This window comes from Monodelphis domestica, chromosome 7 (genome assembly GCF_027887165.1).
Source record: "Monodelphis domestica isolate mMonDom1 chromosome 7, mMonDom1.pri, whole genome shotgun sequence".
In the NCBI taxonomy this organism is placed as follows: Eukaryota; Metazoa; Chordata; class Mammalia; order Didelphimorphia; family Didelphidae; genus Monodelphis; species Monodelphis domestica.
Window position 1 is genome coordinate 236914992 of NC_077233.1, and position 144179 is coordinate 237059170.

General features: G+C 36.2%; 1 protein-coding gene across 1 annotated transcript; it reads left to right on the forward strand.

Annotated features, from left to right (window-relative positions):
• The first annotated feature begins 10160 nt into the window (after positions 1 to 10160).
• On the forward strand, positions 10161 to 71333 carry UGCG (UDP-glucose ceramide glucosyltransferase). Its single transcript, XM_001365764.4, has 9 exons — positions 10161 to 11014; positions 47553 to 47694; positions 56578 to 56680; positions 58044 to 58145; positions 59390 to 59502; positions 64823 to 65001; positions 67688 to 67774; positions 68172 to 68361; positions 68854 to 71333. The coding sequence occupies exons 1-9, from the start codon at positions 10917 to 10919 to the stop codon at positions 69022 to 69024; spliced, it is 1185 nt and encodes a 394-aa protein (XP_001365801.1). The 5' UTR covers positions 10161 to 10916; the 3' UTR covers positions 69025 to 71333.
• The last annotated feature ends 72846 nt before the right edge of the window (positions 71334 to 144179 follow it).

Consider the following 144179-nt stretch of genomic DNA (forward strand, 5'->3'; position numbering starts at 1 on the left):
CTCCCCCCGCCCCCTTCCTGAAAAAGTAAGTAATTTTATCTGGGTTATACATGTGCAATCATGTAAAACATATTTCCATATTGGTTATGTTGTGAAAGAGGATTCATATAAATAAAAATGTAAAACCATAAAGAAAGCAAAGTGAAAAATATACTACACTTTGATCTGCATTCAGATTTCATCAAGTCTTTTCTGGCGATAAATAGCATTTTTGATCATAAGTCCTTTGGAATTGTCTTAGATCATTGTACTTTTGAGAAAAATTAAGTCATTCATAGTTGATCGTTGATCATTGTGTGCTATTGCTGTTACTGTGTACAATATTCTACTTCTGCTCATTTTACTTTTCATCGGTTAATGTAAGTGAAATGATAATTCAAACAATTGAGACAACACAATTTGTTCCTCAATTCTATTACTTATGATTTTGAATAACTAATTTTTCATACATTCATTTTATATTTTCCCTGCTGAGGAAAAAAATTCAAAAAGAAAAGAAACTAAATCATAATTGATTTTAAAAAGGTTATTAATTTTGGGTTACTAGGCATAGGAATAATTTAAGAAAAACCACATGGATTTCCGAAGGGATTCTTTTTTATTAATAAAGATTTTTTGTAAAGATATTTTACCTTATCATTTACATGTAATAATTTCCCACATAAGTTTTTGGAAGTCATATGATCCAAATTTTCTTCCACCTCTCTCCTAGAGCTGGTAAGCAATTTGATCTGGGTTATACATGTATTATCATGGAAAATATATTTATATATTGCTCATTTTTATAAGAAAATACTCATATAAAACCAAAACCCCCAAATAAAAACCCAAATAAACTAAAGTGAAAAATCAGAGCTTTGATCTGCATTCCAAATCCAACAGTTCTTTCCCTGAAAGTGAATAGCATTATTTGTCCTAAGTCCCTCAAAATTGTGCTGGCTCATTGTATTGTTGAGAGTAACTAAGTCTTTCACAGTTGATCATTCCACAATATTGCTGTTCCTGGGGACTCTTTCTGAAATCATACTGTTCATTATTTTTTGCAGCATATTAATATTCTATCATCATCGTATACCACAATTTGTTCAGTTACTCCCCAAATGAGGGACATACCTTAAATTTCTAATTTCTTGCCACCACAATGAGCTGCAATGAATATTTTTTATATAAATAGGTCTTTTCCTCTTTTTTCTTTTTAAAATCTCTTTGGGATACAGACCTAGTAGAGGTATTATTGGATCAAAGGGTTTTGTAGCCCTTTGGGCATAGTTCCAAATTGCCCTCCAGAATGGTCAGATCAGTTCACAATTCCATTAATAATGCATTAATGTCCCAATTTTGCCACATCCCTTCCAACAGTTATTTACTGTCATATTGGCCAATCTGATACATGGGAGGTGGTAGTTTTGGGGTTTCTTTATAATAAAAAAATGTGATCAGAAAAATGATGTCTTCTTTTTTACTTTGTCTACATAGTCTATTTTTAAAGAAACTCTTACCTTTTGTCTTAGAATAAATACTGTGTATTGGTTCCAAGGTAGAAGAGCAGTAAGGGCTAGGTAATGGGGGATTAAAATGACATGCCCAGGGTCACACAGCTGGGAAATGACTATGATTGATTTTGAATCCAGGACTTCCTATCTCCAGATCTGATTCTCTATCTACAGAGCCACCTAGCTGTGCCCCTCCTCCCCAGCCTATTACTGATGGATGATTTTCTTGTGGTGTCTCATTTCATGGGATTTCATTAAAATAAAATAAAATAGGTGGTGCCAAGGTAAGCATGAACAAGATATTTTATCTAAGTATTAGAAGAAATGATGTCTTTCTTTTTAATACAGATTTTAGCATTAATCAATCAACATGTATAAGTCATCTACTAAGGCAGTATATTAAGCACTGGAGATTCAAAAAGAGCAATGAGCTTACAACTAATGAAGAGAGACAACAGGTGAACAAAATATATACCAACCAAGCTATTTGCAGAATAAGTAAGAAATATTTTTTTACTCATGGGAAAAAGGTTGTGACAGAATATTGTTTATTGATTTTGATTTGTTCAATAAAGGCAACCAAGCAGAACAATTGCAGTCAAAAATCATTCAGGGGTTTTGAATTAAGCTGACTATCACACACAGTAGATACAGTAGCTTCCAGGAATGGAAAAGTGATAATCCCACTATATTATAGACTTCATAAGGAATAGCATGTTCTGTTCTGGACCGTATGCTTTCAAACAAACATTGATAAACTGGATAGCATCCAGAAGAAGACAACGAGAATGATGAAAGGCCTTGAGTCCACATCATATGAGGATCAGTTAAAGAAATGGGAATGGCTTGATTGTAGAAAAGAAAACTTGGGAATGGAGGTGGGATGGGTTATGATAGTGGTCTTCAGGAATATGAAAGTTTCTCATATGAGGGAGAGACTTAGACTTGTTCCTTTTTGGCCCCAAGAGTAATGAGTGAAAGTTACCAAGTGTCCAATTTAGACTCACTGTAAGGAAAAACTTTCTACTGATTAGAATGGACTGCACTGGACAGTGAGTTCTGGGTTCCCCCTTCTTGTAGATCTTCATGTAAGGAACTCTTTGTCAAATATGTTATAGTGAGGATTCCTTTCATGTAAGGGTTGGACAACCTGGCTATGGAGATTCCTTCTGAAAATCAAATTCTATGATTATGTGAATCTGTGATTTACCTCTCTGGGCTCCCTGTACCCTAATTTGTAAAATTAAGGGATTAGGCTAAATGATTTACCTTTCAACTTTAAATTCCTTTGCAGTTAAATGAACACATTTAAGTGACTTCTATTTTTCTTGTAGTGACTTTAGTGAGTTTCTAGTGGGAAATAACCTAATAATTGATGACCTTAACACAAGATTCAAAAGTAGCAGAAGATGGTTTAAATTACATTAAAATATTTAGAAAATTTGGAATTATGCAAGTAAATTGGTTAAAATGTCTATACTCTTTGACCCAGAGATTCTACTGCTAGGTTTATATCCCAAAGAGACCATTGATAAGAAGAAAGTCCCTATGTATATCAAAATATTTATAGCACTTTTTGTGATAAAGAATTGGAAACAAAGTAGATGCCCATTTTGATTTAGGAATGCTTAAACAAATTGGGGCATGTAAATGCAAAGGAATATTATTATGTTATAAAAAATGACAAATATGATGAAAACAGAGAAGCATGAAATGATCTCTATGATGTGATTCAGAGCAAAATAGCCAGAATAAAGAAGACAATATACATGACTACAATAATGCAAACAAACAAACAAACAAAAAGAATGTAGCAAAATTACAAAGAATAAACATAACTCCAAAGAAGAAATATGAGAAGATATTCCTGCCCCTTTGCAGGGATGGTATGTTGAACATGTTTTCAGACTTTTCCCCAATACATTGATTAAATTTTTTTTTTTTTAATTTTAAACCCTTACCTTCAGTCTTGGAGTCAATACTGTGTATTGGCTCTAAGGCAGAAGAGTGGTAAGGGCTGGGCAATGGGGGTCAAGTGACTTGCCCAGAGTCACACAGCTGGGAAGTGTCTGAGGTAAAATTTGAACCTAGGACCTCCCTTCTCTAGGCCTAACTCTCAATCTACTGAGCCACCCAGCTGCCCCCTGCATTGACTAATTTTAAATCAATCAGTAAATAGTTATTAAGTACTTAGTGTGTGCCTGGTGTTGTGTTAAATGCTAGGGATACAAAAAAGAGACAAGAACTATTCCCTGTACTCAAGTAGCTTACAGTCTAATGGAAGAGAAAAGTAAAAAAACAACAATAACAGGAAATAACAGAGAGAAGGATGATTCCCCCCCCTTGATTGTCTTTGAAAAATATTATTTATTATATGTTATAGGTATTTGGCAAGATGAGGGGAACAGATACTGGGAGAAATTATGGTGATATAAATAAAAAACAAAAAGCATCGAAATAAATATTTTAGAAATATTTAACAAAAGAAATTTTAGGAAGGGTTAGGGAAGATCAAAAGGAATTTACATAAGACTTTTCTCAATTGAATTTCCTTTAAGAAAACTGTTGCTTCATCACAGCAAAATCCAGAATTTCCTGAGATAAGTCACTGGTCACACATGAAACATGGAAAATGAGCAATGTGTAATAACAGTGAGTAATTTGAAAAGGAGTTAGTTAAAACAGCTGCGGAAAACATGAACTCTAATGAACTGTAGCCTTCTTCTTTACCACACCCACACAAACACACAAAACTATCCACTAAGGTATTATCATCAGCCATTGAAATGGCTGTGTAGTAAGAGGCATTTCATCATCACTACAAGTAGTCATTGTAAGAGAGTATCTTAGTAGGATCACAGTAGCATCTTCATATCTGAAGGCTGCAGTTCTTTTACAAAGTTACTGTTTGACAATGTAATAAAGACCGATTTGGTTTGACATGGTGTTCCATTTACTTAGCAAACAGGTTGATTATTCTTCTGCCAGCATTAAAAAGCACCTTTAACTCTGCGGAAAATAATCAAATCAATAATCAGTGCCGCCAATGGTAGAGAAGAACGTGTTTCAGACCTACCTTTATTGACTTTCTTTTTAGGAATTTATATCTACTCTGTGTATTTTTTGACCAATCTTGGGATAGTTTTTGGTCAGTTTCCCATAATATAGGAAAATAATCATGAAGCTATTTTAAAAGTAACAATAGAATGATAGTAAAAATTGACATTTATGTAATGCTCTAAATCTCAACATTTGCTAAGCTCCTTCTATGCTCTAGAAAAATGAAATATCTGTCTTAGAATACTTGTGGAGATCTGTTTGGGAATTCAGAAAGTCATTCACAGCAATGGTAATAACAATGATAAAAAAAAATAAATAACAGTGTCCAGGTCTTTATATATCTCTTCTGCATTTTTAAGAGCAGTAGGCACTCATTTATTTAAAAAAAAAAGAAAGCTAAACTGTCAATTATATTATGGCTCCACTGTCAGTACCTTTCCCAATTTTAATTAATTTTCCACTAATAGCCCTGAGATATACCACACTCCTTTGCTGACTCCCCCTTGTGACCAGTGACACGTCTGCACGATGATTCCAGCGAGCTCATTGGAGCAGTCATTATACCTTCCTATGACTTAAAGAAAACACTCAGAAATGTGTCTAGTCTATATAAGCAAAGGAAGTTGAGTACTTTTCTAGTTAATTGAAACAATGCAGACTATGAGATTTATTCAGCCTCTCACGAATTTCTAACAATGATGTAATTGAAACTTGAATTTTGTAAAAATGACTCAGCTGACCTCTCTGCTTCTTTCTCCGCTTTCTGAAAGATTTCCATTTTAAAAAATTACTAACAACAAAGCACAAAATCAAATGCAACATTTTTAGTATACTTATTTTTGCTATAAAATACCAAATGCTTTTTTTTGGTAGAGCAACTTAAGGTGTTAAGTTTCCAAAGTTTAATTAAATTGCTTCTCTGTGGTAACTCATGCAGCTGTTTCCCAAGTCTCATGCTTACTTTTCCCTTCCCAACCGTATGACAAGGAAATTAAACCAATAAATTTTCCATTTGTTTCAGTTTGGATTCAGTCATAACTAAATTTTTATGGTTCAATTTTGATTTGAGCCAATCTGGTCTATTTGTTTGGTTGAATTGAGCTTCAATTCAATTCAATACAGAAAGTATTTCTGTCTCTGTACCTGCCTCTCATATAACAAAAGAAAAATAGTTCAACCATTTTATTATTTTTTCTTATAGTGGGAAGGGAAAAGGGAAATGGTGAGAGAAGTAGAAACAATGTGTGTGTGTGTGTGTGTGTGTGTGTGCCAAGTATATAGAGAGCAGAGTGTATAAAGAGATGTCTTTGGAATCAAAAAGACCTTGTTTCAAGTTTTATCTTTAATGATTATTGGCTACATGGCCCTGGGCAAGTCACTTTATCTCTCAGTGGCCAAAGCAGTTCTCTAAAATTACAAATTGCCGACCTTTTTTGTATGAAGGAAATTTCCTCATAAGGAAGTTCTCTATTCCAAATGACATCAGAGGTTTGGAGGTTCAGTCTCTACCCCTGTACATATACTCTCTCTTTCTTTCTCTCTCTTTTGTCTCTGTTTCTCTCTGTCTTGCTTTCTGTCTAAATGATTCCTTTAAGGTCTCACAGCTAGTTAGTGATAGAATAGTTAGAATCCAAGTCTCAGTTCCATTCTAGCCCTTTCTCCCTCTACTATACCAAGCTGCTTCCTGTCTATTTTCAATAGTTTACTTAAAAGTGAATTTAATTTTACTCTAATAGTGTTTTTGCTTTAGTACGAAATACACATACTTCAGTACTCACAGATGTGATTTTTATCATCTTGGACATCTCCATAGATTTGTGGATATTTTTCCTGAGTTGTTTTTGCCCCCTAAATCTCATTACCTGATGACTAACCCACTGTTGATGATTCTTCATACAAAGCCAAGTTGGCCCCGATTGGTCTTCTTATAATAGGCTTGCATCCTTTCCAGACTGGTAGGATCTGCCAGAGCTTTTTGTTCCTGTAACATAATCTGTGAAAACCACCAATTACTTCCAAGCCACAAAGTGACTTTGGAGTATGATTCTAGTGGGAAGAAGAAGAGAGAGGAGTAAGCAAATATTTGATCCCCTCAACCATAGATGACATCATTCTTTTACAGTTAGGGAAACTGAGGCAAACAAATTAAGTGACTTGCTCACACAGCTAGTAAATTTCTGAGCCTTCATTTAACCTCAGGTCTTGTTTATTCTAGGTCAGAATTCTATTCAATGCATCTAGAGAAGAATCAATGGGCAAAATTTAATTTCTTCCTGAAATTATTTTATTTATTTATCTTTAAACTCTTATCTTCTGTCTTAGTATCTAAGACAAAAGAGTGATGAGGGCCAGGCAACTGGGGCTAAGTGACTCATCCATGGTTACAAATCTAGGAAGTGTCCATGGCCAGATTTGAATCTAGGTTGTTTTTCAGATCTGGAACTCTATCCATTGTGCAACCTAGCTGACCCAAGCAATTACTTTTTTGCAGTAAAACATCACTCCATAATTTACATAGAGAAGAATGGTTCTTAATCTTTCTCGAATTGTACTATTATATTTTTAGTTTTCTTTCTTACCCTTTCCTGTGACCAAAGTGTTAATTATGTTAATTAACACAGGGATAGAGACTGAACCTCTGATTCTACTGACATAGGGAACATCCTCTACTAATGCAGATCTGCAACATATAGTCTCAGAGAATTATTTAAAGCAATGAAGGGTTAAGTGACTTGCCCAAGATCACACAGCTGGTATGTTTCAGATATAGGATTTAAACTTGAGGCTGCACTTGAACCCAGATTTTCTTATTTTCAAGACCAGTTCTTTATTTACTATACCATCTATTGGTTGGCATATATTATATATGTATACACATATGCATATATGTCACATGAACATATATAACACATTACATACATGCAAATATACACACATATTTAATTTTTGATAGCTTTTTGAGGTAAGTTGAGATACTCCTTCTTCCCACCAACTCCTCAATTTCTAATAAAAATACAGTTCATTATCCCTTCCAAACCAAGGGAGTTAGGGACACAGTGCCTCCAAGATCTGGAAAATCCACATAAAATTTTTTTGGCCCTCCCTTCGTACCAGAGAAGAAGTCAAAATTTTTCTTTTTCTTTTATGGGATGTTTACAGTACCTTGCTGTAAATTTTGGGTTAAGTATGCATTTCTGAGTTTCTGAATTTTTTCTGTCATCTGCTGGCCTTTGAGTATCATCTGTAGCTTCTGCAAAACTCCCCTCAAATTCCCATTTAATTTCTTATGCTGACCCATGATTTACCAAAACCACAAAGGAAAAGTCTTGATGTGCAAGTATTTTTCTAATAAAATTCATAATTTTATTATTTCTAATAAAATGTTGCTAATTACTAGTAAAAGCATATCTTTTTTATGTGAATGTTAAGCAATGGTTCTTTATAGTCTAGAAGTGACTATATTTCAACAGCAAAGTGATTTTGCATAACTGAATTTAGTATTATGCAAAACCTATCTCTAAGTAATTGCTAGTTTAATTTTCTAAAAAAATTTTTTTTAAAAGTCCAGTTTCAGTGAAGGAAATGACAATATCATTCCAATTTTAAAGACAAGACATTTAGTCACATGGTACATGAGACTGAATATATAGAATGTAGGGCCTTAACTCTATTATATTCAGGATACATTTTATTTATCCAGATTATCAAATCCCTTGGATAACATTTAGTCTAGTAGGTATTATAAAAATATAAAGGCATTCTTCTTTATGCTCATTGTCTCTAGATGTTAGTGATTTCCTTTTCTTCAAATTATCTTGTATTTACTTATCTGTTTAAATGTTGTATTCCTCAGTAGAGTTTTTTTGTTTGTATATTTTTCCTATAATCTAATACAATTTTTAATATGAATGTTAAAGTATTTTATTAAAATCACATGTATTGACAAGTTCAAAACAAATCAGTCTATGTTGATAGGTTCCTATCATTTAGAAAGTATCCTTATAAAAACTGCTTAGAATACCAGGAGGAACCTTGTTAGTGACCTCAGTGTATATAACAATATATCTTATAAGTGTACTAATACATACAAACACAGTTTTAAACCTGGCATCAGGTTTAAAAAGCTTTGAAAGCACTCTAGAAGCTTAGGTCTGAAAACTCTTCCAGAACCTAAAGGAACTGCTTTCCCCATCCTGCCCATTCTGACCAAATCCAGACCTTCTGGAGCTGGACACTTCTAACTGCCACAATCCAGGGTTTCTTATAAACCCAGACATTGAGAAATACCTTCCCTAAAGACAGTTTCCCAACCAAAAGTCTTTGGCAATATCCTTCTCCCATAGTAGAGAAACATATTACTCTCAAATTCCAAGATCACTTTCCTCTGATGTGTTTCTTTACTTTCCAGCCTAATCTGTGCCCAACACCCATCCCCAGACTATTCAGTAAATTCAAGGTAAAATAGGGAAAAGGGAAAGAAGAGCATTATATTTGAGCAGGAATCAGTTTAGCTGATAGAATAATATATTTTAGATTTCAATTTATGATATTGGTGCTGGGGAGAGATATTGGAGAATATATTCATTTTACACCTGTGGAAACTAAGGTTTGGTGAGATCAAATGACTAAATGCCCAGCATCACACATAACTGATAAGTATCTCAGGTGGGATTTGAACTAGTCTTCTTGACTTCAAAGACAGAATTCTATCCATTACTGAGTGGGTATGCTTTGCAACCCCTTCTATGTTTTGCTCTTCCTTGATCAATCAAACAAGAATTTATGAAGTGCCTACTAATGTGCTGAGCACTGTGCTGTAACTGCTGGACACAATAAAAAGGCAAAAGACAAGTTTTTGCTATCAGGGTGCTCAGAGTCTAATGGAGAAACAAATGAAAATACCTACATAGAAGATATACAGGTATTTATCTTCACATGCAAGCATATGCATATCACCACACATGTATATAAGTATACACACGTGCATAACCCCATGTATGTACTTCTTTAAATATAGGGACATGTCTATCTCTTCACACACGTACATCTCTACATGCATGTATCTATCTTCACATATCTGAGTGTGTGTGTGTGTGTGTGTGTGTGTGTAGATGATAGCTAGCTAGCTATTTTGTATATAATCAACAAAGGGAGGGAGCCAGCATTAAGGAGAATCGAGAAAATGCTTTCTGTAGAAGGTCGGATTTTAGCTGGGATTTGAAGGAAATCAGGGAAGTCAGGAGGTGAGATGAGGAAGGGAGTTCCTTTCGAAAATATGCAATAATATCTAGTTCTTTTTTTCTTTCTTTCTTTCTAAATAGTCTCATTCATTGCTCTTCACCCCGCCTACCCTTTCTTAGGGAAGGAGGAAGAAAAGGAAGAAAAAGAAGAACTTTAAAAAACATCATTGTTTCTTCTTTGGAAAGTGGGGAGGGAGATAAAGATTCCAGACACTCCCAATCTGCCCTCCTTTCCTTTACTTAGGATCGCAGGCTGGCGAGCATCCGAGAGCAGAAGCTAGCTCAGCCTGGTCCCGGGGCTGGAGTCTCGAGGGAGGGGTCCCGCCCCCTTTCGACAGAGAGGGGTGACGTCACGTAGTCGTGTGGCAGGAGGAGGGGCTGTCGGGGCGGTGCTGGGGAGGGCCTGGGATGCGGGGTTGGGCAGGAGCTGGAGAGGGAGGTGAGAAGGGAGTGGTGGAGGAGGAGGCGGAGGCATTGGGTTCTCTGCAGCGCGAGCTGCCTTTTTTCAGTTAGTGTGCGAAAGGACAGAGGGGGTAGCCGGGAGTATCTCCGCGAGACGCTAAGCTGGGTGACAGATAACAGAAGGAGGAGGAGGAGAAGGAAAAGGAGACGGAGGGGAGCGCGCAGCTTCCTAACCGGGGTGGAGTGGAAACAAAAAGGGCCTGAGAGATCCGTAGCTGCCGTTCCGGCGCTAGCCGCTGCGCCGGCAGCTCGGGGCATCCCAAACCCCGCTGAGGGGCGCGCAGGCGCGCGCGGGCTGCAGCAGCAGCAGCAGCAGCAGCAGCAGCCCCCTCTCCGCCCCCGGCCCCGGCCGGCTGACCGCCCGCCCTTGGCTGGCTCTCCCGGCCGGGCTATCCCCGCCCCCCACCTCCCGCTCTCCATCCTTTTCCCCATCATTCTCCCCCCCTCCCTTCTCCTCCCGGACCCAGCTCCTCCCCCGCGCCCCTCGGGCGCGCAAGCCGGGCTTGGGGCTGCTCGAGCCGCCTTCCGAGGCTGTGGCTGCGGCGGCGGCAGCGGCAGCGGCAGCGGCGACGACGGAGACTAAGACTACGACGACAACGCCGCGGGGAAAAGGGGAGTCGACGGGCGCCGGAACGGTGGCCCGGGTCGGGCGGTCCCGGTGATGGCGGTGTTGGACCTGGCCCAGGAGGGAATGGCCGTTTTTGGGTTCAGCCTCTTCGTCGTGCTGTGGCTCATGCATTTCATGTCCATTATCTACACGTGAGTTGGGGCTACCGGCGAGAGATGGGGGGGAGGGGCGGGAAGGGAGGGTCGCGGAGGGCTGCGACAGCGGCCGGGAGCTGAATCTAGCCTGTGCGGTCCGTCTCCTGCTTCTAATCCGCGACTGTGGAGGGGGGATGGTGCGGGGAGGCGCATCGAGCCCTAGCGACCCTCAGCAGGGGGTATCCACGAGGAAGGACTGCTCTATGGGGTGGGGGTTCCTGGAACCGGGAGCTGTTTTGTCTGCGGCCTACTAGGTTGTATGGGGGGGGTACCCCCAAGGGGCCAGAGGATGGAGAAAATTGCTTTGAGAGGCAGCAGGGGCTTTAGGGAAATAGTATGTGAATGGGGGTTGGGAAGTAGGTTGAGGTTTTATTAATTTTTTTGGTGGGGGAGTAGTAAAGACTGGTGGGGTAAGGAGGTTTGGCTTTGTATGGATGCTGGACTGCAACTGCAGTGGAGTGCAGAGTCGAAAGGTGCCTGCTAATCGCGGTTTGGAAATGAGAAGTCCTAGGTGACTACCATTGGGAATTAGGAAAGGGAGAATGTGACTTACTTTATTATGTAGGTGACTCAGTCAACTAGGGTCAGCTGTGAGCTAGGGATTGGGTGTTCTTTGGAACAAAAATTGTTGTATTGTGGATTTTTTTTTCACTTGTCATTGTTCACATTTCTTTTGAGGGGATGATTGTTTCCTCTGGGAGTTACACACAGCCACCTGCTGGTCACCCTATTGATTTCTCTCTTACTGGAAGAGATCTGTGTACCTAGGTGTAGACCCTGCCCACCTTGAAAAATGCCTCACACAGGTCTTCTGAGCTATCTAGGACTTGTCAAGTCAGCTAATAGTGTCCCCCACGCCCCTTCTTGGATTCAACTGATTTCAAATTATCTTATTGTGGAAGTAAAAATCCTGGTAAGAACTATTCTTTTCACAAATATCAAATCTCTCTTCCTTTTCTTTTAAAAACAGGACTTAAGTTTAGAGAGATTAAAAATATATTTTAATTGTCTTATTATAAGGATTGGGGAAATGAGCTAAAGTTTATGTCTAATTTGAAAGTCTTGTTAGTTTGCCTCAACGTATAGTTTCATGGAGAAAAGAAAGATTCTTGAGGGTTTGTTTTTGTTTTTACCTTTCTATAGAGAAAGAAGCCCACTTTCTACCAGGTACCTAGGACTCTGGCAGTCCTGTGCTGATTATTGCCATCTACTCACTTAAGTAAAGTGTTAGGAGAAAGCTATTCAATTTTAGGGTTTAAGTAACTTTTTTCACCCCTACTGCAGTAAAATTAGACTTTAGCCCCTTTTTCCATGTCCATTGTTGGAACATTGCTTATTTGTTAGTACTAAAGAAAGGTGCTATAATTCCTGATATTTTATAAAACGTAAAGCAATATATTCCGTGCATGTGGTAGTAGTGATGTTTCTAGATAAGTGAAATGAATAGAGGTTCATTCTTCTAGGTTTTTGAGTTGGAGGTTAAATTGCAGGTAATGTTAATTTAGTTGCTCCTTGAGAACTAAATGTATTGAAGTTCAGCCATTATCATCGTTCTATATATGTTCTAATTTTTTCACATAAAGGCACTGAAAAAAATTTTTTAATGAGCCACGTGACAGGATTAAAATCGACTAAGGTTTTAAGTATTGTCAAACCTTGTTTGCTTAATGATTCCTCATTAGACTATATGAAACAGCCAGTGTTTATTAATGCTTTACATGCCAAGCAATGTGCTAAGTATTCAAAGAAAAAAATGAAAATTCTTACTCTCAAGGAGCTTACAGTCTGACAGGAAAGACATGTACATAAATTGGTAAATTTGTGAAATGCTTTTTTTAAGTTGAAAAAAAATAAGTACATTTCAGAAACTTTAGAATAGAACCTCCTTTTCCATTAAGTTTATGAATTTGGCTTTTTGTACTGGTATACCTGTATATGTTGGGTGTGTTTTTTTAAAGTTACATTTCTAATATTAAATAAGCTTATGTTTAGAAGTATAATGGGATATTGATAGTTAAAGATGTAATTATGAATACTTTTTTGAAAATAATTCTTTTGTAAAGCAAATAACTACTACTTAAATTTAAACTTTGTTTAAATTCTGCTCTATGAAATTAAAATACAAAGGCAACATTGTACATTTGGCTTCATTTGTGCTTCTTGTGATTCCTTTCACTGAAATAGACAGTTTCTGAACATTTGAAATATGCTCTTAAACAGGGAACTTTTCTTCCTTTTTTTTTTAAGCTGTAGTTGATGTTAAATGATTTCAATTGTCAGGATTTTCACAAGGAAGGATATATAAAATAATTAAAGCCATGGCAAATTATTTAAATTAAAAGATTTGTGTTACAACAATACACTGGTTTGCAATTATGTGATTCCTTTTTTTCAATAAAGAAATGCCATTTCTTATGGTGTAGTAGAAACAGATATGTATTGCAAAAAAGACCTCTGTTTTGGTCCTCATTTCAATCCTTTCTCTACCTCTTACCAGCTGCATAGCTTTGAGCAAGTTCTGAACCTTATTTATTTATTTTTTAATTGGTAAGTTTAGAAATTTGTACAAAATGTTTTCTAAAGTCCTTTCTGACATTTTCTTAATCTTTGAATGTGCTGCTTTACATTCATACTATTAGTGCATTCCCTTATTTGAGAGGTTTTTTTACCTTGTCTGCATTTTTTTAAACTTTGTAATTAGTTTAAGCTTATTAAATTAAAAAACCTAGTATATTCACTGAAAGTTAATATTCATGAGTTTGACAAAATTAAGATCTATTTTTTGAGAAAACAAATTCAAGTCTATTCAAATGTCTGATTTTCCATATTCTATAACATGAATGACATTTTTGGATCACTTGATCTTGATATTCTTTTACTATTTTTAGGGTGAAAAGTTCATAAATGCATAAAATCACAAAATGATCTTCCCTTTAAAAACAACAGATTTGCGTTTAATTAATAAGTTTTAAATAAGTTTGTAATGAATCTTAGTAGTTTAGCTAATTTACTTTAATCTTTTAGATCCAGACAGAAAAATAGGGGCTGAAATTTTATCTATATTAAGAAGAGAGATGATGTAGACTATACTGGTATGTGAAACTATGTTTTTTTTTTCCTTCTGATGTTAGGAATTATATTTGTGCCCTAAAATGACATTGACAAAATATTAGAGTACTTACAGGTCTATATAAAATGGCATCATTTTTCTTTCTAACTTTTTTTTAAAGCTTGTTGACTCACAGACTCATTTAAATGCACAGTCATCATCTGATTTTATCAGAAAGTTAAAAAATATATTGATAAGTGCTTTTATGTGTTGGTATTTAATAATGCTTTTGAAAAAGCTTTCCCCAGTAATTGTTACTGTCTCTATATGGTTCTGCTCCAGTACCTTAACAGTTGTGGCAGAGATGATGACTCTGACTCTGACTCTGGGAGGTTGTTCTATCAAACTGGAAAGCATGGTTGTGAACATATATGGTGTCTACATTTTTAAGGCCTGGCCTGGCTTTTCAGAAGCAGGTTTGCTAGTAGAGTAGGTGAAGAATTAATTCTTTGGCAATTAGGAACCATGGAATAAATTAAACAGAAGAACCTCTTTATATTTCTTCAGTGACAGTTGCACAGTCATAAAAGAAGAGTAGAGGGAGCCAAGGAAACTAAGAAATAATTTTTTTTTTTAGATTGCTTAAAAACATTAAGGTATATATGAAATTTTCCTGAGGACCTCTGATGATGAAATGATATCAAGGATCTGACCCAAATCTGTAAGAATATTCCATAAATAAAACCAGAAGACTGTGAAGTTGCAGCTAAATGTCCAGGAAAGGCCTGCAGGAAAGAACTTGGTGCAGTTGCTTTTCTCATATACCCAAAGGCCACAGAAAGTAGTTTATGGAACACTTGGCCATTTCACCTTGGCAGTTAGTGCTCATGATGCAAGTAAGCAAACAGAGCGATGTGAAGGTAATTTGTAAAACATTTATGGAGGTGAAAGATTATGAGTACTTTAATTTCAGAAAAGATAGAAAAACTGTGGAAAGGAAAATTAATGTATAGAAATCACTAGTGGCATTTAATATGGCTTTCCCTTGAGAGCCCCTTTTTTAGATGAAACTGGAAGGAGGACAAAAAGTTGTTAAATTCCATGTAAAACCTGACTAGATCCTTCAACCAAATCAACATATGTTTTTATACGTGGTTGACTTTAATGTGCTAGGTGTGCACATAGGAAGATGATGAAAAGTAACTGGGAAAACCAGGTTTAGGAGTAACAAAGGAAACTATATTGTGAACACTAAGAAAGTTGGAAAGTACTGGATGTGGTAGGAACTGAACTTTACCTTTCATTACCAAAATTTTGATAACCAAAAACATTATCAACAATACCAAAAATATAATTTGATTTTATTTTTATGGGAAATAACTATCATGGTGGTCATCATTTTAGAATTGGGTCTTTGCAGTTAGGCCAACAGCTATTTAGAAAAAGGTAAAAGTCGACTCTAAATTAGAATAAAAGATAAAGCCTCAGCTATTTAAACCAGCTGTTGCTGTTCCTGGTACCTGGAATGTATTCCCTTCTCATTTCTACTTCTTAGAATCTTTCACTTCCTTCAAAACTGCTGAGTTCACCTCAGCTTCTAATGTCCTCCTTTCTCATTTGTATTTAGCTCATTGAAATTTTAAAAATTTTATATTCTCTATGTACTTACATATATTCATGTTGTCTCCATGATATAAGTGTCTTGAGAGCCAGGACTATTTTTTATAGCACACTACTTGGCAAGGAGGCATTTGAATGATACTTGAGGATTGATTCTGGAAAATGGAAAATTAGTGGCACTTATTATTGGCACTTAAAAGAGAATTTTAGCAGATATGAAATTGCTACCAACATGAAGTAGGTAAAAGATCCTTATAATTGCATCAATTTTATCTCCTTGCCTAGTGGAGAGATGATGGCCAAGGGCAACATGAGTTTAGAATTTAACTTAAATCTGTGATCCTTGAATCTCATTTGTAAAACATATATGGAGGAGGTGAAAGATTATGAATAGCTTCATCAAAGAAGAGATAAAAAACCTGTGGAAAGAGAATCTATAGAAATCAGAGTCAATCTGGCTTACCTTTAAGAGACTTTTTAAATGAAACTGGAAGAAAGACAACAAATAGACATGAAGTGAAACAGATTTCAGGATTTCTATAGAAATTGATTCTCATCATCAGTGACAGTAGAACTGCCACATTTGGACCCTATATAAAATGAATGAGAAAATGGAAAATGGCAGTTGAGATAGGAAGAGAAGATCAAGTACCCACAGGAAAATTCTATGCCAATGATGACACTTTTTTTTAATCCCTTACCTTCCATCTTAGAATCAATATTGTGTATTGGTTCCCAGGCAGAAGAGTGGTAAGGGCTAGGCAATGGGGGTTCAGTGACTTGCCTAGCTAGGAAGTGTCTGAGGTTAGATTTGAACCCAGGACCTTCCATATCTAGGCCTGGCTCTTAATCCACTGAGCTGCCCCTCCCCCCAAGATGACACATTTTTAAAGCATTCAGGGGATCCATTTTCAAAGTATATGAGGATAGAATTAAAAAAAGAATAGAATAGATCACATAGTATTACAGACAGAAAAAGAATAATAACTTGCAACTAATGTATAACAAATACATAATATAAAGTAACAAAACTTTCTCATTTCTACAAAAACTTTATAAAAATTGATGAAGATGAGATTAATAAACTTTCATTCGTGTGTTTCTGCAGAAGACCACATTTTCATAGTCAGCTAGTGGTATAACAAATTCCTGATTGTTAATGCAAAAACACCTTTGCATTGGAGCAAGAGTAGCGATAAAGGTTCTCTTCCCAGATGTGTATTGTGCTTATGCTAAGATCATGTAAATTATTTTGATAAATGTGACCAACCATAAGATAAATATAAACTTTGTTCTGAATCATCCCTGATTCTTAAGATAAAGCAGTAATAAGGCAGATTATATGCTTACCAAAAATGTTCTCTATCATGGAGAAATTCCTATACAAAATCTAAATGTAAAAGTGCTTTCTTATATAATCTTTTAGAAATTCCTGTTTGTGAATGTCATATACTAATTATTGAGATCTAAAAGAGCATAACACTTCTAATGAGATACTCTGTCATAGTGAGACCACATCTGGAATTTTGTGTTCAGTTTTGGACACCACAATTTAAGAATGATGTGATAAACTGAAGATCATCTACAGCAGGGCAAATGGAGGTAGAAAAGGTCTGAGGCCCTGTTGAAAGAACTGGGTATGTTGAACCTAGAGAATAAGCTATGGAAACATGATAGGCACCTTCCAGTATTTGAAAGGCTATTATGTGAAAGAGGTTTAGACTTGTTCTATTTGTCTTAGAACAGTAGGAGCAGTGAGTGGTAGTTAGAAAGAAGCAAATTTAGGTTTGATATAAGGGGGGAATCCCCCCTCCCCAACTTCCTAATAATGAGACCTGTACAGAAATGGGATGGGATGCCTATAGAGGTGGTGGGTCCTTCCTCTACGCCTACATCCCCATTGGAGATCTTCAGTCAGGGTGGATGATCAATTTTCAGGTATATTACTATGAGGATTTCCTTCCTGGTATGGGTTGGGTTGAATGGACTGCTCAAGTTCCTTCAAATTCTAGTTTCTGTGAATATGTGACAGACCCTATACACACACACACCACACACACACACACACACACACACACACACACATTAAATTGGGTTAAGAATTGAATAGGAAGAGATTGGGTTGGATTTTATTGGTAGTACTTTTATTGGTAGTACTTTCAGTCATACAAAGCTGCTCCCTGCTACAAAAACTCCTCTCCTTACTCCTTCTTCTATAGAGCTGTGTGTCATATAACAGCCATGTTTTAAACAGAGTCAGAATTTCGGAGATCTTAAAGTGTTGGATGACATGTGGGATAACAAGAGCATATTACTAAAATGACTTGAACAATAAGTAAAATCCAAAACATTGGGGAACATATGGATGAAATTTTGACTGAGGCACCTTACTTCTCAGAAAGTTTTCTTTTCTGCAAGATAATTGAATTGGAGTGGATGATCTCTTAAGGTTCTTTTGATCTCTCAATCCTGGGATGCTAGAAGAATGTGACCAGATCAAGTATTGAGATTGAGGAATAGAAGAAAATGGAAAGCATCAGTATTAAACTGGTAGCTACAAAATATTTTAAAAATAATTTATTTTGTTTTTACATCATCACATTTTCTCTTGTATATCTCCATCTTTCCCTCCCAGAAAGTCTGTTCCTTTATAAAAAAGAATTAAAAAAAATATATTACCTTCCATCTTAAAATCAATACTATGTATTAGTTCCAAGATAGAAGGAGTGGCTAAGTGAGGGTTAAGTGTCCAAGGTCACAAAGCTAGGAAGTGTCTCAGACTAGATTTGAACCCTAGATCTCCCATCTCTAGGCCTGGCCTTCAATCCACTGAACCATCTAATAGCCCCTCAGTTTGTTTTTTAAAGAGGAAATGGTCAAACAATTCAGCAAAATCTCTACAACATTTTAAAAGAAAGCCTCCATCATTTTAGAAGGACTCTTAAGTATTATTAAAGAATGAAGACAAGAACCATATTGGAGTATAAGGCATAGGGATGATATAGGGATGGTTTGGGATTAGATTCACAATAAGGAATGAAGTACCACAGTAGTGAAATTCTTTACTTATCAAGGAATTGTTTGGTTGTCAGTCATAAAAATGCCATTGTCAAATCTCTTCATTGAAACTGAATTTTAAAAAAATATAATGCCTTTGTATATAGTTTTTAAAACTATATAATTGAAAAATAGAATATGAATGACCTACCCGAAGGATGAAAATAATGCACAAGATTGTCCCATATATTGGAAATGTACCTTCTTCTCTTCAGCCAAAGTTTCTTTCAAAGCTCAATTCAAGTGCCACCACATACACAAAATTTACCTCATATACTATACTTGTTTGTGTACATCTCCCTCTTCTCTCTCACCCTCATAAAAAGGAATCTCCTTAAGACTATTGATGTTTTTGTCTTTGTATCATCAGGACCTAGCAAATGTGCCTTGGCCTGTAGTAGATACATGGTAGTTGATTGTTAAGTACCTTTGAATACGGATCATCAATTTTCATAAATGAATTTATATTTATTTTGTAATAAACTATACATTCCTTTTTTATGAAACATTAGCTACACAGGACATCATTGTTTATTGTTATTTTCAGTAAATTAGATGTCTATAACTGGTGGAAAAAGTTCTGGGTTTGTAATCAGAAGACCTAGTTTTGAATTCTAGCTCTGCTACTTACTAACCTATGTGACTGTAGGTAACATTTTATCTCTCTGAACCTTGACTTTAGTTTCTGGTATTGGGTATAAGATGAAATGCTTTTTTTGATCCCTTCCAAGTCTCAATTTGTGCTTCTCTGAAAGATGGTATATTTTGAACAAACAAGATGGAACTATTAAGGCAAACTGGTCCTAGGCATTAAAGTAAATATTTCAAATGATAAAATGTAGGGTTTTTTTCATGCCAAAATTGCCATTTCCTTTGGACAATTTGGAGAACTTTTTAAGAGAAATTTTAATGCTCCTAAAAGGGATATAAAGGTTAAGTTTTAAGTTGTTTGATTTTTTTAATCACAAAAGTTCTAAAACCAGTATAACTCGAATTTTAGGACTGGGATACAACAAATAATGGTAATGCCATGACAACTAAAGTTAGTGGAAAGAAATGAATGCTTTTTAAATTTTTTTAAATTACTCGGACAACTAATTGTTAGAATTTTATTTCTTCTCAAAAGGAACTGCACTAAATGCTATCCTTCTTTTTCTCATATTCAAGACATATTACTGAGAAAATAGAATATCCCAAGAACACCTTTCAAATATTTCTTCCCTCATACTTAATACTAGTTTTAATCACTAAGGTTTTTTTTTTCTTTTTTGCTTGCCAATTGTGAATACTCGTGTAACTATGTTACCTTCCATTTTCTATTAGAATTCTTAACTGAATTAAGTAGTTCAAGTATCATTATCTCTAGATGAGGAATCTGAAGCTCTGATAGTGACTTGTCTGGTGACTTGCCTCATGAGTAATTGAGCTGGAATTAAAACCCAATTAAGTAGAAATTCTGTGCTTTTCCTCTTATATCATCCTTTTATCCCTTTCTAATTGGGTAAAAGCTTATTTCCTATGATTAAAAATGCAAACAACCTTGCCTCCTACTTTTATTTCCAACTTTTTTATTATAGCAAATTTTTTTAACCCAGCTGATCTATAGATACTTTTGAATTTTAAGATCTCTATATCATCTTATAGAAGTTAGTGTCATGGATGGTTATAATAGAGGCCATGTAGAAAAGTCATGAATTAATGTATTGTGAATTTTAGTAATTAGAAATTATTCTGTAAGAATTGACTGCTTGAAATTCTACTTACAGGATTCAAAATAAGTTTTATTTATGGGCCTTAGAATTAGAAATTCAACTGAGAACATATTTTCTTATCTTAATAAAAAATTCCCCCAAAGTAAAACTCTTAGATAGTATTAGTTTAAATCCCAAGGAAAGGTGAACTGAAAGGGTTTAAATGTTGTAGTTTCAGTTGTTCAAGGGCACTTTTTAATAACATCTTTCAGTAATTAAACTCCCTTGAATGAACTACAAGATCAACATGACTTATAGTATATTTGACTAGTAATTAGTATTATGGTGAAGTCCCAGCTTAGGAGCACTAAGAATTGTAGTGGTGGGTTTTTTTATGGGGGGGTGTGCAGATTTTAATATTTAAAGACAACTTGATTGACATTTCCTGTGATTCTTCTACCCATCCCCAGAATCCAATTAACCAAGTGCAGCCAGTTCTGCTTCCCTCATATTTTTTGCATCTCTCTCTTCAATGTAACATTCACACAGCTGTGAAACTAAGTTTCCTAACACATAATGATCATATCACTCTCCTGCTTTCAATAGCTTTCCTTTGCCCAAAGGATGAAATATAGCCTGGAAGTTAAGGCCCTTCATGGGCTAGTTTCACATGAGGTGTCATAGGGCAAGAGCAAGAATTTTTAACTTCTAGTTAGAAATGCTCTGCGTCTGAATCCTGTTCTGACTCTTGTTCAATTTTGAGGAGGCCATTTAACATTAATTTCTTTCTCTATAAAAGAAAATAATACTTGTTGTGTCCCTCTCAAAGTATAGTTTTAAAAACCAAATGAGATAAAATAAAGTGTTTTAAAAAGCACATAAAGTTATGTAAATGCAATTCATTGTTACTGTTATTATTCTTGTTCTATTCTAGTCAAACTGTGCTACCAACTTTCTCCACATTTGGCCCTGTCCTGCCTTACCTTATTTATGGGAGAATCTTCCATGACTGGAATGTACTCCTTCCACTTCTCTGTTGACATTCTTTTCTTTCTTTTTAAGGATCTCCTCTGTGAAATCTTTCCTGAACCCCCTTTCCCCAAATAAAAGTTTTCTCTCTTCTTGTATTTCTTACGGCACTTTGTCTTTCCTATTCTGTTTTGTACATAGGTGGTACATATTTCTAACATTTCTAATAGATCAGTTGAACTAATTCTTTGATCACTTGTTGGGATTTTCACTATTCCTTCAGAAATTTTGTAGAAATCAAAATTTCAAACTCACTGGCCTTGTAGTAACAGACTTTGTCCTTTTTGTCTTATTTTTGAAAACTGGGGCATTCTCCTTGATTTTTTTTAAAGTATAATTTATAGTAGTGTAGCCATCACATCTGCCAATTCTTTGACCATCGTATTTTCTTTTGGGCCTGCTAGCTTGAATTTAACAAGAGTAACTAGTTTTCTTCTTATCTCCCTGATTGAGTTTTTTTACCTATTTACCTAAGCTATTTCTTGTTACAGCTTTTTTAGTACAAAGATCATTCTCCTTGGCAAAGAAAACAGAAGCAGAATAGAGTTGACCAGCTGTGACTTGTCATCCATTATTATAGTTCAGTGTATGCTGAGCAGTAGTCTTAACTTAATTCATCCTTTTTCCCAGGCAAACTCAAAACAAAACAGTCCCTTAGACTCCCTTTTTGTTGTTTTTGACTTAACTTTCCAGGCTTAGTTGATTTTTACATTTATCAGTAAGCATTTATTAAATGATTGCTGTGTGCCAAACACATTGCTTAGAGCTAGGGGTACAAATGCAACATTAAACAATTACCCTCCCCGACATATATTCTCTTCTGAGGACATGTGTTCACAGATAGTACATAAAGTAAATAAGTAATTTGATTGGGTGGAGGGAAGGAAGCACTAAAAACTGGGAGAATCAAAAAAGGTCTTTTGGAGGAGGTGGTATTTGAACTGAATCTTGAAAGGGGGCTAGAGGTTTCAGGGGTTGAAGGTAGGGAAAACATTTCAGCACTTGGAGTGGGAAGAACATTCAGTGCAGAAGTAGGAAATGGAGTGTTTGTATAAGGGACAGCAAGCAGATGTACATGAGGAGCAATATGAAATCAGTTTGGAGAAAGAAAGACCTACAGCCAAGTCATGAAAACTTTGCTAAAGATAGAGATGGTTGTCTTTTATCCTAAGGACAGTAAAGATTCATTCTTTTCTTAAGCAGGAAAGTACTACATCCAGAGTGATGCTTTCAGTATATCAATTTAGCAGCTTTGTGGAGGATGATTGGAGGCAGGAAGAACTGGATGTAGAGAGAACAATTAGAAGGGTCTTGCAGTAAAGGCAAGGGATAATGAGAACCTGGACTATGGTGATGGTGGTGTGAATTAAAAGGGAATAGATGTTTGTAGGTTAATAGAATGTTAGCTTTAGAGCTGGAAGGTTCTTCAGCATCAATCTAATCCTATCCCTTAGTTTTAAAGATGTGGAAACTGAAGTTTCAGGAAAGTTAAGTGAGTTGCCTAAAGTTACACAGGTAATAAATATGTTGAGGAGGTGCCATCAAACAAAACAATTTGGCAACTGCTTAAATGTAGCTTTAGAAAACAAAGAGTTAAAGACACTTGGGTTGTAGAATTCCTAAAAGAATGGTAGTGCTCTCAAAATAAATAAGAAAGCTAGGAAGGATGGTTTCTGGGTTGAATTTGAGATGAGTTTGGGATATAGTAGGTGAAGCAGTCAAGTATTCAGTTGGAAGTATAGTTGGAACTCAGGTGAGAGATGAGAGGGAATTAGATATGAAGGTAGATTTCAGAGAGATGAGAGCACCCTGGAGGAAAAAAAGGTGCTTTACTTTTAAAGTTCTCAATGTTTGTGCTATAGCTTAATTTCCACCAATATTTGACTTAGAAAGCAATTATTTTAATATGCCATATTGGATTTCTGTCACAGTGGTTGGAAAATTCTTTGTTGATATAAGATAATTAACTTTTCATTAGGAGATTAACCTTTTTTGTTTGTTCCTATCCACATACTTTTTGAATTGGACATGCTGATTAAAAAAAACAACAACCTTACCCTTCATGTAAGATACTGTGTGTTGGTTCTAAGGCAGAAGAACAATAAGAGGTAGGCAATGGGAGTTAATTGACTATATGAAAGGATCACACAGCTAAGATGTGATGCCAGATTTGGGGTCAGGTTTGAACTTGAACTCAGGACCTCCCATCTCCAGGCTGGGTTCTTAATGAACTGTGCTTTCTTAGATGCTCCTTGCTACACTCTAGAGGAGGGAGCACCCCCCCCCCCCAAGGACTCCCCCCAATCAATCAATCAATCAATCTATCTATCTCTCTCTCTCCCCCTCCCTTCCCTCAGTAGAGGCAAGAATTTCTTCTGGGAATTTATCTGCCAGTAAAATTATAGGTTTAGAAATGAATAGATTAAACATTATTAAATTGACAAAACCCTTATTAAAGTCCTACTCTGATTCTTTATCATGGAATGAAGGGGGATTCTTTTTTTTTTTTAAACCCTTACCTTCCATCTTGGAGTCAATACTGTGTATTTGCTCCAAGGCAGAAGAGTGGTAAGGGCTAGGCAATGGGGGTCAAGTGACTTGCCCAAGGTCACACAGCTAGGAAGTGTCTGAGGTCAGATTTGAACCTAGGTCCCGTCTCTAGGGCTGGCTCTCAACCCCCTGAGCTACCCAGCTGCCCTTATGAAGGGGGATTCTTGAAGAACCTCCCAGTAGAATCTAGACTGTCAGGTTCTAGAAAACTGGAAAGCCTTTGAGTATGCCCAAAGATAAGCCTAAATAATTAGACTCATAGAAGTTTATCACCACTATCTTGTCCATCATATTTTATATACAGATAAAAAATTGATACCTATGAAATCCTATATGAATTTTACTAAAGTCTAAAGGGGATAGCATCTATTTTGGTTGGAAGTAGTATCCATACCAATGAAATCACATACTCTAATAGTAAAATTGGTATGAATATTGAAAGGCAAGTAATTGACTTTAAGTGGTATCAGATAAAGAATAAATGATTTCTGAAGTACTGTGAAGTGGGTCATTTGCCTGTGGTTTATGTTTTTGGAGTTTCTTATGCTACTGAGGTATTATGTAGGAAAAAAAAAGGTTGACTTGAACTTCAAAGACTTGGGTTCAAATTTCAGCTCTTTCACTTTTTAATTTTGTGAACTTGAGCAAGTCTTAGGAACATATCTCATTTGTAAAGTGAGGGAGTTGGACTTGATGACATTTGAAGTTCTTTTAATTCCAAATCTGTTATCCTGTGAAGAAAGGAAGGAAACCGACATTATGATCTAGGTATTAGAGGCTGTGAAGTGGTGAGAAGAAAGCAATGATAAATATGAATATGAAAAAAAGAACCAAATTGAATAGTGATTAATATAGTGAGCACCAGCATATTATGCCTCCTTTCCCATCACCTGACATCCCCTTTATGTTTATCACAGAGTTAGAATTGACTATTTTTCTGGATCACATTAGCCTATTTTTTCAGTATCTTTGAATCTCTTCTTTTTTTTTTTTAAACCCGTACCTTCTGTCTTGGAGTCAATACTGTATATTGGCTCCAAGGCAGAAGAGTGGTAAGGGCTAGGCAATGGGGGTCAAGTGACTTGCCCAGGGTCACACAGCTAGGAAGTGGCTGAGGCCGGATTTGAACCTAGGACCTCCCGTCTCTAGGGCTGGTTCTCAATCCACTGAGCTACCCAGCTGCCCCCGTGAATCTCTTCTATTGTACCCAGGAATAAAGGAAGGGAATGCTGTACTTTATTTGCTAATCATCACCTTTTCGAATATTAATCTCTGCTTTCTGCAAACTTCTTTCCAGATAACCCTTAAACTCTTCACTGCATTTTCCTTGTTATATTCTTCCAATATTTCTGGGTTGCTTCAATGATAATTTCATCCTTCAAAATATAGAACCAATGAGGTTCAATTTTGTAAGTTGTATTTTAAGAACATTTATAAACTGAAGACTGTCCAAAGAAGGGCAATCATAATTATAAAAAGACTTGAGTTCGTGCCATACATGAATCAGTAGAAGAAATGAAATGTTTATTGGGTAGAAGAGAAGACTTAGTGGGGACATGAGAGCTGTCTTCAAGTATTTAAAGGCCTTTGGTACCTATCTGTTCAGGATAGATGGAATGATAATAAATGACAGAGAAAGCAAATGCTTTATTTGTTGTTGTTTAGTCCTGTCCCACTCTTCGTGGTCTCATCTGAGGTTTTCTTGGCTGAGATATTGGAGTGGTTTTTGTTGTACTATATATGTAGTATAGCTACAAAGTAATGAGGTAGTTCATGAAATTCACTTTTAATTATAACCATATGGCCCAGACCAAATCCATATTTTCTTTCCCTCTCTACTTAGTCTGTTATTTACTTGTAGTAGATGACTATTTCATAGAATCATAGAAACTTAAAATATTAGAATATTTGGCAAGATCTCTTGCACATTAAACATTTTTAACATCACTTATATGGGACATTATTTGAAAATTGTTATCCTAAAGACAATTCCATTTAAAAAGAGACAGGGAAAGCTAGTAGTATATAATTTAATTTAATCTGGGAACTCCCAGATTAGGAAATTCTTGCTACCCTTATAGGCTACAACCTTCTCTGTACCATGTAGTCTTTTTTTTTTTTTAAACCTTCACCTTCAGTCTTGGAGTCAATACTATGTATTGGTTCCAAGGCAGAAGAGTGGTAAGGGCTAGGCAATGGGGGTTAAGTGACTTGCCCAGGGTCCCACAGCTGGGAAGTGTCTGAGGCCACATTTGAACCCAGGACCTCCCGTCTCTAGGGCTGGCTCTCAATCCACTGAGCCACCCAGCTGCCCCCCTCCTCCCAATATTGTCTTATGAGAGGTTTCTGGGGACAATAAAATGTTAATTGAATTACTCAGGATTAAAAAGTCACTGTGTTTCAGAGGTATGATCCAGATTTTTTTTTTTACTTATTTTTGTCTTTCTATCTGCTACTCCATTTGCCTCTCTATTTGAAAAAGTATTCCATTGTTATACCAATTGCTAGTAAGTTCTAGTTTCATCATAAGACATAATCATCCTGTAGTTATTGTTTACAGTGACAAACTCATATTTAATAGAAATTCTAATAATGCTATTAGTGCAGCTATCGAATTGAATCAACGGCACATCCATTGTTTTGCAGTTTGGTATTAGTGTCCTAGAATTCAAATCATAAGAAATAATGAAAAGAGCACTTGGGAAAAGAGCAGAGGACTTTGGATTTTAAATCCTTACTTTGCCACTTACTGTGTGACCTCAAACAAATCTCTTAACTTCTCTGAGCCTCAGTTTCCTTACCTATAAAAAGAATCCATTTTATGATCTATGATTCTCTAACCTATACAGTGCCAGGCTAATGGCCTATTTATTCTACTTTTTTTTCTTTTGGCAGTCACTTTAAGGAAGTTTTTGTAAGAAATTATGGTTTTGGGGGCAGCTAAATGGCTCGGTGGATTGAGAGCCAGGCCTAGAGATAGGAGGTCCAAATCTGGCCTTAGATACTTCCCAGCTGTATGACCCTGGGCAAGTCACTTAATCCCCATTGCCTTGCCCTTACTGCTTTTCTGTCTTGGAATCAATACACAGTGTTGATTGTAATGGTTTTGTGAAGGTAAAGATTTTTTAAAAAAAGCAAAAGAAATTATGGTTTCTCTATGAATCATTGAACCATAGCTAAAAGTAATTTTAAAAGCCTTCAAGCTAAATAGCCTGTCCAATTTGGAAAACTTTTCCAAAACACCCCAGATAACTTCTGCTTGAATGTTTTATATTGATACAGTGTTTTATGCTTTTTAAAGGACTTTTCTCACAACAATCCTGGGAGTTATATAGTATAAGTTAAACAATCTACTAGCATTTTTTATTTTTACATTTTTATTAATATCTTTTGTTTATACATTACCTTTATTTTCAAATATATCTTTTTTTAAACCCTTCTCATACAGCTATTCTTTAAAACAAAGGATAAACTAGAAAGAAAAGGTAATTCAGCAAAATTAACCCAGAAAATCAACCGTATTCATGGTCCCCATCTCTAGCAAAAAGGGTGTAAGATACATTTTTTCATCTTTAAGGCCAAAGCTTGGTCATTTTACTAACATAGTGATTTTTTTCATTCTTTCTGATAACATCATTGTCATGTATATTATTTTTCTAATTGTGCTTACATTACTTTGTATAAAGTTCATTTAAGTCTTTCTTTTACTTCTTTTATTTTTATGAATTCTCCATATTCATTATTTCTTATGATGTGGTAATGTTGCATTGGATTCACGTATCACATTTTGTTCAGTCATTTTGCAGTAATTCTTCCAGTCTGCCAGATATTTTTGAATTCTGATTCTGTTATTTGGCAAAATAAGTATTCCCTGCATGCCACAAAGTTGTATAATTCACTTGACTAACATGCATTCTTTGTGTTCATTTAGGTTGTCAATAAAATGATAAAATCAATAAGACAGGGTTAAGGAGTGAACTTGTTATGAAACATTTAGGTTGGCAATGATCACTTTTATCAGTATTTGATTATTCAACTATTATCAAACCTGTGATCCTATATCTTTTCTTTACGAATATCATGAAAACTTTGCCTGTGTCTATGGTATTTCTCTGATTAGCAGTCTGATAAGCCTATCCAAAATTATATAAAGATGATTTTACATGACTTGGGACATGGACACCAACCAGGTGGCTCTGTGGATAAAGTGTTGGCCCTGGAGCTAAGAACTCATCTTCCTGAGTTCAAATCCACCCTCATACACTTGTTAACTGTGTGATGGGCAAGTCACACAAACACACACAAACACTATTTGCCTTAGTTTACTCATCTGTAAAATAAGTTGGAGAAGAAAATGGTATCTTTGTCAAGTAAACTTCAAATAGAGTCATGAAGAGTCATACATGACTGAAAATGACAGCAGTAAATGACATTTGTTCTTAGTGACTCCAGTCTGGCTCTTTGCTAATGACTTTTCCCCCTAAGTGTTTATAAACTATCTGCTTAATAAATCATTGTAGAATTTTGATAGAGATATAAAAATCAGTGAAACTGATATAATACAGTAGTTTGAGGAATTTATTGTCATTTCCTTTTTTTCAAAACTGAGACTATGTCCTTGTGTCTAATCTTCTGGCATCTTTGTTTTCCACAGTTCCTTAAGTTTTAAACAGTAGTTATCTAGGAAGATATCTAAAAATTCTTAGTACTCTTAGAGATAATTCATCTTATTCTGAATTCTTGAACTAATTTAATGTAATGAAATGAGCCCAGACTTTGGCCTGAAACCCCTCTCCATGCCTGAATTCAGATCTTATCCCCAGCACAAGGTAACCATGAGCCCTGCAAACCATGAATAGTGTCTGGGGGAGACCGAATTAGCCAAGAGAAACTCAGCTTTTAGAGCTCCCAGTACACAGGCCATCAGACCACTTTGGAAAAACTTAAACTTCCCAAAACCCAGATCTAGAGCTGTGAGGATAACAGGAAGGAAAAACTGAAGTTTAAGAGAGTGCCTCTTCTAACCTTAGAACAGAGGCCACCTTAAAGACAAAAAAAATAAAAATTATGAAAGGTTAGGAAAATGAGTCAACATAAAAAACCAAACACCTAAACATAGAAAATTATGGAGGCAGGGAAGAGCAAGGCACAGACCCAGGAGACCCTGAGAGATCAAAGCAGCTACAAGCTGATCTTGGGCTCTGGAAGAGCTCAAAAAGGATCCCAAAAATCATATAAAAGAGGCAGAGAAAATATGGGGAAGAGAAATAAAAGCAATGTAAAGCAGAATTGACCAAGTAGAAAATGAGACATGAAAATTTAGTAAAGAATAAGAGTTTCTTAAAAGGTAGAATTGACCAAGTAGAATAGGACATTCAAAAACTCATGAAAGAAAACAATTCCTTATAAATTATAATTGGACAAGAAGAAGCTAATGACTTCATTAGATATAAAAAAAACAATAAAACAAAATCAGAATGAAAAATAGGAGAAAAATGAAATATCTCATTGAAAAAACTGACCTGGAAAATAGCCAGGAGAGAGAACTTAAGAATTATTGGAGTACTGTAAAGTCATGTTAAAAAAAAAAATCTAGGCATCATATTATAAGAAATTATCAAAGAAAACTGCTCTGATATTTTCAAACAAGAGTGTAAAATAGAAATCGAAAGAATGCACTAATCACTTTCTGAAATAAATCCCCAAATGATAACTCCCAAGAATATTATAGCCAAATTTAAGAGCTCCCAGGGTAAGGAGAAAATACTTCAAGCAGCCAGAAAGAAATAATTGAGTTATTATGGAGTCACAGTTAGAATTACACAGGACTTAGTAGCTTCCATACTGAAGGATTGAAAGACTTGGAATATGGTATTCTAGAAGGCAAAAGAACTAGGTTACAACCCAGAATCACCCACCCAGAAAAACTGAGTATATTCTTCCAGGAGAAAAATAATTTAATCAAATAAAATATTTTCTAACAATTCCTGATGAAAAGATCAGACTTAAACAGAAAATTTAATATTCTAGTACAAGACTCAAGAGAAGCATAAAAAGGTAAATAAGAAAGAGAAAACTGAAGAGATTCAAGAGGGTCATAGTGTTTATGTTCCTATCTCTTAAAATTTTTATCAGTATTGGAACAGTTAGGAGGAATATACATAGAGGGTATGGGAATAAGTTGATTAGGATGACATGATTTACAAAAAAGAAAAAATCAAGGAGTGAAAAAGATGATGGGAAGAGAGAAGTAGAACGGATATCTTATCTAAAAATGTATAGGAAAAAAAATACCATTATGAGGGGAGTGGGAGGAGGATGAGGGTGGTATGGATAATACTTAAACCTTACTCTCATTGGAATTGGCTCAAAGAAGGAATAACAACCATACTCCTTTGAATATAGAATCTTTTCTTAAAACTTTAGAGAAATAGGAGGGGAATAAGACAGAGGAAGGGTAATAGAAGGGAGGGGAAAGTTAGAGTGGTGATTAAAAGCAAACCACTTGTGAGGAGAGACAGTGAAAGGGAGGGGAGAGAGAGCAGAATCAAAAGGGGAAAATAAGATGGAGGGGAATACACTGTTGATAATAACTGTATGTGGATGGATTGAACTCACCTGTAAAATGGAAGTAGATAGAGTGGATTAAAAACCAGAATCCTAGCATATGTTGTTTACAAGAAACATATTTGAGGCAGACATATAGAGAGTAAAGTCTGCAGTTTACCTGAAATATAAGGAGGAGTAGATATCATGATCTCAGACAAAGCTAAAGCAAAAATAGATTTAATTTTAAAAGATAAGGAAGGAAATTATAAAATTACCACAGATAATGGAAGTAATATATTAATATATTAATATAACATATACACCAAATGGTACAACCTCCAATTTTTTTTTATAACCCTTACTTTCCATCTTGGAGTTAATACTGTGTATTGGTTCCAAGGCAGAAGAGTGGTAAGGGCCAGGCAATGGAGGTCAAGTGACTTGCCCAGGGTCACACAGCTAGGAAGTGTCTGAGGCCAAATTTGAACCTAGGACCTCCCGTGTCTAGGCCTGGCTCTCAATCCACTGAGCTACCCAGCTGCCCCCAACCTCCATATTTATTAAAGGAGAAATCAAATGAGTTTCAGGAGGAAATACACAGTAAAACTATACTAGTGGTGGACCTCATCTTTCCCTTCTCAAATCTAGATGAATTGAATGAAAAAATAAAAAAGAAGTGAAGGAAGTAGGAAGTAAATTAAATTTTAGAAAATTTAACTTTAATAGATCTCTGGAGAAAAATTGAACAGAAATCAGCAGTACTTGGTGCCTAACTAAAAATTGACTGTATTGAGACATAAAACCTTCATTACCAAATGCAGAAAAGCAGAACAAGTGCATCCTTTTCTGATCATAGTGCACTAATCAGTGGAAGTCCATGGAAACTAAATAATCTAATACTAAAAAAGGGGGAGGGGCAATTATAGAAAGTTTCATTAAAGAGAATAATAATGAGAAATAAAAATTTTGGGCTACAGTCAAAGCAGTACATAGGGGAAAATTTATCTCTAAATATTTACATCAATAAAACAGAAAAAGTAGATCAATGAATTGGGCATGCAACTAAAAAAACTAAAAAAAGAACAAATTAAAAATTCCCAATTAAAGATTAAACTGGAAATCCTAAAAAAAGGAGAAATTAATAAAAATTTAAAGTAAGAAAACTATTGAACTAATAATAAGACTAGAAATTGATTTTATTTTACAAAAACAAATAAAATAGAGCATTGGCTAATTTGATTAAAAAAAGGAAGAAGAAAATCAAATTAACAGTATCAAAAATGAAAAAGGTGAATTCACCACCAATGAAGAGGAAAATTAAAGCAATCATTGGGAGCTATTTTGCTCAATTATATGCCTGTAAATCTGACAAGCTGGGTGAAATGGATGAATCCTTATAAATATATAAAATTGCCTAGATTAACAAAAGAGGAAATAGAATGCTTAAATAATCCGATCTTAGAAAAAGAAATTGAATAAGTCATTGAAGAACTCTTTAAGAAAAAATCCCCAGAGCCAGATGTATTCACAAATGACTTTTATCAAACTTTAAAGAATAATTGATCACAATATCATATAAGGTGTTTGGGGAAATAGGCAAAGAAAGAGTTGTACCAAATTCTTTTTATGACATGTATATGATGCAGTTACTTAATCCAGGAAGAGCAAAAACAGAGGAAGAAAATTATAGACCAATTTCTTTAATGAATAGAGATGCAAAAATTTTAATTAAGATACAAAAATTTTAATTAAGATACTAGTGAGGAGACTATAGCAATACATAGTATTGATTCCAAGACAGAAGTTGAGGGTTAAAAAAACCCCACCTATGTTTGACATAAAATGCTGAGAAAACTGGACAACAATATGCAGAAATTAGGTATAGATCAATATTTCATAACTCTATACCAGGATAAGGTCAAAATAGGTATGTGGTTTAGATATAAAAAAGTGGTACCATAAATAAATTAGAGGCACATAGAATAATGTCAGATCTATGGAGAAGGAAGAATTGATGACTATATCAGAGAGCATTATAAGATGTAAAATGAATTAATTTTGATTACATTAAATTAGAAATGTTTTTTGTACAAACAAAACAATGTAACCAAGATTAGTAGTAGTAGTAGTAGTAGTAGTAGTCTCTCGGTAACCGAGGATGACGATTGTCTTTGTGTGTTTTCATCTATGATAGAAGAGTGTGCACAAAGACACTTGTGCGTGAAAGAGATTTAAGTGGAAAAGTCGATGCACAGAGACAATCCCACTCTCTCAGCGTTGGAAGCCTGGGTCCAGTGGCACGAAAAGTCATTACACCTGGACCAAGATTAGAAGGGAAACAACAAATGGGAAAAATTCTTTTAGGGAATTTTTCTAAGATTCAGTTTCTCAAATTTATTATAGAGAACTAAAATTTATAAGAATAGTAGGCGTATCCCAATTGACAAATGGTCAAAGGATATGAACAGTTTTCAGAAAGAAAAACTATCCATCATATGAAAAATATTCTAAATCATTCTGCAAATTAAAACAGCTCTGAGGTACCATTTCATACCTATCAAATTGTCTAATACAATAGTAAGGGAAAGTGATAATGTTGGAGGGCATATGGCAAAATTGGGACACTAATGCATTATTGGAGTTGTGAACTGATCCAACCATTCTGTCTGTGGGTCTGGAGGGCAATTTGGAACTTTGCCCAAAGGACTATAAAACTCTCTTTTGATCCTGTAATACCACTACTAGGTCTGTATCTGAAAGATACAAAATCCTACTTGTACAAAAGTATTTATTTATAGCAGCTCTTTTGTGATGGCAAAGAATTGGAATTTGAGGGTATGTCTATCAATTGGGGACTGTCTGAACAAGTTATGGGCATATGATGGTCATGTAATACTGTTGTGCAGTAAGAAGTGATGATTTGGATGATTTCAGAAAGAGTTGGAAAGAACTATTATGAACTGATGCAGAATAAAATAAGCAGAATCAGGAGAGCATTGTTTTAACACTAACAGCAATATTGTAGTATGATCAGTTGTAAAAGTTTTATACTCTCAGCTGTACAATGATCCAGGACAATTCTAAGGGATTTATGACAATACTTTTCACCTCCAAAGAAAATAACTGTTGGAGTCAGCATGCATATCAAAGCATATTATTTTTTACTTTAGTTTATTTTTATTTTTATTTTGGGGTTTTGGTTCATATGATTATTCTCTTACAAAAATGACCAATATTGAAGTACACTTTTCATGATAATGCATGCATAATGCAGATCAAGTTTTTTACCATCTCTGGAGGTGGGGGAGGGAAGTCAGGGACGGAGACAATTTGGATCTTAGAATTTTGGAAAACATTGAAAATTGTATTGCATGTAATTGGGGGAAAATAAAATATCTTTTAAAAAAAGAAATGAAATTATTTTATTACACTTATTTATGTTAGTGTTTAGTTCCATAATTTTAACCAGTAAATTTTTATTGGTTTGTTTACTGACATAAAACAGTACAATATCCTTTTAAAAATATACATAAAGTTATCCTTTTCAAGCTTTTCTACTGTTACTCCTTATTTTCTGGAATTATCTGATTTAGTGAACAAGTCCTCTTCATTCTGTCCACACTTACAGATTTCTTTTACACACTTGCATTAAAACAATTTTATCATTGATTTTTTTTAAATTAAAAATCCTTTTTTAAAATAAAGAAGTATATTTGCATATAAAGATCTTCACTCCCTTTGGTTATTTTAGTTATTTTTCTTTGATTTTTCTCCCATAATTTTTTTCTTGAGGTGTGGTAGCTGAACTTCAAAGTTACTCTGTTTAAGGACAGACTACATTTTAATGTTTTTGTGGCCTTTGTACAATGGACTGATAGCTTCAATGAATAGTCCACAGACATTGATAAACTTGATAGGTAGCTTTCTTTTTGTCACTTTAAGGTTTTCAAAACACTTTACAAATATTACCTCATCTGATTCTCACAAACTGAGGTGAAGACAGACTTTGTGAATTGCCCAGATTCGCAGAGGTAGTGATGAAGTAGGTGCCTGAATAAGGATTCACACCAAGGTCTTGCTGATTTCAAGTCAAATACTATACATTGAAGTAGATCTTTTCTTGAGTTGTAAATGAACCTCAGATCCTATTAGTTTTTAAATAGTTTGATGAAAATTTTCCCAACTGTCCATCTAGTTTTATACCAAAAGAATTCTTTGCTATAAGGTATTCCATAGGTGTTCATCCAGACTCTTACTTGCAGATCTCAGATGAGAAAGATATACCCTTCTCCTCATCTCAGTGGCATTCTATTTCTTTTTTTCTCTAACAGTACTTAAGAGATTTTGAGAGTTATGTTTGCTAAGCGTTTTCTTTAAGTTTAAACATTCTCACTCTCTTCATCTGTTCCTCACATGAAATGATTTTAAGATCTTGAGACTACCTTTTTCTGTCACCCATCACAAGGTACTCCCTAGCTCTTAGTGCACTTGTTTGTTTGTTTTTTTAAAACCCTACCTTCTGTTTTATAAATGATACTAAGTATTGGTTCCACGGCAGAAGAGAACTAAAGGCTAGGCAATTAGGATTAAGTGGCTAGGCATATTTGAACCCCCAAATCTCTTTCCAGGCCTGACTTTCTATCCCCTGAGCCATCTAACTACCCCTATTGTCATTGTACTATTTAAAAAAAAAAATCTATACCTTCTGATTTGGATTCAATACCATATATTGTTTCCAAGACAGAACAACAGTAGGAACTAGGCAGTGAGGTGTTAAGTGATTTGAACCAGGGTCATACAACTAGGAAGTGTCATATTTGAAACCATGACCTCCCATCTCCATTTCACTGAGCCACCTAGTTGCCCCCTATCATTGCAATTCTTAAAGCGTGGTGCCTAGAGCTGAACCTATTTGATTCTTGTACCTTTTGAAGTGAACTGAACACAATTCTTCAGATGCATGTCCATGGCAGAATGAATCAAGGTTTTCTTTTTCCTAGTGTTATTATGTGTTAACTGTCATTGGTTTTAACTGACTTTGTCATATTTTACTGTTGACTAATACTGAGTGTGCAATCCTTAAATCCAGTAAAATACCTAGGCCATTTTTTCAGATAAATCATTTTCTAGCAATTTTTTACTTGAGAATATCCCTACATCTATTTATCCTTTTTACATTTTTCTTAAATTCAACATAATATTCCAAATTATTAAATTCTTTTTTGCCTTTTTACTTATCATTTAAGATTTAAGCTGTCTCTTTTTCCTTAAGGCATCGATAAATTTGATAAATACGCCATTTTACAGTTAACCAATTCTTTGACTAAAAAATAAATTTAAAAAACACAGTAAAACATTCCACCATTGATCTTCAAATTGATATTACATCTTCATGACTCTTCTTTGGGTCTGGCCTTTTCTCCGGTTCTGAATCTACCTAGTCTTCATCTATATTTTTTTTGACAGGATTATCATAAGAGATTTTGTCAAATGCTTTGCCAAGATCTAAGTAAACATAGATAAACTATCTACTGTCCTTCTCTCAATCTTCTGATCTGGCACAACCTGTTCTAATTAAAACCATGTTGGCTTTTTGTGATTACTTCTTCCTTTTCTATTTATTTTGTTAGCGTTACCATTTATATAGTGTCCCAGAGTTTTGCCAAGAATTTAGTTAGATTTCCTGCCCTGTAAGGTCCAGACTTTTTTTTTTTTAATCAAAGTATTCTTTATCCTTCTCTTATCTTATAGTACTTCTCCCCCAGATACTTGAAGACCTTCTAGTGATTTCAGAAAGTTTCTTCAGCACCTTAGGATGTGATTCATCTTGACAGTGACTTAAAACTCATCCAGAGGTTCAGTACTAGACTTTTTTTAAACTTTCCACTAATTAGCTTTGTAACTTTGACCCAGTGATTTAATTTATGATCCTTAGTTTCCTCATTTATAAATGAAGGGTTTGTGTTAGAATTTGTTTTCTGACTACTAGTCCATGGCAGATTTTTTACTGGGGTGCAAAATATTTACTAACCAATGTCTTTAAAACCTATGAACTTTAAAAATTGATTTTTCCCCCTTTTCCTTCTCTGTAACCCCTCTATGATCTGTGACACACCTATCTTCTTGCTGTAAACTGACTCTCAACCCTGGCTGGACCTGATACCTTGAGCCATCATGAAATACCGAACTATGGATAACAGCTACTTGAAGTGGAGAATTTAGCTATTATCCAGTGTTTGGGTTGGGAATCACTGTTTTTCTCCAAGAATTATTTCTGGGCTAAAAGTCTATGAGAAGCCTCATAGTAGATAGAAACTGTGCTGCTGACTCAAATAGAGAGCCCTTTATCCTGCTAATGGTTTGCACTAATTGTGAAAGCTTGGTTGGCCCTATTCAGTTCAGAAAGTAATGACATAGATTTTGTGCAAACACCCCTGGGCTTAATACTAAAACTGGTCCAAAAAAAAAAAGTGGGTTTTTATCAAGCAACAGCAAGTGATTAAGAAAACCTTTTCTGAAATATTTAAATTCTTGTTCTAAAGCAGAGGCATGATTGACATGATTGGCAAGTGTAAAAAAAGCGATTTTATGGTCAGGATACTATGAATCTAATTTCTGCCATTCATAATGTAGATACTCATGCAGTACTTTTCAAATTGAAAGCTTACAAAGGTTGTAATTGTGCAGAGAGCTGGAATGATAAAAGTAAGTTTCACTTTAGTAGGTATTTTTTGTGTGTGTGTGTGTGATTGATCCTTGATTAAATGCCCAAATATAAACTCTTGGCATCTTAAAGTCCTTTACAGTTTGGTTAAACCCTCCCCTGTCATATATTAAGTACTTAATGAATCTTTGTTTATTGACATCTTATAGTACTTTGGACTTTTCTTTAGTAAATATCACATTTTACCTTACATCATAACTTATTTGTGAGTAATACATAGTCACCACCACTACACCTTTTCTAACCCACCTCTATCCCTACCCCCATGACCTATTAGATTATAAGTTCTCCGAGTATAAGGATAGGTGTTCTTCCTTTTTGAAAACTTAGTATTGCACAAATAGTAGGTGCTTAATATGTGTTTGTTGAATTGAAATATTTCTGGATTTGATTTATATTTCAAATGATTTAGGTGCCTGTCTGATTTTCCTTCATGGTCTGAGTTTATCAGCTAAAAGCTCTTTCTCTAACAATTAAAAAATGTTTATTTAGAATATTTTTCCATGGTTACATGATTCATGACCCCACTCTCCTCCCTCTCAAAGCCAACAAGTAGTTCCACTGGATTATACATGTATCTTTGTTCAAAACCGATTTCCATGTTATTCATATTTGCAGTAGAGTGATCTTTTAATATAAAAACTTTAATCACATCCCTATCACACTATGTGATTGAGCATATGTTTTTGTAATGCATTTCTGTTCCCACAGTTCTTTCTCTGGATGTGGATAGCAGTCTTTCTCATAAGTTCCTCTGGATTGTCCTGGATCATTGCATTGCTGCTAGTAGAGAAATGCATTACATTTGATTGTGCCACAGTGTATCAGTCTCTGTGTACAATGTTTTCCTGGTTCTGCTCCTTTCACTCTGCATCAATTCCTGGAGGTTGTTCCAATTTACATGAAATTCCTCCAACTCATTATTCCTTTGAGCACAATAGTATTCCATCACCACCATATACCACAATTTATTCAGCCATTCCCCAATCAATGAACACCCAGTCATTTTCCAATTTTTTGCCACCATAAAGAGTGCAACTATAAATATTTTTTCTCTAACATCATTATAGATTGTTGCATTTATTTGTCTTATTCCATTCTACAGAAATAATAATTTGCTTAATTTTCAAATTTATTTATTAATTTTACTATGCTAATGTTATTAATCTTAATAAATTTTCATAATAAATACTTTAATAGCAGAATTAAATATTAAATTATAGCTAAATAAAACTAAATAATACATAAATATAATGATAAATAACATAAATGATATTAATACTTCACTGGATCTGTGACCTTATTGTGTAGGTATTTCCTTTAATAGTGCAAAACTATAATTCATTCACACAGAAGAAAATTTTTTTTGAAGGCAGTCTTTAGACATTGGCAAATATTACAAATCAGACCATGCATTAGGATTTTGGTATTGGTCTAGACTTGAGAAAATGATAAAGAGAATGTTAATAATGAAGATTAAATTTAAAAGTATATTGTTACCACGTTTTTCCTCCTCCTGAGAGCTGATTGTTAAACATTTGCCATCATACCCCTGCATCCACACTTCTCAACCCATACAACTCTTGTTCATGCTCATCTATCAATTTTTTGGGGCCCTTCTCCCAGACCTCTTGACATTCATTATATGAGTTCTCATTCAACATTCTAGTTCTAAGGGAGCAAATAGACTGACTGTTAAGTTATTCCCTTGCTCTTGCTAGATGACTGTGGGCAGTTTGATAGAAACCTTTGGAGAATCTTACCATCCATAAGAACTCCTTTTCCCATTTATAGTCTGAATTGGATGACTCTCTTTGGCAGTGGCAAACACTCTTGGTGAGCATGCATCTTCTTGTTTTATGCCTCATTTGATAATAATCAGAATTTTGTGGAACCAAGTTACACAGGTTTTGTCTTTAGGGATTTTTTTTATCATGATAAGACATAGATGTCATCTTGTTGGAAAAGAGTCTTTTAAAACTTACATTTTGCCCTAGTGAAACAAATAATTATTAAACTTTTTAAAACTTAAATCGACAAATCCCAAACAGTAGAATTTCATATTCAGTACTTTGACTGCAAAGATATGGTATGCTATTGAAATCAACACAGACTTCCCATTTACTTCTTATATTTTAATCAAGAATATTCTGGATAGGAGGCAGCTGGGTAGCTCAGTGGATTGAGAGCCAGGCCTAGAGACGGGAGGTCCTAGGTTCAAATCTTGCCTCAGACACTTCCCAGCTGTGTGACCCTAGGCAAGTCACTTGACCCCCATTGCCTAGCCTTTACCACTCTTCTGCCTTGAAGAAGGAAGGTAAGGGTTTAAAAAAAAAAAAAAAGAATATTCTGGATATATGTGTGAATTGTCAGGTGAGTCCAGAAAGTAAGACATGTGGTGCAATGGAATGGGGAGAACTCTGGATTGGAAGTCAGAGGCCTTGCTTGAATCTTGATCCATCCAATTATTATCTGTGTGACCTTGTACAAGAACTTTACCACTTTGGGCTTCAATTTCCTCATCTCTATTCCTTCCATCTTAAAGTTTGTGAGCATAGTTATATGAGATCATTAAATTTTAGTAAACATTGGATTGCCTTTTTTGGTGGTAATAATGTTCATGATTTTCTAGTCATAATTTTTTCTTTTTTCTAATATCAGAAGAGTCCTAGAATAACATGTTAGGGAAATTATATAATTCATCTGTTTCAATTGCACATTAAATCATCTCATCATTTTTAGTCTTCAAATGTGGTGATAATTTTGATCTTTGTTCCAAGAAGTCAGTGGTTAGAAAGACTGTATACAACCAGCTTATTAAAATGTAACTTCCCTTATCAATAACCAGTTGCTTCAGGTTGGTTAAGATAGAATCAGTTTCATCTTTTTTAAAAATATTATTTGGTGATCTTAATGTTTAGTTGCAGCCAATTGTCTTTAAAATTTTTTTAAATTTAATTAATTTAGAATATTTTTCCATGGTTACATAATTCATTTTCTTCTCCTCCCTTTCTTCCTCTCCACTCCTGGAGCCAATGAGCAATTCCACTGGGTTATACATGTATTATTTAGTAAAACACATTTCTACATTATCAATATCTGCAATAGAGTGATCATTTAAAGTCAACATTCCCTATTATATCCCCATTGAACCATGTGATCAGTCATATGCTTTTCTACTCCCACACTTCTTTCTGTGGATGTGGATAGCATTCTTTTTCATAAGTTCCTCAGAATTGTACTGGATCAGTGCATTGCTGCTATTAGAGAAGTCCATTACATTCAGTTGTGCTGCAGTGGATCTGTGTACAATGTTCTCCTGGTTCTGCTCCTTTCACTCTGCATCAATTTCTGGAGGTCTTTCCAGTTCACATGGAATTTCTCCAGTTCCTTATTTCTTTGAGCACAATAGTATTCCATCACCAATATATATCACAATTTTTTCAGCCATTCCCCAATCAATGGATACCCCATCATTTTCCAACTTTTTGCCACCACAAAGAGCGCAGCTATAAATATTTTTATACATGTATTTTTCCCTATTACTGTTTGGGATACAAACCCAGTAGTGGTATGACTGGATCCAAGGGCAGGAATTCTTTTAAAACCCTTTGGGCATAATTCCAAATTGCCATCCAGAAGGGTTGGATCAATTCACAACTCCACCAGCAATATATTAGTGTCCCAATTTTGCCACATCCCCACCAACATTTATTACTTTCCTTTACTGTCATATTGGCCAATCCGCTAAGTGTAAGGGTGGTACCTGAGAGTTGTTTTGATTTGCATTTCTCTAATTATGAGAGATTTAGAACACTTTTTCATGTGCTTATTAATAGTTTTGATTTCTTTATCTGAAAACCCCTATTCATGTCCCTTGCCCATTTATCAATTGGGGAATGACTTGATTTTTTGCATATTAGTTCCTTATAAATTTGAGAAATTAGACCTTTGTCAGAGTTTTTTTATAAAGATTTTTTCCTAATTTGTTGCTTCCATTCAAATTTTGATTGCATTGGTGTTGTTTGTACAAAACTATTTAAATTTAATGTAATCAAAATTATTCATTTTGCATTTTGTGATATTCCCTTTCTCTTGCTTGTTTTAAATTTTTTCCTATCCCATTGATCTGACAGATATACTATTCTATGTTCACCTAATTTACTTATAATTTCCTTATTTATATTTGTTATTTACCCATTTGGAATTTATCTTGGTATAGAGTGTGAGGTGTTGATATAAACCTAATCTCTCCCATACTGTTTTCCAATTTTCCCAGCAGTTTTTGTCAAATAGTGGGTTCTTGTCCTAAAAGCTGGAATCTTTGGTTTTATCATACACTATCTTGCTGAGGTAATTTACTCCAAGTCTATTCCATTGATCCTCCCTTCTGTATCTTAGCCAGTACCATTTTGTTTTGATGACCACTGCTTTATAGTAGTACAGTTTAAGATCTGGTACTGCTAGGCCCCCATCCTTTACATTTTTTAAATGAGTTTCCTTGATAGTTTTGATCTTTTGTTCTTCCAAACGAACTTTCTTATAATTTTTTCTAATTTGATAAAAAAAAGTTTCTTCATACTTTGATAGGTATGGCACTGAATAAGAAAATTAATTTGGGTAGGATTGTCATTTTTATTTTGTTAGCTTGTCCTACCCATGAGCAATTGATGTTTTTCCAATTATTTAGATCTAGTTTTAATTGTGTGGAAAGTGTTTTGTAGTTGTGTTCATATAATTCTTGTGTTTGTCTTGGCAAATAGATTCCTAAATATTTACATTGTCTAGGGTGATTTAAAATGGAATTTCTCTTTCTAACTCTTGCTGCTGAGTTGTGATGAAAATATATAGAAATGCTGATGACTTATGTGGGTTTATTTTGTGTCCTGCAACTTCGCTAAAGTTGTTAATTAATTCCACTAGCTTTTTAGTTGATTCCCTAGGATTCTTTAAGTGGATCATCATATTGTCTGCAAAGAGTGATAGTTTTTAAGTGATACTTTTTAATCCCTCCAATTTTTTTTTCTTCTCTAATTGCTACTGCTAGTGTTTCTAGTACAATGTTAAATAATAGAGGTGATAATGGGCATCCTTGCTTCACTCTGGATCTTATTAGAAAGGCCTCTAATTTATCCCCATTGCAGATGATGCTTGCTGATGGTTTTAAATGTATACTGTTTATTATTTTTAGGAGAATATGTAAGGCATTCCTTTTATTATCTACAAATTGCTTACATATCTTTTCAAACATAGCAATAACATCAATACTGATATTTGGCACTTGTCTTTTCTTTTTCTTAAATAAAACTTCTTAAATCTTTTTGTTGCCTTTTTTCATTTACTGTCTTCCCTTTTAAGTACTAGCAGGCTTTACTACTTGTAGTATTCTTATAGAATTTTCTATCTTTCCTTCGTCATTCTTTAAATTCCTTAATTTTTATCTTTCATGTATGTTCCTTAAAAAGTTATGTTCCTTTTGCAATCAAATGAATTTTGTTAATGAGTCCACTTAATTTCCTCAGTGTTGTTGTATTTGTTTCCCATTCTTCCAGGGCTACCTTTCTAGGCAGAATTTTAGGCTGTTGAATCCCTAAATATTTTCTGAACCCTTTGAAAATCTGTTGTCCCAGAATTTAGAGCACTTATCAAACTATGCTTAACCTCCCCTCTTTTCTTTATCATAAACTAAAATAAGCGACTTTCTCCAAAGTTGCTATGATTTTTGCTTAAGCAACCAGTTTCCTTTTTGCTAGTAAAAATCCAGAATTCTTTTCCTCATTGCTTCAACTTTTTGAGTGTTGAAATTGTCATCAAAACAAATAAAGAAATTGTTAGCTACTTTGATTTTTTTTTTTTAATGATACATGGGAATTATCTGGTTGGAAGCATCTTTAAAAGGTATGTTTTCCCCTGCTGAATCAAAAACTTAAAAACAAAATTGATAAACAATAATGTTGCTTAATGCCTCCATACCAATCTTGGGATTTTGTTCTTGGACTCATCAGTTTCTTTCTTTTTACATGTTTTGTAGAAGTCCATAACAAAATGCTTTCCCCCTCCCCCCATGCTTATGTTATAGTTCCAGATTTTTTTTTTACTTTGTTAAAATATGATGCTTACTCTATCATGTATCTTGCACTTTTAAATGAAGAGATAACCTTCCCAAACTAGAGGGATTGTGACTTTCAACTTGGAAAAATATTACTAAAATTTTAAAACTCAAGTTTTTTCCTTTTTTTTTGTCTTGAATCTGCGAAGCACAATAAATTTCATAGCCCTTTATTGTGAACGATTTATTGCTGATAAAAGAGAGAATAACTTTTTAAAAGTGAACTTCTTATATAAAGTGTGTAAAGTACAATTGAAGGAGGACTAAAATTGGGCATCAGGCCTAAGTTGAAGCAGTCTCCTAAAATTGACTCAAGGAGGTTATTTGGGTCTTTGCTGTTATTAAGATCATGATTGTGGTCAAGGAAACTTTGTGGGGAATACTGCTGTATTGTAGAATAAAAAAAAATTTTTTTTCATTTCTAAAGGAATTTTAAACATTAACAAGGTCACAGGGAGATTTTTTCCCAGGGAGAAACAGGATAACCTAGAACCCATACTGTCTTAAACACATTTATTTAGCTAGCTCCTTTCTCTACAGGTCTCCTTTTCCCTACATTCCTTTATTTTTCTGGATAAGTTCCCTACTTCCTCCAGTGGTTATTTTTATCTCTTATCTCCATTATTGGGCTTCCCAGATAAATGTCTTATGTTTTTAGAATGTATTTTATTAAAAAAAATAAAAGTTTCATGATAATATCTTAACTATTACTCTAGGATCCTACAGATTGCGTCTAAAATTCACAAGATAGCCTCATTTAAAAATTTTGTTTTCTCAGCTTCTCTCTGAGGATTCACTGATATATCTTGATACCAAAAAGGATGGGGGGGTGGGGAGGGAGAGAATGTGGGGAGGAGAGGAGGAAGCCTTAATCCCTCTATTAAAGAAAAAACCCTCCCTCAAATAATTACCAAATGATTTATTGCCCCACCAGTTATTTATGAAACTAGAGATAACTGAGTAGTCATGTGGTTCTTAAATAATAACTTTTGGTAATAGCAAGGGATTTGAGGCATAATTGATAGTAGAAAATAGAATGATGCAATTTTGTGGCCGAAAAGAATCTTAGAGATCAAATACAGTATGCCATCTTGCCATAAAAGAAATTGCCTTAGATTGTGGAATTGGATTGTGAAAACATTTGTACTTATTGAAATCTTTTGAGTGAATGGAATTTCAATAACCAAAGCTTTAATGTCTATCATCATTGCCTCTACAACATGAAATGATACTAGTCATTGATTGGGCAACATAAGGGAATGCTTTATTCCAATTAAAAAAAAAAAGAAGCTACACTAAGGCTCTGCTTTAAATTTGGTTTACATTAATACATTTCTCTTGAAATCCATAAAAGCAAGTTAACAATTTTAGTCTAATAGTAATATTGTAAAAAGACTAAAAGATTATTTAAAAACTAGATACACCTTTTCTTCTGATCTTGCAAATTGACACTTTATAGTCTCCTTAGTTGTAGGCTTCTAAAAAATCTCCCCAATTTTCTAATACTAATCTGCCCAATTTCTCAGAATAGGTGAGCAAATTATTTAAATGTGATAAAAAAGTCAATAATACATTTGAATGAAATGTAGCTTAGTATATTGTGCCATGATATATTATAAAAGTTATTCATATTCAAAAAGGGTAAGAGGTTTACTTTTTAAAAATAGGTCTGGATCTTGGTGAGCTTTCAAATCTCTAACTCCTTTAAGTTAGTACAAAAGACAAAACTTGGCATATAGTTGAAGCCAAATTATAATTTTAGTTGCCAGTTTTAAAAAAGTAATGTGATATACAGAAACTGAAACATTGTGGCACAATCTTATGTTGTAACAGACTTTTCTACTAGTAGCAATACAACGATACAGGACAATACTGAGGAACTTATGAGAAAGGACTGTGGGAGTAGAAAAGCATATGATTGGTCATGTGGTTCCATGGGGATATGATTGGGGTTTTGGCGTTAAAAAAATCACCCTATTGCAAATATGAATAATATGGAGATAGGTTTTGAACAATGATACATGTATAACCCAATGGAATTTTTTGTCAACTAAGGGAGGGGAGAGGGAAGAGGAGTGGGAAAAATCATGAATCATGGAAAAATATTCTAAATAAATTAATTCTTAAAAGTTATGTGAACTTTTAGAATAGTGCTATTAGAAGATGAGGTGCTTAATTTATAAAATAGTTTTGATCTCTTAATTCGTTTCTGTCACTCTTAGCTTCTTAATCCTATTATTGAACAGTACTCAAGAATCCCATATAAATTTATCCCTTTATTTTTATTTTGTATTTTGCTTCAACCCCTTCAACTCAGGAAAAAAAGGTTTATTAACTTCTGCCTCTGTGTTTAATTGGGAACAAGTCAATGCTTCTCAGTTGCTTAACATTCGATCCCGTGAATTATCTCCCACTTAAGAATATTCCAGTTATCTCCCTGATCATTCCTGTTGCCAGTAGCCAGTATATATAGTTTATTATAGAATACAAATATCAAAAAATTTTCTTGATTCCTTTTTCATTTCAAACAAGTAAAGAGGACCTTTAAGAAGGAGGAGGAAAACATTGCTACACATCAATTGGAGCATTTGCCAGATCCTTAATTTAACTCTGGTTTTCCTGTGTTTGACTCTAATGTTATGTCAGGTTTTTATTTTGTAAAAGAAAATCAAATAAAAAGGAATAGAACACGTGTACAATGTTTCTTCAGGATTATCTTGGTGAGGAAGCATAATTAAAAAACTTTCAGTCATATAAAATTTAGACTCTACCTTAAAAATGTAAAAGCTAAGAAGTGCCTTGAAACTAAGATATGAGGTTGGGTAAAAGGTTGCCCTTTGAAAGTGGCCGACCTGAACCTTTTGGATGTTAACAAACAAATTTGAAGCAGATATTGTATTCATTTACATTTAATAAAACCAATTGGTATCCAAAACTTTTAGTTCTGTTATATAATTTCTCTTGTTTCTCTTCTAAATTCAAAGAGTCACTATTCTAGTTCATTCCAAGAACTTTTTAATTGTTCTTCCCATTGGCGCCTCTTCCCATTCCAATTCATCCTTTATACAGCTCTTACTCCATCTGACTGGTAAAGATATTCTTTCTAAGGTGCAGTTCATGTCATCCTTTACCTCATTAACTCTAGTAGCTCAAAATTATTAAGTGTCTCCTTTAAAGCCTACTACTCCGGGCTTACTATAAACTACTCCTATGTACTATGTTCCCATCAAAATGATCTTATTGTTTTTCATACAGTATTCTGTCCCTTTTTTTCTGTGGCTTTTGCACTGGCTGCCCTCCATGTCTAAAATAGGCTCCTACCATAACTCTTCAAAGAATTCCTAGTTTTTATCATGACTCGGCTCAAACACTGCCTTCTTTATCAGTGTATATCAAAAGTTTGTTAACATGAAGAATTTCAGTAAATAGAATTTTTAATTGGTAATATTCAAGACTTACACATGCACTCTTCTATAAGAGCAGATATTTTTTGTTGAATTCATGTTTTGAGGCTAATTTTGAGTAATAGATGAGTTGTTTATTTTGTGAATTGAATATTAAACATATTACATATTTTGGGTAAGTAAAATTTATATGAAATAACATATTTGTAAATTTATGTCTGTAGTAATACAGTACCTAAAATTTCATGGTACTTGTGAAACTAACAAAATACTCTTTTAAAATCACTATTCTCTTCAGTGCTCCTTTCCATCTCCTATCACCTTGTATCTATTAAGTATATATTTTGTATCTATATTACATCTTCCCTGGATGGAGTGCAAGCTCCTTGTGGCAAGGACTCTTTCACATTTATAGGCCCTAACACAGTATGTAGCATATAGGAGAGACAATAATTTTTTAAAAGTTTATAATACATTTTTTTGGTAATATATAGTTCATTAGAGATATTTACATCACATATTTGGTTATTAATCTTTTTTGTGAATATATTGATGTGTTTTGTGACCAGAGACAACAAAAGCATAACTAACTTCTATGACTAACTCTACAAATAGTAACGTTAAAACATTTACTTGTAACTCAGCATTTAATAATTTATTGGCAAGTTTGGTATTTATTATTGTTTATGCTCAGCATTCACTTGTTTATAATACTTATATATTATATCTCTCTTTATATTTTGACTTTTATAGACGTTTACATCTCAACAAGAAGGCAACAGACAAACAGCCATATAGCAAACTCCCTGGCATTACACTTTTGAAACCGTTGAAAGGTGTGGATCCTAATTTAATCAACAATTTAGAAACATTCTTTGAATTGGATTATCCTAAAGTAAGTACACTATTAACAGTTTTTAAAAGGGTTGGGTTGGAACATATATTTTTTTCATATCGTTTTTCCTTTCTGGGAGAATACTAGGAAAAGATGCTTTGTGACAGTATGTATGTGTGTACACACAATGTGTGTAGGCATATGCATATATTTTTGGATGTGTGTATATCATGGGACAGCTAGACAGCTAAGTGGCATACTGAAGGGAGCACACTCCAGACTTAGACACTCAAGCTTTGTGTCCCTGGGCAAGTCACTTAGCCCTGTTAGCTTCAGTTTTCTTATTTGTAAAATGAGCTGGAGAAAGAAATGGCAAACCACTCCAGTATCTTTACAAGAAAACCCCAAATGGGGTAATAAGGAGTTGGATATGACTGAAATGACTAAACAATAAAAATAGCTCATCAGTAATCAGTCAGCAAATATTAATTAAATATTTATGATATGCTAGGCACTGTGTTATCTTCTAGAGATGAAAATACAATAATAATCCCTATTCACAGAAGTTTACATTGAGACAAGGTTTGTGCATGCATGTGGGTGTCTGTATGTGTGTGTACACATAAGAATAAATACCAATAAATTCAAAGTTGTTTGAAAGGAAGGGCTTTAGCAGTTGTAGGGATCAGAAGAAGCTTCATATGTAGATGATGGTTTTAGAACTATGTCTTAAGTGCTTCTGTGGGACTAGAGATAAAGCAAGACCAAATGCATGGAGATGGGAGATTAGAGATGTAGGTTTGAGGGAGGAATACTAGAGATCAGTTTTGCTGGATTACATGGTGAGCAGGAGTAAATGAGACTTGAAAAATAGGATTGGGACAATTTGTGAACGTCTCAGAAAGTTAACAGAGCAGTTTATATTTGATCCTTGGGACAATGAAGAGCCATTTTAGTTTACTGAGTAGGGGAAGTGATATGTTATTGTCTTTGATTAAAGAAAATTACTTTGGTAGCAGAGTCCTGGATGGATTAGAGGACTGAGAGAGTTGAATCAGAGACCCCATTCAGGAATCTCTTTCAGTGATGTAAGTGAGAAGTGATGAGTATCTGAGCTGTGAGTGGAGAGAAAGGGGATTGATGCAAGAGATACTGTGAAGTAGAAACGGCAAGGTTTGGCAATTGATTAGACAGAGTGAGAGGGTAGTAGTTGAGGATAACTCTTAAGGTACTGAAACTAGTGCACTAGAAGGATGGTGGTGCCTTTGACAAAAATGGGGAAGTTTAGAAGAGAAGTAGATGGGGAGCATAAAATGAGTTCTTTTTCTTGACATGTTGAGTTTGAGATGTATGATAGGAAATTCTTGATGTGAGGAGAAGTTGAAAGACCTCGGAAGAGAGAAATTACAGACATGGGAGTGATGTGTGTTAAAAATTTACATTTGAAAGATTATTTTGGCAATTTTGTGAAAAGGATGAATTGAAGATGAGAAAGAGTAGGTGCATGGAAACCAGTTATAGTAGATCTTCTCTATCTATAGGGAATAGCTTCCATCACCTTCCTGTGGATGGCTGAAACTGCAGATATAAGCAAACACCTGCTGACACCGTATATAACATAATTTTCTTGTACATACATACATATAATAAAGTTTAACTGAGAAATGCACAGTAGGTAAGACATTACTAACACTAAATAAGTACTAATAAAGTACATTGTACATTATTATACAATAATGTTAGTCTCCCCTTATCTATGGAGCATATTTACCCTGAGACCTTCAGAGGATGCCTAAAACCATAGACAGTTCTCGCTTCAACTGTTAACAACATTTATGTTAATTTTACCATATAGTACTGCGTGCTCTCTCCCAGCTCCTGCCTCTCAACTTGGTTGTCCATGCTCCCCCAAGCCACCCAAAAGCTAAAAAAACCTCTCTCCAAGTGAAAGCAGAAGAAATGACACCAGCGAACTCTTGCTATAGGCACATTAACTGTATACTAACTATTTCTCATTCATCAAAGCCCCCTTCCTGCCTTCCTTCTTCCCCTGGAATTCCCATGGATAACTGAAGCCACCTAAACTGAAACTGTGGGTGAGGGGGTGAGGTGGCCTGTTGTAGTAGAATTAGCTTGAATTTGGGTTGTGGCAGTGTGAACAAGGAGAAATGAATAAAGATGGTAGATAGTGTGCTTGAATGTGCATGCTGGAAGAGGCGAAGATGCTTCTATGATTTTGAGGCTGGGTAACTGGGAAGATGATAGAACAGTAGAAATAGGAAAGTAGGTAGAAGAGGTTGATTTAGGGAGCATAATGAGTTCTGTTTTGGACAAGTTTAAAGGGAGATGAATTTCAGGCATGGGATAGCTTGTGTAATTCCACAGAGATGGGAGATGGCATGAGTTCAAAGAATAACTGGTAGACCAATTTGACTGAAACACAGTTTATTAAAGGAAGTAAGGTTGGGAAGCTAAGTTGAAACCAAATTATGGAAGATTTTTAAATGACAGATGGGGGGGTGGAGTTTTTACAAATTTATAGACACATATGTATATTCATTCATTCTTAAAAGCATTAGTTACAGAAAGTTGTAAAATGACTAATCTGTAAGACCTGTGCCATGGGAAGATTATTTTGTTAGTTATGTGAAGAAAGAATTAAAAAAGGATGAGAACCTAGAGAAAGAGTGAAAAAAAAGGCCAATCTGGAGATTTTTCCAGTAGGAAAGGAGAGTGGTGAGAAGAACTTTTTTGAAGCTCTTTCTTTGAATTTAAATTTAGATTTTATTTATTTTTGTATTCTATAGAATGCTTTAAAACAGGGACCACATACTTTCCTTTTATCATTAAGTTAGGGTGACTGAGGCAGTCATTTAAGTTGGCAAATGAAATCTTCATGAAGAGGATGTACCATAGGTTCTCAGGAGGGTTTAATGTGCCAAAAAGGATGTCCTTAAATGTAGGGCAACATAAAAAAAAATACAACAACATTTTCACTAAATTATCTTTTTCATAATATTTAGATTTGCAGATGTCATCCGACCTTCTCATTTTCTGGGTGAGGAAACTAAGGTTCATAGAAGTCTACTAACTTCAGAGACAGGTTTCAAACCCATGTTCTTTGACTCCAAATACAGTGCTCTTTCCAATAGTTTAGTAAGATGTATTTGTGCTTCATTTATGCCAAATGCTGTCCTAAACAATGAGGATATAAAAAGAAGCAAAAAGAGAGTCCTTGTCCTCAAGGAGCTCACAATTTAATGAAAGAGATAATAAGCAAACAAGTGAAAAACAATGTGGTTTGATTCAAATCTAATAAGAGAATAATGTTAAACATTAGCTAAAATGAAACATAATTTTTCTCTTTTAACTTATGATTAGAGGATAGAGTCTTGAAATTAAATATGCATTCATCTCAAGTTTATTTTTTAATATATTACCATATATGGATATTATAACATGAACCTTATCTGAAAGTTTTTCGTAAACCTTAAAATTGTATATGTATTAATTTCCTTTTTCACTTAATCCATACTATATGTGACTTTTTAAAAAATATGAATGACACTGTATTTTATATACTACTTAGTGAATTTTTTTGTACTATAAAAGTTATTGGCCATTAAAGCAATTTTGTCTTATTTTTTTACATTGAGGAAATTTCATTTGTCTATATATGCCATTAAAATTAGAATTTAAGAGTACATTTTCTGTAGTATCTGTCTCATATAATAGAGACTGAATTTTGAGTCTAAAATCCTACCTCAAAGGATTCAAATCCATACTTTTAGTACTTTCTGTGTAACACCTTGAACAAGCCAGTTTGCTGTTCTGATCCTCTACTTTTTCATCTATAATAGGGAAGAACTGAATTATATGACCTGAAAACTCCCTTCCAGATCTAATTTTCTGATTCTTCCATTCATGATGGCTTATGTCCCAAAAAGAAATATTAATATTTTCATGATTAAAAATTGCTGGGTTTTTGTTTGTTTATTTTAAGGTGGAAACTTAGGGTTAAAGGAGCTGTTTTTTAGGGAAATGAACAAATGGAGAAGTGAAGAAAGCTGGAGGTACTATGTCTTCATAATATTGAGGGTAAAAAATTAACTCATCTATTAAAATACAAGAAATCTGGTATGGGAGTATAAAATTAGTATTAAAATGTAATCAACTAATTTGTTAAAAGACAAAAAAAAATTTCCATGGCTACAAAACATTTGCAAATAATTTTATATTTATATGGTTTTCTTATAGGAATTAAATTTTGAAATCCATAGCTTCTAAAAATTAGCCTAAAAAATTGAGCAAGTAGACTGCTTTCTTCATGCATTCACAACTACCTGTTTAAACCCTTTATTGTGAGCAGAACTGTTGTACTGGTTCTTTTTCTTCTATTCTGTTTTTATTGGAAAGTTAGGACAAATCCAAATTTAATAAAGTCCTTTCTATGTAAATAGGATTTTTTTTTTACAAACTAGACATTTATACAGGAGCAGAAATGTCATTTAATATGTAATATTATTGGATAGTGTATTTTATTTTATTTTATTATTTTTTATTTTTTAAAACCTCTACCTTCCTTCTTGGAATCAATACTGTGTATTGGTTCCAAGAGCAGTAAGGGCTAGGCAATGGGGGTTAAGTGACTTGTCCAGGGTCACACAACTGGGAAGTGTCTGAGGCCAGATTTGAACCTAGGACCTCTTGTCTCTAGGTCTGGCTTTCAATCCACTGAGCCACCCAGCTGCCCCCTTGGATAGTATATTTAAAAAATATTTTTACTTTTAAAAATGAAAAAAAAATCTCATTTCGCTATTGTAAAATTGTTTACTAATTCCTATAGAGTTGAATTAATGGGAATTGTTTATGAATATGACCTATAAACTATTCACATACTAAACTTTAAATTCTTGGAGCCTTTAAAAATGTTTTAAGGTGGCAGCTGGTTGGCTCAGTGGTTTGAGAGTCAGGCCTAGAGATGGGGGGTCCTAGGTTCAAATATGGCCTCAGACACTTCCCAGCTGTGTGACTTTGGGCAAGTCACTTAACCCCCATTGCCTAGCCCTTATCATTCTTCTGCCTTGGCAACAATATACAGTATTGACTCCAAGACTGAAGGTAAGGGTTTAAAAAAAATGTTTTTAAGTCTTCATAATACCATTTAAAAATGAAAACTTAATTGCATATTTAGATAATTGTTATAATTTGGAATATCGCATTCTTAAATATCAAGAGGTTATTTAAAAACTCATAAATTATCAAGGTCTCTTCCTTTGTAGTTTAAATTTAAATATTTTGTTAATTTCATTGTTCATACCATTCTTAGAGAGTGGGAGGGAGAAAGAGAAAAGGAGATAGAGATACTGGAATGAGTATATTAGCAATTTTGGTGAAAATTTAATTCAGGATAAATTTCATCACCAAAAAGTCTAACTTCTGTATTCATTTTTTCTCCAATAGGCAAGATAATTAAGAATTCATTATGTTTTTTTTTCCTTATAGAATTATGTTGAATTTTTTTAAAAGGTGGAAGCCTTTTCTTATAAAGGCTATATACACACATATATATTTTAAAGCCTTTCTCATTCCATAGCAAACAATTATATATCTAAAGAATTTTTGTACTATCATGATCAAATATTGATCTAATATCTTCATTTCCAGTGATGATAAAATATCATGAAACTGTAAAGACACAAAAGTAGTTGATTGTCACAGCTGGAAACTGAAGATGCTTGGTTTAAATCCCAGTTATTTAGAACCTATTTACAATACTCTCTCCAATTTGGTTTTGTTTTTAAATATTGGACACATAATTGAACTGGAATTATGTTAAAGATTAAAATTATTTATTCATGCCAACTGAATTTTCAGTGGCAAGCTAAAATGTCCCAAAGTATTGGAATTTTTTTGCTTTTAAAAGTTGGCCCGAAAAAGTTGTAGTTCATGAAAAGAAAATTTAAAACCCTTCTACATAAAAAGGAAATTTTCTTCCTTGTATCATCTATCTCAGATTTTTTGGTGGAGACATTAGTGACGTGATATTGCCATCATTTAGAAGCCACATTTTTTGGTGGTGGTGGGAGGGGTTATGCTGCAAAATTATCTGCTCTATTAATTTTTATTGCTAATTTGTAATTGCAGAGTAATATGACATCCACAACATGGCTATCACAGTAGCTTTTGATTCTTTGGAAACTATATGAAAAATTTTAGAACTTTTTATAGTTATTTTGGCTCTGATCAGCTTAATCTGGCCTTAAGAATCTTAATTATTTTAGTTTCCTCTGGGAAAAGTTCTTAACTTTTCTGTGAATTCTTCCTATTCTTTGTGGCTCACTCAAAAAACAAACAAACCTTGAGACTCATTAAAGGAAGATGATGCTTTTAGGACCTTCTCTCCTACAAAGAAGTAATTTTTGTATATTGTGAGTGAAACCGAATGCTTTATTATTGGAATAACCACGTCTCGACTAACGAAAGGGTTGAGAAAACGAAAACGGGCTTCCTTTCCTTGTTGAGGTGGAGGACTGTATCATGAGATGGGGCCCAGATTGCCAGGCTGCCTTGATGCAGTGATCTCTCACCAGACACTCCTGTGATGGAGGGAGAGCACAGGGTGCTGGTGAGGGGCACCCATGGGTCCCCATCTGTTGTTTAGGAGTTCGTTTTACACCTCCCCCACCCCAGGAATGTCCTGTCTCAAGTCAGCTGGGCTTTCCTGAGGGGGACAAACGGGATGGCCTGAGGCCAAAGGGATGGAGCTTGCCAGAAAAGGGCCCCGTCTGTCCTGGGCCCCTCTTCTAGGGGTCCTCAAGTGGCCTGTTGATGTGTGTGTGTCTTCAGAACTCCTTGGCGTCTGCTCCCTGCTCTCTCCTCTTTGTTCCATGTGACTCCCTCTGGCTTCTCTGCTCCCACATTCCGGCCTAGTCCTGCCTCCCCCAGGCTCCTACCTGTTCCTTCCCCCTCTTCTCCCCCTGCGGGCAGCCTCCCAGATGGGGCTCTGCTAGGATCCCTCCACCCTTTGTTCTTGGCCCAGCCTGGCTGCATGTCCACAGGCCTCCTTCCTCCTCATGGTGAGCCCCAACTGCCCCCCTCCCATCCACCCTGATCCTCTGGAGAGTGTTCTGTCCGCTGAGACCCTTTCCTGCTGCCCAGCTCATCCTCATCCCAGCGCTTTGGACACAAAGGCATTCTCCCTTCTTAGCCCTCCTCTGCCCGGGGTCCTGGGTCCTGGTACTCGGTCCTGTGGTCCAAAGCATCTTGCCTGGGCTCAGCTGCTCTTTTGTTGGGCTGTGGGTGGGGGTGGGGGGTTGCTGTTGGATTTTTCACTCAATAAACTGGTGGTTTCTTACTCTTCCCCCCCCCAAAGAAAGCAAAATCCCTCAATATAGCGAAAACTCCATGAAACAAAATTAGATTTTAAAAAACCCTGCAATATAGTAAAGCCAGGTTAAGTGAACCACGATGTCCTGAGGGTCAACTGTACATTGGTTGATTTTGCTAAACTGCTTTTCTTTTTTCTTTTTATTCTTATAAGAAATGGCTCACTGGGTGTGGGAGGAAAGATATATTGGGAAAGAATGTAATTGAAAACAAAAGATCAATTGAAATTAAAAAAAAAGTTAAAGGTAGATCTGGTTACACATGAGAGTTGATACTTTTGTTGACTAGACCACCTACAGATTCCAATAGAGCTTATCCTGAATTAAACTTTCACAAGAATTGCTAATAAACTCATTCTGATATCCCTATCTCCTTTTCTCCTTCCTCCTCCCACTTTCTGAGAAAGGACCAAATGAACAATGAAATTAGCAAAATATTTACATTTAAAGTCCAAGGGAAGAGGCCTTGATAGCTTAGAGTATATTAAGTATTTAGAGATGGTTGTCATGGATGCCATTTTTCCATTTTCAGAATTTTGTTAGCTTGATAAATATCAGAGTAGTTAATATAGTTCTCATATGGACAATAAATCCTAATAAGAATTTTCAACTACAAATAGGGCAAATGGGAATGGTCAAGACATAAATAAGATATCAAGAATTAGGCTAATATTTGTATTTTTGGGAGGTGGAGAAAATTCCCTCCAGTCTTAAAAAGTAATATTGTATACTTTAATCCTTTGCACACCCAACATAGTTTTACAGATCTGTGTGAGAGTATGGATAGATCAGCATAAACTTACTTCCAGTCCTGGAATATAAAAATTGCAAAGTGTATAATATTCCAGTATTTTTGACAATAGCTTCACTTGGGAAGATAAAAGGACCTTTTAAAAATATTTAGTAATGTACCCAGTGATAATCTAAAAAATTACCTTAATCTTACTAATCTTACTACTTACTATTAATCTTACTAATAAGAAGTAAATTTAAGTTCTAGTCAGATTATACTTGTAGATATCATTACAGTTATATGGTTGCATATGTTTTGTTTTGTTTTTTACAATGGAGAATATTGCATACATCAAATTTCATGAATGAAAGTGCTCATTACTATTAGTTCCAGTCCCACTTTCTGCAGACATCACTAATATTTAATAAGAAAATCATTGTCTCTTGAAATTAATTATAGTAGGACAACTTGTGATTATTGAATATTCAATAAGTAATATTAGGTTTAAAATTCTAACCTTTTATTAAATTGAGTTTTTTTTCTGTTTAGCTTACCTTGCATATTATTTACTATAAATCTTAACATCATGCTCAGTAGGACCTAGTTGACCACAAAGGAGACTGAAATTCTTGGGATTTAATTTAAGGTCCCTCTCAAGGCCTGTGTGTAAATGACAAGACTTGTATGTTGGGTTGTGCCTTCCCTTTTATTTCCATTTTCTGCTTGGATATGAGATAAATTTTGAAGAAGTGCATAATAAGTATTTTGGTTTTCAAAGTTTGCTAGTTAACTTAAAATGATTTTTATAATTTCTTTGATTAGTATGAAGTACTCCTTTGTGTACAAGATCATGATGATCCAGCCATTGATGTATGTAAAAAACTTCTTGGCAAATATCCAAATGTGGATGCTAGATTGTTTATAGGTAAGTAACAATAATTCTTGAATTCATTTGTATATTTGCTCTATTGTTCTTTGTACTATAAAATAAATAATGGGATTTTATAGACCTGTGATATAGTATATAGTCTTATGAGTTTTATTTAGATTACAGAAACTAATTGATTTAATTTCTGAAGGAGATTATTAGTCTTATTACTCCAAATCAAAATGTTTTGACAGTTTCCACCATTTTGCTCCTTGTTAAAATACACAACCTCATTTGTTTGAATTATATGTGAACATCTTTCTCTCTTTTAAAATATGTATTTCTAATTACATGTAGAAACCATTTTTACCATTCATTTTCAAAAATTTTGAGTTCCAAGTTTTCTCCCTCCTTCCCACAATCCCCAGACAGCAAGCAATTTGATATAGGTTATGCATGCAAAATCATATAAAATATTTTCATAATATGTGAATTTCTTGAAAAACTTACTCTGAGAGTAAGGTAATCTCACATGAGTGGTCTTGTTATTTAAAGAACCTATTAATTTTAAAAAATTTTGGTTTTGTGGTTTTTTTTGGTTTGTTTTGTCCTTTATTTCTCTCATCAGTGAAAGAAAGACTTCTGAAACCCAACTTTTATCCCTTAGATCCATAATTATGATATTTGGATTTAATGTTTAATGTACCTAAGGAGCCATTCAAATTGAATAGCATTTTAAAACTCTTACTATCTACCTAGGAAGCAGTAATATAGGATTTGACTCCTTCTGTTGTTGAGTATAGTCTTTTTGGGACTAAGCCAAATAGAATATTCAAAGAAGACTTTATAGGATAGATAGGAATTCAACTAATGAGAGGAAAAGCATGACAGGGACTTTAGAACTGGAAACCTTATACCACAACATTAACAAAGATCAAAAGACATGAAATTAGTTTTGGTTAAAAATCTAATTTCTCTGGGGCAGCTAGGTAGCTCAGTGTATTGAGAGCCAAGTTCAGACACGGGAGTTCCTGGGTTCAAATTTAGCCTCAGACATTTCCTAGCTGTGTGACCCTGGGCAAGTCACTTATTGTTAACCCCCATTGCCTAGTCCTTACCATTCTTCTGCCTTAGAAGCAATATAGAGTATTGATTCCAAGACAGAAGGTAAGGGTTTAAAAATGATAATAAAAAATAAAATTCTCTTGATATCAGATTTTTCTGAAAAAATAAAATAAAATTGATGTGTCACAATTTTCAGTGTTTACTTTTATTTCATAACTAAGGCAGTTTTGAAATACATTTTGGAAAATGTGTCATGAAGTTGTCTATGATGGTTTTTTCCCTTCCATTGACTATGATGTAAAGTGAATTTATAGCAATGGTATAATCACTTTCATTTTTATCTCTAAATTTTTAGGTGGAAAAAAGGTTGGGATTAATCCCAAAATTAATAATTTAATGCCAGGATATGAAGTTGCAAAATATGACCTTATATGGATTTGTGATAGTGGAATCAAAGGTAAGATTTTTTCCTGTTAAATTTATTTAATGATAAGTAACCAAACATTAATTTATTGCAAGTCCTTCTTTTCTTGACTTGAAAAAGTTATTTTGTTATTATATAGAGAGCTTAGAGATGGTAAATGAGGTTCAGCTTTTTATAAGATGTGTAAAATTACATTTCAATTCTTAACACTGAATGTCTTAATATGTTCTTAAATACTAGGTTACTGTGTAAGCTAAAAGCTTTTACATGTGTAAATCTTTATTTCCCTCTTTTTTCATGTAAGAATAATTGTGTACATAGAGATTAAGAACAATACATATATTTCTTTATGAAACTATTTTGTAGGGTTTCATGTACCTCTGACTTCCTTAATGCAGGGAGTCCCTTGTGAGAAAACTACCAATTAAAATTGGCAAATATTCTACAACTTTAGGTAGTTGCTCTTACTTAGTTGTTAAGTGACTTGTCCAGAGTCACACAACCAATATTTGTCACCTGGCACCTCCTGACTCGGGCAATTTTTCTGTCCAGTCTGCCATATTGCCTGTTCTTTTTAATTGAATACACACATATATGCATGTAAATGATATGACCAATACTGATAATATTGATAATAATGAAATTTGAAACTTCATTATTGCATTGAAAGTGTTCACTTGGTCAAAGCTCCAATGATTCAGTAGTAATTTGAAATTTTCCTAAGTGCTATTTTATTCTCCTTTTGCATTGGCTTTGAAGGAAATGTTATCTTCTCAACATGTCTGTCTTACTATTCATATAGATATGCTCCCATTTTACAGAAAAGATCTGTCTTACAAGTTGCTTGTGAATTAAAATTTTCAGACCCCAAACTTTTTGAATGTTTGTGAATTTTACTAAAAGTAGAGTGAAAACTTTGTAATTCTCCATGGGTAATTTTTCTTAAAATAGGAGCACATATCTGCAGATTTTCTGCTTTACAACTCATATCTTACTCTTTTTACCACAATTCTCAGTATAGTCTCCTGGTTAATCAGCAGGCATTAAATTTGAGTTAATGTGGACTCTGCTTCACTATTAGTAGTAATATTCATTATTTAGGTGTCATAAATTTTAATACTTTTTTGGATTTTGGCACGTAGGCCAGAAATGTTAATTGATAGTTTATTTATGTAAGTCCAAACCCAGTCATGTTATATGTTGACATTATTGTTTGCAAAGAAAATTTTATTATCTTTGACATATTAAAGAAAACTAATCTCATTTTTTCCCCCTAGTAATTCCAGATACACTTACCGACATGGTTAATCAAATGACAGAAAAAGTAGGCTTGGTTCATGGATTGCCCTATGTTGCAGACAGACAGGGTTTTGCTGCTACATTAGAACAGGTGAGTATGGTGGTTATGAGTGGCATTATGTAGCCAGATCCATAATTCTTAGTGGTACTTTGTGGCTGTTCTAGGAGGATGAGTTAGAAGTAGAGTGAGCCTAGAACACCCCACTCTTCCCATGGTATCTGATAAACCCAAATACCTGAACTGAAAGGAGAATTGATGTAAAACAGAATATATCCAGCAGTGGGTGAGGCTGCCCAGCCCTAGGAGTTAACAGGATTTGCATTTGTCCCCTTATTTCTCTCCTGGAGTCCACTGGACTCTGATTAAGTGCTCTAGAAAGGATTTACGCATAGTTGCCTACAACCTCTATTTCTTAGCAGATTGCTATTTAAAAAAAAAAAATGAACTTCCTCTCTCTCTAATTTTTCCATTCACAAGCCATTAGCTTTTTTTTTTTCATTTTAAAACTTTAGCCTTCTTACCAAACAAATGCATCTTATTTCTCTTTACTCTTTGCTTGTTGGTTCCGATGTTGTGAATAGATAGCATGGTGGAAAGAAGTTTATAGGACAGCACATTCTTAGAAATATAATCTTTTAAAAAATTTTTATTTTAAAATATTTTTCTATAGTTACACGACACATTTTCTCTCCCTCCCTTCTTTCCTCCTCCCTCCCAGAGCTGACAAGCAATTCCACTGTGTTGTACAAATGTTATATCACTTGATACCTATTTCCATATTCATTTCTGCTATAGAGCGATCTTTTAAAGCCTAAACCCCAAATCACATAACCGTATATACATGTGATAAATGATATCATGGTTTTAGAAATATAATCTTAAGAAAACATTACTGTTTGACAAAGGAAAGCTTTTTATGCATATATGTACATTTTCAGTTCCTTTAAAAAAAAAAAACCCAACAACTTCTTGGAATCAAAGGCAGAAAGGCAATAAGGGCTAGGTATTTGGGGTTAAGTTACTTGCCAAGAGTCATACAGTGAGTAAATGTTTGAGGCCACATTTGAACCTAGGCACTCTTGCTTTCGGGCTTGTCTCTTTATCCACTGAACCACCTGGATTACTCTCTCATCTTTAAAATTTTTTAAATTAAAAGAATTTTTTTTACTTTCCTGATTTTTTTCCTAATACATATCAGTAAGTAGACACTGTCAAGTTCTTTTAAATTGATACTTAATATTTCAGCTAAAGAACATTAATTTTATTGTTAAAAAGGAAGTAAATTTGGTTTGATAGTTTTCAAATTTTGTAGTTTTAAATGCTGTAACTGTTAAATTATTTCAAATAACTGCAAACGTGCATTTTTAAAATGGTTAAGATTTATTATTTCATTGCAGTAGAACAGAGAATTTCCAGTGATAAAACTCTCTCTACCAGCACAGTCATAGTTATTTATTTTGCATTTTTTAGAATAAGAGATGTGCCTAAGGACATTGCTAAAGTTTCATAGTCATTGGACTCTAAAACTGGAAATGGAGATAGAAATTTACTCTTCCATTTTTTTTTTAATTTTGACTTTGGAATATTTGACCATAATGGCAACTTTTTTTTTCTTGAGCAAGAAATCATACAGTAGCCATTTTAAAAGTATTTTGTTTTTTCTTTGCTAAAATAGTTCTGGAGTGCTGTTGTAAAATTGATACTACATAACCTCATGCACTATACACATTTTCCCAGTTTTGAAAACTACAAAATGGATGTGCTTAAACAAGTGTGTCATTATCACTCCAAGGCATACTATCTAAATTTCTATTGTTTCTGAGACTGTTAGAGCTTTCCATCTGATCCACCAGGTTCCTAGTTGACACTGAGATGACTGTTGTCTCTTAGTTAACAGAGATCCCTTTATGGCTCATTATTAAAACTTAGGCAGGCTAAAGGAATTATCTGTTGTTATACCTAGTTCATAAACTGCTCTTTGTAACTGCTTGATTGTTTAATATATTGCCAAACCTGTCAGTTGAGTTCAGGTCAGAACCAAACTTTGGAATGAATTGTTTTTTAGGGATAGGAGAGAGGTTTTAATTCATCTGATTTTCCCTTTATAAAATATCTAGAACTCTGCAGAGATAGTTTTCTGTTTTGAGAAAATCTGTTGTCTGTTCATTAAAATAAATAATGGAAAGTAGACTATTTCAAAGATTAAGTATTAAGGGTTTTTTATTTCATCTTTCCCCTTTTGATATTCACTGAATAGCCTTATGACCTATGTAATAGTTTTAGAAAATGGAGAGAAAACTAGATAAGACATGGATTGTAAAAGCTGTGTGTGTCCATGTCACCTTTATTTAGAGATAAATTTAAAAATAAAATAAAATTGATTGACAGGAGATTAGGTAGGAGAAGATTCACCTTGAGGATTTTAGCAAGAGACAGGAAGTGTCTAATTTTAACAGGATCTGAAACAGGGATATGAGAGGATTAGCATTTGGGGTATGCATAATAATGTATTACTTTTATAGTCATATTTTTACCCTTGTGAATTTTAGGGAAACAGCAAGCATTGAATATGCCAGGTAGTATCCTGTGGGTAAATATGTGATTTAACTATCTTATTTTATTTAAATTAAATATTAAAGTAATATCTTGAGCTGAATGTAGACCATTGTCTCTCTACCCTGATCCGGCTTATATAAAACCTATGCATCAAAGAGATCTATATATGTGGTATGTTTTTTTTTTCTTTCAGTGAGAGATCATTTTGTGTGTGAGATCTATATTGGTAAAAGCTTATTTGTATTAGAATATTAGTTTTGAAAATAACTTTCTTTAAGTAGAGGTCAAGATATGTTCTTTTTTCCTTCCTTACAAGCCTTTCATAAAGAAAAACTATTGGGATGATCAGTCCATTAGAGCAAGTATTTCTCAATCAATGAGCAATTATTTATTAGTATATTTTATTGATAACTTTTATTTTTAATTACCTCAATTTCCCCCTGTATCCTTTCATCTTATCCTCCCAGAGAGCCATCTTTTACAATAAATTCTTAAAAAAAAAAAGGAAAAAGAGAATACAAATTTAGCAAAACTGATCACATTGAAAATATTATATGCAATTATCTACATAATGCACCCTGCCTCTGCAAGAGAGGAGAAGTAGGTGTCTTCTTATATCTCCTTTGGGGCCAAGCTTTCAAAAGGATTTATTAAATGCTTACTATGTTTCAGACACTTCATTGGTGTTGGGGATTCAAAAGTAAAAATAAAGCAGTTTATGCCTTTAAGGAGCTTAAGGAAAAGGCTACATATTAGTTTGTATAAAAGAAATAGAATGCAAAATATATGAGGGAGTAGCTAACATCTTGGAAGTTGAAGAACAGTCTCAGGGAGGAGAGGCATTTAAACAGAGTTGTGAAGGAAAGTAGGGATTCTAAGAGGGAGAATTCAGGAAGACTTTTAATTCCATGTATGAAGTTTAGGCGTGTGCAGAGTCATGGAAGCAGAGCATGGAGTGTTGGGTATTTCCTTCTGTGTTAATAACATCACTTTGACATTTGGGCAAAAGTTGAATTGGCAAAGGGATAGACTTGAGGTAGGGGAATTAATTAAGAAGTTATTGCAATAATCCAAGCAAGAAGTGATCAAGGTTTGAATGAAATGATGGCTGTGTGAGTGATGAGTGTCAGTAGAACTCATTGGATATGTGGCATGAGGGAAAATTAGTAGTAAGGAGTAATTCCAAGGTTCAAAACTTACTTGATTAGAAATATTGTGCTACCCTCAACAGAAAGAGGGAAGTTTTTAAGAGGGTGCATTTTTTAATTGAAAATTTTTATTTAATTAATTTAGAATATTTTTCCATTGTTACATGATTCATGTTCTTTCTCTTCCCTTTCACCCCCTTCTCTCCCAGAGCCGACACGCAATTCCACTGGGTTTTACATGTATCATTGATCAAGATTATTTCCATATTATTGATAATTGCACTAGGGTGATTGCTTAGAGCCTACATCCCCGATCATATTCCCATCATCCCATGTGATGAAGCAATTGTTTTTCTTCTACTCCCACAGTTCTTCCACTGAATGTGAAAAATATCCCTTCTCATAAGTCCCTCAGAATTATCCTAGATCAATGTGCTGCTGGTAGAGAAGTCCATTATGTTCAATTGTGCCATAGTGTATCCAGTCTCTGTATAATGTTCTCCTGGTTCTGCTGGAAGGTCTTTCCAGTTCACATGGAATTCCTCCAGTTCATTATTCCTTTTTAGCACAATAGTATTCCATCAACAACATCACCAACATACCACAATTTGTTTAGCCATTATCCAATTGAGAGGCATCCCCTCGTTTTCCAATTTTTTGCCACCACAAAGTGTTGCTATAAATATTTTTGTACATGTATTTCTCCTTATTATCTCTTTGGGGTACAAACCCAGCAGTGCTATGGCTGGATCAAAGGGCAGACAGTCTTTTATTGCCCTTTGGGCATAGTTCCAAATTGCCCTCCAGAATGGTTGGATCAGTTCACAACTCCACCAGCAATGCATTAATGTCCCAACTTTGCCACATCCTAAGAGGGTGCACTTTGAAGAAAAGACAATGAATTCTATTTCAGGTATATTAATCTTATTGATACCTGTGGTATATATATATTTCAAAGGATATAATAGAGGCAACTAGGTAGCATAATGGATAAGAATTCCAAGCCTGTAGTCAGGAGAACCTGGTCTTAAATCTGGCTTCAGACACTTCCTAGATGTGTGATTTTGGGCAAATCACTTAACCCCAATTGTCTAGCCCTTGCTGCTATTCTGTCTTAAAATTGATACTCAGGCAGACAGTAAGAGTGTTTTTGTTTTTAAAGCTATAATCATCAAGTGGGGAAGATGTTAACTGGAGCTCAGGAGAAAGACTAGGGCTGGCCATTAAGATTTAGAAGCCATCTTTATAGTAATGATAATTGAACCTATGTTCAATGATAATATGAATCTGATAAGGTCATAAAGAAGGTATAAGAGAAAGATAAAAACCAGGCCAAGATAGAGCATTAGGGTGCAACCACTGTTAAGAGGGAGTACAACATGAATCAAAATCCAACGAAGGGGATAAAGAAGTTCTGACTAAACAGGTAGGAGGAAAATCAAGATAGAAGAGTATCATGAAAACCCAGAGAGAAGAGTTACTCAAGAGAGTGGTCATTTATTATATCAGATTATATTGTAGTATAATTGTATCAGATGTTGCATAAAGATCAAGAAAGATAAAGATTGAGAATGTTTAAATGACCGGTGTTTACCATTTTAAGCCTAAATATTTGCCTACAAGAATGGTAGAATATATGTTTTAAAAATAACTTATTTTTAAAATTGCTCATACTTCTGTTTTAATTTTACTTTCTATTTTGGCAGGTATATTTTGGAACTTCACATCCAAGGTCCTATATCTCGGCTCATGTTACTGGGTTCAAATGTGTGACGGGAATGTCATGTTTGATGAGGAAGGATGTATTAGATCAAGCTGGAGGACTTATAGCTTTTGCCCAGTACATTGCTGAAGATTATTTTATGGCTAAAGCAATAGCTGACCGGTAAGTAACTAATTTAAATTAGGATGTTTTTGTTAGCAGCACAAAATAGTATGTTTATGTGATTGAGAAAAGTAATCTTTAAAAAGATTATGTTAGTAGATAAGTTTCTTCCACTAGAATCTTACTCTGATGTCTCTTTGGGGCATACATGTGATTCTAGGTTCTTAAAGTCTATTCCAGCAGGAGACAAGTTCTGGCAAGGTCTTAGCAAACCTGGAAAGGCTATGAGAAAAGATCCAGTGAGGCACTTTGTGCTTATTGTCCTAGGACTAGTTTGGTTTAATTTAGTGAGGCTCATTGATATAAGGTTGGCCACCAGGCACTGAAATGCATTTGTGGCAGTTCATTTTGGAGAGGTGCATTAATGGGAGGAAATGCCCATACTAACAAAATCAAGGATCTTTCAAGTTACTGAAGTGAAAGAAATAAGCAGGTTTCTTCATTTTTTTAAATTTTATTTTATTTTCGCATTAGATTAGGGAATCACGGGAGATAGCATTAAAAAAAGGAGGGAAACATTTTAAAATGCTAAATTTTAATTTGCTTGTTATGGAATTTGAATTTATGGGTTCTTTTTTCATCAAGCCCTAAAATATGATACTCTCCTAAGATTTGCATGGTATGACTTAAAAGTTGCAAAAATTTTTTATAAACTATGCACAAAAAGCAGTCTTATTTTTCTTTCTACACAAGTGAAGTTATATATTTTTTTATCTCACCTCATTGTAGGTAAACCCAATACTCTCTTTACTCTCTCTACCTTTATTATCTTCTTTAAGAAAAATAGTAGATTCAGTTACTAGTGTATCTGTAAGAATATCTGTAACAGTAACTATAACTTTTTTTTTTTACTGGTGAACATACATAGTGATAGATCATGGAATCAAAACTCCTTTTCCCTTTTCTTCCAATCCCTACAGAGACCAATCATAACCCCCCTCTCCTCCCCCCCTCCCAACCCCCATCCCAGCATCTGTCCAAACTGTGAGAAAAAGCCCCAGTAAAACTTGGCAGAATATCAGGCCTTTGCTGTTAGATGTAGACAAATGACATCCTGCATCATTGACCATCAGGTCTGAGAACTTCCCACCCCTATAATCTCAACCCCCTCAAGGCCATCCAATGAACTGAACCCAAGTACCCTAACTTTGACCAATAGAGGCAACACAGATTACCTCATCCCAGACAGCCACCCTATAAGTGATTGTCCCCTTCTCCTTCCCACTGAAGACCCCCTGGCCATCCGCAGGTTTTGGGATTCTCCCTGTCCTCCCCCTCTGTTGCCACTTCTCCTGCCATTAGCCTCCCATCCCCCTTTGCCTCCTCTTTTCCCATAAATAAAGCTTTGCTGTGTTACTTCATTCTCTGCCTCATTAGTCTTGGGTTGGACCCCTGTCAGCCAGTACCAACACGTAGCATATAGGAAGAATTATTGAAACAGTACATAATTATGATTCATAATTCTATCCTAATGAAAGAAATAAATGCCTAGATGCTTCCTTTTTTTTCAAATACAACAACATGATTTGAAGTGATTAAAAGGGGTTGCATATATGATGTGTTAATAAATTCTTTCACTGGAAAAGGTATGAATTTCCGCATTTGGAAAAAAGCAAGAACATTTCATTAGTAATTCAAGATAATTAGCTTTAATGTTTCAACCTTTTAGAATTTAGATGAAAATGCATAGAATGTGATTTTAGAATTGGTCCATATTTTATTTGATGCTTTTTTTTTTTAAAGTTACATGAAGATTTTTATGCTGACTTCAAATTTTTATGCTATAAAATACTGCTCATTAGTAATAGCTAGTTAGCATTTATATATCACTTTAAGGTTTGTAAGTTACTTTACAGAAATTTTACCTCACTACAATTCTGGGGCTGGAGCTAGGTGTTACTATTATAACACCCATTTTTCAGATGAGGAAAACAATTGGCTTGCCTAGGGTAATATAGCTAGTTTTTATCTTATTCACAATTTGTATTCAAGTCTTCCTCTGAACTTCAAGTATGCAGTCTACTCACTGTGCCACCTAATTGCCTCTAACTTTACTAGAGAAATTCATCTGTTATCTTAATTACATTTTTTCAAACCCGATGCCAAAAAGTATATTGAAAACAAAGAATCCCTAAATCTCAATTTGTATTATTCATAGGCTATATGTAGTATTTACTTTGTTTCAATCTCTAGTTGAACAGCATAGTAGAAAGAATGCCACATTTGGAATCAGAGCACTTAGGTTTAAATCCCAGATTGATAACTTTCCTAGCTCTGTGACTAGACAAATCACAAGACCGTTTGGGACTTTTATTTCTTCATCTATAAAATTAAAGGGAATTGAAAGAGGTGATTTCTGAGGGCTGATCTAGCTCTGTGTCTTGGAACCTTGTAGATTAGAGTAGGGGGTATATATGTGTGTTGTATGATACTTAGCATAACTGTAGTTTATGTTACATACTAGATTAAGGACAGATATCAGATAAATTGACGAAAACCTCTTATGGATATCCTATGCCTCAATTAGATTCTTCATTCTGGTTTGCTAGTCTTGTTTCTTCAACATCAGTTTTACAAAAGCTCTAAACTACAACTGATATCAAAGTAATGTGGATGAATACATTACCAGTTATGTTTGAATACAAATAACTATAAATTTCTTATTTAATTATATATTAATTTCCAGAGGTTGGAGGTTTGCAATGGCCACTCAAGTTGCAATGCAGAATTCTGGGTCCTATTCAATTTCTCAGTTTCAGTCCAGAATGATCAGGTAAATAAAACCACCTTATTCTTCCTTAGTTTATTTTTCTTCACTGTGATTTAGTGAATTAAATTTTTTTTCTCAGTATATTATTTAGTGCCCATTGAGAGGGAAATGTAAAGAACCTTTGAAAAATGAATGTTATGTTTTAAATTGTATTATCTTTGTAATATCTAAAATGTTAAATTTAAAAGCTTTCTTTTGATTCTATAATTTGTATTGTTTTTTCAGAGTTTAGACCATTACACTTAATTTAGCCTTTTTGCTTTTGGTTTGTTTTGCTACATGGAAGAAAAATCATGAAATCTTAAGAATAGTCTTGCAAAAATGGTCTGACTAGAAATTAAAGTGATTGGTCTTGAAATTGGTTTATTGGTTATTTTTTAAAGGATTCTTTTTCTTTCAGGTGGACCAAATTACGAATTAATATGCTGCCTGCAACAATTATTTGTGAACCAATTTCTGAATGCTTTGTGGCCAGTTTAATTATTGGATGGGCAGCTCACCATGTATTTCGATGGGATATCATGGTATTTTTCATGTGTCATTGCTTGGCCTGGTTTATATTTGACTATATTCAACTCAGGGGTGTTCAGGTATGTGAGTAAAAAGCATGTAAAGCTTGGCAGTTGGTTGAGCAAAATATATTTTTTTTAGCTAAAACAGTTGAGCAAATTCTCTACCATTTAGTGAGAAGCACTCATTCGTTTTCTGCTGACTCTTGATCTTAGATTTGAACAATATTTTTTTTTAGTGGAATGTTGAATTTAAAATTATTTTAATTCCTTATAAATGAAGTATATGCTACAGGAAGAACATTGTAATATATACCATTTTGATGAGTGGAAGAATCAATGATAGTTGCCTCAATATTCCATGATTTTCTTTTGTAGCTAATTTTTTTTTAAATTTTGGAAGTCATTGCTACATAAAATGAAAAATCTGTATTAAAAATATAAAATTGCAGAAGGAAGATTATACTTTAAAATATATATCTGATAATAAAAATAGGAATTTGTTTCTAAAATAATTCTTGGTATGCAATAGAGAAAGGAAATACTAAATATGTTAATTTTTGTAATTTCTAGGGTGGCGCTCTCTGTTTTTCAAAACTTGATTATGCAGTAGCTTGGTTCATCCGAGAATCCATGACAATATACATTTTCCTATCGGCATTGTGGGACCCTACTATAAGCTGGAGAACAGGACGCTACAGATTACGCTGTGGAGGCACGGCAGAGGAAATCCTTGACGTATAACCACAGCTTTGTGACTGTATTTAAAAAAATAAAAAGAAAAAAGAGAGAGAAGTATTATAAATTATGTTTATATAAATGCTTTAAAAATCTACCTTCAATAGTTATATTACTTGTATGTTTTGGTAACTATTCTTTAATTTATTTTGCATGGCACTTGCATCTGTGAAAAAGAAAAAAATACACGTGTCATCTTGGCCAACTGGTACCTTGTTTTGTATAAATAGAGAATCAAGAGAATTGGTTCCAGGACGCTTAAAAAAAAAAAAGGAACATATAATTGCTCTGCAGCAAACACTATGACAGTATCCTTCAGTAGAGAAAGTTTCATATTTGGCAGTAGACTAGTCTGGTAAATTTATGGGATGAAGTCATCTTTGGCACACTGGCTTGCATAGGACTAGATAAGTCATTTTATGCCTATATGGATATGGAGGGTCTGATATCATTTTGCAATAGTTCCCAGTGAGGGACTAGTGGAGAAACTTTTTCATGCTTTATGACTACCTCTTGTAGTTGCTGCAGAGCAAATATATATTATAGTAGGTAACTAGGCCTTGCAAAAATAAACAAACTTGTAAAAAAGAGAGGGCGTCTTGTATTTATATGTATATATGAGAGATTTTTTTTTTTTTGGTCTCACTGCAATGAACCAAAAGTGAACTGAGTTTGGTTTTTAATGGTAGCCATGTATTGAAGGCATCTTTTTGGCCAACTCTTGTTGGTTCTGTCTTGAACCATTGTTAATCACTGTGCTGTAATTAGTGTAGCTTAACCCTTCCTTCCCTGCACCCCTAATCCTTATTCCACTTTTCCTTAACTTTTTTCAGGGGGGTTGGTTTTGTTTTAGTATGAGTGAATGTTTTGATAGTTGTGAGAAAAAAATGCATTTCAGAAACATTTCACACATGACCTATTTTCTTACACAGTATGTCTTATTGTTAATAAGAATGTAATTTCATGATGCAGGTATTTGATATCTTTTTTTAAGTAAGCAAATATTCTAGTCATCAATAAATTAAAATTGAAGTAGAGTATTAAGAAGGGCAGGATGAGTTTACTGTTAAATTTAATCAGTTTCAAACTAAGTCTACTGTTAGCTTTTCTTTTGTGCCTATTACAGTTAGTCTAGTCTTATTTAAATTGAATTTTTGTATAACGAAATAGACTAGATTAATGTAAGTTGTAAAGTGCATGCTGTAATTCACCCTTCCTTCCCATCACACCCTTAAATTTGCTTTTGACTCTTGTCAGACCGCTGTTAACTTGTGGTGAACTGGACTTTTTTTTTTTTTAATGGGCAAAAATTTAAGGAACGGTGCATAAAGCCTTTTGTTTTTCTAGTGATATTTATGCTTTTTGTTCTTCACAATTAGATGGCATGTCAACAATGAATGTCTACTGGCTAATTGCAGGGCTAGCAATGACAATATGGCAGCTTTAATTTCCAAGTTATTACAATTTCTTTGTCAAAACGTAATGTGTAGCATATTAGCAATAACTATGTGTATTTATAGAAAATGGATACTTTTTTCACCTTACTGAGCCAATCCATTTAATTGTCTAATGACAGATATACACCCAGTTTTAAATGTACTATATGTGTGTATATCATATGTATAAATATAAGCATATCTCTGGGCCAAATTTCTTCACTTTTGTTTAATATTCTATTGCCTTATGATATCACTGAATTTGTTTGAAGGGCATTTTCTACATGAACAAAGGCTTTGATGCATGTTCCATTTCTTATGTGAATCGGGTAGTGATGTTTCCTGAGGAGAGTTGCACAATGAAAACCAGTCTAGTTGTGACCCACTAACTGTTTCCTGTTTCATCACTATTACATGGTTTAATTTTGCTGTTTGTTTGTATATGGTTTGTGTTTAATGAAGTTTGGTTGATGCCATTCATTGCACTGCTAAAGTGAAGCCTTGCTTAAATTTAGCTTTATGCTGATCTCAGTGTGGGCAATGTAACAAAACCAAAAAAAGGCTGAACAGACTTCTTATGTTTTGTAGATATGGAAAATTACTGTTCTGGATGTGTGCTTTTTGCAGTAGTGGAGACTAATTCACAAAAGTGAAGCTTCACTTAAACTGTCTGAAGTATGGATTGATTATGAAATGGAAAGAATTAATATAAGTGCTGTAAAGAGCATCACAACAGAACTGCAGGAGTCCAAATTTAATTTAATAAGCTATCTTTAAAGATACCAACAAATGTCTAGAGTAGACTTTACCATGTTTTATTATTTAAAATCATTGTCTTGAGTTTTTGTTGAAAAGAAATAAAATTTTGAATACAATCGACATTTTTTCTGACTTTTTTTAAATTGCCTGTCTTTGTTCTCTCCTGTTTTACATAGAGTTAGTATGAAATCCAATATGTTAAACAACAAAAATCCTGTTAGTATAGATTAGATGGCTCAGTGGATAAAAGCATTAGACCTGAAATCAGAAAAATGTGTACAAGTCTAGCCTCACACATTTACTCTCTTTGTGTGAATCTAGACAAGTTATTCAACCTTTATATGTCTTAGTTTCTTCATCTGTCAAATGAGGGTATGCCATGTTTTTACCTTCTCAGACTATTGTGGGAAAAAATTTTTTTTTTGTTTTTTTTTAAAGCTTAGCACAATGCCTGGTACGTAGTAGTAGGTGCTTAAAAATACTTAGTTGTCTCTTTTGTAAACCTCAAGTACCCTGTAAATTCTAGCAATTATAATTTGTTTACTGTTATATATTGGAAATTAGAATGAGTTTCAAGTCCTAAATCTTTAAGTACTTGCAAATTTAGTTTAAAAGGGAACTATCAGAGTTATCAGAGTAGCTCCAGGTTAATTAAACTCACATTTAATAGTTATTAAGAGTATATGAATTTATCACTAAGGAAAATCCCAAATAATTATGTTCAAAAATTGTTAAAACTGAAAGGAAACCTGAGAGATCATCTAATCCAAAGACTAATGTTTTTTTTTTTCACTCACTATAGGTATAAAGTTCTAGTTAATTACATCTTCAAAATTTAAGATGATATTACATTGTAAAATGTTTTAATGAGATCTGAGTCCTTCAAAGTCAATTTATAGATTGGTTTTTTGAAAAGTTTCAAACTCACTGAGCAAAGGCTTCAAATTGTGGCCATTTTAAATGTTAGTTGACTTGTATTGATCAGGAAAAGTAATATTTTTTATATTACTGTATCAGAGTGGTGATAATACTTGAGGTATTTCTTCATTAGTTAAGTGATCTCATTGAAGTGAGTACTGCCTCCAACAGTGCAGATTTTAATCCACTGAGGCTTTCTTACCATATAGGACTAATCCATATTCTCCTATGAACCTTCCATAAGAGGACCATCTAATGTATTAAGGCAGATGTTTTTTACAGTACCAGAATAGGTACTTGCTGTTCCCTTGCATTTGCTACCTAACCATCCAACCTACTTTTCCCAGACATATTTCTTGGATAATTCTTGAATTTCTTGGATATCTCACCAGGTCAGTGTTAGTAACATGTTTCCACTTTTATACCATTTGTTCTCTTCATTATCCTTTAAGTCATTCACAGTTTTGATTGTTTTAGAGACTAGGTTATGGTTAACAACTGTTTCATATCACAAGAAGAAAATTGTTGTTAAAAAGATTACATTTTGTTTCCAGGAATAGCTTGGGATCCTTGAAAATACTGCACATTTTTTCCTCCTATGCAATCCATGTCACACTTTTAACATATAGGTTGCGCTGGATCAGAACCTTTTTGGTTCCTTTGGCAATCTGAAGTCTATTGACTCCTTCTCAAAATAAGGTTTTTAAATGCATAAAATAAAAAAGTCATGGGATTACAAAGGAAAACAGTTATACTGAAGTACTTACAAAAGTATTGAATGTCTCAAACCTCCCTGACATCTTTCCATAGACCCCAGGTTAACAACTCGTGAACTACTAGATAGCTTCTAAGGTCCTCTCTAACTTTCAATTTTTAAAAAAAATTTCTCCTTTTTAATTTTGGACCCAAAATACTACCTACCTGCAGTGTCTATCCAAGTTACATGTACTGCTAGACAAGTTGAAGTGAACTGATTAACCCTATTACATATTGTAGTCTGGACAGTAGCCATTCTTTGCCTTATTTTTTCTTCCTTTGTGGATTGTTTGGCGAAGCTCTGAAGAGCTTGAGTTTATCATTAAGGAAATTCATGTTTTGGAGCTTCGTGCAATCAACATAAGGTCATCTGGAGTGCCTTATCGAAAGGGAATTCTTTTTTCCATTTTGATTGTGCTGGACATCTTTCATGATTGTGGCAAACACATTTGGTAAGCAGACTTACTGTTTTATGACTTGTTTTATTCTGATAATCAGAGCCTCCTACAAAGTTTATCTTTGTTAATAAATCTTTCAAGGAATCTTATGTGGCCTTAATATATACAGAGTACATTTTGCTCTGCCAAATCTGATACCCTTTAAAAATTATTAATGAATGGGAAATATTGTATTCATAGTACTTTTTTAGTCATTTCAGTGAATGAAGATGTGGTCGGCTATAGAATGTGATTTGTGAAAACATGCTTGTTTCTCATTTTCATCAAGGAGACTTCCAAGATGTGTGATTCTGAGATGAGGAAAGGCAAGTCACTGGGAAATATAGGTAATTAAAAACAACAGATCGATAAATTTATTTTTAACAAAGAACTTAATTCTACTAGTACGTTGTAATAATATAGGCAAAAGTTAAAGCTGAAATACAGTTCATTTTCCTTTTTATTTTCATTATTGTATAGTTAACATTATCACCATATTTACTCCTCATTTGCTAGGCTCCAGATAGTTTCCCCATGATTTTTGTAAAGCATAGATCTGACCACATCACCCCTCTGCTCAGTGGGCTTCCTATATACCTCCAGGATCAACTATAAACTCTTAGGTATTCAACACTCTTGATAACCTGGCTTCTTTGTACCTTTACATTCTTTTTACACTATAGTCTTCTCTTTGCATTCTAATCTAGTAATAATGACCCAGGTCCTTGTCCATTACACTACTTAATTTCACCTTAGTATTTGCTGTCCCCCATGCCTAGAATACCTTTGCTCCTCCTCTCCTCTGCCCTTTTGTTTCCCTGGCTTCCTTCCAGACCCGGCTCAAATCCTGTCTTCTTCTAGAGGCCTGTCCTAGCCTCCTCTAGCCTCTAGTCTTAGATGTACCAAGTTATTTATATGTTACTCCCTCATTAGAATCTACTTTATAGCAGGGGTTGTTTTTGCCTTTTTTTTTTTACATCCCTAGCATTTGGCACAGTGCTTGGCACTTACATAGTAAACAATAAATACTTGTTGACTCACTGCATTTCTCTGTCACTGTGTGTGTATGTGTGAAAATTCATCATATTTGGAATTAACTACATTATTTTTTTTCTTTTTCCTTCATATTGTACTTCCTAAATCTCATCCCCTTTTATAACCTCCCTTCATGTCTACCCCTCTATCTTTGACCCTAAATTATTTTCTCCCAGATTATACGTTGACAGAATTTTCAAAAATTATTTTCTGACATTTTGCAATCCATGTTCTGTTTTCTTTCATTAGTCCCCAGTCCTCTGGGTGGCAGGTAATATGAGGTAGGTAGTATATGTGTTGTTATACAGCACATATTTCCATGTCATTTCCATGTTGTGAAGGAGGACCCATTTGGACTAGAGAAAAATTCATGAAGGAAATAAAAGGGGAAAGTGGCCTCCTTCAGTCTACATTCAGACTCTTGTCAGTTTCTTCTGTAGCACTGGATAATCAGGAGTCCTTTGGCATTGTCTTGGATCCTTACAATGCTGATAACAGTTAAATCATTCACAGTTAATCGTTGTACATTATTGCTGATATTTTGTATAATGTTTTACTGGTTCTGCTCATTTTACTTTGTATCATTTCATATAAGTCTTTCCAGGTATTTTTGTGATCATCTTGTTTATCATTTCTTATGGCACAATAATATCCCGTTACAACCATATACCACAACTTGTTCAGTCATTCTTCAAATGATGGACATCCTTTCAGTTTCCAGTTTTTTGCCACCCCCAAAAGAGTTGATATAAAATATTTTTGTACAAGTAGGTCTTTCCCCCCTATCTTTGAGCTTTCTAGGATCCAGAAGCTAGTAGTGGTATTTGGGACAAAGGTATTTATAATGGCTCTGGGCATGATTCTAAATTGCTCTGCAGAATGATTATATCAGTTTACAGTAGTGTCCTGTTTGGTTTTTTTTCCCCTCATATCTCCAGCATTTATCATTATCCTTTTTTTTTTGTCATACTAACCAGTCTGATAGGTATGAGGTAGTACCTCAGAGTTGTTTTAATTTACATTTGGACCATTTTTTTATATGACTAAAGATAGTTTTAATTTCTTCATATGAGAATTGCCTGTTCATATCCTGAGACTATTTGTCAAATTGGGAACGTACCCTTCTTTCTTCTTTTGTTCTTAGGTAGAAGTGGAAGCAAACTTAGGTAGAAGTGGAAGCTCCAAGTTTCCCCTGCCTGAAGGAAGTAAGTTATGAGTTCTAGGAAAAGAGAAACCCAGCAATGGATCCTAAGCTGTAAGCAAAAAAAGAACAAATAATGGATAGTGACAAGCACCCCTCTTAGTACCACAGTAGAATTGGAAGGTGTTTGAGTTAATATCAAGTTCTTTCCTCTTCACTTTTGGTAGAGCCGTCTAGAATTAATTATTTGCCCTATTAATCCCTTCCATTGGTATATTTGATAATTAACTACAGGTATTTGTGTGAACAGTCTTGGTGTGAGAACCAAATCTTTTGTAGTCACCACCCTAGTTCTCATCTGTGCCACTTACTTAGATTATAAGCAATAGCATCAAATGTCTTCTTTCTCTATTGTCTACTAGCTGATGAATTTGTATCCCTAAAGCATAGATATGACCACAACACTCTTATGCCCCAAAAAGCTTCAGTGGCTTTAAGTTTTCTCTAGAATAAGTTGCAAAGTTTCTTTCACGTTTAGTGTTCTTCACAATCTGGCTTTAAACTATTTTTTCATAGTGATTTTATATATTCTATGGCCGATTTAGCTGATCCCTACATATCCCATCTATTAATTTACATGCCCTTGCAAAGGCAGTCCGCCCACAATGACTGGAATGTCCTTCCTCCTCCTCCTCATCTTTGTCTCTTGGAAGCCCTAGCTTTACTCAAGACTCATGTCAAGTGCTGCCTCCCACACCAAGCTTTTCCTGATTCCTCTAGTCATTAACACTACCTACCTGTTGCTGCCCAAAATGCTTTTTTAATTTAATATGTTATGTTGTATGTAGATATATCTAGATTACTATTCCATACATACATATAATAACTGTGTGTTTCCGCCAGTAGAATGTAAGTTACTTTAGAGCAGTGACTGTTTTAATTTTTGTCTTTGAATTCTTAATATCTAGGCACCAAGGCTTAGAATTTAGTACCTGCTAAATAAAACCTTGTTCAATTGAATGGAATAAATGAGGTTTTCTCATGCCAAAAATGAATTTTACATAGAGTCATCATTTATCTTTTTTAAAAACCATTCCTTCTATCTAAAAACCAACACTAAGTATTGGTTCCAAGGCAAAAGAGTTATAGTAAAGCCTAGGCAATTTGCCCAGGGTCACACAGATGAGGTCAGATTTGAACCCAGGACCTCCTATCTGTAGACTTGACTCTCAATTCACTGAGCCACCTAGCTGCCCTCATTTTATCTTTCTTTTAAAATCTTAAGATTTAAACGTGTTTTTAAAAAAGTTATGGTTAAGCATTTGAATTTATCACTCAAATCTTTTAAGGAAGCAGTTTTAAAGAGGGGAAGTACTTGGCCTTGGTCACTAAGAACTCATGGAATGCTAATTAGTAAAAGCATAATAAATAAATATGTAATACAATACTGAATTTAAAAAGGCAATTATAGAGTTCAAATAGACCAGCAGCATTAAAGTCACTTATAGCCTGTATAACTTTTTTTGGGTCTACCTTTCTCTAAGATTAAAAGGAGCCGGGATGCTAGAAAGATCAAATGAACTCATTACTCATTTAGTTGTTAAGCTAAACAAATTGAGTATAGTATTTTCAACTGATAGAAAATTAAAGGCTAAAGGAAAGTCACCTTCAAGGGTTTTTGATGTCAAGAGACTCTAGACCTGCATAGTACCTCTGTGAACCTTGAATTCATGAGACTTATTGAACCCAAGTTAAAAGGTTCAGGGGATTTAATGCTATTCAAACTTGAGGGGAAAAAAACAACAGGGTTGAGGTTAAGGATTTACTGATAAAATATGAGTTGTTCAATATTACAAAAATTAGTCATCACCAATCAAATCAACAATAATCATGATTATATCAATAGATGCATTTTGAGAAATACTATTCCCATTTATGTTAACAATAGAAATAATTAGAATAAATGAATCATTCATTGATATGGCAAGCAGTTACTATTTGAAGTAAAGAACCATCATAAAAAGAATTAGAGACAAACTAGAGACCTTTACATGTTACGATCATGGCTAAGGGAAGGATCTCTATTATCTAGCACAAGCAATATTTGACATAGTGCTAAAAACGTAGTAAGACTTGTAGTAAGACAAGAAAAAGACATTGAGAGAAGAAGCATAGAGAAAGAAAAAAGGAAATAGTTACTTTTTGATAGTGATCTGATGGTTTATCCTAGAGAATCAACTAAAAAATAATTGAAACTTTAGCAATTACAGGATATAAAATAAGTCATAAATGCATACTACATAATGTATAAAATGCTTGGGAGTCTACTTACCAAGACACACACACACAGGAACTAGATTTATAGATACATTTACTTAGTATGCAACTTTGATTTCATAAAATCAAAGTTTTTGCACTAACAAATCTAATTCAGGTAAAATTAGAAGGGAAATGGTAGAGGAAAGAAAAAAAACCTTCAGTAAAGAGAGGCTTACCTAGACCATGCATGCGGAGAGAGGACAGGCAAAACTTCCAACTATATACAAGACATGAGAATGCCATGAGGTGGAGAAAAGAAAGGAACTCTGGGGAACATAGTCCTGGAATACAACATTCTAACTACACAGATCATTGTATTGCTGATAATAGCTATGTCGTTCTTAGCTGATTCTTATATAAGATTGTTGTTACTGTATACAAAATTTTCCTGGTTCTGCTCACTTCACTTTTGATCAGTTCATATAAGTCTTTCAAGGTTTTTATGAAACCATCGTGCTCAACATTTCTTCTATCATGAGTATTCCAATATAACCATATACCACAACTTGTTCATACATTTACTAAATGATGGGACAGTCTGATTAACAATTTAAAGAAATATTTTGTAACTGGTAATGGTTAAACACACTCCTGAAACAGAACTAAGTTTTTAAACATACTTTATCACCATATTACTAAGTGAAAACTTAGGTTTTTCTTAGTTTTTGTCTGGTCATTTCTGAAGGGAATTGGTTAAGGTGAATGGGAGAAACTGATTAAGAGAAGGAGAATAGAGCCTGGACTTCTGTAAAATACCGACTTTGCCCATCTGGCCCTGAGACCTTGGGCTTAGATTTGATGAACTTTCACTGTGTCTTGCTTTTGAACCAGACTACCACTCCACTTCTTAAGCTAGTTCTAAACTTGCTGCCTACACTCTGATCAGACTAATTTTACCTCCAGAACTGTGACTGCTCCCTAGGAGCCTGGCTCTGTTAGGTAAACTTTTACCTTATCTTACCCAGAACCAAGCCTCCATGTCCCCTAATAGCCATTTCCACCATATGTTGATGTCACCAAACTATGGTGTTATATCGGTACCCTAATCCCTCTTTCCTCAAATTCTAGCTCCTCTTATTGTGGTGTCATCCCTGTATTCAACCATAAGCTCCAAGAGAGCAGGGAATATCTTGCTACTTTTAAAAAATATATTCCCAGTGTTTATCACCATACCTGGTGCATAATAAAGTAAGCACTACAATGCTTTTTCATTAATTTCATTATTACAGTTTGTAAGATAAGATACAAGCATCAGAAATGTGTCTCCCCTCCCACCCCATTTTATCAGGCCCTAAGGAGGAATGGGAACTATTTTAATGGTAAAAACTACAATGTCAAGAATAGATGAATATATTTCAACCAACTGCAATATGCTTTTCTTACAAACCTTGCTGCACCATATGCCACTTGAACTTTCACTGTACTTTGCTTGGTGCCAGACTACCACTCTATTTCTTAACTAGTTCTAAACTATGCTGCCTCTGCTCTGATCTTCCATGGGAATTTGTACAATATTTTTTCAGGAAGTAAAAATAGCTTGTATTGATTGTTCTCAACATGATCTAGATGGTAATAGAAAGCTATCCAAAAAAGTTATAAAGGGTTCATTTTGAATCAAAGAAGGGAAAAATAGTGAAGAAGTGATGAAGCTTTTGGCATATGGTTTTTTTAAATGTAGGATTCTAGGATTTGCTGAAAAAGAATTAGCTAAGGCTCTTTCCTCTTTCTTTTTTCATCAGATTAATGAAAGAGAATACTTCTGAAATGTCTTCACCTCTTGGTTTTACCCATGACTGTCTTCATAGTATTAATTAAAATATTGCCTTGAGGGAAACTGTCCCTCTAGGCTAGTTGTAAATAACAATGCCAGTTGTCCTTTTGCATACTCCCTACCAAAAACTTTGAGACTTTTGGACTTTATGGTCCATCTGTCTTCCAGATAAGAGAGCAATGCCTCTGGTCAAATAAGTGTTATACTTTTATTTTTAGCTAATGTTCATGAGGAAACTACTTATCTCTAGCTCTCTGATGAATATCAGCTATATGTGAATGGAAAATGAGCACATTGAGAGTGCTCTGAGATTGTTCTCCCTCAGGTATGAAATAGCTATTCCAGTTTGAGGATATAAATCATGACCAAAAGCAGTTTCACTAGTTTTACGTGGTCTGACAATGTAAGCACTTGGGCAACTAAAGATAATAATGTTTCATAATTCTGTAAAGAAAAGACTCATAACTTGCAATAGGAAAGCAAACAAATAAGATGGATCAATTAGCTGGATGTTGTGGCTATACATGTAGAATCCAGCTACTGGAGGGAAGGTGAGGCTGGTAGATCTCTTGAGCTCTGAGTTCTTGAGGTTTAGACAGGCTAAAATGAATTGAATGCCTGTACTAATTCCAGAACCGATCAGGTAAGCCTTGGGGAGGAAAGAGCCAGGCTGTCTAAAGAGGGGGGTCAGAAAATTGGAGCAAGTTAAAGCTTCTATGCCAGTGGCCACTGTATTTAACAATCTGGAAGAGATAACCAGACCTAATCTCAAAAACAAAACAAAAAACAATTCACAAATAAGTTTAATCAAATTATTAAGTGGGCTTTGTATGGCAAGGGACATAATAGGCAGTTTTCATATAAAGAATTAGAAACTATCAGTAAGCACATGAAAAATGTTCTAAATCTCTCATAATTAGAGAAATACAAATCAAAACAAAAAAGCAGGTAGCAGATTGGTTAATATGACAGTAAAGGAAAATAAATTTTGGAGAGGCTGTGGCAAAATTGGGACACTAATGCATTTCTGGTGGAGTTGTGAATTGATCCAACCATTCTGGAAGACAATTTAGAACTATACCCAAAAGGCTTTAAAAGACAGCCTGCCACTGCTGGGTTTATAACTGAAAGAGATAATAAGGAAAAAGACTTGTCCAAAAATATTTATAGCCACACTTTTTGTGGTGGCAAAAAAATTGGAAAATGAGGGGATGGCCTTCATTTGGGGAATGGCTGAACACATGGTATATGTTGGTGATGGAATACTATTGTGCTCAAAGGAATAATAAAGTGGAGGAATTCCATGGAGACTGGAACGACCTCCAGGAAGTGATGCAGAGTGAGAGGAGCAGAACCAGGAGAACATTGTACACAGAGACAAATACACTGTGTTACAATCTAATGTAATGGACTTCTCCATTAGTGGAAATGCAGTGATTATGAGCAACTTGGAGGAATCTAGGAGAAAAAACACTATCCACATTCAGAGGAAACACTGTGGTAGTAGAAACACAGAAGAAAAACAACTGCTTGATCACATGGGTCAATGGGGATATGATTGGGGATATAGACTAAATGATCACCCTAGTGCAAATGTTAATACTATGGAAATAGATCTTGATCAATGACACATATAAAACCCAGTGGAATTGCTCCTTGGCTATAGGAGAGGGATGGGAGGAGGGGAGAGAAAGAACATGAATCATGTAACCATGGAAATTTTCTAAATTAATTAAGGTTTTTTAAAAAGGGCTTTGTATGGTAGCATTAAAATGATAATATAGAAAATAAAGTTCTAAGTTTGCTTGGATTCAGGTTTGCACACTATCTGTGGTAGTTATAAGCAAGGAGCCAGTCCTTGGGGAGCAGAGAGAATTGTAAGGGGGAAGTCCCTAGGCCACATGTGGATGAATTTTGAGAAGGAAGTCCTTGGGGTCATGGTATGCATATGGTTTCAGGCACATGGGAATGGCCATGTAGACAAGAGATTCTTTGTTTTTAGATATGATGAGGCTTTGCCCCAGTGACATGATTCCCAGACATAGAAGACCTGTTGGTTTTCCCACACTGCGCCAGACTACTCCATGGGAGTAAGGAAGACAGAAGAGGCGAGCAGAATTGGCACCAGGACTCTAACACAAGTCCTTGCTCTGTGTTCCACAACAGTATCATTATCAGTTAAGTGAAACCTATTTTTAATATCCCTTGCTTTGTACTAGCTTAGACATTTGTGCCATTCTAATACCTAAGTTTAGGATAGCTTCCTCAGCTTCGTAAAATAATTGGCATAGTCAGCTAGATGGCAGAAAATTCTTTTTGGTTAAAGAAAGGGAAGATCAAGGATGTTCTCTCTCCCTACCTTTTGGGGTGACCCAACAGTGCCCATCACATCTACTGTCACAACAGCTTTGGACAGTTAGGGAAATAAGTGTACAAATGGAATAAAAAGAGATTCCCTCCAGTTCTTGACAGGGTGTTGGCTGAATGAGAGGGAGAGAGGCGCGGACGGACTCGAGAGATTGTCTGATGGCTATTACTAGACTAGGAGGGGTTTTCAGTGAACTAGAAAAAGCCAAATTCAAAATTCAAGTTTTTAGAGCAATAATGCAGACACCAAAAAGACAGACAATATACCTGGTGACGGCTCAAAGGAAGAGGGCACTAACACTAGGTACAACTAGGATCTTAGTCTCAGAGCAGTTTAAGAACCCCAAATGACCAGGTCTGTTCAAGCAGAAATGAATGAGGCGAGGGGAGATAGGGTGACCCAGAATGAATCAGCTGATGACGGTGCCTAGAGAAGTAACTTTCTCCCATTGGGGAGATAGCAAAAGGGAAAATGAGATCTACGCTAGTTTGGGAAGATATGGGTTAGGACAGTTAAACAAACCTGACCTGTCATAGTTTTTTTTTTGTTGTTTTTTTTAGTCTTTACCTTCCCTCTTAGAATGGATTCTAAGGATAGATTTCAAGGCAGAAGAGTGGAAAGAGCTAGGCAATGGGAGTTAAGTGACTTGCCCAGGGTCACACAGATGGGAAGTGCCAGAGGCCAAATTTGAACCTAGGTCCTCTTGACCCCAGGCCTCGGTGCTCAATCCATTATGCTACGTAGTTGTTGTTCTCTTACACACACACACACCTTCCCCATGTGTTTGTTTTTTTTTAATGTACCTGCTCATCATATATAGTATTCTGAAAGACAAATAGCAAGGAGAACTAGGATGCATGAAGTTGTAATTCAGGATGATTCCCTTAAAATAGTTCTGTCAGTTTTAGAAAAAGAAAATGTCAAGAACTTGAGGATTCTTTAGTAAAATGACTAGTTAGGTTCTTGTTTGACACTTGATGATATTAGATGAAGAGAGAGCAAGAGAGGGTGTAATTCTCTACACAGCTAGGTAGCAGGTGTTGTCCAACATAAAGTGGCCTCCAAAGATGATTTCTCAGAGAACCTCCACTTACTCTGGCATGTAGGGATGCATAATTATATACTACATACCAAAATAAAGCACATATCCCATGGGTTTTTTTTTCATTTTTAGTCAGTGCTAAACAGAAGCGGGCTATGTGGTGTGATTAATTTCCCTTCCTCTTTTCCATTAAATTGATCAAAGCATGATTCCAAATTCTTTCAGTTCTCTTCCCTATCTTACTATAAAATGGAGGTGAAAGGTAAAGAGAACGGCTAATACCACCCGTTTCTAAGCAGTCTTGTTTAAGGCCTGATTGACCTACATCCTGCTCAGACTACTTTCAGAAACTGGGATAATTTCTTTTTTATGGGTCTTAATTGTGTCAGCTAGGACAAATAAATGTTATGTAAGAAGTCTTATACATCATGTATATATACACACACTCTTTAACGTGCTACCCTAGTTATTATTCATTGAAGGGATGGATTCTTCCTTTCCCTGAGCAACTTTTTAGCAAATGGCTGCTAATATTTTTCATTTTAAAAAGATATAGGAAGTCTTTAAAAAATCAATTTTTATTAGCTTTTTAGTTTGTATGTTATGTTTGCAGTTTAAGTTATAAATTATTTCTATAAAACAACCTGGTACAATGAAAAGAACACTGAACTTGGGTAATTATATGTCCTATTGTTAAATATATTTTAATATACAATATTAATATAATAAATATATTAAATATGTTTATATATATATAAATGAGTTGGATTTGAAAGCTAATTCCAAAATACATAAGCTTCATTTAACTATAAGCTTCAGTAAACTGAGGTCTCAAAAGATGCTAGGAGAACTTTTGCCTACTTTACAATTTGTACTGAGAATATTCCTTCCAAATATTATTTCAGATACTTATTTGAATATGTTTGTTCAAGTATTCCAAATATTTATTCCAAATATTCTTCCAAATATAATACTAAGATTTAGAATATTAAAATCTATCTGATGAAAGAGTTTTTATTTGCTGTCTGTTCTGGCAATGAAGAAGATTATGGCAATGGTGGTGGTAGTGCAAAGAAAAAGTAAGCCTTGGCCAAATCCAGAAGTCATTGAGAAGGAAAGAAGCTTTATATGGTCATTTTGGGAACTACTGACTTATGTCCATGAGGGTCAGATCCCAGCTGTACATTTTCAGCCAAAGACTTTTGTGAAAGGAAAACAATATCTAAAAGGTCCTGTCTCCTCAATCCAACTCTCAAGAGACATAGAATCTTAGTGTTAGAAGGGACTTCAGAAGTCATCTGGTTCAAGTAATACTTGAATATGTTATCAAGGAGAATACCTGTATCTTCTTTGATTTACACTGTAGCCAAACATGCCTGCTTGCTGTATCCTCCACAAATGACATTTCTGTCTCCTACTAATGTGTGCTGGGTGTCTTCTGTTCCTGAAATTTCCCTTTTTCTGAGTATGCCAATTTCTCTTCATTGCAAATTACTGGATTCCTTCTTCATTGTATATCGATACTTTTGTTTTTATGTAAACAACACAGTTCTACAAAAATTGCAATTTATAATCCTTTCATGTTGAAAGTCTTCCTCCTCTGCCTTTTGACTCCCCTAATTCCTTTCAAGATTCAATTGCCACCTTCTTTACAGGGATTTTTTTTTTTGTCTTGGTATCCCTAAGGCCTAACACAGTGCTTTCTATATGCATAATAACTGTTTGTTGATTGATTGATTAAACAGGAATCCTCTTTACAATGTCTGTGGCAAGAGATTCAAGCTTCACTTGGAAACTTCAAATGATAGGGAACTCACTAGATCTCAAGCTAGTCTATCCCCTTTTGGGACAGCTCTGATGGCTAGAAAGATTTTTCTTATGTCAAGTCAAAATCTCACTTTGCAATTTCTTCTCTTCCACATTTTGCTCAATGAGCTCCAAAAGAACCATTTTAATCCCTTTTCTGACTTACAATTCTTTGGATTTTGATAATGAAAGTCATATTCCTCCTCAATCTCATCTTCAAACTAAGTAGGCTAGTTTCCTTCCAATAATCTTCCACATGGCACAATTTTCAGGATCTCACCATCTTTGGTTTACTTCTGGCTATACTTCTTTCGGTTCATCAATTTCCTTTCAAAATACAGACACCTACAACTGAATATGGTACTCCACATGTGGTCTGGTAAGGAAAGACAACACTTTCCTCTTTTGGACCCTGCTTCTATGGACCCAACCCAGAAGAATCTCGTGACCTTTTTTTGGCTGACATGTTGATTCATGTTAAGCTAGTATACAAAATTCTCAGAATGTTTGTATTGCTACATCTCCCCCAAACTAATCTTGTATATTTGATCTGTTGACTGTTAAGTTTAGGATTCTACTTTTATCCTTGTTATATTTTGTATTAAAGTCTAGCCTGCCAAAATTTTTGAGGTCCCCTTCTGTTATCTGTATCAATTACCCCTATTTGAATCATTTGCAAATTTGATAAGTATGCCATCTATGCCTTCACCCATGTCACTGATAAAAATGTCCAAGCTGATTGTTATTATTAATAATAGGCTATTATTAATAGCTAGCATTTATATAGTGGTTTAAAGTTTGCATAGCAAAATACCATCTCATTTGATTCTCACAGAAATCCTGTGCTAGGACTATTATTCTCCTCTTTACACTAATGTAGAGGGATAGTATTATTATGCTGTTATGATTATTAGATGGTATTAGTTAGAATTAGAATCTCATTTTGATACAATAAAAATGTTAGGAAGATTCCTAGGTGATTATAATGCTCAAATCCATCCAGATGGCCATTGATTGATCAATTGCACTCTTTGGGTCATTCCTCCAATTCTATATCCATTTAATTGCACCATCAATCAGATCTCCATCTTGTCCCCAAAGCTATCATGAAAAAACTTTGTTAAATGCCTTTCTAAAACCCCTTAGTCTACCAGTCCAAAAAAGTAAAGAGGTTAATCTGGTGCAATATATATTTTTTGCCTTGATTATGACACTTGATATTTTATTTTTTTCCATTATCTTTTTAAAAATTTTTTTTGAAAATTTTATTTAATTAATTAAGAATATTTTTCTATGGTTACAAGATTCATGTTATTTCCTTGCCCTCCCCCAAGCTCCCTCCCATAGCTGACATGCAAATCCACTGGGTTTTACATGTGTCATTGATCAAGACCTATTTCCATATGATTAATATTTGTACAAGGGTGAACATTTAGTCTACATCCCCAATCCTATCCCCATCAAACCATGTGATCAAGCAGTTGTTTTTCTTCTGTGTTTCTACTCCCACAGTTCTTTCTCTGAATGTGAATAGTGTTCTTTCTCATGAGTCCCTCAGAATTGTCCTGGGTCATTGCATTGCTACCAGTAGAGAAGTCTATTATTACATTAGATTTTCCACAGTGCATTTGTCTCTGCGTACAATGTTCTCCTGGTTCTGCTCCTTTCACTCTGCATCAATTCCTGGAGGTTGTTCCAGTTCACAAGGAATTCCTCCAGTTCATTATTCCTTTTAGCATAATAGTATTCCATCACCGATAGATACCATAATTTGTTCAGCCATTCCCCAATCAAAGGGCATCCCCTCAATTTTTTACCACCACAAAAAGTACAGCTATGAATATTTTGGTGCAAGTTTGTTTTTTTTCTTTATGATCTCTTTAGGGTACAAACCCAGCAGTGCTTTGGTCGGATCAAAGGGTAGGCAGTCTTTTAGCACCCTTTGAGTGGAACCCATACTGGCTTTATTGATGGGCCAAGATAACAGGAGGTAGCTGTATGGCTCAGTGGATTGAGAGCTAGGCCCAGAGACAGGAGGTCCTGGATTCAAATTTGGCCTTAGACTCTGTCCCTGGGCAAGTCACTTAACCCCCATTGCCCAGCCCTTACTGCTCTTCTGCCTTAGAATGAATACACGGTATTGATTCTAAGAAGGAAGGCAACAGTTTAAAAAACAAAAACAAGGTAACCTTTGCTCATCTCAAGGTTTTGTTTCATTTTTGAGAAGATTTTTATGCAGACTCATAGGGCTATGGTCAACTGCTGATGAAAGTTCACAGGATCTCCCAAGGAGATGGATTAGGAATCTTAGAGCACCATATAGGAGACAGCAGTGGTGGTAAGGATTAAGGAGAAATGTGGGTGTGTTTATGTATGTAAATGGTAATCAGAATACATCTGTAGTATGTAAATGTTACTTTTACGATATCTGAATCAAGCCCTTTCTTTCCTAAACTTTGATAGTCTAAAACAACATTTTCAGCCTTTTAAACCCAGAGTGAACATTTACCTGGAAGTTTGTCAATCTTTTATTGGCACGCAACATGAAGAAACTACAAACCCCAATTACTGTAGAAAGACCACACTATTCAACAAAACTGCTAGGAATACTGGAAATAGGCTTGGAAGAAATTATTTTGAGACCAACATCTCACATTAGTAACCACAATAAGCTCCAGATTAACATAGAACATAGGTATAAAAGGTCAAATCATAGACAATTATAGAAGGGGAAAAGAGACCTTTTTTTTTGCGGCAACTATGGATTGTTCTTTTGTTCAGTCATCTCTGACTCTACAAAGATGGAGAGAATCATGGTAGATAAAATGGAATTTTTTCAATAAATAAAATTGAAACTCTTGTACAACAAAATCAATGCTTTTAAAGTTAGAAGAGAAAGGGGCAGCTCAATTGTTAAGAGATCCAGGCAATGCCCTTTCATAACTCTGGATGACTGATGGTGAAGAATGTTTCCTACCTCTTCTACTTTTTCATAAACATATCATTGTTTATATTGTAGTGAAATATATTTCCCTTTCAGTCATTCACAATTTTGATTTTTCTAAGAACATGTTCTGAATTCATAGCCATATTGAATGACTTGGGAGTATATGAACATGCAAAGAATGAGTATTTGAGGCTGAAAGTAGCTTAAAATAGATGAAAGTGCCAAATATAATCCATCCCATCCTGTTCTTCAATCTTAGCTCTGCTCATCATTTATCTTCTGGACCTTTATGTGAAAATGTACTAATTCAATTGCCTGCCCAATGAAATTCATCTCACTAGTTGGAGAAGAAATGCTTTCTTCATCTACTTTGTTTTCCTATATGGATTGCTAAGACAATCTTTTTCATGATGATGGCTTTCATTGAAGTAACTGTGTAATATTCCTAAGATTAAGTGCAACTAACACAATATAATCCACATGCATAAACATTCAGAGTACCCACCATTTCTAAGTAATCTGCATAATATTGGCAAACACCGTAGGCAAGCATATTTGGCAAAATAAAATGAAGGACATGCATGATCAGAAAAGGAGGTGATCTCATGTAGCAAAAATGGGGGTCAACAGATGGCTATATATCAGGGCAGGAAGCTCTATGTTGTGCCCCTGAGCAAGTCACTTAACCTCTCTTGGCTTCAGTTTTCTCATTAGCATAATGAAAATAATAGCAATTACTTCACAAGGTGATTCTCACAGTATAATTTGCTCTACAAATCTTGAAGCACTATTTAAGTGCTGGTTATTATCATTATCATTATTACTGGTCTACAAAATAGCAAAAGACCTAGGAGAAAATCTTTGTGATATTGGTAGACTTTATGGAAGATTTTCAGAAGAATAAAGATCATATATATTCATTAAAGATAGGCATGGATGATGAGTTGCAATTCAAACCAGTGGAGGGAGTGACAACATTAATGAAACATGAATTTATTAAAGTAGTTCGAAGGAGGTGGTGCTGGTAGATGGTAAATTGACATTAGTTTGGAGTGAATAGGATGATTACCTTTGCACATGTCATTTACTATTCAAATTATTACTACAATTATCTTTGGTTATGGTAAGCTACATCAGTTTTAGGGAAGTTTGTAGCTATTGGGCTCCAAAGCTGGAAGACAATTTAACTACTACTTTCTTGGTGGGGTGGAGATAAGTGTTTGCATATGCTGCTTGGTTTTAGAATAAAAGAAACCTTGAGCTGGAATTTGTGAAGCAATGTACAAATTCCTACTGATATCCAACAGTTTCATCAAACTTATATGGTTAATAGACAGCTGATATGGAAACTAAAGGAAAGACGTTTCTATGCTCAGAATGTTAGGTAATTTACTCAAAAAATAGAATTTCTCTGTATTCAAATGTTAATGACAAGCTTGGTATCTTTTTTCACTTGATGAGGAATAGAATTTAATGTTTCATTTTTCTTCTACTCTTGACAAGAATAGAAATCCTTGAGCTCGTAGATGTACTGTTAATTGTTCTCTTCTAGCATATTCTAATGCAATTCTATTTTTATACCCTGTGATTACCAGGAATAGTTGGAAGGACTCACAGGAAGCTCTGATAACTTGAGTCATCACCACCCTGAGAAATCAAACCCTTTTCATCAGGGAGGTACATTTTTGGGGAAATGTTAAGTGCCCAAGCCTTTCACAATATTCTGCACGTGATTTGGGACCACCCTATACCCAAATCACATTCCAGTGTGTTGTTCAGGCCTTTGAGAACTGAGATGAAATCTATCAAGAGCCTCTCCTACACTAGAGTTGACAGTAAACAATGTTCAGGTGAGTTTCTAGGTATTTCTTTTCTCTAATTTCCTAAATAATTTCAACCTTGTAATTATAAACTAGCTCAGCTAAGTTTATTGAATAACTGAGCTAATTGTTTGCTCATGTAATCCAAAGCCTTATGATCAAAAAGGGCAGATGATATAATTTTTAGTAATATACAACTTTTGGAAACAATATGAATAAAAAACTACTCTATTATCTTATCCAGTAACCTTTAACCCTTGTTCTTGAATCCTTTATTGCTATTTCTACAAAAGAGCTAATGACATTAATTTTTCCAGGACATAGACTAAAAGGAAAACATTCCTATTGAATGGGTCTAAAGCACTTAAAATAATTGCAGACAATATAAAATATTTGGGAGACTATCTGAACAAAATTACAAAATACTCTTTACAATTGAAGAAATATTAACTGCTCAGAGATGGACTGAGCCAATGTAATAAAAATTATAATCCTACCTAAATTTATTTTTGTATTGAATGTCATACCAACCAAAATATCAAAAATTGTAGTTAGAAAAAATAATAACAAATTTCATCTGGAATATAATTGATCAATGGAACAAATTGGGGTATACAATATAAAGAAACAAATGAGTGAAATAGCCTCGGGTTTGATAAAACTAAAGATCTCAGCTTTGGGGGCAAGAACCCACTATTTTACACAAACTACTGGGAAAACTGGAAGGTAGTATGGCAGAAACTAGGCATAGACCAACATTTAACACCATGTACTAAAATACCCTTAAAATGCATATATGATTTAGACATAAAGTATGATATATGCAAATTAGAGGAGTACAGAAAAAAAGTATCTGTCAGGTCTGTGGATAGGAGAAGAATTCATGATCCAATGAGATAGGTTTATGGGAGGTAAATTGGATAATTTTGATAACATTAAATTAAAAAGTTTGCATAAAATAAAGCCAAATGCTGCCAAAAATAGAAGGAAAATGGGAAAATGTTTATAGTAAATTTTTTAAAGAAAGATTTCATTTCTGGAATATATAAAGAACTAAGCCAAATGTATAAAAATGAGTCATTCCCTAATTGTTAATTGGCAAAGGATATTAATGCAGTTTTCAGAACTCAAATTAATAATCACATTTTTAAAAATGGTCTAAATCACTACTGAGAAGAGAAATGCAAAGTAAAACAACTCTTAGATACTAGCTCATATCTGTCAAATTGGCTAAGATGTTAGAAAAAGAAAATGAGATATGCTGAAAAGGATAGAGGAAAATATGTCCAAAGTGGAACTTTAAACTAGTACAACCATTCTGGAAAATAATTTAGAACCATGCCCAAAGACTTTATACTTAGGTCTATACCACAAAAAGAGATTCAAGAAGAAGGAAGAGGACTCATTTGTACAAAAACATTTATAGCAACTCTTTTTGTTGTGACAAAGAATTAGAAGTGGAGGGGGATGCCAATCATTTAGGCAATGGCTGAACAAGTTATGATATATGATTGTGATGGAATACTATTGCAATATAAAAAGTGATGAAGGGGATGGTTTCAGAAAAACATGGGAAGACTTAAATGAATTGATACAAAGTGAAGTGAACAGAACTAGTACAATTTATAAAGTAGCATCGATGTTGTAATAATATTAACTATGACTTAGCAACTCTGATAAAAACAATGATCCATGGCAGTTCTGAAGAATTCATGATGAAAAATGCTATCCACCTCTAGATAGAGAATTTGATGGATTCTGAGAGCAAACTGAAGCATTTTTTTCCTCTTTTTTTTAACTTTACAACACGATTAATGTGGAAATGTATTTTGCATGACTTCATATGTAAAATGGATATTGTATTGTCATCTCAATGGATGAGAGAAAAGGAAAATTTGGAGTTGAAAATAAAAATAAAAATAATTTTTAAGCCCTCAGATCAACATTAAGGATCAATCATGATTCCAAAGGACTGATAATTTCCTGATAGGAGGTGAGGGAGTAATAATATGCAGAATGAGATATATATTTTTTGGACATGGACAATGCAGAAATTTATCCTGCTTGATTCTGCTTATTACTTACAAAGATTTTTGTTTCCTTGTTTGGGGAAGAGGGAATGTGAGATGAAGAAAAATATCTGACAATTTAAAAATTTTAGTTAAAAAAAGAATGTGTTTAGGAAAAATAGTCTTGGAAGAGTGAGTAATGTCTCTTGCATTTTGATGTGTACTTCTACTATAGAATATTTTAAGTTCACTATTTTCCTGTGTTACCTCTTATACTTTGATTTGTAGAGGCAGTATTTATCTGTAATTATAGGCTATACCTCTTGCATATGACCTGTATTTCTCTCTCTTCAAAACAAAACAAAACAAAACACAGTCCTTTGATTTGCAGGAGAATCAAATAAATTGAAACCTCTGTAGACTAAATAATTATTGTTCTCTTAAATATTTTCTTTGAGGTACCCACATTAGAAATCTTAGGTAGGTCACATTAGTCCTACCGTAGATAGTTTTTTTGTAATCAGATGACTCATTGGTGCTAGAAAACAACACACAGCCAGTCCTCCCTGGCGACAAGGAATGCAGTTTATTTGCACAGAAGTGAGTATGGAAACCTTGATTTTCCCCGTAAGGCATTAGTCCAGAATTAACAATTTGTTAGAAGCCTCTAAAGGCAGGAGTGCTAAATAATGCCAGATAGTGATAGGTATGTGTTAAATAAGTTGGTGGGCTAAATAGATAAAAGGAATAACAGTCCATTTTTGCAGCTAATTGCTACAGCTGCTTTTCAAGTATTAGTTTCATATTTTATGTACAAGGTGTGTCTTCTCTGTTTAAGATAAGAGGGTCAATCATTGATACCCAACCAAATGTAGATATGTGGAAAAGTTCAAGAATGTGCTTGTGGGCAAACTGGGCAATGTTTTCATTTTATTTTGCCCTGGAGTTTTTCTCATTGATATTTTTATGGGGAATATTTGAGGGATTATATGTAATAGAGAAGAGCTAGAAAGTTTGACCACCAGAAATTGCTTCCTACTAACTTGGAAGCTGTCCTCTAAGTAGTTCCTATCACCAATTCTTCCATTATTACGTCAATCAATTAGTATTCAATAAATACCCTTTATCAGGAATTGTGTTAGGCGCTTAAGATACAAATATGATGAATTAAACTTCCTATTTCCAAGGAGCTTATATTTGATACAAGGACACATATAGGTATTATTATGAATAAAAAATAATCTTGGAGACTTTATACCAAATTATAAGTGTTTATTAATAAAAAGAAAGAGAGAAATAAGGTTTCCAGCCTTTCTAACTTAAAGTAAGTCTCCAGACTAGTTACTTCTGCTCCATCAGGTCTTAGATTCTCCTTGGGCCCTTGTCTATTTCACAAGGGTGTATTGGGGAGAGTAGGAGGTCCAGCCACCTACAAATTAAGGCCAGCTAAGGAATAGACTTGAGTTCTGGAAGGAACTGAAGCCCAAGAGACTGAGTTCCTATATTCCCCAGCCTGGCATGGTCCTCAATGCTTGACAGAGATGGCTTACATAAACACCGGACACAGCTAAGATTCACCTGCTGGCTTTTTAAACTCAGTCTAAACCCTCCCCCCAACAAGATCCTCCAATTGGTCAAGGTTTAACAGCCCCCACACATCACATCCCCTGACTTCTGATACTTCCCTCAGTCAGAAATCTCTCCTGCCATGCTGGAAATTAAGATACCTGACTCTGTGACTCCTATGGCTTAAGACTTCCAGGATCTAATGGTCTTTCAGACATAAATAATCAAGACAATAAATACAAAGTGGTTAGTTTATAAGGTAGTTTGGGAGGGAGGGCAGTAGCAGTTGAGGGGATCAGAAAAGGTTTCATGTAGCAAGTGATGCTGAGGGCCAACTTGAAGGAAAAGAGAAGATTCTATCAGCTTCTTAAATGGAAAAAAAAAAAACCCAAACCTGACCATCCTCTACTTTTCCACAAGCCACATTTCCCCCATACAAGTACACAAGTAGTAAAATTATTCAAATAATTATTGCTTTATTCTTCAGGGGTAATTCATTACTTACCTTGGAACATTCTCCTTCCCCCATCACCCCCAAATCTACTCTATACAATGAGACAGAGAAATTGGAACTGCTTAAAAACTAGAGAATTTTTTTGGTGATGTCAACAACTTACTCAACTCGGGTTTGTTTTCCTCCTTTAACCACTAGAATAAAGGCCCTTTATTTAAACCAAAGCTGCTTGCTGATGGCTGCCAGATGTTTGGGGACCTACAAATAAAATTAAGTTCTTATCCTGGGAGTGATTCACTAGCCCCAAAGAAACCATTATATTCTAGGGAAGGAAGGACTGAATTATTTTCTAACCCTTGCTATGGTGGGTTTTAAAGACAGTGTGGCTTTTTGTGGTGGTAAAAGTCTGGTCCATTAGTGTCTGGGCTGGCATAACCATGTAGCCTGGAATGATTTAATGGAAAGAGCCTTGGACTGATAGTTCTGAGATCTGGGATCAAGCCCTTCCTCTGCCATTAATTTGCTATATAATTTTGGTCTCTTTTGAACTCAATTTAGTGGTCTTACTTCCCTCGCCATCACTGTGAGAATCAAAAAAAAAAAAAGGTGAATTTGAAAGGTCTTTGAAAAATTTATCTTTCTATCATAACACAAGCTGGTGGCCCCCACTGCCATATTTTGTATGCTGCTTAACCGTGCCTCAACCTCTCTCCATTGATTGTCAGGGATGGTGATTGATTGATCTCCTGTAGTCTAGAATATAATTTTATGGTGACCATAGCTATGGAACAGACCCCTTGACCTTTCTGAGCCTCAATTTTCTTACCTGTAAAATGGAGATAATGTTATTAATTGTACTACTGTCTTTGAGAGTTGTTCAAAGGAAAAATTTTTGTAAATTTTGGAGTGTTCGGCACATGTGGTGGTTATGAATAACTTGGGAGGGGTGAGTGGGAGGGAAGGTTCCTCACAGCTTTTTGTTGACATGACATGGTTCTTGTCTGTTCCCACCCCCTCAGGTATAAATACAGAGATCTTGGGACAGAGCCTCTCTGTCTTGTGTCCAGCCCACAATAAGGCCTTTGTAGAAACTCCACTTCTGGTAGGGGAAGGGGAACCTACTTAGTTTTCAAACACTTTAAGACTCAGCATTATTTTTTATCCAACATTATTAATGATCCCCATCTACCCCATATAGTCCCTTCCCCATACCCCTTTTTAAGCTCTAATTCTTTGTCCTGAATCAATAAATTCCCTAATTGTATAAAAATATTACTCTTCTATTATTAAAAATGTCCTATGTTTTAAAAGATGATTTTTACTGTGAAAATAAAATTCTTTTAAAAAATTGTTATTGTCACTTCTGTTTTAAGTTTGCTCCTAAGACAGGCTATGGCCCTCAGTGAACTTTTTCACAACTGGGCTATTAGCCCAACCCAGCTCCCTTGGCCCCTTCCTCCAAGGTCAATTGCTGCTTTCTTGGTTAATCCTCAACCTTTGGAGCATTATTGTACAGAACTTCCCCTCTGGAATTCTGCAGTCCAATCAAATGTCTCTCTTGATGTTCCTCACACACCACGCTCTCTGTCCCCATCTCCAATGCCTTTCTTTGCATGGGCTCTCTCCTACCTGAAATGCAGCCCCTACATTCTCTTGGTTCCTTTAAAACTAAGCTCAAGGTATTACCTTCTGCAGGAAGCCTTCCTGATGCCATCTTCCTCCCAAATTACCTTTTTTTGTATGTATGTGTATACTCCTGCGTAGCTCTCTGTGTGTGTGTGTGTTTTGCCTCCCCTGATAGAACATTAAACTCTTTGAGGACAGGAACTGTTTCATTTTTGTCACTGAGTGCACATAGTAGGCATGGAAGATAGGACAAAGGCACAGAGATGGCATGGCCTGTGGGTAGAGCAATGAGTAGGCTAATAGGGATGGATTGAAGAGTTAAAGGAGGAGACTAATGCATAAGAAGACGGGATCCTGTGATATTATGTCACATAACCACTCTGGATCTGAATATCTGCAAAATGAAAGAGTTGATAAGGTGTCCAATTTTAAACCTTTTTCATTTTTGTTTCTATGCTCATTGTTTTATAAGTAAGAAATCATTTGCTTTTTAAAAAATATAACACGTAATACAGCAGACATGCTGCTTAGGCAGTAAAATATTGCAACATTAAGACAGTTATCCATTCACCCATAAATTACTAAATTACATGAAAGCAATGGCCATATTTTCTTGATATTTTAATTTTCACTCGTGCACAGTTAGGACCTCTACACATAGCTGCCTTAATAAATATCGAATAGAATAAAAGAACTAACTACATTTCAATCCCTCTGCTAGGCAGAGTAGGGAATGGAAAAGAAGGAAAGGATACAGTCTCTTTCTCACCAAAGAGTTTACTCTAGTGTTGCTTATATAGTAAGCAAGATAAGAAATAATTTCTTTTTTTTTAAACCCTTACCTTCTGTCTTAGAATCAATACTGTGTATTGGTTCCAAAGCGGAAGAGTGGTCAGGGCTAGGCAAAGGGGGTTAAGTGACTTGCCCAGGGTCACAAAGAAATAATTTAATTTAAAAATATCATTAATCTGTTCTTTCGATGATTCTCAGATGTTTTCTGCTATAAATGCATCACTTTTCAAGCATGAATATTCTCTGAGTGATGCTGTATGGCCACCAATCATGGAACATTTGACCTCAGGAGAGTCATAATTACAGGTGATCCAAAGGATAGTGGAAAATTGCATGGTATGTGTAACCAGGCTTCAGTTTTTGACCCATAATAACTTGTGTAAGAGTAGTGGCTTGAAACATATCTTAAAGGACATGTAACAAGGAAAGAAGCTGAGTAAATCATATGGCAATAATATGATTAGTTATTTTATTATTTATTAATTTATTATTTTAAATTTATTACTTTATAAATTATACATAAATTACATACAAAATATAAATTATAAATTTATTGTTAATTTATTATGTATTAATATATTATTCTATTATATTTCCTATATAATTTATATATTGTATAGTTATTCATATATTATATATTTATATAATATAATTAATAATAATTAATATAGTGTTATATTTCTATATGTAAAACACTTTAAATCTGCCAAATAATTTTATATATGTGATCCCATTTGATAATGCAAAAACATAAGAGGGCAGATAGTGTATTTCATATTTACTAATTTTGGTATTTATTAAACATTAAAGTGACCGAAGGAGGGCTTGGGGTATGCTCACTGAATCCCTTATATTTTATTTTAGGAATGATATAGGCAAGAATCATGAAGAATGGAGGAGCCTGGGTAGGTTCATGTTCTGTGCTTGTGGAAGTAGAATCCATGCCAATGAGATGATGGACCCATTGGCCTATTGGGCTTTTGTTTTCAGATCTGATTATTCATTTACTTACCTTTCAAATGTGTTACTTAACCTTAGTCCCTCTGAGTCTGTAACTTCTTAAAGAATGGGAACATTTCTTGTCCTTTTATATTGTGGCTGAAGATGAAATTTAATTGAAGTCAGATTGGGCCGTGATAGCGCTGCCAGTCTGGAGTCTAGGGCCATGGGCTGGTGGGGGAACGAGGTAGGGAAGGGCTTATTTCAAAATGGGAGTACCGTGGCTGCTGAGCCTGAAAATATTTTTCTTGTATGTCAGTCAGTGTATGCAGGAAATCTTTCCCAGGGAGAAAAACACTGAATACAACTACAGGGCTCTAGCAACCATGAATTATGTTGCAAATTGGTGAGCACAGATTGATTTGCAAAATGACTATTATTGGATCTCAGAGAGAAATACCAGGTGCTATAATAAATAGTCCAAGACTTTGAATTTCCACCAGATCTGTGACACATAATAAGGCATGTGACACAAAGCTGCCTGATATCAACAATCTCAACGGTAGAATTCTCTTTTCCAGCCTCGTGCCCTTCTCTCATATTCCTTTGCCCTCCATTTGGTCTAGGGCAGGAGTTCTCAATCTAGGGTCCATGAAATTTTAATTTAATGTTCTGATAACTGTAGCTTTAATAGCTAGAATTTGTATAGCATTTATCATGTGTCAAGTACCAGACTAAGCCTTTTATTAATCTTACCTCGTTTAGTCTTCACCACAGCCCTGAGAAGCAGATGCTATTGTTATCCCTGTTTTACAGATGAGGAAAGTGAGGCAGAGAGAGGTTAGGTGACTTGCTCAGAGTCATACAGCTACTAAGTGTCTAAGGCTAGATTTGAAATCAGTTCTGCCTGACTCCAGGCTCAGAACCCTATCTGTTGTGCCACCTAGCAACTTTAATATAGCTGGTTTCTTTTGTGATCTTACGTATTTTACTTTATGCATTTAAAAACATTATTTTGAAATGGGGCTTCACAAGATAGTCAAAGAGGGTTCAAGAGACAAAAAAGATCAAGAACTCCTAGGGAATGATTATTGATAGAGCAGGCAACACTGGAGGATTTGGTGGGAGAGGGAGAAAGTAGTTTAATAAAGATTCTTTGGAGGAGGTAACATTTGAACTCAGTCTTAAAAGACAAATAGAATTTCAACTGGCAAAATACAAGATGTGGAGAATGGCATAGATAAAGGCACAAAAATAGGAAAATATTTATCAGAGACAATAAACAATCCATTATAGCCAGGGCTTCACAGGTGGTGTGAAATAGAGAACAATGAGTAAAGGCTATAAACCTAAGTTGTTTACGTAGTCTACATAGTTTTGAGTGCCAGGCTAGGGAATTTGGGCTTTATTCCATTCAGGTGGCAGAGAGAGAATGATTAAAAAGATTATTACAAACATGTATAATCTAATAGAATTGCTTGTCAGTTTCAGGAAGGAGGGAGGGAAGAGGAAAGAAGGGAGGGAGAGAGCATTAATCACGTAACCTTGGGAAATACTTAAAAATGTTTAATTATTACCAAAAATATTATATATAATTCCAATAAAATAATGACTAGAATTGAGGGTTGGAGTGCAGTTATGAGGTTGGTCAAGAAAGCATAGATGGGAGAAATTAGGGGAGGTAGAAGAGTCAGGGCTTAGTGGATGATTGGCTGTGGGGGACAAGAAGAAGAAGAAGAAGTCAAAGATGATTCTTGGGTTTTTGAGCATGAGCAATGGGGAGAATGGAATTTCTACTGACAGACAGACAGACAGACAGACGTGGGGGAGGCAGGAAGTGGTGTGAGCTTCAGGGTAAAGAAAGAAGTTCAGTAACCTGTTGTTCCATATTCAAATATGAAACTGGAACTCTTCTTTACATGGGAAGGTCTGGTCACCAGTGAGCATGTAAGCTTGACCAGAGACATGTATTTGTGTATCCTTTGGCAAGGGAGCTATCCTGTCTCCTAGCAGTCGCGAAGGAGAGAGAGCAAAGAATAGGTCTCTGAAAAGTCTATTGAAAGGGTTACTTGATCCAGTGTGCTGACCTATAATTTATGAGTGATTCTGCCCATTGATTTCTACCTAGATGTAGCAAAGTCTATACTTACCTTGCCACCTGATTATTTCGGCAGTGTTGTTAAAAGTTGGGGGGAAATTAAACTTAACTTGGCAAGGGCTAAATTAGGTTAGCTGTAGCCATTTGAAAACTGCTGAAGCTGCCAATCCAATACTGATCCAGAATGTTGCAAAATAAATGGCATGGAGGATGACTCCAGCAGTTCCTGACAAATAATTGCTGAGAGGTCGAGACCTTAAAGCACTCTAAGCCACATTGTACAGCCTGACTAAAACATTCAGCTGGATGCACAGAGTAGTTAGCTGGCTTAGAAAGCATACAATCTCAAGAGGCAAGCTACATATGTTATGTGAACTGATGACATGAACTGGGAAAGCTATAAGGCAAGGAAGGAGAATAAAGGTATTCTTTAATTTAAACTTTATTTTATTTTATTTATTTAAAAACCCTCACCTTCCATCTTGGAGTCAATACTGTGTATTGGTTCCAAGGCAGAAGAGTGGTAAGGGTAGGCAATAGGGGTCAAGGGACTTACTCAGGGTCACACAGCTGGGAAGTATCTGAGGCCAGATTTGAACCCAGGACCTCTCATCTCTAGGTCTGACTCTCAATGCGACCCAGCTGCCCCCAATTTTATTTTTTCAATTAAAAAATACTATTTTCTCCCCTTCCACCCCATGCCCTGCTCTCCATTGAAAAAAAGAAAGCAAAGAAAAATAAAATGCTTGAAACAGATATTCATAGAACAAATTCCTGCATTGGCCAATTCTAAAATGCATATATCTCAGCCTGCGCTTTCTGTCAGGAGCTAGGTAGTATGTGTAAGCGTAAATCACTGGTCCTTTGGTCACTATGTTGATTAGAATCCTTAAGTCTTTTAAAGTTGTTTGTTTTTAAAATGTTGTATAAATCATTCTCCTGGTTCTGCTCACTTTATTCTGTATCAGTTCATACAAGTCCTCTTAGGTTTCTCTGAAATCATCCCCTTCATCATTTTTTATGGCAAAACATTATTCTATTGCATTAATATAGCAGAATATATTTGGCTATTTCCCAATTTTTGAGCACCCCTTTCATTTTCAGTTTTTACCACAAAGAACAGAGGCTACACTAAGTATTTTTGTATATATGGGTCATTTCCTTTTTTTTTCCAAAACCCTTACCTTCTATTTTAGAATCAATGCTAGGTATTGGTTCCAAGGCAGAAGAGCAGTAAGAGCTAGATAATAAGGGCTAATTGATTTGCCCACGGTCACAAACAACTGGGAAGTGTCTGAGACCATATCTGAACCCAGGACCTCCTGGCTCTTGATCCTCTGAGCCACCTAGTTTCTCCCATGGATCCTTTTCAATAAAGGTTTTCCCTTGTTTTTTGGGATGGGAGAGGGGAAGGTCACCTCCAATTGTAACAAACCTATTCATGAAAGGTAAAATATCTTTGTTCTTTTTAGGACTACAAGGATTAGATGAGACACAGTCCTTGTTCTGATGAAACTTTAGAAACTCATAGATGTATCTGGCACACACCCAAACTGTAATTTAGAATAATGCATAAGTATTAAGACACAGAATGGTGTTATGGAAAAAGTGTTGGTCTTAGAGCCAGGAAGACCTGATTTCGAATCCTTTCCCTGAATAATAGATATATGGGTTTAGTGTTCTTTCAAATCCCATTCCTTAGTACATTCCTACATGAACTCAGTAGCTACCATTCTCCCTTCCCTTGCCATGGGACAATAATTATAAAGCCCTTAGTCCAGTACCTGCCACAGAGTAAGTGCCACATCAGTGTTAGCTATTATTCTTAAATGTTAGCTATTAATCCCTGAATATAGCTCCTGTTTTTCTCCTCCTCTCCTTTTGCAACACTTGGAAGGATCTATCTTTGCCTCCTAAAATCCTGCCCCTCTTTTCAGGATTGACTCAAATATGACTTTTTCCATCAGAGATTTCCTCATTCCAGTTCATTGTTAAGTTCATCCGGGAAAGGAACAATTTTATTTTTGTTTCTCTTCCCAAGTCTTAGAACACAGTAAATACATAACAAATGCTTATTGAATTGAACCACTATTCTAGAGAGAGAACTCTGAGGGGCTTAAGATATCTTTTCTCTAATGCTATTAGTTGAAGTACCCATTTTTTAATGTTCCCTGCATATTTAGTCCAGTGATTGACTAGTATTCCAGTTCCATTTAAACACTAACCTCAATTAGCTTTTAAAAAGCAAAACAAAACCAATCCTTACCTTCTGTCTTAGAATCATACTAGGCAAAGGAGGTTAAGTGACTTACCCAGGGTCACAAAGCTAAAGTGTCTGAAGTCAAATTTGAATCCAGGACCTCCCATCTCTAGCCCTGGCTCTCAATCCACTAAGCCATCACATTGTCCCCCTGGAGTAGCTTTTAAAAAGGAATCTTTACTCCAAAGATATAGCAATAATGAAATCATTAACATTTTCTTCCAATACTTGAGGGAATAATCTCCTTGTGTGACCTCAGTTCCTAGGGAGAGTGGGCTCATGCTCAGCATAGATTATAAATAGCATTGATTTAATCAAGTTCATATGTGGCATGACTGCCAGAGAAATATGCATCTCCATCATCACTAGGCTTGGTTCTAAAAGTTACTCTTGGGGCATTCATGTTGGGTTGGCTGCATTCATGCTCATAGAATCCTGGAGGCTTGCTCTTCAAGCCTTTCAAAACTCACCGGTCAAAGCCACCAGATTAATCTTTCACCTAAAATTAAAGCTGTTACCCAATCGAACTTGTGTGATCTTGAAAAAGTCACTATAGCTAAGTAGGTGAGTGCTGATCCTGGAGTCAAGAAGACTGATGTTCAAATGTGACCTCAGATACTGTGTGTAAAAATAAAGAGTCTGAGAGACCCTTTTGGGCAAAGATCTGGCTTTATCATGACAGAGAAATCACAGAGTCAGACGACTGCAGGTTTCGCCCTAGTGTAAAACTTGAGACTTTAAATTACAAAATACTCACACTTATAGTTTCATGTCTGTCCTCATCCCCTTTCTTTCTGAGAAATCCCCAACTCCAACACAAGGTCTCTACTGGGTTCCCAAGACCAAGTCTCCAAGATCTTCTGGACCCTATAACTGCCCACATGAATTGTTTTGATATAAATACACTATAAAATGGGTTTACACAGTTAGGATTACTATGATAACTTATGATGAATATGGTAACACACACTTAAGATTAGTGTAATAACACACATACTTGAAATTATAACTTGGGTATTGCTCTGGAAACATGTATTTTTAAAATTTTTCTTCATTTTATTCCAGTAACAAATCTACACATAAGTTTTTCAAGGTTATGTCATTCATGTTGTCTCTCCTCTTTTTTTCCCATCTCCCATAGTTGATAAGCAATTCCACTGATTTTACATGTATCACTCAAAACCCATTTCTATATTGTTCATTTATGTATTAGAGTGATCTCTTAAAATAAAAAACTCAGACCCTCTACCCATACAAACAAGTGATAAATCATATGTTTTCTTCTGCATTTCTGCTCCCACAGTTCTTTCTCTAGTGGTGGATAGCATCTTTCTCATAAGTCCCTCAGAATTGTCCTGGATCATTGAATTGTTGTTATAATCAAGTCTATGACATTTGATCGTCCAACAATATTTCAGGTACTATATACAATGTCTCCTGGTTCTGCTTATCTCACTCTGTGTCAGTTCATGGAGGTCTGCCGGGAGCCATCAAATCCATGCTGTCTGACATGGTCACGGGTGGAATTTGGGTATTGCATGATCGCCCCTAGGAAGGATGGAAATATCCACTCAGATTCCTCTATGTGACTCCTCTCTTACTAACACTCCCTGTTATTGGAATTATGATTACTATCCTTACTCAGCCCCAGGAAAATTCCACCCTTGCTTGTAATGATACAGAAATTCTTCTTAGAATATTGCCAAGAGATTCTATTTACAAAATCAAACCTAAGAACTCCTGTGTACCTATTTGGATAAGTGGTCATAAATGAGATCCCCCTAGGTATAAACCTCCAACAAAACTGTACTTAAATCCTCCACTCCCATATACAGGAGCTTACATAATAGAAGGCTAGGGACGATAAGCTTCCCTGATCTGGTATGTTAACATAGAAGAATAGTGAAAAAATATAGAATTTGATGGAAAGGCTGGTACATTCCACTTCACAGGATTGTTTTGTTAATCCTGTAGGCTAGGCAACATGTCAAGCATACCTTAGTAAAACATTGGAGAATGAAAGATTGATATTGGAATAATAATTGGACCAGGGCATGTTGATTGTATTCTTTGAAGTCTCATTGATTGTGTAATTGGCTAGTGTGACGAATAATTATTCTTAGCATAACCACATGTTTGGTACCTCACGGGTCAATGAAGAAGTGACCTCTAGCTGAGCAACCCCGTGACGAGAACACAAATATTTTCTGCAAAGCTTTGCGTCTTCTGTTAAAATTTATGGAATCAAAGAATATAAGGATAATTATAGAATGCCAATCAAATGATTTTGTAAAAGTTAATATATGATGGATATGAAACTATGTGTGTAATCATTGAGGATATAAAAATAAAATCAGTCTGAGACTGAGTGGAGCAGTTTCTGTAATGCCTGGCTACAGGTAAAGCTTTAACTGTCTCTTATGTCCTCTCTCATGCTGCCGACGCTGTTCTCTTGCAAGGTTCCCCTGGATCCTCTTGCGAGGGCTGAACCCCCACATAGGTCCTTCTAGTTCTTATAGAAATCAACTGTTTTGTCCTTCCTTATAGCACCATAGTATGTCACCACCACCATATACCACAATTTGTCTAGCTTATTCCCCAACTGAGGGACACCCCCTCAGTTTTCTTAATTAATTAATTACATTCTTAATCTGGTTACATACACAGATTGTCACCTGATACTAGTCTTACTACAAACTACAGTTATAAGGTATCAAATTAAAGGGCTTCTTAAGCTAAAAAAAGGGGGCTGCTTAATTAAATTTACCTCTTACATTTGTGACCATGGACAAGTCACGTAACCTTTTTAAGTCAGGTTTCTTATTGTCAAAAAACGATAATAATAATACCTACTTCCTAAGGTTGTTATGAGGATAACCTGAGATCATATTTACAAAGTACTCTGAAAATCTTAAACCACTATGTAAAGGTTAGTTAGTCATTCAACACCTCTCGGGCTCAGTTTCCTTATCTATAAATAGGCAAGGAATGGATTAGATAGTCTCTAAATTTCTTTTCATTGCTAATATTAGAACTTCTATGGTTTCTGAGTACATAAGGAAGTCGCATGCAAAGTACTATGTATGAGAAGGAATGGGAGGGAGTGATCAGGACAGGCTTCATGGAAGAAGTAATGTTTGAACTTGTTTTAAAATGATTAATAGGATTCCAACATGTAGGGAAGGGAATGGGTGAAGAGGTGGTGTTTAAGGCAAAGGAAATGACATGAGCAAATGAATGTTGGTGAGAGAATGATGGGGCATGATACGTCAGTTCAATTTGGCTCGAGAGCAGAGTATGTAGAGGGGAGTTAGAGAAGACAACAGCAGAAAGATAACACACTATATTTAGACTATAGACACAATCATATTTAGATCCTATCTAACTAATAAATTGACGACAATCAGCTAGGGGAAGATAGTAGAATTAAAAGGGATCTGGAAAGCCTTCTTAGAGAAGATAACATTTTAAGTGAAACTTGAAGGAAGGAAACCTGGGGAGGCAGGGAAGTCAGGAGCCCAAGATGAGGTGGGAGAACATTTCAGACTTGGGAGATGGCCAGTGAACATGCCCTGAGTCTGATGGAGAGAGATTGCAGAAGTAGGAGCAACAGAACTGGGTAACTAAAAATAGGAAGGCAGAGAAAGGAGAGAATTGATCATTGTTCCATGTAAAGAATAGTACCACTTATGGGAATCATGAAGAAAGAGACTTTCAAGAAAACATAGTCATTTCTAGCTTAGGGTTTAATGTTAACATATTTAGAGTTGGATGGAGCCCTTTGACACAGGTTGCTCTACTTGATCACTAAGGTCCTTTCCAATACTAAGTCTGTCATCCTATGATGGTTTTACAGGTAAGGAAACCAAGTCCAAGATGTTAATTTATTTCCCTAAATTCACCCCAGTAAGAGCAGAGCTAGTATTTGAACTTGGGACTTTTGACTTGAGTTCCCTATTTTGGGCAAGTCATTAAATTATACACCTGAGAAGCAAGTAAAGGAACTTACATTTAACAACTCCAGATCCAGTGCTTTTCCCCACTATACTATAGTTACTCGGGTTGAGGTACCAATGAGACGTCTAAGTGGAATAAATTAAAGAAACTGGAGTTGCTTGACTAGGGTGCTGGACCTGGAGTTAGGAAGACTTGAGCTTGACTGGGCAAGTCATTTAACCCTGTTGGCCTCAGTTTCCCCATCTATAAAATGAGCTGGAGAAGAAAATGGAAAAGCATTCTAGTTTCTACCAAGAAAATCCCAAATGGGAGTCAGATGAAAGTAAAATGACTGAATGACAAAAACAAAGCATGGGCATACCTGTTTGTTTGCCTGCCCAGCCTAAAAGGCCCCACACCCAGGATTTGCATAACCATCAGCTTCCTTCCAGATAATTTGGGCAGGGGAAGTTGAAGCGCCCTGCAAATGCATCTTCATGACTCAGCTGGGCATATTGGATGGCTTCAGCTGAAAAGCCACAGCAGGTAACTATCCCCTGATAGACTAACCACACATAAGCCTTTGTGCACCAATAAGCAGACACATGCCATTTGGAACATTTATTTTTGTGCCTTTGATCTTTTCCTCTTTGAAAAGCTCAAATTTGGTATTTGTTCATTTTCTTTTTTTTTTCTTCTTAAAACCCTTACCTTCTGCCTTAGAGTCAATACTGCATATTAGTTCTCAGGCAGAAGAGTGGTAAGGGCTAGGCAATAGGGGTTAAGTGACTTGTCCAGGGTCACCCAGCTAGGAAGTGTCTGAGGTCAAATTTGAACCCAGGACCTCTAGGCCTAGCTCTCAATACACTGAGCTCCCCAGCTGTCCCCTTGTTTATTTATTCTCAACATATTCTCAATTGCAAAAGGCAATTCCTTCTACTTAAGAACTTTAATATAATTCTGTATCAGAAATCATTACAAAGTTGAGTTGCAGCAACTCAAGAGGGTCATCTGGTCCATCCTCTTGGTCTGTGGTCAGGATAACATCCTAGGAAGAGGATAAGTAGACAGAGTAAAGACATCTTTATGTAGTTTTAATTTAACCTATCTAAGTATGGGAACTTTGTCTTATTTTATTCCTTATTTTACTTTTTAAACCCTTACCTTATGTCTTAGAATCAATACTGTGTATTGATTCCAAAGCAACAGAGTGGTAAGGGCTAGACAATGGGGGTAAAGTGACTTGCCCAGGGTCACACAGCTAAGAAGTGTCTGAGTTCAAATTTGAACCCAGGACCTCCCATCTCTGGGCCTGGCTCTCAATCCATGGAGTCATCTAGCTGTGCCACCCCACCTTACCCCACCCCCACTCCCACATGTACATTTTAGAAGTTAAACATCATTGGATATTTTTTCTAGTATCCAAGATAATATAGTAAACAACAAAAAAGCTAAAATTGATAGATATAAAAGTTTCCAACATAATTACAAAATAATCCCTGTGAAAGGGGGACAGGTAGAGGATTAGTAACAAAAAGGGGAAATTAGTTAAATATTAGGGTTTTTAAATAATTAATTAAATTAGAAAACAAAGAAGAGAGAGACATGATTTTACCCCACCAATATGAACTTGAGAAAAGAAATGGGAAAACAATGCAGAGGACTCCAGAAGGGGGGAGTTTCTAATGGCTCAGTGTAGGGGAAGGCAGTGCCAACAGATGTGGCATTTTATTTCATTTTTTCTTTTTTTTTCTTTTCTGAGTTATTATCATGTATTAACATGTATCATCACATAAAACATTTCCATATTATTCATTTTCATGAACGAATAATCTTATAAAACCAAAACTCCCAAATATATATCCAAATAAACAAGTGATAATTGTTTACTTCTGCATTCTTACTCCAACAGTTCTTGCTTTAGATGTGGATAGCATTCTCTACCATAAGTCCCTCAGAATTCTCCTGGATCATTGTATTACTGCTAGTAGTTAAGTCTATCACATTTGATCGTCCCACAATATTTCGGTGACTGTGTACAATGTCTTCTGTTTCTGCTAATTTCACTCTGCATCAGTTTCACTGTTTCCAGCTCTTTCTGAAATCCTCAAGTTCATCATTCCTTATAGCACCATATTATTCCATCACCATCATATACCACAATTTGTTCAGCCATTCCCCAATTGATGGACATCCCTTTAGTTTCCAATTCTTTACCACCATAAAGAGTGCAGCTATGAATATTTTTGTACAAACAGATCCTTTCCCATTAAAAAAAATCTCTTTGGGATACAGATCTCAGTGTATTATCAGGTCAAAAGGCATGCATTCTTTTATGGTCCTTTGGGCATAATTCCAAATCGCCCTCCATAATGGTTGCTTCAGTTTACAACTCTACCAGCAATGCATTAGTTGCCAGTTTTCAGGCATGGCATTTTTGAAGCAAGCAAGGCTTTTCACTATGTCTTAATGAACATGGATAGCTCCCAGACATAGATCACAAGAGTTAAATGTACTTGGAGTGAACTGGTCAGGTATACCTTTTAGCTGCTCGTCTACTTTCTGCTTTTGCCTCATTTAATTCCTTTATTTATGCTCAGTCCAGAGAGTTAACATTTCCATTTGGACACCACTTTGATGCATCCTACTCGGACCCTAGCTTACATTAGAAATAAAAGGGTTAGAAAAAAGTACTCCATGGAACCATATATACTATTAGCATTGGAAGAAGCCCCAGAGGCCACAATCCAAATCCCTCATATTATAGATGAGGAAAATTAGGACCAGGCGGCTATAACTTGTCCAAGAAAATGTATTTAATGTTTCAAGCTTAATTTTAAATGTAATTTGATTTTTAAAAGATGAATGGAACCTTGTTTCTCCTCTTTCCATATCCTCTCCTCACTAGAGGGGAAAGAGGGAAAGAACAAATATCCATAGTCAAGTAAAACAAGTTCCTGAACTGACTATGTCCAAAAAAGATATCTTCTTATGTGTCCTGGGTCTAGTCTTCTCTGTCAAAAGGTGGCCAGCATGTTTTTTCATGAGTCCTCTGTTTATAATAGTACTCTAAGACATTCATCGTCATTTGTTCAGCTATTTCCTAATTTATGGAAACACTTTAGTTAACAGTTGTCTTTGCCATTAAGAAAAATAAAGAGGCAGTTGGTAGCACAGTGGATAGAGCGCTAGGCATGGAGTCAGAAGGTTCCGGTTCAAATGTGATCTCTGATACTTTCTAGCTGTGTGCCCCTGGGCAAGCCACTCAATCCCAATTGCCCAGCCCTTGCTGCTCTTCTGTCTTTAAACTGATTCTGAGAGAAGGTAAGAGTTTAAAAAAATGAAAAGAGATCCCAGAGCCCTGACTGTTACAAAATAATTTAAGAATCTTGGTCTGCCTCTACAATCATAATTCCGTTGCTAAAGGAAGATAAAAGTGTGGGCATTTTCTGAATTCTAAGAGATAATACACTTGGAAAATCTAGCTTTTAGCTCTTTTTCTTTGACAAGATTGAACAAGTTCAGAGAAACACTAACTGTGACTGTAATTGAAATGTCTTCTAAATTTGTGAAGAGTCATAGGACACAGTGAATAACGAGGAGTTAATTGTAGACTCAGGAAAAACTGGGTTCAAGAGCTGCCTGGGACCCATACTTGGCACTGGCCAAATCCCTTAACCTCCAGGTGTTTAAAGGCTGCAGAGAGAAGATCCTGACCTGCATTGGTAAGGTAATCTCTTTGTCTAAAATTCCTTCCATCACTGAAGTCCTAATAGATCTGGTATATGTCCCTCTAATTTTGGTATTGCCAAATGGGTGGCTGGTACCGTACCACGTATATACAAATGAACATTTATCTAACTTTTTTCAGCGCTGTATTCTGTTGATAAACAGTGACATCAACCTTATGGTCTGCTTTGTATACAATTAATGAAGAGATGGCTTTAATGGAAAAAAAACCCTGCATCATGAAACCAGTAACATTCTCTGCTTATGCTAAAGTTGCAAATGCACCAACTATGAGGATATTCGACCCCTTTGTTATATTTATATATAAAACTATATTTCTTGATATATTTGTATTTTTACAAAAAAGAATTGTAATTGAATCTGGCCTGAGATGATTAGACTTTGCCTTTAGCAGTGAGGCTAATAGAATCAATAATGATTGTTTTTCATTTCTCAATTTTTGATGTTTTGCTTTACCTTAACACTGTGTCCAATATGTCCAACCATTTCTGGTTCATACTAGGTCTATTTCCATGAGCCCTTCTGATGGCAATAATTCCTAGCTAAGCCATAGACTGACTTAGTGTTCAAGCATCATATGTATCATATATAATGTATGAATTAGATATTCATAGCTAGTTATTGGCTGTTTGTCTTTGCCAATAATTCCTATAATTGGAAGACTGCATTGCCTTACTGTGATGAAAAGAGTAACCAAAAAAATTAGAGGAAAAAAAGAGAATATTGGAATCCATTTAGTGAAGAATATGAAGAATCCAGAGAAGCAGGAGAAGATTTCTATGAACTGATGCAGAACGAAGTAAGTAGACGCAGAAAAGCAATATAATGAATGATTATAGCAATATAAATTTTTAAAAGATGAAACTGAAATCTAATTATAATGACCAAGCCTGGCTCCAGAGAAGAGTTGAGAAAATTTATCTTCTTCCCCACCCTGAAGAAGTAGGGGGTTATGGTTATAGAATATAGTATATGATATGAAATATAACTTATAGTTTGTTTTGAGGAATTGCTTTTTCTTTTCTCTTTGTCTCTCTTCTAATAGTTTTCATGTGTCTCCAGAACCTGTTTTTGCTCTTTGAATGCTCAAAATGGTCAATTCATACATTAATTCCCTTGACAAGACCTTGCTTTTAAGTTTTTTATTCACAGCAATGCCTGCAGGATGCTGAATAACACCCAATCTTGCCATGGTGATATTTATGGTACATTCCCTGACTGAACTGTGCCCATACCTTTGATAGCTACAGTATCACCCTTCACATACATGGAGTCAAAACAATAATACTATGTTTGCAAAGGGACCTAAAGAATATTTATCATGTCCTTCTTTTCTTTTGTCTTAGTAATTTTGGTAAGCCATTTGAAGAAGGTGGCATGAGCAGAGAGTAGGATTATTAAAATATCCCAGTATTTCTTAATGTGATTGCTTTGCTTGAAGAGTGACAATAGTAAAGAGCCAGGAATGAGTAAGAGTAGAATTCTTTGAGATATCTGACTCAATCCCCTTCAGATTTTTGCCAGAGGTGAGCAGCTAGGTGGCACAGTAGATAAAGTGACAGGTGTGGAGTCAGGAAGACCTGAGTTCAAATCCTGCCTCAGATGCTTGGTGTGTGACCCTGGGCAAGTCACTTAACCTTTTTTGCCTCCATTTGCTCATTTGTTAGGAAATGGCAAGCCACTCCAGTATTTTTGCCAAGGAAACCCCTAAAAGGGGTCACAAAGAATCAGACATAATTGAAAATGACTAAATTGAAAGTCTCAAGAGAGTAACTAAAACTAAATGAATCTTGACCCTCCCAACACTGTGCTTCATCTTGTTTGGCTTGTGGTGATGCATAGCTCTCTTTTGGACTTGTAGCACCTTGATTTTAAAAAAAAAATCACAAATATTCAGCTCTGCAGAGCTAATGTTTCTTCCCTGAAGTCCAGAAGCAGCTCTGACCATGAGCTGTTTGCCAATTAGGCTATTAGTTACTCTACATTCTTTATTCCTCCCCATATCTTTGTTTCAATTCATTCAATGGCTTTGGATGAGCCTGGCATTCTTATGTGTGAGGGCACGGGCTGTCACCTCACTGGGGCTCTGGACTGGGGTGTTCTGCATACCCTCTCAGCCTGGAGTCCTCTTTGGCAGGTCTTAGCAACATTGACGTGGACAAAAGCCAATGAATCCACTGCCCCTGTCAGATGAAGGCTAAAGACCATCTTAGAGAACAGCCAAGTTCCCTCCTTGTTGGTAGTGCCAGTAAGAGACCTAGCAGCTTTGGGGCAGAGGTGGTGGGGAGGGAAGCTTCATGTTGGGGGAGGGCTTCTTTAAAGCATGCAGACTCTGAGTATGTTAGCAATGTCCTCTCCTCTAAGGAACATGGTTGTATCAGCCGCTATCAGGGGTCAAGGGGGTATGGGCATACTGGTGGGGCATTCCCTATCTGCTCTTCATTGCTCTTTCTGGAAGCTGACCCAGGAAGGGGCTATGTAGTCTTCTCTTTGTTCCTAATTCCATTGTCTTTGTCACCATCAGAGTCCCTAATACACACACTATCATTCCACTTCAGACTGGAGGAGGTTCAAGGACAATACATATAAGAATTGAGTTGAGTCCTTGCAAAGAACTTTGAAAATTAAAAGTATTAACAATTCACTGAAATAGATCTGTGCTGAAAATAAACAATTCCAAAATTGCCTATTCGAGTGGCTTTTCCATTTCCACTTCCTCTTCTTTCCTGCTTCAGCAAAAATGTTTAAAAACACTTTTTTAGTGGGGAATGGATGAAAGATGCTACTTTTCCAGGGATATTTGTGTGTATATTTAATTTCCATATATTTGTTATGTATGTATATATTATGTGTATACACACAGAGCCTTTATAGTATTCTTTTCTTTTTAAATTTTAAGTTACAAATTATCTCTTCTCCCATCCAGTGAGAAGGCAAGCAGATATATACATATGTATTATTCATATTATATGTGTGAAATCATATAAAACATTCCCATATCAGTTATATAGCAAAATTAAAAAGGAAAGTAAAGAAAGTGAGAAAATTACACTTTGATTTGTACTCAGAGGTCATCAATTCTTTGATCTCTTTGGGGTACAGACATTGTAGTGGAATTGTTGGGTAAAAAAGGTATGCACAATTTTGGAAGCCTTTGGGCATAGTTCCAAATTGCTCTCTAGAATGATTAGACCAGTTCACAACTCCTCCAATAGTTTATTAGTGAACCTAGTTTCCTTCATTTCCTCCAGCATCTGTCATTTCTAATAGTGTGAGGTGAAACCTTAAAATTGTTTTAACTTGCATTTCTCTAACGAATAGTAATTTAGAGCACTTTTACATATGACTATAGATAGCTTTTATTTCTGCTGAAAACTGCCTGCTCATATCCTTTGACCATTTATATCAATTGAGGAATAGCTCTTATTTTTACAAATTTGACTCAGTTTCCTATATTAGAATCTTCTGAAAACAATGTCCCAATTCAGATCCAGTAGTAAGCCTCTATGGGAGATTGGACAGGAGGTCGCGGTGGATAGAGAACTACTGGTGTCCCTCAGATCATACTATTGTGTGTGAATCTTTTCATATTGTCTACCAATGTAACAATTAGATTGGGTTTTGAATCAATATGAGATTTAAAAAAATAATATTGTGGTCATGGTTTATAAAATACTAGTCCCTAAGTCAAAATGACTATTAGCAGCTTTTAATTACAACAAGATAGAGATAGTGAAAGTGGGAAATATAGGAAGGAGACAGAGCCTGGTCTAGCCTACCAGCCCTAAGTGCTATTCCAGTGAAGTCCATCTCAGCGCACAGCAAGGGCTTCCCCAAGTCTCAATCTCCATGTGGATTTCCTGGTAGTCCTCAGCCAGATGTTCCAGTGGTGTCTTCAGCTAGAATTCCACCAATGCAGAAGCCATGGGAAGAGTCTCTCCAAGGAACCAGTCTCTCCAAAAACCAAGGAAGGATACCTTTGATACCTTTTCCCCACATCACTTCTTGTCTCTCAGCCTTTTTACAGGAACCAATTGAAGTCTTCCAATTTGCCTAGCACTGTCTAAAGGGGAGGGCAGTGTTGTGGCCTTTGGGGGTGTGAATTAGCAAGTGATTTGTGAGTTCTCTTACCTAACCATTAGCTAGCTACTAAGTAGGGGTACTTTAAGTTCTTCATTTGATTAATTAAAAATAGACCAAGGGAGAGTTAATTCTATCTTCACACCAGTAATTTGGGGACAAATACTGGCCACCCACAGTTTGGACAAAACTTCACAAAGTCTGACAATATTATCTTTTTGCATTCAAAAAGTGCCCTTCTCCCCACTTTTTACTTATATTTCTGGAGTGCTTTAAAGATTGTAAAGTCTTTTATATATCTTACCTCATTTAATCTCTGCCCAAATCCTGAGAGCAGCTAAGTGCCATTATTATCCCCTTTTTACAATTGAGGAAACTGAGGCTGTGACATTAAGTGACTCATACTACTTGTGTAATACTATCCACCAAAGGCTTTAAGACTTCTCTGTTATATATATGGCTTGATTTATAATAGGAGAGTTACCTCTGTCACAGAGAGTGGATTTTTATGGCATGAAGAAGGTATACATTTGTAAATATTAAAACTTAAAAGTTTTAATATTTTTTATTTTATAATTAATAATAAATATAATAAGAAGGAATAAAATATAAAAATATTTTATAATATTTAATTTTTAAAAAGCATTTAGCCCCACTGTTATTCACCTTATGTTGCCAAATACCAACAACTGACAACCCCACACTAATTCTTCTGTCAGCATCCCTCTTACTATAGTTAATCCAGGGGCTGAGAGACATCAGACAAGACCCCCTCAAAAATGAGATGACAAACCAAGACATTGAGTTAAATTGTAATCATGGTTTGGGCATGCCTTTATTTACGTCATCAATTCCCACAGCCAACCAATGTGTAATCATTACAAGAACCAGAACTGAACTGGAGAGGATTTGGGAAGAAACAGGTAGGAAAATGGAGAACACTTCACCTGAATGCCTTCTTCCTTCTTGTCCCCCATAGAGCCATCCTGCCAATATAGACATCACTTTCATTATTCAGAATGTGAGAAAATTGAGGGAATTAGGATAACAAGTGGTTAATCATGGGAATAGAGTGAACCACATTGACGCCATCTTGTGATTCAGTTCTGGAGCTAACTTAAATTCCACTTTGATTCAATTATGGGTTGTTTCCAACTTCTGTCTTGTGAGAAAACCTTATTCAATTGTAGGAATTGGGAGAAAATGTTACTGCATTGTTTGAGCCTAGCCCTGCATGGCTAGGAAAACAGACTGCCCATACCTTCTGTTTAGAGACCCTTAACCAAGGACCAGAACTCTGGCCAGATCCTAAGATTGATGCAAGGAGTTTTCTCTTAATTGTACAACTCGAGCAATTCATGTCTTATCTGAAAACTGGCCCCGTCCTGCTGAATCAGCTCTTGTTTCCATGTTCCTTTGATGGTATATAGACTCTTGTGAGGAGTGGGATACCTCTTTTCTTGAATTTAGGGAATTACACTTGTTAATTCTCCCCTTTCCCACTTGGGAAGTCCCTAGTATTTCATCCAATTAGAAATCAGATCACCTAATGTTGTAGTTTTCCTTTTAATTAACAATTCTTATTTGATTGTTGTTGATGTGTAAAAGTCTGTCTCTCTCTGTATTTGGGGTTCAGCCCTAAGCTGGGGAAGGGGTCTTGCCCAGTTTGTCAGGCGGTTGCCATTCATTGCTTAATAAATCATTATGCTCAGAAGATGGAACCTTTTGTTTCCTCGGCCATTTCATTTTTTGCTAGTTACAAGAAGGAGCTTTAATTCCCCAGGCACAGGATGCCTGTCATGAAGAAGTGATAAGGCAAACAAAATCGACAGTTTCTCAGCTCAAAATCCACAAACACACACCTGTCCAAATTGAGTAAAGCCATGTTTGTTTGGTTTGTGCAATTCTGTGGTTCTACATGCTTCTGTGCTGCCCTTAAAAATGTTAATCTTTTGTTATGTTTGTCAGTGATATTGCTTTCTAGGGAATATCTTTGCCAGCACACCACAGTTTTTTAGACTTCATGACAGTGAGTGAACCCTTGGATCAAATTCCAAAATCAACACTGATCTCAGAGGTTCTCTTGTTATGTATAATAGCAGCTCATTTCTGTAGTCCAAATCAGGATAGTTACTGCTTTCCAGATCGTTCTTTCTTTTCACTGGGTCCAATGATCTCCACCTAGGAATTATGGCCACTGCCATATTGGACAAAACCCATGTTGTCCAATTCCCGGTTCAGTAAGATAAAACCAGGAAGAACGTAGGGAATTTCCAAGACCATTCAAAGATGTTCTCTCTCTAAATAATGTGAGAGATAAATCTAAAAATCTGTCCTCTTGTAATAACTATGATAACAATAACAGTTTAGGGGGCAGCAGGGTAGCTCAGTGGATTGAGATCCAGGCCTAGAGACAGGAGGTTCCGAGTTCAAATTTGACCTCAGACACTTCCTAGCTGTGTGACCCTGGGCAAGTCACTTGACCCCCATTGCCTAGCCCTTACCACTCTTTTGCCTTGGAGCCAATACACAGTATTGATTCCAAGATGGAAGGTAAGGGTTTCAAAACAAAACAAAACAAAACAAAACAAAAAAACAATGTTTATTGTGCCTTCAGCACCTACAGGTCTTCAAAGCATTCTCCATATGGCAATCCAATCCCCTCCATTTCATGATTCCCTTCCATATCAAGGGGTAGAGAGGTTGGGAATTTGCTTTCCAATCTCCATTTCCTTCTTACCTTTCTAAGAAAAATAGGAGAAAGGACACCGACTGCCCAGAAAAGTTATGTGAGAGTCCTATATTCTCTGAGCAACTCTCGGCAAGTGAAACAAATTGAAAGTACATTGTGTTGGTCAACTTCAGAAGCAGACCGTCTTAGCCTGGAGAGTTATGGGGGCTTCACAAAGGCCTCGAGTAAGAATCTATCCATCTTAAGCTTCCTTAATCCAGAAATAGTGTTTCTGTAATCTTAAATTTTCTTTCATATCTTTTGTTTTTATATGACTTTCATTGGATTTCATTGGAATCAATGGATTCCTCCCCTCACCCACCCACCCCTATCACCTCAGCTAGGCACCCTTAAGAACAAAAAATGAAGACAAAGGGAAATAAAGTCTATCAAAATGAAACAGTACATGACTTTTCCTCCTTTCCTTCCTTGTTTTCTCTCTCTCTCTCTCTCTCTCTCTCTCTCTCTCTCTCTCTTTCTCTCTCTCTCTCTCTCTTTCTCTCTCTCTCTCTCTCTTTCTCTCTCTCTCTCTCTCTCTCTCTCTCTCTCTCTCTCTCTCTCTCTCTCTCTCTCTCTCTCTTTCTTCTCCTTCTTTTCCTTCCTCTCTTTGTCCCTCAGACACTTAGAAGCTTTACAACACTAGATAAATCAATTGCCCTTTCAGTGTCTCACTTTGTTCATCTGTAAAATAGGGATAATATTAGCACTTGTATCTCAGAACTGTTATGAAGGTACCATGCATTAATAGTTCTAAAGAGTTTTTCTAACCTCATATACTATACAAATGCTAGTTTTTATTATTGACAACCAGCCTGCTTTCTATGAGGACCATTTTTCAGGATGGAACAATTCTTTTGTCAAAGAATGAAAGAAGGAAAGAGGCCTTTATTGAATATATCTCTGTGCCAGGCACTGTGCTAAGCACTTTACAAATATTACCTCATTGGATACTCACAAGAACCCTGCAAGGCAAGTGCTATTATTACCCTCATTTTATAGATGAGGAAACTAAAGCAGTTGGAGTTGAAGTAACTTGCTAGTAAATGACTAGAGCTGAATTTGCACTTGGGTCTTTCTGACTCCAGGCCCAAAGCTCTATCCACTAGCCATCATGCCATCTAGTTCCTTATACACAATCTGGAATTCTTGTCTCTAGTTGGCAGAAAAATGAAACAAAACACTTGCTTTGTAGAATGAAGGATGCTGAGTGGACTGAAAGAATGTGTTCAATGGCTTTTTCACAGCCCTTGCTAGGGAGGAGAAACTGGTGACAAAATTTTGAATCAACAAAGATTTATTTATCCAGGCAGCCAAGGAACACACAATTACTTTAAGTATGGGGAAGCTGTTCGTATTTATTTACAAGACTTTCTGAAAACAAATCCTCTTTAAAGTACAAAATGAAAATAATGCTCTTTGGTTCTGAAGTTGTTCTTTGTGAACAGGAGGAGAGGGGATAAGTGAGTTGCCTTTCTATAGGTAAAATGCATTTGGGCTAATCCATCCATACACTCACCCAAGCCATAGAATAAGCCAAACTTCATTGACCCTTTCAGGTCTCCAATGTATGTCCTTGACTTCATTAACATATTTTAACCATTTGGTTATAGTTGCTCTGTATCTATTTTTTGCATATTGTTCTCCCCTCCATTAGATTGTAAGCTTCTTGCAGGCAGGGACCGTCTTTTGTCTCTATATCCTCAGTGCTTCGCCTGTTACCTATTAGGTGGTTAATAAATGTTTATTGAATGGAATCGAGTAATTGCCTCCTGACCTGCTTCAGGGTTAAGGAAGGTGGGGAAGTGCTCAGAACAAGAGAGGTCTGATGTCCTGGTCAGATGATATCTGAATACCATGTTTATTATAAAAACTACAAATATATGGTGCACTTGGATGGATACCTAGGGATGTTGCAAAGGGATGCATGATGATAAATTGGCCTATGTCCAGAGGAGTGTGACAAGGACAGTGAGGGGACACATAGGAAGACAGGATAAAGAAACTGAAGATATTTAATATTTAGCATGGAGAAAAGAAGAATTTGGGAAACGGTGGACAAGATTTTTATGGCATGAAGAACATAAATATTTGTAGCTTTTAAATTGAAAAATGTCTCACACTGAGTCCCACTGTGATATTCCTTATGTTGCCAATAACCAATAAACCGATCCCTTAAACTCATGGTATCCCTCTTACTGCAGTTATTCCAGGGACAAGAGACAAGGTGTTCAGTTGTTTTTCAGTTGTATCTAACTCTCCATGACCCCATTTCAGATTTTCTTGGCAGAGATAATAGAGTGTTAGCCCGTTCCTTCTCCAACTCATTTTCCAGATGAGGAAACTGAGGCAAACAGAGTTTAGTGATTTTCTCAGGATCATATAGCTAGTAAGTGTCTGAGACTTTCTTCCTTTCCTTTCTTTCCTTCCTTCCTTCAATACTATTTATAGATTCTAAGACAACACAGTGGTAAAGGCTAGGGTGTTAAGTGACTTGCTCTGAGTCACACAGCTAGGAAGTGTCTGAGGTCAGATTTGAACCTAAGACCTCTCATTTCTAGGTCTGACTCTCTATCCACTAAGCCACCTAGTTGCTTCCTCCCATTCCGAATAATCCATTTTCAAGTATTTGAAGGTTTGTCATATAAAGAGATAAAACTTGTAGAAATAGGAACAAGGATTGCTAGTTGCAGAGAGGTAGATTTTGGCTTTATATAGTATGTCCCAAAAGTTTTAGTGCCTTTTTTAGCTATTAAAACTTAATAGCTATTAAAAACTGTTAAAGCTTTACACTAGAGGAGGGGGTGGGAAACCTCTTCACCCATCAGAGCTATCCCCAAATGGCATGAGCTTCACTTGGCAGAGGAGTGAGTTTGCCATCACTTGAGGTCTTCAAGGAGGCTGGATGACATCTTGTCAGGGTTGTTGTAGAGTAGAGAGGATTTCCTGTTCAGGTACAGATCAGAGAAGCTCCAAGGTTCCTTCTAACTCTGAAACTTAATGATGCTCTGGTTGGAATAAAGAACTGGAGTCCCTTCGAGTTTCTTTCTTCTTCTCCATCAGACATCCTTTTTCTTTTCATATTAGCTGAAAACATAGAGCTGAGTTCTGGCCCTTGCTCACCAACTTGGCAGCTCATGAAATGCCCACACAGAGGCCCTTTTCTTCTCACTAGCTCTTGGTTTGGGCTACGACTTTCCTCCTCCCTTCATCACCATTAGCCAAACAGTCAGCAGACCAAATTCTGTGCACTGGCTCAAAGTTTCAGGTTTTTTGGGTGTAATAGAGAGAGGGGGGGACTTGGAAGATGAAGAGACCAGAAAAACAGCTGCCTTGGGGATTGAATTCTGGGTAGCACTTCCTTTTCCTCCATGAAGCTGGATAGCTATGATGGAGTCAGTCAGTTAGACCAGAGGGTAAGAGGACCCCCCCCACAGCTGCCTTCTTTTGATGAATTTGAAAATCCTCCCTCCTATTACATAGATTTTGAGACTGTTCTGCTGTAATTTAAATTATCTCCTTTATTTTCTTGAAAGGAAGGGAGAGAGGGTAGAGGGAAACAGGGACATCCCTGCTAACTCTTTCCTGTGGCCACTTTTGATGGTGGGATCAAAAACTAGCTTATAGAACTATAGCGTTGAGTTCCCCTAAGGGAAATGGTAATACAGGGTTATCTTCAGTTTAGGGCAAGACACTTCCTTTCAGCTCAGCCAGGCAATAAGGGTTTGAGAAGAGCATCTCTCATCCAGCTCTTTCCCAGAGTCTTAGATCAGAAGACTGACCAGGATTCCTCTCTGGTCAACAGTTTTTCCTTTTGAATCTTCATGGAACTCTCCCATCCCCTGCAAGTTCTGAATGCTCCATTTGCCCCTGCAGACACATTTTCTTCAACTTTGCAGGCTCCCTTGTTTTTGGCAAATTCCTTGTTCACACGGGTGCATTTGGAAGAAATCATCTCTCTACAAACTAAAAAGACCCCAAGAAATATCAAGGTCTGAGCTACCCACTGTTGGACCCAAGTGATACCTGATAGGGAAACTTTCCAATAATACCATCCAAAAGCAGAATGCCATAAAGTAGTGAGTTTGCCATCACCTCTGAGGTTTTAGGGAACTTTATTTGTTTCAGCCCCTTGAAGGTAGGGACTATTTCATTTTTGTCTTTGTCATTCCAGCATCTAGCAAAGAGCTTCGCACATAAATAAAGATGATAGCTAACATTTATAAGTCTCTACTTTATGTCAGGCACCAAGCAAAGCATTTTACTAATAGTATTTCATTTGATCATTAACCCAAAGGTTAGGTGACTTGCTCAGGATCACATAGCAAGTCAGTGTCTGAGATCACATTTGAACTCAGGTCTCCTTGCTGCTCTATCCACTATACTACCCAATTGTTGTACATGTTTCTTGACCGATTAAGATTAAAGACGAAATTCCTCTGGTATATGGATTATACTAGATGCCTTCCTCTGTCCCTTTCCACTCTGTAATTCATATAACTTTGAATGAAAGGAAACTTTTTTTTTCTAAGCCCTGACACATAGAAAGAACTAATCACATAGATTTTTTATTTAAGGCCTTTGGGTAACACTGCCTTCTAATAGTAGTAATAATAACAACAATGACAATAATGATATTAACTCCAAATAATACATTTACCTACTGCTTTACAGTTTGCAAAGCACTTTATAACATTATCTCATGTGATCTTTGCAGCTAGATAAATGTCATTATTCTCATCATCCTCATTTTACAGTTTAGCAAACTTTGGCTCAGAGAAATTAAATGATTTGAACTGGGTCATCTAGCTACAGTGTGTCTAAGATAGAATTTAAACTTATATCTCCCTCCCTGACTCCAGTACCAGTGCTCTATCCATTATAAAACTACTTTCTTGGGAACAGCTGGGTGGTTCAGTGTATTGAGAACCAGGCCTAAAGATGGGAGGTCCTGGGTTCAAATATGAGCTCAGACACTTCCTAGATGTGTGACCCTGGGCAAGTCACTTAACCTCCATTGCCTACCCCTTACTTCTGCTGTTCTGCCTTAGAACCAACAAATACACAGTATTGATTCTATGACAGATGGTAAGGGTTAAAAACAAAACAAAACAACTATTTTCTCCCTAAGAAACTATGACTAAAAACATCACTTTCAGCTAAACAGATTCTTGGGCCAAATAATCTGATGCTCGAATCCCTAAAATGTCCAAAGTACGTTTCTTGTTCTCCAGGGTGGGAGATGTGAACATTTTCTGAAGACTCGCCTCACCTCTTCTTCTTTTCTGCTGGAGAGAGAGGTGCTTGCACACTTCTCAGAAAAGGAAAAGTATTATTCATTTGGCTAAGCTCACTGAACAAAGGCCATGGGTGTGTGAATGTATGCAGAAGAACCTGGGTAGACTGTCAAAGACCAAGACTAGTGGGATGTCAGGACAGCTGGTAACAGGAACAGCTGAATCTCCTACCTCATTTCTTCCAAGATTCCATTGCAAGGCAGAATGCAACAAGATGAGGTCAGGTTGCAGAGGTGAGATTAAGGTAAGGAGGGGCTCAGGGCAGAAACACTCCATGGAATGGATTGCTGGAATACACATATGACAAGAAACATTTGATTACTTTGTATAAAATATACATGCATTCCATGGCTCAGGGTCCCTCAAGACTCTCACGTTGCCTGGCTCCAACCCTTAGGGGTGTGATCCAAGAGCATCAATTTCTCTCTTTACCCTCATCTAGAGGATTCCACAAAAATCTCTAAATATATTCCTGTCCTAATTTGTGTCTTGGGCCCCCCAATCATGAGTAAAAAGATCCTAAACTCTTACAGAGGTGCTCAAGGGATTAAATGCATATTGGGTAGAGGCAGTCTGGATTTCACTCCTATAGAAAATGTATAAGAGGCAAAGGATTCTCATGACCCCATGAACATCCTCCATTAAAGAACCACCATTGTGTCCAAGTCAATGGATCCCACTCCCTTAAAACTATAAGAGGACCCTCTTATCTGAACTGAAACATGTAATCTATAGTAGGTTCATGTCTGAGAGAGCCTGACTTCTTAAAGGAAGGGATTAGTTCTTCTTGTTATGCACCTCTCCCAACCTGCCACCAGTTCTTTGGGGCCATTTACTTTTAGCTCAGGTTGTAGCTTATATCTAGGGTTTCCCAGAAGCAGGAAAGTGAAAGGTACTGTGAAGAGTGAAGCAAACTCTCTTTGTCTATCAATCAGCAACTTTTAAGTTAGTCAATCAAAAACTTAAGTATCCCTACTTAGTACCTTACCTGTCACTAAATATGAGTTCACAAGTCACTTGCAGGTGGGTGACAACTCCCTCCCACCCCTGTGGTGCTAGGCAAATTGAAAGACTGAGATTGGTTCCTGTAAAGTGGGGATTGACAGGAAGTGACTTCGAGAAAACTGCTTTAAAAAGACCAGCTCAAGAATTCAGTGACTCTGGTGAGCCCAGCCAGAGTAGAGGAGGAGACTCTTTCCCTGGATCCTCTGTTGGCTTGTGGTGGTGAGGAGACCCTCTCTGCTCCTTGGCACTTTAGTGGGACACTCCCTTCAGTGTGAGTCCTGGTGAGATTCTTGGCAGTTTTTACCTCATGTGCACTGAAGGTTCTCCAGCATCTCCTGGCTCTTCATATTTTGGTTTCCTAATTAGGACTTTGGATTCTGGTGAGATTCGCGTTTGGATTCACATTTGTGGTCTGGAGACATTAGGATTAAACTTAGCATATTTGTAGCTAGGCAGTACTTTCTGTCTCTTTATCTATCTACATTTTTCCTCTTTCACTCTTTCCACCTCTTTGCAAATAAAGCGGCTAAACGTCATTTTAACTTAAGCTGTAATATTTTTAAATCAGTGACCGCAATATTACTTTAGAACTTTCTATTAGCAAAAAACCCTAATTTTAAATTCTTACAGTACTCAATATATAATTTCCCAATGATTGCCCTGAGTCTTGGGCTTTCCTGAGATGGCCAAAAATAGTCTTCCTCAAATCCTCTCAGTATTTTATTGGCAAACTTATAAGAATCTGTTGGTTTTGCTGACTGAAAACCAGAATGGCTTTGTATGTGGAAGGGGGAATGTTATATACCAATTCTATGATTCAGAGTGCAACATTGAGTAGGGCTCACACGCTCATTTTACCCAGAAGGAATTTAGGTTGAAGTTTACTCATATTCTTCAGTCTTCCCATTTTTTAATCAGTTCCCAGAGAGCCTTCTGTTTCCATAGCTATGAGTTTCTTTGCCTGCATGTTCTTTTTCATTCATTCACTTATTGTATTGATAACTTTGGTTTCAATGCAGCAAACTCTTTTTAAAAATTTTTATTGATTTAATCAATTAATTTAGAATATTTTTCCATAGTTACATGATTATGTTCTTTCTGTCCCCTCCTCTCTCACCCCTCCCATAGCCCACAAGCAATTCCACTGGGTTTTACATGTATCATTGATCAGGACCTATTTCTATATTATTAATATTTGTACCACGGTTATTGTTTAGAGTCTACATCCCCAGTCATATCCCCATTGAACCAAGTGATCAAGCAAATGTTTTTTTTTCAACACAGCAAACTTAACAAACTCACAGGTAAATAAATCTCTCTTCAAAGTCCAGTCTTTGAATACAGTTAAACTGAACAGCATAAAAATAGTCGTTACAAAGGTGAGTACCCAAAACCTTAGACTTCAGTTTGCTATGTTCAAATGGTCCATGGTTTCAAGTTCAAATGAATAAAATTGAATAAATAGACTAGCCAATTTTTTGACTGTACTTTTCCTACAATTAAGTCAGTTCATTTATTAAGTATGCCCACATATATGAATGTTTATACCTATACATATATATATACAGTATATATACATATATGTTTTATAGATGTGTATATACATACATAGCCATATGTATTTATACACACACAGAAATTTGCTAGAATTATGGTAGTTACAAAGAAGCATAAGACTCAGCCCTTGCCCTCAGGGATATTTTAATCTTGGGAAAACAGAAAAGTCAAATAAGAATTTAATAACAAGACTGAGGGAGGTCATCCCATACGACTCCTGTGTTGAAAACAACAAAACCAATTATAATTACATATGGGAAGCACTTTATATTATCTCATTTGATTCTCACTACAATGGTATGCTGAAGAAAGAAGAATCATTCTCTATTATATTATTATAGGTGAAGTCATTTAGAATAAGAGAAGTTAAATGACAACTTTTCAAGATCTTAGTGATAGACAGTGGCAGAACCTTGGCTTCCACCATTGATTTCAAAGCAGTAGTGAGACTATATTGTACTGAAGGAATATACCCAGGATTCGCTGGATGAATGAGGGGGAGGAATTAATGACTAATAACATCACTGTGTAAAGAAGTACTATATATACTGTGATATTATTATAGTCATTTATTCCAAATATAAATATATGTATATTTATAAATGTATTAGTAAAGAGGAAGAAAAGGATGAATTATAGCACAGGTGTTCTCAATCTTTTTCAGTCCTAATATTCCCATGTTGGTGAACCTATGGCACGTGTACTGGAGGGGTCTGCTCCCTTGCCCTTCTCCATGTCCACTTAGGACATTCATCCTATTACCCATCCCTTTGCCCAGCAGCCCACTTCCTTTCTACCCTGTCTGGGGTAAGGTGGGGGGCTCAAATGTGGTGTGAGGGTTGCAGTTTGGGCACTTAGTCTCTAAAACTTTGCCATTGCTGTCATATTCCATGGCTTTCAGAAAACCTGTCTATTCCACTTCTTCAGTATGAGAGGAAATAAATTCTAGAGTTTACCATGAATATATACATAAGAAATAAAATCAAGAGAACTCTGAGAATTCAGATGACCTACCAGCCTCAGCCTTCCTTTGCACCCCCCCATCCCCATAGAGATTATAGGTGTGTATCTTTCTGGTATAACCTTGGAATTTAGCCTGCACTTCAAACCTGGAGCATTTTGGTTAAGACTTGGAGAGAATGGGAGCAACTAGCAGTTCAATGGATAGAGCACCAGGCCTGGAATGGGGAGGACCCTGGGTTCAAATCTGACCCCCAAACTTCCTGGCTGTTTGACCCTAGGTGAGTCACTTAATTCTGTCTGCCTACTCCTTGCTCTTCTGTCTTAGAGTTATTATTCGGGCAGTAGGCAGGGTTTAAAAAAAAAGACTTGGAGAGAAAGATGAGAAGTCTGATGAGAATGATTGTCTTCATGAGAGGCAAACATGATTTGAGATCTTTGGAAAGGAGAAGCAGAAATGAAGACTGTCTTTCTCCTCCAAAGCTTTTGAACCAACTCTGTAGGTATTAAGTCATGAGTCTCTCAACCAATCAGAAGAGTCTTTAGCAAAATGCTTGACTCCTGGGTTTTGTTTTTAAGGCATAAAATCCTCCTTAGATGTCAGGTGATAGTGCAGAAGTGACACTGGGTTCTTGAAGGCTATGCTAGTGGCTAACAATTCCAATTGGCTTTATTTTTTCTCAAATCCTGACTGGCCATTAAGCAGTCATTATAAATGGTGGGACTGGGCTTGCTGGGCTTCCTACTGAATATTTTTAAATTTTTTTTATCCTTCCTGAATATTTTTTAAAGTCTCTAGTTAGGCAAAATCAAGCAAATTTTCCCAACTCAAAAGACTTCCAAATTAACTCATTTATTGATAAAAACATTCAGTTGAAAAAACATTATTAATAAAATACTGACAATTTGCCAGACACTACACTGAGTCCTGGAGATAGAAAGACAAAAACAAAACAGGGGTAGCTAGGGTTAAACCCAATTGCCTAGCCCTTCCTATTCTTCTTCCTTGGAACCGATACTTAGTTTTGATTCTAGGATAAAAGGTAAGGGCTTTAAAAAATCAATCTCTGGCCTCCAGGAGATTACATTCTACTTTGGGGAAAGAGTATATATAAAAATCTAAGTTACTTAAGAAACAAAATACCATAAGTAAGCACAACATTGTTTGGAATAGGTGAAGCACTATCCACTACCAACATCTGGAAACGACCTCTCTTGAGCTGAGCCTTGAAGGGAGCCAGAGATTCCAAGAGGCAGAAGTAAAATAGAAGAAAATTCCAGGAATGAAAAGCAAGCCATGCAAAGGAATGGAGGCAAGAGTTAGAATGCTGTTTGCAGCCCATAAATTCCATGTCAGTAGCTCATAGTTTGAGGTTAAAACTCCCCTAAGCAATCTATTTAGGCTATAATTTCCTTAGCATCTTTTGAGATATTTCCTAGATTGGAGCCCATAAATGCTCTGAAGATGCCTATCATATGCCAATCTCCTTTTAAAAAGAGGAGAGGAGGAGAGGGAGTCCTGTAGGAAAGAAGAGCTCAAGGGTAGGTTGATTATATACATACATACATACATACATACATATTTTAAAGCTAGGATCAAATTTTAATTGTAGTCTTTTTCTTTTTAAATACTTCTTTTTTCATCTTAGAATTAATATTGTATATTGGTTCCAAGGGAAAAGAGTGGCAAGGGCTGGGCAATGAGGGTTAAGTAACTTGTTCAGGCTCATACAGCTAGGAAATGTCTCAGGCCAGATTTGAACCTAGGACCTCCCATCTCTTGGCCTGACTCTTCCCCACAGCTGCCCCTAATTTCAGCCTTTATACATGCTTAATAGGGTACTTCAGATGCTTAAACTACTTCTGTAGTGTTCTTTCTTCACTCCCTGGCATGTGACAGAAGACTGGGACAGCATGCCATTTCAGGAAGGCATTGTGATGGAGTTTTCACTGGCTGTCCCCTAGACTTCCAGTATTCTTCCCTCCTAATCTCCAACCCCGATTTCTCTAACTTTGTTTCAAGTCTCAGCTAAAATCCCCCATCCTGCCAGAAACCTTTCCTTGCCCTCTTTAACCTCAGTGTCTTTCCTCTGAGATGACTCCCAGTCTATCCTGAATATATCTTGTCTGTACACGGTTGTTGGCATGTTGTGTTCTCCTTTAGATTCTGAGCTTCTTGAGGGCAGCAACTGTTTTTTGCCTCTGTTTGTATCTCTGGCTCTTAGCCATGGCATCTGGCACTTAGCAGATGCTTAATAAACATTAGTCGACTGAGTGCAGTGAATAGAGCTCTGAATTGTGAGTTAGGACACCTGGGTTCTAGTCTTGGCTCTGCTGGGTGGTCCTGAACAAACTTACTTAAACTCTCTAGGCTGAACTAGAGTCTTTGTAAAAATCTCTCCAGCTCTAACCTCAGTGTACTGACTTGGCAAGAGTAGGGCAGTGGTTAGAACAGGCTAACCTCAGAGTCTGAATGCCTGAACATTAGAAGGATAGATGTAGTACAGATGAACTGACTCTTTTATAATCTGAAATCTGAAGGAGATATGAACACTTTAGACCAGGGATTGAACAAAGCCAACAACCTTACCTTCTGTCCTAGAATCAATACTGTATATTGATTTCAAGGAAGAAAAACAGCAAGGGCTAGGCAATGGGGGGGTAAGTGACTTGCCCATGATCAAACAGATAGGAAGTATCTGAAGTCAGATTTGAACCCAGGAACTCCTAACTCCAAGCCTGGCTCTCTATCCACTATGCCATCTCGCTGCCCCCCAAATGAGGGATTTTTAGCATGTGTACATATGTGGCAGACCCCTTTGGCAATTTGGTGAAGCTTAAGTATCCCTTCTCCTATGAATGGAGTGATGTCTACACTCATAATTGAAGGAAATGGTAAATTTCAGTTAGAGGTTAGTGAAAATGAGGATGTGATCTTCCCCTTTCAGTTTCAGGGGTTCAGGGATCCTTGATTCAGACCTAAAGCAGAAGCTGTTAAAATTGGGACCCCAAAATTAGAGCTACAGCTCAAAAGGGACTTCAGAGGCCATCAAATCCAACTTTGTAATTTTACAGTTGAGGAAACTGAGTACCAGGAAGGTTTGATGATTTGCTCCATCACACAGGGCTTGAATTTGAATTCAGATCCTCTGCCTCCAGAGTCTGTATTCTTTGCATGAAGCCTTTCCTGACTCCTCCCCCAACACTCTGAGAGTATCCTCCCTCCCAAATTACCCTGCGTTTAATTACTTTGTATATATTTGCATTTGTTTTTATGCAGTACATTTTTGTATAATAAGTTCTTGTCATCTTCCCCATCAGAATGTGAGCTCCTTGTGAGTAGTCATTATTTGTATTTATATCGGCTGCACCTAGCACAGAGGAAGCACTGAATGAATGCATCTCTCAGTCATTGCTGTGGTATCCAATGACAGCTTCTGAGTACAATTTTTGTGAAAACGAATACTAGTCCCCAGGCATGAGCACGACTGGGGGTCAGAAGCAAAGACCCTCCAGAGGTGCAGGAGAGTTAGTGGCCCAAGCTGACCGTGGCCAAGCTCACGTTGGCATGGGAGTAGATCATAACGCCGCAGTCTCTATCCAGCTTATTGAAAAGTGGGCAAGGTCCTGATCCCTCAGGGTTACCATGTCTCTGAAGTTGGAACAAGGTAGAGGTGTGGCTCTGGTTAGAGAGGAGTGCTGTGAACACCTCCTCTTAGATCTAAAGGACTGTTTACTTGTGCAATAGATGGGTGAGCCGAAGATGACACCCCCAGCATTGCTAGGTATGTCAGCTACAGCCTTGACTGCCTAAATTCTTTGAGGGATGAACTGACTGGATTGTTGGGGACTTGATTTCTGAAATCCTCTTGGAATTGGCCATGAGAAAACAACCCCAAATCAGACAATGCACACCACTGTATGTTAGACCTTTGTTTCACTGATTTAGAAGGTGAGTATTCTCCCCGACCTGGTCTATTACATTTTTAAAAACTCTTCTGTCTTTTTTTTTTTAACCCTCACCTTCCATCTTGGAATGCCTACTAGGTATTAGCTCCAAGGCAGAAGAGTGGTAATGGCTAGGCAATGGGGGTCAAGTGACTTACCCAGGATCTCATAGCTGGGAAGTGTCTGATTTGGACGCAGGTCCTCCCAACTCCAGATCTGTCTCTCTAACCACTGTACTACCTGGATTCCCCTGCTTATTACTTTTCAGTGGAACTTAATTTCTCCCTCCCTTCTAAAGGTCTCTTTGAAGGCAGAATTGCAGTAACTCAAAAGAAACTTGAGATGCCCAAACTTTAAGACTTCTCTATTCCTAATGCCCATATGGATTATTTGTGCCCAACCTGGGGTAGACACTTCCGAGTCCTATGAGGACCATGCCTAGAAACTTGTGCATATTTGTGTGTGTATGAAGATAACTGATAGGCTTGAAACCCATCAATGACCTAGGATGATGCAGGTGAAGACTTCCCCTAGCAGAATGGGCAGAGGAGAACAATTTGTTCCAAAGGCCATAAAGGCAAGCCCTGCTTGGAGCTTGGCCGACATCAAAGATGCCAAAAGTCATCCTGACTTGTCTTGCCATTCGATTTTGATGACTCTTGGAGAGAGAGACACAGAGAGAGACAGAGATAGAGAGAAAGAGTCAGAGACAGAGAGATGGGGGGGGGGGCTCCTGCCTCTCATTCTCTTGACAGTAAAGTAGACCTCCCACTGGAATAAGCAAGTCATTCCTTACATTTGCAATATGGCCAACATGTCTTTTCCTTCTCACGTTTCTTAAATGCCATCCTAAAACTACTTTGTAATTTCTTGCTTATAAATCTCAATAAAAGGGGCAGGTAAGTGGCTCAGTAAATAAAGAATCAGGCCTGGATATGGGAGGTCCTAGGTTCAAATTTGGTCTCAGATACTTCCTAGCTTTGTGACCCTGGGCAAGTCACTTAACTCCCATGGCCTAGCCTTTGTCACTCTTTTGACTTGGAAGCAATACTAAGTATTGATTCTAAGAAGGAAGGTAAGGGTTATTAAAAGAAAATCTCAATAGAATGTATGCATCTTGAAGGCAAACTCTATTTTATTTGTGTCTTTTGTATTCTTGGCACTTAGCACAATTCCTGGCACATAATATGCACTTCATGCCTATTGATTGATTTTGCTGCAGTTCATCTAGGTCTACAATATACTTCTCTATTGCCCTTTGACTGGCCATCGACTTCAAATCTTCAGAGAAGTCCATGAGTCAAAATAATTTCATTTCTTTTCTTAAAGGTATTTTTTTCTAATTACATGTAAAAATAACTTTTAACATTCATTTTTGAAAATTTTGAGTTCCAAATTCTCTCCCTCCCTTTTGTCTTCCTTCATTGAGGACTCAAGTTGATATATGCAATCATACAAAAACTATTTCCACATTAGACATTTCATGAAAGAAAAGAGATAAAAAACATAAAAGAACAAAGTAATAAATAATATGCTTCAATCAATCTATATTCAGACTGACTCAGATCTTTCTCTGGAGGTAGGCAACTTTTTTTGTCTTAAATTCTTTGGAATTTTCTTAGATCTTTATATTGCTGAGAATACATGAGTCAAAGTCATATAGCATCACGAGAAGTTCAGTGTTGTTTACAAAGACTTGTTTTTGGGAAAAACTCAGAATCACTTAAGTTCATGATTACTCAGAGGAAATTGAGCCTCCTTTCCTCCTTTGGTTCGGTTTTGGCCCCAGCTCGTTATCTTTTTTTGTAGTATCAGTCCAAGCTCATCAACCCATCCATCATATCTATATATCTATCCATCCATTCAACTATCCAACTATCCATTGTGATTTTTAGATTTTCTCCATCTTGCTTAGTCTAGCACCCAAATAACAAAACATCCTTCAGTTAGTTATATGTTCGTGGACATGTGGTCTGCTGGAGAATGGAAGGAATAGATCAAATGAGATAATTCAGTGTCCCAAAAGTCTTAGAGCAGCTTTAAGTCATTGAGAACTTATATGCAAAATGTTCTTTAATAGGGAAAGAGACACAGATGTCAGCTATAAAAAACCGTCTAGCCAAGAAACAATTTAGGAAATGTGAACTGGGTGCCATATTGTTATGACAATTAAAGAAGAAAAGACAACTTTTTTTATTCAAAGATATTTTATTTTCCCAATTACATGTAATAATAATTTTAACATGTTTTCCAAAATGATAAATCCAAACATTCTCTTTTCTCACTTTCCTTTCCACACTTAGAGTTAGTAAGCAAATTGATCTGGGCCATACATGTATCATCATGCAAAACACACTTCCATACTGGTTAGTGTTGTTAGAGAATTCTCGTATAAAACCAAAACTCCAAAATAAAATCATAAATAAACTAATGTGAAAAATAATCTGCTTTGATCTTCATCTGACTCCAACAGTTCTTTCTCTGGACATGGATATCATTCCCTGACACATGACATACATCCTTCATAATAGACAACATTCTTTAAAAACTCCTTAATCTTAGCACCTTCCCTCTGGGATTATCTCCAATTCATCCTGCAATCTCATATTGGTGCATCTATATTATGCTGTTTCCCTCTTTATGCTGTGAGCTTCTTTGAAAGTGGGTGGGGAAGACACTTCATATTTGTAAAGATGAATTTAGAGTTGTGACTTTAAATCTATATTTAAATGGTAGCCAAATAAAATTCCCAAGTCAGTCTGGAAATTTATGGTAATTTAATTAATATAGAGGGAAAGAATTTAAGGAGAAGAGAGAGGGAGAGGAAAAGAGTTAATTTAAACTGCTCCAGCTCAGGCTGAGCCAGGCAGGAGTTAAAGGTCTTGGCCAAAGGGGCCTCCCTTGGCCAAAGGGAAAAGGAAGTCAGTCTTATCACTCACCACAAGACCATCTCAAGGAAGCTGTCTGAGTGAGCTCCTCCAGGCTGAGTTCCAGGATTGTAGTAAAGGCATGGAGAGAGAGAGGACTTGTAAACCAAGATGCAAGAAACAAGCTGGGGACCTAACCTGCCTGTCAATCAAGAAGAAGATTCCAAATGGAATGTTCCCAGGAGAGGCAGTTGAAGGTCTGGCCTCAGAGAGGAGAAGAAGCAGGATCTTAAACTTCTGACTCTGTCTCTGACCCTGGCAGTTGAGCCTGACTGAAGGGGAAGAAGCTGAGAACTGATCCCAATTAGCTTCTGTCCATGGGTGAAGGACCCTTGTAGGGCTGGCTTGGCTTTGGGCTTTCTGATCAAGGGGAAACCTCTGCTCTCTCTGAGATTTGACTGACCAAGAGTTGGAGGAAAGCCAAGCTGAAGGAGAGACTTTTCTTGGTGGCTTTGTGAAAAAGAAAGATTTTAAACAGTTGTCCTCCATCCATCTCTCTAACTGTCTCTCTGTCACAGTTTGTGACAAGACTGATTATTTCCATAACCCTCCTAAATTCTCCTTGTAGTTTAAGGAAACCCTCATCCCTCTTACCTCAGTTTCTCCTCCTGTTATCACAATAAACCCCTTAACTGAGAAAGAAAACTAGAGTATTTTATAGTCCACTCAGGGGGGAGGGAGGAAGCCAAAAGGCTTCCAGAAGTGGGTGGTTAAGGGAGGAAGTGAGGGAGGAAGAGGGAGGAGGAGGTTAGGAAATATATTGATCCACTAGTCATCAGTAGGGACCAATAACCAAACACCAGAGTATTCCCCTGTGGCAGTATCCCCTTTTCTTTTGCATAATTCAATCCCATTATCCACTCTACACTGGAAAAAGTTCTCTAGGAATGATTTTATTTTCTTTACAGACTTTTCCTGTGTGGTTACCATACAACTAATCTCAAAGTCTTTCATCTCATTAACTATTTGAGATGTTATTCCCTTAATTTCAGCCTCAATTTCCTAAATCTGTCTCAGACTTTCTCTTGCTTTATTGCAACGGTTATCATTCACAGATTTCCCAACTTTTTTCTATCATTTACAACTGCAGCCTCATTGTTATCTCCAAGTGGCACACTAAACAATTTATGGGCCTGGCATCATAACTCTCTTCTGATCACATCAGAATATTTAGGCTTAGCACCAGTTTCTATGGCCTTTTGCTTGTCATTCAAGATCAGAGCCTGTTGTAAGGACTTCCACTTGCAATGTGAACAGCAAGTGGATTTCTCGTACCTAGTTTCTGCATTATGTTTGTCACTGTTATTACTCTCGTGTTTCATCTTCAAAAAATAGTTTCTAATCAAGTGCCCTTTCTGGTGACAAAAGAAACCTAATGTCTTTTTGCACTGGTGTTGCCTTGTAACTAGGTTTCAGGTAACTAGGTTTTGGTAAGTCCCAACCGTGTTCAAATATTTAATTTCTTCAATTTCCTTTTGTTTCAAATCCTTTTCAGTCCCCTCCAACTTATCTTTCAGGTCTTGAACTTCCTTACTCTGATCTGAATTATTTTCAAATAGGTAACCTGCAGCCTCTCTCAATTCAATTAGGGAAACTGAGTCATATTTAGAGAAATAGTTCTTGAAAAATGTTCTCAAATTGGGTGTACATCCCCTAAGAAATTGCCTATGTACATGGCCAGCTGTCTCTTCACTGTTGGCTTCTAGTCCTAAGATTGACTCTGCCATCTCTGACAAACGGTCTATGTATGTGGCAGGATATTCCCCTTTATCCTGCCTGATCTTGTCAAACTTAGATCATGCATTTGGTTTAGAACAGCATTGATTAATGGCCTGCAGCAAATACTCCTTGTACCTTTTCAGGTAAGACATACTAGTTGGATTGGAAAAAGTCCATATTTCTTCTTTGCTCTACTGCTGGCCAGCTAGTCAAATTGTTTTCAGATCTAGTTTTCTCCAAAAATTGTCTCTGTTCATTGGGGTTGAACAGCTCAGACAATAGGAACTCTACATCCTTGAAGTTTGGATCAAAGGTCCTGAATGCTCTCTTTAGCTCCTTTTGGGAATTAAAAGGATTGTCCACAAATTTTGGGAAACGACACTTTATGGACTCAAGTTCCTGTGTGGAGAATTGTCTATGGGCTTTTGAGTGAATCACACCAGCATTGCTAGTTAGCTTGGTGACTTCCTTCAAAGGACACGCTTTCTCAGGGTCACCAGCAGCCTGGTTCTCATTTTCATTGTCACCTTCAGTTTCTTGAGGTACATTCTCTGCCCATTGTCCTTGCCCATAACTAGATCTAGATCCTTCCTTGATCAGTTGTTCAAATACAGCCTTAATCATCTTGTCTAAGTTGTTGTCAGTGGCCATAATCTTCTCAGTTTTAAGGGGAACTACAAATCACTTGGGTTAGAGTCTGCAACACAGCCATGAAGATTACATATACTTGTGCCAGGACTTGGCAGAGAACCAATTCATGTTGAAATGGCAATTGTAAAACAGTCAGTGTGATGTTACTAACATAATCCACAGTCTCCACTACCATTTGGGTTATCCTACTGTATACAATGTGGTAAACCCAAAAGCAGGCAATTGCTGCCATAATCACAATTCCAAAAACCACTTGTCTGAACATTTTGAAGGATTGTGGGGTTCGAGTCAAACTAGAGGTGCCACTTGAAATAGAAAGGATAATCTGTATGACTATTTCTTGTAGTGGTAACTGGTGTGTACTCTGGCTTGAGACTAGGGAACTGCTGCTGGTAATATGGGACACTTGCTACAGAGATGCTGTTACAGGGGAATGCTGCCACAGGGGAATGCTCTGGTGTTTGGCTACTGATCCCTACTGATGACTAGTGGATCAATATATTTCCTAACCTCCTCCTCCCTCTTCCTCCCTCCCTTAACCACCCACTTCTGGAAGCCTTTTGGCTTCCTCCCTCCCCCCTGAGTGGACTATAAAATACTTTAGTTTTCTTTCTCAGGTAAGGGGTTTATTGTGATAACAGGAGGGGAAACTGAGGTAAGAGGGATGAGGGTTTCCCTAAACTACAAGGGGAATTTAGGAGGGTTATGGAAATAATCAGTCTTGTCACAAACTGTGACAGAGAGACAGTTAGAGAGATGGATGGAGGACAACTGTTTAAAATCTTCTTTCTTGCAAGGGACATGAACAGGCAGTTCTCAGCCAAAGAAATCAAAACTATTAATAAGCACATGAAAAAGTGTTCTACATCCCTTATAATCAGAGAGATGCAAATCAAAACAACTCTGAGGTATCACCTCACACCTAGAAGATTGGCTAACATAACAGCTATGGAAAGTAATGAATGCTGGAGGGGATGTGGCAAAGTAGGGACACTAATTCATTGCTGGTGGAGCTGTGAATTGATCCAACCATTCTGGAGGGCAATTTGGAACTATGCCCAAAGGGCGATAAAAGACTGTCTGCCCTTTGATCCAGCCATAGCACTACTGGGCTTGTACCCCAAAGAGATAATAAGGAAAAAGACTTATACAAGAATATTCATAGCTGCACTCTTTGTGGTGGCCAAAAATTGGAAAATGAGGGGATGCCCTTCAATTGGGGAATGGTTGAACAAATTGTGGTATATGTTGGTGATGGAATACTATTGTGCTCAAAGGAATAATAAAGTGGAGGAATTCCATGGAGACTGGAACACCCTCCAGGAAGTGATGCAGAGCGAAAGGGGCAGAACCAGGAAAACATTGTACACAGAGCCTGATACATTGTGGTACAATCGAAGGTAATGGACTTCTCCATTAGTGGCAATGCAATGTCCCTGAACAATCTGCAGGGATCTAAAAAACACTATCCACAAGCAGAAGATAAACTGTGGGAGTAAAAACACCGATGAAAAGCAACTGCTTGACTACAGGGGTGGAGGGGATATGACTGAGGAGAGACTCTAAATGAACACTCTAATGCAAATACCAACAACATGGAAATGGGTTTGAATCAAGACTACATGTGATACCCAGTGGAATTGCGCGTGGGCTACAGGAGAGGTGGTGGGGGTGGGGGAGGGAAGAAAAGAAAATGATCTTTGTTTCCAATGAATAATGTTTGGAAATGACCAAATAAAAATAAAAAATAAAATAAAATAAAATATTTCTTTTTCACAAAGCCACCAAGAAAAGTCTCTTCTTCAGCTTGGCTTTCCTCCAACTCTTGGTCAGTCAAATCTCAGAGAGAGCAGAGGTTTCCCCTTGATCAGAAAGCCCAAAGCCAAGCCAGCCCTACAAGGGTCCTTCACCCATGGACAGAAGCTAATTGGGATCAGTTCTCAGCTTCTTCCCCTTCAGTCAGGCTCAACTGCCAGGGTCAGAGACAGAGTCAGAAGTTTAAGATCCTGCTTCTTCTCCTCTCTGAGGCCAGACCTTCAACTGCCTCTCCTGGGAACATTCCATTTGGAATCTTCTTCTTGATTGACAGGCAGGTTAGGTCCCCAGCTTGTTTCTTGCATCTTGGTTTACAAGTCCTCTCTCTCTCCATGCCTCTACCACAGGATTGAACTGGTGCCCAGGCTGCTGGATCCAACTTTCCAGGGAAAGAGGTCTTGAGAGATGAAAAAATATCCCAAATATATAGACCTTTCACCCTTGTGTCTCCCCTTCTAAATTTTCAAATCTACTACTGGCTTTCTCCAGGACTGCCCATACTTTTAGTTCTCATGTTCTTTGATTAGTTTATATCTTTTGAGCTACTTCACACTTCTTTGTTAAGTTCACCTTTTGTTAGTTAGTTGACCTTTTTTTGATTAATTTAACCTTTATATTTACTTAACACCTTTTTTTAAGGTCTATAAATAGACTTAGCTTAAAGTTCTAGCTTCACTATAAGGTGAGAACTAAGTACCTTCATTGTTCAATTAGGAGATTACCACTTTATCTTCCCCTAAAGTATGTCTAAGTAGGGTGGAGTAATGTAAAGTACTACAAGACATTCCTGATTCTGTTAAAGAGAGTGCCTTCATTGTTACAATCAGGAGATAGCTAAATCAAATCTTCTAAAGTATGGTCTGAGTAGGGTGGAGTAGTTTTAGAATTCACATATTACCAGTACTTAGCACAGAACTTGGCACATATTTATTTGTTGTTCAGTCCTTCCAGTTGTGTCTGACTTTTTGCTGGCAAAAATGCTGGAGCAATTGGTCATTTGGAAACTGAGACAAACAGACAAAAAAACAGACTTGCCCAGGGTCACCCAGATAGTAAGTTTTCAATGCCAGATTTGACCTCAGGAAAGTGAGTCCTCCTGACTCCAGACCTGGCATTCTATCCATTGTACCATCTATCTGCTCCTTGACATCTAGTAGGTGTTTGGTAAATGCTCAAGGACTTGACTTGATTGTTATATCCTCTAAGGCAGTGATGGTGAACCTATAGCACAGGTGCTAAAGATGACATGCAAAGCTCTCTATATGGGCACTGGGTCATCCCTCCTCCAAGTTCATTACTAGAAAGGTAGAGGGACTCAGGCAGAGTTGTTCCCCTCCCTCTATCCACCATGCTGATGACATTTTTTCTTAGGCCCTATCCCTTTACCCAGCAGCCCAATGGGAGCACTTTCTTCCTTCCCTGTGTGGGGTAAGGGTAAGGGGCAGGGGCACAACACTTGGTCTTGGGGTGGGAGTGGGGGTCGGGGCGTGGGCATGGCACTTGGTCTGTGAGTGGGGTGGGGATGGGACCCAGTACTCTGTCTCTAAAAGGTTCACCATCACTACTCTAAGGCCTTTCCTAATAATAGATGACAAGCATTTGTTAAATACTCACGGTATGCCAGGATCTGTGCTAAATGCTTTACAAATATTATCTTGGCACAGCTAGTTGGGTCAGTGAAAGGGGCAGGGAGCTGAGTTTGAATTTGACCTTAGACACTTCCTAGCTACATGAACCTGGGCAAGTCATTTAACCCCAATTGCCTAACATACAGATCTGCCTTGGAACTGATACTTAATATTGACCCTTACACAGAACAAAATTTATTTAATGTGATTTGTTACATGGAATTTATTTTTTAAAAATATATTGATACTTTGTATTGGCCCTTACATGGAATGTAATTAATTTAATGTAATTTATTATTAAAAATATATTGATACTTAGTATTGATCCTTACATGAAATGTAATTTATTACATGGTCCAAGAAAACCCCAAGTGGGCCTGCAAAATGAAATACTAAATTAAATAATTACTGAAAAATATTTTTTTATTTTGCTTACAAAAGATGGTAAATTCTAGAATCATTCATAGAATATGTATATTCAAAAGAGGTTGAATGTATCCAACTTGCTTGGGTTTCAATTGTTCCATATTTAAAAAACAACAACAATATTTAGGACATGTACAGATGTTACTCAGAAATTTTGATTCCTGGATATTAATTTATCTGGGCTAATTTTGATATGCATATATGTGACAAATTTAAAATGATTTTAATGATGATGATAATGTACTATTCTTTCATGTTAAATATTATTTTTCTACAATGATGGAGGAGCTGGCATAAAATAAATTGTTGCAGTGATACATTTAATAGGAGGTTTGAATCTTCATGCCTGGAACTGAGCTCCAAGTTTACTTGGAACTCTTCTTTCTCTCTTGTTTGTTAAGAATTAGAGGGTCAGAATGTAGCAAGGAATCAACTTACCCCAGAAACGCGTCAAAATACTAATTTCTGAAGTTGAATTGGATGATCTTGAAGGCTTTTTTCTCCTCTTAGTGACACTCATTTTGGAGTGAAAAGTCCAAGAGGAAGTGACAGAAGTCATGTTAGCCTCTGACTTTGAATCCTTTCATTCGAAAAGACCAGAATATATCATTGTGTTTTTACCTCTTAAAATCTCAGTACTATGGAAGCCTTTCAAAAAGGTAATCTTTGGGAAAATGAATAATGTTGTTTATTTCCCCAAAGTATTTGTTAGTCAGTTTAGTAAATAAAGAGTTACCTAATCCAGCATTAAGAGAAAGTAACTAACTTCCTATGTAAATTGGTCATATACTGTTTTCTAGGAAAATAAAAAGCAGAATTCTTAGATATTAATGTTAAAGTTTCTCTTATTTTAAAAATACATTTCCTACCCAGAGCCCTTAATGAACTCTTTAATAGTGCATATCCCTTCATCTGAAAAACTCGACTAGTCATTGCTTAAAAACTTCAACCATTATATTTTTTTCTTACACATTAAACTTAAAATTCTAACTTACTAGGAAAAATGCTGCGCTCTTGTGGTTTGTGGAGAGGGTGGAAGAATGCATATTTACTTAAAAATAAAACAACCCTTACCTCCTTTCTTAGAATTGATACTGTGTATTGGTTCCAAAGCAGAAGAGCATAAGGGCTAGGCAATGGCGGTTAAGGGACTTGACCAGGGTCACACAGCTAAGAAATGTCTGAGGTCACATTTGAACTCTCATCAGTAGGCCGGGCTCTCATTCCACTGAGTCACCTAACCTTCCCCCACATTTTTACTTTTAAGTTATCAAAAAATGTGTACAATGTATGGCTAATTATTAAAGGAGGTTTAGTTCACTTACTTGTTATATTCTACAAAGGTTTTGATTTCAATTCAGCTTTAATTTTGAGTTGTGACTCTGTATTTTAGCTTGCATTGTCATTCCCTTACAGTTGTATTTATTTTAAGTATTTCAAGTATTTCCTAATAAAAATCGAGAAAGGGGGCAGCTGGGTAACTGGTAGATTGAGAGTCAGGCCTCAAGACAGGAGGTCTTAGGTTCAAGTCTGGCCTCTGTGATAGAGGCAAGCCAGAAAGTGTGAACTTCAGGCTTGCAAACCAAGGCTGGGGACCTGATCTGCAAAATCAGGGATTTTCAGGACAAGCCTGCATGTAGACCAAGGTGATTATCTGTCTGTCAGTCAAGGAGAAGGTTCCAAAAGGAATGTTTCCAGGAAAAGACAGTTGGAGGAAAGCCAGGCTGAAGGAAAGCCAGGCTGAAGGAGAGACTTTCTTGGTTCCTGGCTGAGGGAGAGAAGCCCTGAATTGATCTTGGTAGCTTAGTCCCAGGCTGAAGGACCCTTGAGGGGGGCTTCTGAAATTAGGCTGAGAGACCTTGGTGGCTTTGTGAAGAAGAAAAGAAGATTTTAAACAGTTGTCCTTCTCTCTGGCTGTCTTAGAGTCACATCTGTGACTGGACTAATTTCCCAAATTCCTCCTATCCCTCATTATAGATTAGGGAAAACCTCATTCCTCTTACCTCAATTTTCCATCCTCTTGTTTCCCAATAAACCCCTTATCTGAGAAAGAAAACAAGAGTATTTGATAGTCCACTCAGGTGGGGAGGGAGGAAGCCAAAAGGCTTCAAGAAGTGAAGGTTAAGGAACTATATGAACACAACTACAAAACACTCTCCACGCAATTAAAACTAGATCGAAACAATTGGAAAAACATTGATTGCTCATGGGTGGGATGAGCTAACATAATAAAAATGACAATCCTACCCAAATTAATTTACTTATTTGGTGCCATACCCATTGAACTACCAAAAAACTTCTTTACAGAATTAGAAAAAAACATAACAAAGTTCATTTGGAAGAACAAAAGATCAAGGATATTCAGGGAAATCATGAAAAAAAATGCAAAGGAAGGAGGACTTGCAGTCCCAGATCTCAAACTATACTATAAAGCAGTGGTTATCAAAACAATTTGGTACTGGCTAAGAGACAGAAAGGAGGATCAGTGGAATAGACTTGGAGTAAGTGACCTTAGCAAGACAGTCTATGATAAACCCAAAGATCCCAGTTTTGGGGATCAAAACCTACTTTTTGATAAAAACTGCTGGGAAAATTGGAAGATAGTATGGGAGAGATTAGGTTTAGATTAACATCTCACACCCTACACCAAGATAAACTCAGAATGGGTGAATGACCTGAATATAAAGAAGCAAACTATAAGCAAATTAGGCAAACACAGAATAGTATACTTGTCAGATCTTTGGGAAAGGAAAGACTTTAACACCAAGCAAGAGCTAGAAAAAATCACAAAATGTAAAATCAATCATTTTGATTACATCAAATTAAAAAGTTTTTGTACAAACAAAACGAATGCATCCAAAATTAGAAGGGAAGCAACAAATTGGGAGACAATCTTCATTACAAAAACCTCTGACAAAGTTCTAATTACTCAAATTTATTAAGAGCTAAACCAGTTGTACAAAAAAATCAAGCCATTCTCCAATTGAAAAATGGGCAAGGGACATGAATAGGCAATTTTCAGTTAAAGAAATCAAAACTATTAATAAGCACATGAAAAAGTGCTCTAAATCTCTGATAATCAGAGAAATGCAAATCAAAACAACTCTGAGGTATCACCTCACACCTAGAAGATTGGCTAACATAACAGCTATGGAAAGTAATGAATGCTGGAGGGGATGTGGCAAAGTAGGGACATTAATTCATTGCTGGTGGAGCTGTGAATTGATCCAACCATTCTGGAGGGCAATTTGGAACTCAAATTGCTCAAAAGGCGATAAAAGACTGCCTGCCCTTTGATCCAGCCATAGCACTGCTGGGTTTATACCCCAAAGAGATAATAAGGAAAAAGGCATGTACAAAAATATTCATAGCTGCGCTCTTTGTGGTGGCCAAAAATTGGAAAATGAGGGGATGCCCTTCAATTGGGGAATGGCTGAACAAATTGTGGTATATGTTGGTGATGGAATACTATTGTGCTCAAAGGAATAATAAAGTGGAGGAATTCCATGGAGACTGGAACGACCTCCAGGAATTGATGCAGAGTGAGAGGAGCAGAACCAGGAAAACATTATACACAGAGACTGATACACTGTGGTATAATCGAATGTAATGGACTTCTCCATTAGTGGCAATGCAGTGATCCTGAGCAACCCGGAGCGATCTACGAGAAAACCACTATCCACATTTAGAGGAAACACTGTGGGAGTAAAAACACTGAAGAAAAACAACTGCTTGAATACATGGGCCGAAGGGATATGGTTGGGAATGTAGACTCTAAATGATCATCCTAGTGTAAACAACATCAGGGAAATAGGTTCTGATCAAGGACACAAGTAATACCCAATGAAATTTCGAGTTGGCTGCAGGAGGAGTGGGTGGAGGGGAGCGAGGGAAATAAAGTGATTATTGTAACCAAGGAATAATGTTCTAAATTGACTAAATAAACTTATTCAAATAAAAAAAAAAGAAGTGAAGGTTAAGAAGGTTAAGGGAGGGATTGAGGGAGAAAGAGGGTAGGAGAAAAATTAATCCATTAGCCATCAAATAGAGATCAGTAGACAAACCCCAGAGCATTCCCCTGTAACAGTATTTCTCTCTTATCTCTGTAGTACCTCTATCTCCATTGTAACTAAGAAATCCTCAGGTGTGTCCCCATACTAGTAGCAGCTCTTTCTAGTCAGCCAGAGTACATCAGTCACTGCAACAAGAAATAGTTTAACACAGATAATCATTTTATTACACCTCATACACTTCCCAGCTGTGAGACCTTGGGCAAGTCACTTGATCCCCATTGCCTAGCCCTTACCACTCTTCTGCCTTGGAGCCAATACACAGTATTGATTCCAAGACCTTTCCTAGCCTTCTTGGGCAGATCTTAGAAACCAACTAGTCCAATCTTTTTAATTTTACAGACAGTAGATTCTAAGTAGACAGAGGAATTCAAGAGAGGTTTAAGTGGTTAAGAGGTTTAAGGTTCCTTTGGTTATACGTTGGCATAGCTGGAATCAGAATCCACTTCTCAGAATTCTAATCTCTAACACAACATGGCACTTGAGGACAATAGAAATGCAGGGGCTCGACTCTTCTTTCTTTTTTGAACTTCAAATTGCTCTTCTTCATTCCAACAACTTCCCCAAACCTTAGTATCTTCCTGCCCAAGTTGGGCGGGGTCATCCCTCTCTGACTGGGCATGGAACCACTATGCTCAGTAAATTCCTAGAAAAGTTTTGTTCCTAGACAGTCAAGCTCACTTACCCACAGAATAAGCAACTTGTAGAAATTGCTTCACATGGACCCAAGAGTCTCCTGCTATGTGAAGATCAGCACATTCCTTGTGAACCGTGAGTCATTTATATGCCTCAGTGCTGTCCCGAGCAATATTAGGAAGGAAGTCACATTTTTCTTGCATATTCCTCAGTCTTCCCCTCTGAGGGGCCTTTCCTCTCCTTTCAGAACTTCTAGGACTTCCAGATACCAGGGCTCTCATGCAAGTCTCCTCTGTCCTAGTCTATATTAAAAGGAAATTAGCATGAAAACAATTAATATTCATGCTAAGATGTGTGGTGTGTGGGTGTATGCGGTGGGTGAGCTTCAATATGTGATCTTCTATGAAGATATACCCTAAGGAGATTCAACACACTTGTACTTAGGATTTGTGCTATACTTAGAGCTTGTGGAACCTTAGAATTAATTCATTTATGCTTATGACTCACAGCTAATGTATGTAGAACTGGAAGGTGTCTCCAAAACCATCTAGTTCAGCCCCCTGGAGGCCCAGGAAATTTAACTAACTTGTCTGAGGTCCCATTGGTAAATAAGAGTCAGAAGAGGGATTTGAACCCAGGTCCTCTGCCTCTCAAAATGTGGGGTCATAGGATTGTAGATTCAGAACTGGAAAGATCATTAGAAAGACATAGAATCCTGAGACTGCCAGGTGACTGAGTGGATAAAGAGCCTAACCTGGAGATAGGAGATCCTGGATTCAAATTTGATCCTGGATTCAAACTTTCTAACTGTATGACCCTGGCAAGTCACTTAACCTCAACTGGCTAGTCTTTACCACTCTTCTGCCTTGGAACCAATACTTAATATTGATCCTGAAAGAAAGAAAGAAAGAAAGAAAGAAAGAAAGAAAGAAAGAAAGAAAGAAAGAAAGAAAGAAAGGAAGGAAGGAAGGAAGGAAGGAAGGAAGGAAGGAAGGAAGGAAGAAAGAAGAAAGAAGAAAGAAAGAAAGAGGGGGAGGGAGAGAGAAAGAAAGAAAGAAAGAAAGAAAGAAAGAAAGAAAGAAAGAAAGAAAGAAAGAAAGAAAGAAAGAAAGAAAGAAAGAAAGAAAGAAAGAAAGAAAGAAAGAAAGAAAGAAAGAAAGAAAGAAAGAAAGAAAGAAAGAAAGAAAGAAAGAAAGAAAGAAAGAAAGAAAGAAAGAAAGAAAGAAAAAGGAGGAGGGAGGAAGGAAGGGAGGGAGGGAGGGAGGGAGGAAGGGAGGAAGGGAGGGAGGAAGGAAGGAAGGAAGGAAGGAAGGAAGGAAGGAAGGAAGGAAGGAAGGAAGGAAGGAAGGAAGGGAGGGAGGGAGGAAGGGAGGGAGGGAGGGAGGGAGGGAGGGAGGGAGGGAGGGAGGGAGGAAGGGAGGAAGGGAGGAAGGGAGGAAGGAAGGAAGAGGGAAGGAAGGAAGGAAGGAAGGAAGGAAGGAAGGAAGGAAGGAAGGAAGGAAGGAAGGAAGGAAGGAAGGAAGGAGGAAGGAAGGAAGGAAGGAAGGAAGGAAGGAAGGAAGGAAGGAAGGAAGGAAGGAAGGAAGGAAGGAAGGAACTGAATCTTGGGACAGCTAGGTGACTTAGTGGATAGGGAGCCAGACCTGGAGTTGATAGGACTTGATTTCAAATCTGATCTTAAACCCTTCCTGTGTGTGACCCCAGGCAAGCCACTTAACCCCAACTGCCT

Excerpts from the sequence above, each read along its gene's own strand:
- UGCG (XM_001365764.4), top strand. The coding sequence starts at position 10,917 with ATGGCGGTGTTGGACCTGGCCCAGGAGGGAATGGCCGTTTTTGGGTTC. Across the intron at positions 11,015-47,552 it reads TTCATGTCCATTATCTACAC|ACGTTTACATCTCAACAAGA; the intron begins GTGAGTTGGGGC and ends TGACTTTTATAG. Across the intron at positions 59,503-64,822 it reads TTGCTGCTACATTAGAACAG|GTATATTTTGGAACTTCACA; the intron begins GTGAGTATGGTG and ends CTATTTTGGCAG.